The sequence below is a fragment of the Oncorhynchus kisutch genome, linkage group LG13, assembly GCF_002021735.2.
Source record: "Oncorhynchus kisutch isolate 150728-3 linkage group LG13, Okis_V2, whole genome shotgun sequence".
Taxonomy (NCBI): domain Eukaryota; kingdom Metazoa; phylum Chordata; class Actinopteri; order Salmoniformes; family Salmonidae; genus Oncorhynchus; species Oncorhynchus kisutch.
This window is the reverse complement of record NC_034186.2, coordinates 61191806-61313701: the sequence shown is the minus strand read 5'-3', so window position 1 is coordinate 61313701 and position 121896 is coordinate 61191806. Positions and strand designations below refer to the sequence as shown.

Below are 121896 nucleotides of genomic sequence, written 5' to 3'. Positions count from 1 at the left end.
CAAGCGCTATCTATTTTTATATTTTTATATCTTTGCTTAAAACTTGGTTAGTTGAAGTCAAACCATCTGCCGTCCAAATTCGAAACTCAAAGTCAAATATACACTTATTGACACTGCACTTTCACATTTTTACACTTCTCACATTCATTCACCTACTGTATGTTTCATGCATGTTCAAACCACACACGCCCACACGTTCACGTTACATTCAATTTTCTTTAAAAAAAAGCTGATACTTAATTCAACTCAGTATGTGAATGTTAAGGAGTTTTTTTTGTGCACAATACACATAGGCCCACTGATTTTTCTCATTTAAATGTTCATTGTGTCTCATCACTAAAGCCTTTGTGACGGGTCACTCAACGTTTTCATTGTAGTTTTTGGACCGGGTTTTTGCCATTTTCGATGACATAATAGTGGTTACTGATTGACTGGGCCAATTTGCTCCCTGTGTGTTTGTAAATGGGTGGCTGTAAATGAGTTGTCGCAATAAAGCCTTCAGGCATTAGTCCCAGCTGACATTGACTCAAGAATGGTCTGTACAGTTATGGGGCATTAGAGTTGAGGAGCAAGTGCTCAGTTCACTATGGGAGAAGGGAGCTGAAATACAATCGTGCTGCTTCTCAATGCAGCCTAAAATCCCTGCATTTATGGTGCTACTTGCCAGGAGTCGTAGCTTTTTTACATTGGGTTTTAAGACCCCTTACACATGTGTGGATCATGGCAATGGACTGTATAGGATCCAGCGATGCCTTCAAACTGGGGATTTTAGGAAGCATCGTTAGGAGGTAAGCATTTATTTGGTTTTCTTCAGGCACACTCTTCTTCCGAGCAGCATATGATGAAATCTTAAGCCTAGTCTTGTGTAACTCTGTTACCAATTCCTCCATGAGCTAACAAACATGTTTCTGAGAGAAGCGTGTGCAAATTTTTGGGAAAATGTAGCCTACCGGTACGCACCATTTAAATTATAATCTTATTTCCATTTCCTGGGAACTTGCAACTAGAAAAACATGTAGTACACAGGCTACTATGTAAAAAGAGGTTGATAGTTTTGGGAGGCATTTTTGTCCCTGATGTTCTCGCAAAAGTGCTTTTGGAACATAATGACATGCTCTGCTTTGTCAGAAGCTGTATTGTTTGCTGTATGAGTGGTTAAGCAGGTAGGCCTACTGAAGGTGAACTGCTGCCCCCTCCCTGAGCTGGGCTACTGGAATCCATAGTGGCACATGTCTCGACTTGGCATCATAAAGTCTCTGTGGTATTGCTGGCTGGGTCAGTCGTTTTCTTTGTCTTAAAATGCCTTAGTCTGAGGTATGCACTGACGACTGGGGCGGCAGGTCACCTAGTGGTTAGAGCATTGGACTAGTAACCGGAAGGTTGCAAGATCGAATCTCCGAGCTGACAAGGTAAAAATCTGTCCTTCTGCCCCTGAACAAGGCAGTTACCCCACTGTTCCTAGGCCGTCATTGAAAATAAGAATTTGTTCTTAACTGACTTGCCTAGTTAAATAAAGGTAAAATAAAAATAAACTCACTGTCATGTGCAGACTGACTTGACTGCCTGCCTGACGTGTGTACAGACCTGTTAAGTCTGCCTCACCCGTGTAGCTGCAGGATGGAGAGACTAGGGAAAAATAGGTAGAGAGGGTGGGGGCGTAGACCTGTGAGCCTCGTTGTGGCGTTTCCTATCCCGGATTAACTCACTGACGGAGATGTTGTTGAGCACCTGCCAACTCAGGCCTCGCTTTCCTGCACCACAACACCAGGGAAGGACTGAGGAGATGGACAAACAGGGCATAATGGGACCTACAGGCTAGATATCAGGTCAAAATGTAGAGCAACGTAGAAATGGGGTGAGTCATGGCACTCGAGGCCTCTGATTAAATTCAACCGTCGGTTTACCCTCTAGCCATTTGTTGGTATGTGTGTGTGTGTTGCTGCCTGCTGTGTTTACTGTATATAGAGTATTTATAGTGGAAGATCAAGCCGCTCCAGAGGTAGGCTAAATTCCCCCAGGAATGTTTCCAGAGTACTCAGGGGGTAGAGCTGAGCCAGTCAGTCACACTTTGGCTGTGGTGCCTGAAATAGGGCTCTGTTGTTTTAAGCCAGGGATCTCCGTGAATCCTTTAAAATCCGGTGCTTTTGGAGGACTTAGGCCAAACAGGCACGAGAGAGCGTGAGAGGCAGCCAGACTTCCCCCTGAACAGGTACTGGGACAGAAAGGCACTTTTTCCGATTTAAAGAAAGGCAACTGGGACAGAGCTGAGTTTGTCTGGGATAATAACTACACTAGCTAGATAGATGCTGTGGCAGGGCTGAGTTTGTCTGGGATAGTAACTAGACTAGGTAGATAGATGCTGTGGCAGGGCTGAGTTTGTCTGGGATAGTAACTAGACTAGCTAGATAGATGCTGTGGCAGGGCTGAGTTTGTCTGGGATAGTAACTAGATGTCGACCGATAATTTATCAATGCCGATACCGATTATTGGAGGACCAAAAAACCCGATACCGATTAATCTGACGTTTTTTAAAAAGTTTTTTTTATTTTTAATAATGACAATTACAACAATGCTGAATTAACACTTATTTTAACTTAATATAATACATCAATAAAATCAATTTAGCCTCAAGTAGATAATGAAACATGTTCAATTTGGTTTAAATGCAAAAACAAAGTGTTGGAGAAGAAAGTAAAAGTGCAATATGTGCTATGTAAGAAAGCTAATGTTTCAGTTCCTTGCTCAGAACATGAGAACATATGAAAGCTGGTGGTTCCTTTTAACATGAGTCTTCAATATTCCCAGGTAAGAAGTTTTAGGTTGTAGTTATTGTAGGACTATTTCCCTCTATACCATTTGTATTTCATTAACCTTTGACTATTGGATGTTCTTATAGGCACTTTAGTATTGCCAGTGTAACAGTATAGCTTCCGTCCCTCTCCTCGCTCCTCCCTGGGCTCGAACCAGCAACACAACGACAACAGCCACCACATCGAAGCAGCGATACTCATGCAGAGCAAGGGAAACAACCACCCCAAGGCTCAGAGCGAGTGAAGTTTGAAAACACTATTAGCGTGCGCTAACTAGCCAGCCATTTCACTTCGGTCACACCAGCCTCATCTCGGGAGTTGATAGGTTTGAAGTCATAAACAGCGCAATGCTTGACGCACAACGAAGAGCTGCTGGCAAAACGCACGAAAGTGCTGTTTGAATGAATGTTTACGCGCCTGCTTCTGCCTACCACCGCGCAGTCAGATACTTAGATACTTGTATGCTTGTATGCTCAGTCAGATTATATGCAACACAGGACACGCTAGATAATATCTAGTAATATCATCAACCATGTGTAGTTAACTAGTGATTATGATTGATTGTTTTTTATAAGATAAGTTTAATGCTAGCTAGCAACTTACCTTGGCCTACAGCATTTGCGTAACAGGCAGTCTCCTTGTGGAGTGCAACGAGAGAGAGGCAGGTCGTTATTGCGTTGGACTAGTTAACTGTAAGGTTGCAAGGTTGGATCCCCCGAGCTGACAAGGTGAAAATCTGTCTTTCTGCCCCTGAACGAGGCAGTTAGCCCACCGTTGCTAGGCCATAATTGAAAATAAGAATGTGTTCTTAACTGACTTGCCTAGTTAAATAAAGATTAAATAAAGATGTAAAATAAAATCGGCGCCAAAAAATACAGATTTCCGATTGTTATGAAAACTTGAAATCGGCCATTCCGATTAATCGGTCGACCTCTAATAGTAACTACACTAGCTAGATAGATGCTGTGGCAGGGCTGAGTTTGTCTGGGATAGTAACTACACTAGCTAGATAGATGCTGTGGCAGGGCTGAGTTTGTCTGGGATAGTAACTAGACTAGCTAGATATATGCTGTGGCAGGGCTGAGTTTGTCTGGGATAGTAACTAGACTAGCTAGATAGATGCTGTGGCAGGGCTGCATTTGTCTGAGGGTGGGGGGTAGAAGATACTGTTATGTAGCCTAGCCAATCTGTCGCTAAATGGAGGTTGTACTTGGGACGTACAGGTAAGACCAAATATCTTGTGGTGGTGTTAGGGATGGGAAATGTGGACGTGATATCTATGGTGTTTCTGATGGGACAGGGAGTTAGTGAGGGCTTCTCTTTGGTTTCTGCAGTGTGTGACCATATATAGGTTTGAGGTGTTTTGTGTAATAAATTGGTAATAAGGCAGACTCGTCCAAAGCAACATGAACACAGGCTACATTCAGCAGCAGCTGATTATGTGGTGAGTGCCGAGTATCCTCCAGGGTTGAGGTCAATTCAAAATGAAGGCAGTCAATTCAGGAAGTAAACTGAAATTCCAGGTCAATAATTTTAAAAAGAGCACCTATGTTCTATGCTTTAATTCAAAGCTTTTTCCATTTGTTAATTTTCAATTCAAATCACTTCCTGAATTGACTGCATTCCATTTGAATTGACCCCAATCATGGTATCTCTGAGTTTGTGTTAACCCACACCTCTCGTCTCTGTGGTTCCCTAGGTCCCTGGATGCCCCACGGCACTCCGTCCTCGCTCGCCCTCCCGATGGCCGGCAGCTGACCCCGCCCCCCAGGATGACGGTGAGAGAGCGGCTGCGAGAGAAGATCTCGGCGGCGTTTTACCGCCATGGGCTGCTTTGCGCTTCCTATCCGGTGCCCATCATCCTCTTCACCTCTGCCAGTATTCTCGCCTGCTGGTACGTCTGAGGAAGGGGAGTGTCTGTGAGGGAAGCGGGTTCTGGGGATGGGCGTGTGCATCTTCAAGAGATTATATGTGAGAGTTCTTGTACTGGTTTCTCTGAACATGTTTTTGGCAGGTTTTCAAAGGATTGTATGTATTTTTTCTATCCACATGGGCAGAGGTGAGATGGTAGGTCAGTAAAATAGAAGAGAAGCAGATGGATGAACATTTAAAAAAAAAAGAGGTCAACAACAGAGGTGGGAGAAAAAGGAGCAGGCCCTGCAAAACCCAGTCAACTAAATGAAACGGCCATAGCCATACACATAAATCAGCACTCGGAACAGAACACACACTTTTCCACCTCAGAGTTCCACATTAGAGGTCAACCCCGTCACAGTTGAAAGGTCACAGATGAGAAGTCAGGACAGGATGGAACGAATACGGTACAGCATGGAACCGTGGAGGCAGCAGTGCACTGCCAAAAGCACGGCTGGCTGACGGCTGCACTGAGTGCAGGGAATTAAAGGGGTGAAAGCAGAGTTAAAAAGAGAGACACAGCAGAGGGCTGTGAGAAAGTGACCCCTGGAGAATAGGCCTATCTGTGTGTTCCTGGCCCTCCATCTGCCTCCCAGGAGGTGGGGGCTCCTGCTGCAAAACAAAAGCCCTTTGTGGCAGTACAGTGACCTTAGAGAGAGGGAGAGGGAGAGAGGGTGTAGTGTCCTCAAAGAGAAATCTGTATCCCGTGGCCTGACAGGCTGCCAAAGAACCAGGATGAAAGAGTGTTCAAGCACTTAGATACTGAGCAACACTGTCAGTCACGTCACTATTAAAAAAAACAAGCATTTCGCTACACCCGCAATAACATCTGCTAAATATGTGTATGTGACCAAAAATATTGTATTTATTGTACTATACTTTGGAACTATGCAAACTGCACATTTTGATGTGGTGCAGGTCAGGGATACTGAGTCAGTATTGACAGTGTTTAGTGTATAGAACCCCCATAAACGTTTCAGTGTGTTCAGTCCTCACCTGAAAATCAATTTCCCAATGCCCTGTTGGAATCTTTAGTTAATTATTCAAGAGGTTTGAAATGCTTTTGCTCGTCTATGGAAGTGGGCTTCAACTTCGAAGGCAACAGACCAAGGCCTATACCCTTCACAGTGGGGTAGTCTCCTCACGAGGGGTAATAAGATTTTAAGAGATTTTAACTGGTTATGGTTGGCGTCCTCCAAATTTGTACCTACATTCATCCCTTTGCTACAGTATTGCCAGGCTGTCGCCATCATTTCCAGTCGTGGTAAAAGTGTACCCAATGGCCTAACAGAGACAGACAAATGCAGCACAGTCACTCTGGCTGTTTGTCTTAGCCTCAGTAGCCTCGTAGCTTTCCATGAATTTTGGAGGCGCCCTTGAACTTAATGCACTTGTTGGTTTTCTTAGTTTTTTTCCCTCATTTAAAATGAGTTTGTTCACAGGGCAAATGGGCCCTAGAAAGTGGTCATTTCTAGGAGAATGGTTGAGTGAAGACGATGACAACCTGGGATGAAAGGTTGTAGTTACTTACTCTTGCATTAGGGTGGAATTAGTGAGCATTAGTAGACTCATGTTTTACAAACACATTCATGAGTGGATATGGTATCAGCATACATATTAAGAGCTAAACCCCTTCAATCCTTTTCTCATTAAGTGTGTGTATGTGTGTGTGTTCGTTCCTGTGTCAGTGTGTCGGGCATGCAATTGTGCACGTGCGAGTGTATCGGTCTACTAAATCTTGTAAATCTCAGTGTGTTTCGTAAGAGCCAACCTCTTCCCAGGGAAACGGGTGGTCGGTCTCTAGTTAATGCTAAATCTGCCAACAAAGGACAGGGGAGGCAGTGGCACCGACTTATTTGTTTCACTTACACAGACATTCACACACTTGCACACTCAGGGATGCTTATATACACATACATGTATTATTATACTGAACAAAAATATAAACGCAACATGTAGTGTTGGTTTCATGTGTTAAAATAAAAGATATTGAAATTCTCTCAAATTTGGTGCACACATTTGTTTACATCCCTGTTAGTGAGCATTTCGCCTTTGCCAAGATAGTCCATCCACCTAACAGGTGTGGTATATCAAGAAGCTAATTGACCGCACAATCATTACACAGGTGCACCTTGTGCTGGGGACAATAAAAAGCCACTCTAAAATATGCAGGTTTGCCACACAACAAAATACCACAGATGTCTCAAGTTTTGAGGGAGTGTGTAATTAGCCTACACCTGTGGGATTGTCTGAGACCAGCCACCCAGACAGCTGATGAAACTGTGGGTTTGCACAACTGAAGAATTTCTGCACAAACTGTCAGAAACCATCTCAGGGAACGTGCTCGTCGTCCTCACCAAGGTCTTGACCTGACTGCAGTTCAGCATCGCAACCAACTTCAGTGGGCAAATGCTCACATTAGATAGCCATTGGCACACTGGAGAAGTGTGCTCTTCACGGATTAATCCTGGTTTCAACTGTACCAGCAGATGGTGTCGTGTGGGCGAGTGGTTTGCTATTGTGAACATAATTCCCCATGGTGGCAGTGGGGTTATGGTATAGGCAGGCATAAGCTACAGACTATGAACACAATCGCATTTTATCGATGGCACAGAGATGCCGTGACAAGATCCTGAGGCCCATTATTGTGCCATTCATCCGACGCAATCACCTAATTTTTCAGTATGATAATGCACAGCCCCATGTCGCAAGGATCTGTACACAATTCCTGGATGCTGAAAATGTCCCAGTTCTTCCATGACCTGCATACTCTCCAGATATGTCGCCCATTGAGCCTGTTTGGGATGCTCTGGAACGATGTGTACGACAGCTTGTACCAGTTCCCGCCAATATCCAGCAACTTTGCAACAGCTTGATCAACTCTATGCTAAAGAGATGTATTGCTACATGAGGCAAATAATGGTCACACCAGATACTGATTGGTTTTCTGATCCACGCCCCTACCGTTTCTTTTAAGGTATCTGTGACCAACAGATGCATATCTGTGTTCCCAGTCATGTGAAATCCATAGATTAGGGCCTAATATTTTTTTCTTCAATTGACTGATTTCCTTATTTGAACTGTAACTCAGTAAAATCTTTGAAATTGTTGCATGTTGCGTTTATTTTTTTTAACTGTAAGGAAATTATCATTTTGGTAGAGGGTGTGTATTTTAGTGCTGGGATAATAATTCACAATACTCAAGCCTGTAACTAATATTCAGACCACACTGTCACTTATTCTCCACTCCCATGTTCTCCCAAGTCATCGCTCTCTTCCCCCCCCCTCTCAGTTACCCCCTGCTGCGGCTGCCTCTGCCGGGGACCGGGCCGGTGGAGTTCACCACACGGGTCCGAGATTATACCGTCCCTTCCCATGAGCCCCAGGGAGACCTCGGCGAGCGGCCTGACTGGGTAAGACTCATGGTCAAAAGATCACCCCACTTACAGTACCCACATGGCTTGACTGTTTACATGGTACATTTGTAATATCATGATCTTTAAAAAATAAACCTAACACCACTAAGTACCATTTGGTACCAGGTAGTTACCAATTGCATTGAGTGTTTGAAATACCAGCTGAAAAAGGGACTGTAAAATAACAAACTCATCCGCTTCTCTGCCATGTTTTTCAAAACCCTCTATGGCTCTGTTCCTCCAGTATCGGGGTCCTCCGGTGGCCTACATCCAACAGGTCCTGGTGAAGGCAGCTGTGTCTCCCTGGGACAGTACGCTGGTCCCTGTGGACGTGTTCCGCTCCCCACTGGGCCGCGTATTCAGCCTGCTGGAGGAGATCCGCAACCATGTACACAACGATGGGTATGGGGAACTACACGTCCAATGTCTCTCCCCCACCTCAAGCTTTCTCTATCGTTTTAAAATGCACCTTGACTTGACCGGACTTACCTTTCGTCTCTTTGCAGTTCTGGGGTCAGGAGCCTGGAGGCACTCTGCCTGCAGGTGACGGACCTGTTGCCGGGGTTGCGGCGTATGCAGACAGTGCTGCCGGAGCATGGTTGTCTGCTGGTCTCCCCCGGCAACTACTGGCAGAACCAGCGGGAGCTGTTTGACTCTGACCCCGACCTGCTGAAGACCGTCCACCAGCACGAACCCAAAGGACTGCACACCTCCGCCACACTGAGAGGTAGAGAAGGGAGGAAGGGACGGGAGGGGTGAGGTAAATGGAGGGCAGAGCAAAGGAATCATCCTTTTGTATCCCTTTGGCTAATGCTCATTGAACCCCAACCAGAGTGTGTGAGCAGAGCCGCTCATCACTAATGGAGTGGTGCTTGCGCTCCATGTCGTTTCCACTAAAGACCCACGCCAAATTCGCTCCATTCATTAAAATCACAATTTAACCAACACCCGTCTATTTTTGTGACTACCTGGATCTACAAATCAAATCAAATTGTTTTTGTCACATGCGCTGAATACAACAGATTACAGTGAAATGCTTACTTACAAGCCCTTAACCAACAATGCAGTTTTAAGAAAAACAAGTGTTGAAGTATTTGCTAGTGAGTGAAAAATAACAAATAATTAAAGAGCAACAATAAAATAATAGTAGCGAGGCTATATTTTACTTATTTGTATTTTATTTAAAAAATGTATATAACTAGGCAAGTCAGTTAAGAACAAATTCTTATTTACAGTGACGGCCTATATACAGGGGGTACCGGTACAGAGTCAATGTGCGGGGGCACAGGTTAGTCGAGGTAATTGGGGTAATATGTACATGTAGGTAGAGGTAAAGTGACTATGCGTAGATAATAAACAGAGAGTAGGAGCAGCGTAAAGGTGGTAGTGGTGAGGGGTTCAAAGCAAATAGTCTGGGTAGCCATTTGACTTGGGTAGCAGCTTTTTACCAAGCCTTTTGGACCAAGACTTGGCACTCCGGTACTGCTTGCCGTGAGGTAGCAGAGAGAACAGTCTATGACTAGGGTGGCTGGAGTCTTTGGCGATTTTTAGGGCCTTCCTCTGACACCGCCTGGTATAGAGGTCCTGGATGGCAGGAAGCTTGGCCCCAGTGATGTACTGGACCATATGTACTACCCTCTGTAGTGCCTTGTGGTCGGAGGCCGAGCAGTTGCCATACCAGGCGGTGATGCAACCAGTCAGAATGCTCTCGATGGTGCAGCTGTATAACGTTTTGAGGATCTGAGGACCCGTGACAGATCCTTTCAGTCTCCGAGGTGGAAAAGGGGTTGTCGTGCCCTCTTCACGACTGTCATGGTGTGTTTGGATCATGATAATTGTTGGTGATGTGGACATCAAGGAACTTGAATCGCTCAACCTGCTCCACTAGAGCCCCGTCGATGAAAATGGGGACGCGCTCTGCCCTCCTTTTCTTGTAGTTCACGATCATCTCCTTTGTCTTGATCACGTTGAGGGATAGGTTGTTATCCTGGCACCACACGGTCAGGTCTCTGACTTCCTCCCTATAGGCTGTCTCATCGTTGTCGGTGATCAGGCCTACATCTGTCGTCTGCAAACTTATTGATGGTGTTGGAGTCGTGCCTGGCCATGCAGTCATGGGTGAACAGGGAGTACAGGAGGGGACTGAGCACGCATCCCTGAGGGACCCTCGTGTTGATGATCAGCGTGGATCAGATGTTGTTGTTACCCACCACCTGGGGGCGGCCCGTCAGGAAGTCCAGGATCCAGTTGCAGAGGGAGGTGTTTAGTCCCAGGCTCCTCAGCTTAGTGATGAGCTTTGGGGGCACTATGGTGTACCAATTGTTTTTTAAGTGTTGAAACCAAACCATATGGATTTGACTGAAAGCTGTTTGAATAAACATGTGAAGATGAATGTAAGAAGTGAACATCATTCCAAATAGGCTACATGTCATATTAAACCGCATATAAACACTCTAAACAGGTCAGGAGCCAGACATGGAGCCTAAGAAGGAACTAATGATTTAGGCTATTATTTCAATTATTTCAAGGCTGCAGCCTACAAAGAAATACATTGTGAAGCATTTGTGAATGCAACCCCAGGCTGGTAGGAACATAGTGCTCAGCATTTAAACAACATTTAGTTGTATTAAATCATTGTAGTCTATAAATTTGGCATTTAGGCTGTGACTTACTTAGAATTAAATGCAAAGGAAATGAAAAATGCCTTATTAGTCTGTCTACAGTGCCTTTTAATAAATGTTTTGAATACACGCCAGTCTGTGGCTTCAGGCTCATGCGATGGTGCCTGGAGAGCGAGCCAGCAGCGGAGAATATCCTCTCCACACTTGCAGAGCAACTGGGGAAGCTAAACACCCTTTTGGCCACTCTTGCCAGGCTGAGCTGAGATGTAGAGTTGTTTTAAAAATGTTCTATAGGTAGGCCTAAAGCTTTTTAGGCAAATTAACCCAATCAAAACAGGAAGCTCCTTGAAAGTGGGAATGTACCAGGCCTATTGGGCCAAAATATTTATGGCCTAATTTATCTCTATTAAGGGATCAGATTTGTTTGTTTATAAATACTTTGCTACAATGACACAGTTAGTTATTTTCAAACCTTGTTCCTTTCTTTTAGCATGTGGATGTAGGATACGGTCATGCTTTCGGGATACGTATCTTTTCAGATTCCACAATGATTCTCTAGTTGTAGACACTACATCAACAAACTCCTTCTCTTGCTCTTGGTCCTCATCTTTGTAAGTCAACTTGATTTTGCACCTGTGTGTTTTATCAGTTTCTTTATAAAAAAATATTTAGTGAACTCCGTGGCTGTAGCTAAAGCATGGGGCTATAGCAGCACACAAGTAGACTACAAATGCATGCTGGGATGGACATGCCCTGAGCTCCTGAAGTGAGCGCTACTTTTTTGAAGCGAAATTAGAGCGGGCAAGATGGCTGACGCTCCAGCCTTTTGGGAATCTCGCTCCGTGCTCCAGTCAAATTGGGCACGCTCCTCACTGCTCACATACACTGGCCCCAACTAATGTCAGGCAGACTGGTAATGCTGATATTGTTCAATGCTGTGTGTGTGTGTGTGTGTGTGTGTGTGTGTGTGTGTGTGTGTGTGTGTGTGTGTGTGTGTGTGTGTGTGTGTGTGTGTGTGTGTGTGTGTGTGTGTGTGTGTGTGTGTGTGTGTGTTAGACCTGCTGTTTGGCGTCCCGGTGAAACACACAGGGGTGAGTCTGTACAGCAGGAAGAGGGTGGTCACCTACACCATCACCATGGTCCTGGGCAGCTACGACGCCAGGTTCCTGTCTAGCCTGCGGGCACGTCTCCGCCAGCTGCACCCCTCGGTGAACTGCAGCCTACGCGAGGACCACATGGTGCACGTGCACTTCAAGGAGGAGATAGGCATGGCCGAGCTCATCCCCCTGGTCACCACCTACATCATACTTTTCGCCTACATCTACTTCTCCACACGTAAGTCTCTGACTGGAGTCTGGGCGCCACGGGGGCATCTCAATAGTCTAAAGAGCTTCCCTTCATCTGCACTGATCTGAAAGAGTTGGCTTAGTTTCATTTAGTTTCATCAAGATGCATCCTTCTTTCCATCCATTCTTCCTTGAAGTAATGTGTCCCATTACTAAAGCCGGGGGGGGGGGGGGATTGGTTTGAAAAGAAATGCTGAAGTCGGATGTCTTGCTTTGTGGGCGTCTCGTTTTCACTGGGATATTGTTCCCAGGTGCCCAGTCAAGGCCACAGAGCCAAGGTCCAGATTAGTGTGTGTGTGTGTGTGTGTGTGTGTGTGTGTGTGTGTGTGTGTGTGTGTGTGTGTGTGTGTGAGTCCTAGCCAAGGCTGGTCCTGTCTTGTCCAGGGATAATCTCCTACACTGTAGTCCACCATAATAATCTACCATGATAAGACTCACCAATGTGTGCCAACACCAACAATATGCTGGCATATACACACACATGCAATATGTACAGTGCACAAACCTCATTTCAACTAAAAGCTGCATAAACTCTCATGCTGAGAGACATTCTTCTTTGTAGTGTGGGTGTTAGACAGAGTCCTATGTTAACTCTTTCCTCACAGTGTATGTAGACTCTATGTTAACTCTTTCCTCCCAGTGTATGTAGACTCTATGTTAACTCTTTCCTCCCAGTGTATGTAGACTCTATGTTAACTCTTTCCTCCCAGTGTGTGTAGCCTCTGTCTATGTTAACTCTTTCCTCCCAGTGTGGGTAAACTCTGTCTATGTTAACTCTTTCCTCCCAGTGTGGGTAAACTCTGTCTATGCTAACTCTACTTCTTCCTCTCTCCAGGTAAGATTGACATGGTGAAGTCAAAATGGGGCTTGGCGCTGGCTGCCGTGGTAACAGTGCTCAGCTCTCTGCTTATGTCTGTGGGGCTCTGCACCCTGTTCGGCCTGACGCCCACACTCAATGGAGGGTAAGAAACACACACACACACTCTACATATATCCTAAAAGCCCCTGACCCTCTCCTGCTCATTGATCTGTATGGACTACTGTGGGACTGCAGACATTAATGTACAGTGAGTGACAGGGGACTGTGTTACCAAGGGCAACAGATGTGGACTCAAAGGGGAGGAGGGATTCTTAAGAGGGCGGGGATAGATATTGATGTGGCGTACCTGGCCAATCACACCCAGCTTATTGGAATGTAGAGGATGGCGTGACCATCTCACACCATCCAAATCTCACCAACCATCAATCAAGATTCCAGGGTCCACACGCACACAGACCTACATACCCACTGTCGTGCATATTGACCCAATGGCCACACAATAAAGCCTGTTGAATTAATAACACGTGTGTTTGGTCTTTATCTTCTGCGTCGTAGTTTTGTTACGTACTGACCTCCAACCCTTATCTTCACGTGTAATGATAGCATATCTCTGGTTTACTGTCTGTCAAACCTTGTCTGTCTTCAATCGTCCCTTCTCTCTTTCATCATCTGTACTCTTGTCTACTAAATATCCCCTTTTCTATTTTTAACCTGTTTTTTATTTGTGCGACAATTTGACGACCTTCAAATTGAAAAACCTGACCTCTCTCCCACCCTAACATCCAAACTTACATCTATCACCTGATCCACGAATAAACAGCTTTGTAATCATGTTGTCTCTGCTTGTGTCTCTCTCTCTGTCAGTGAGATCTTCCCATATCTGGTGGTGGTGATAGGGCTGGAGAACGTCCTGGTTCTCACCAAGTCTGTGGTGTCCACCCCTGTTGACTTGGAGGTCAAACTACGCATCGCTCAGGGTAAGTGTGTGTGGGCTGGTTCTTCTATCCTTGTGGGGACCTACAATCCCCAAAAGTCCCCACGAGGATGGTAAAAGCAAGGCAAATTCTCCCTTGTAGGGACATTTCCCATGAGGACAAAGGCTATTTTAAGGTTAGAATTAGTGCAAGGGGGCCTCCTGAGAGGCGCAGCGGTTTAACCTCTCTAGGCTAGATGGGACGGAAATCCAGTGAAAGTGCAGGGCGCCAAATTCAAACTACAGAATTGTAAATATTTAACATTCTTGAAAATACACATGCAATATGTCAAAATAAAGCTTAACTAGAAAAACCTAGAAAAACTACAATTTCCGGGTCATTTTTCGACCCATGCACCCGGCCTGTCACAAGCGCCACCTTGTGACGGGCCGGGTGCATGCACGCTGACTTTGGTCGCCAGCTGTTCGCCATGTCCTCCGACACATTGGTGCGGCTAGCTTCCGGGTTAAACGAGCAGTGTGTCAAGAAGCAGTGATGATTGGCAGGGTCGTGTTTCGGGGGACGCATGGCTCTCGACCTTCGCCTCTCCCGAGTCCGTACGGGAGTTGTAGCGATGAGACAAGACTTTAACTACCAATTGGATATCACAAAATTGGGGAGAAAAAGGGGTAAAAAAGTACCATGAAAAAATAATTTGTGTTATGGTAAGTTTTAGGGATAGGGAAAATAGGATTTGATTTTAGATCCCCACGAAGATATAAGAACAAAATGTGTGTGTGCGTGAAATCCAAGCATTTGTTAATGTGGTATTGTGTTGTCCCTCTCCAGGCCTTAGTAATGAGAGCTGGTCTATCATGAAGAACATGGCCACAGAGCTGTGCATCATCCTCATAGGATATTTCACCCTTGTGCCTGCTATCCAGGTAACACACACACACCAATCTATCACACACTGGCGTATGAACACAGGTACACGCACACTTTCATTCACATAGACAGAGTAGATCGTACTGCCACAGAACATGCACACGCACACTTCTACTGTGTATGTTATGAGCGGCCTGCTGTTTATTTCTGTGTTTCCAGGAGTTCTGTCTGTTTGCTGTGGTGGGCCTGGTGTCTGACTTCTTCCTTCAGATGTTTTTCTTCACCACAGTTCTTTCCATTGACATCCGACGCATGGAGGTGAACACACACACACACACACACACACACACACACACACACACACACACACACACACACACACACACACACACACACACACACACACACACACACTGTCAACAGTGCTTTCCTTAGTAATTTACAGCATGGAGGTGAGGTCATAGACACACACACACATTTGCCATGTGATGGCGAGGTCTCTTGATCCATGAGTCATTTCCTCAGTCTATAGTGCTCAGTAAAATATTGACAGTCTCTCTTTATCCACCTTTGTTCCTCTTATCCACCTTGTTCCTCTGTTACAGTCATAGATACATGCATACTCTAACACTAATCCATACACATGTACCATACACATGTACTCTCATACATGTTACACTCTCCCACATAAGCACCCTAAAACTGTCCTCTCACACACACAGTTGGCCGATCTGAACCGCCGTCTCCCGGCCGAGGCGGGGATGCCCCCTCCCAAACCGGGCCCCCTGCGCCCTCGGGAGGCGCCTCCTCCCCCACGGCCCTCGCCCTACACCATCACCCTGCAGACGCCCGCCTTCAGGAACCTGCGTCTGCCCAAGAGGCTCCGTGTGGTCTACTTCCTGGCCCGCACACGTCTGGCCCAGCGCTTCATCATGGTGAGACTGGCTAGGGGCACTTCCTGAAAAGACGGTTTAAGTTAGGGTTGCACGATTATTTTGCTAAATGCACAGAAATGAGGATTGGAAGATTCATGATTTTTCCTGCTTATTCCCATCTGATTCCGGGAATCTTCCCAACTGGATTTTCTGGGAATTTGGGGAAAGTTACCATATTCCAGTGTTAACAAATGCTTGTGTGAAAGGAGGGTGAGTTAGCACTGGGATAAGAACATGCAGTGTGAAAAAGGGTGACTGTCTCAAGGCCTTTTCACAGAGAGTCTGCCTGTTGGGCCGTCGTGTCTGTGTGTGTTACCTTCTGTCTCGCCTGTCAGTATTTGTCTGTCTCTGTATGACTGTGTGAACGTTTTCAGTCCTTCCTTGAAGTAGTTCTCTGTATGCATTGACATGTCCCTCTATCCCTGTATTATTGTAGGTGGGTACAGTGATCTGGATTGGCATCCTGGCCTACACGGACCCCGCTGGCCTCCGTACCTACCTGGCAGCCCAGGTGTCTGAACAGAGCCCCCTGGGGGAGGGCGGGGCCGGGGGTCTGCCCCCCCACCTGGGAGTAGCCTCGGTCTTCCCTGGACCAGGAGGGGACCCCGCCAGCACCCTCAGTGTCCTCCCTGCCCCCGCTGAACCCACCCCACTTCCAGAGAACCAGTCCCAGGGTCACCACGGGGCCCCCAGGGAAGGAGTACCCCACCAGGCCCAGGCCCCACCCCTGGTGCCCCAGATCAGCTGGGGGGCGGAGGATGAGGAGGGCTGGAGGAGGCTGTCTTTCAGACACTGGCCCTCGCTCTTCAGCTACTATAATATTACTCTGGCCAAGAGGTAGGTCAGGGGAGTTAGAATGAGTTACTGTGTGTGTTTATTGGGTGTGAGTGTATGTGCATAGTGTTTGTGCCACTGTTGACCCTACTTACCATGCTTTTGGGTTATGGAAGGGAAGAAAGGTCAAATTCATTGATTAATGTAGGAAATGTCATTTTGTTACCTTTCTGTCCCACAGATACATCAGCATCCTGCCTGTCATTCCCGTCACGCTTCACCTGAGCCCCCGGGAGGCCATCGAGACGCGTCACCCCCAGGACACACGCCACCCCCCGCCACCCAGCCTCAAAACTAACGACCTACCCGCAGACCTCACGCTCTACAAGTCAGTACCGACACACTCTCACACACACCAACCTCCATTTCCAACGCCTTCAAACTACTGATTGACTAACATTCCCCCTACTACAATCCATGCACTTCATGTTTTTCACACACACACACACACACACACACACACACACACACACACACACACACACACACACACACACACACACACACACACACACACACACACACCCATGCACAGTGCACACCACTTCAAAGTCCATGCTAATGCTCCTGTGCAGGCGAAAGATCAATGTTATAGTGAACGATTATGGTGTCAAGGCCAAGAGATTCAGTGATAATCCACACAGTCCAAACCCACATCTCATACAGAATATGTTTGCATTGTAGGGTTGCAAAATTCCGGAAACTTTCAATAAATTCAATGGTTTTCCCCAAATCCTGGTTGGAAGAATCTCAGAATCAGGAAGGAGTAAGCAGGAAATCCGAAACTGTCCAACCAGGATTTGCAACGCTAGTCCTACACCTCTCTTTTCTTCCTATTTCTAACTTTGTAAACGAAACACAGCCAAACAGTCCGTCACTGTGTCAATGGTTATCTCAAAAACGGTAGGAAGAAAGAGAAAATCGTTTTTTCTCTTATCTCTATAGTTGAGTTGACTGGATATTGGGCGAGGTTCGTTTTGCATCGGTGCCCCCACCCACCCGGGGCACAGGGCCATGCAAAATGAACCCCCTCACTGACTCACAGACTTTGTTCCTGTCTACCGTCTCATCTGATTGTCTGTCAGGTTACTCGTAAGATGTCCGTGGGTTGACGATGTCATGGTGGAGTGGATGATGTTTGGTGTGGTTTTGGGACTGAGTGAAATAGTCTCTCAACTGTGTTTTCCCTAGTTCTATTTTGTTGGTAGTAGGGGGCAAAGGTTCCTCAAAGCAACAGGCAGTACTGCCAACGTTAATGTTTCTATTAGAACAAACAGAATTGGGCAGAGGGGGTGCTGTGTTGCTTAAGACCACCAGTGTTTTTCCTGCAGTATACTACGTCCTTGACCAATAGCATATTAAAATGGATCCAACATTGGAACTGTGTCCACTGTGATGTGTAACGCCAGGGAGGTTTTTCATTTGAAGTGGAAGGTTTGAATCATATTCATCAGGTCATGGTCATCTGTGAAACCCAGATCAGTGTTCACGGTTCATATCTGAGATAAAGGCCACAGTTGTGAAGTTCATCTCTGGAACACAGGCCAGGCACAGATGGAGATTTACCTATTAGAATCTTTGGGTCAAGTCAAGGAGGAGGGGCCTGGATGGTTCTCCCAGAATAAAGTAGAATCTATGGTATCTCTATGGTTGTCCAATCAAGGACAGAATCCTTTGAAACTCTTGCTTTTATTTGATTTAACCTTTATTTAACAAGGCAAGTCAGTTAAGAACAGATTCTTATTTACAATGACGGCCTACCAAAAGGCAAAAGGCCTCCTGCTGGACGGGGGCCTGAGATTAAAAATATAAATATAGGACAAAACACACATCACAACAAGAGACACACAACACTACATAAAGAGAGACCTAAGACAACAACATAACAGCAAAACATGACAACACAGCATGGTAGCAACACAGCATGACAACAACATGGTAGCAGCACAAAAACATGGTACAAAAATTATTGGGCAAAGTCAACAGCACAAAGGTCAAGAATACATCATACAAAGCAGCCACAGCGGTCATGATTGAGTCTTTGAATGAAGAGATTGAGATAAAACTGTCCAGCTTGAGTGTTTGTTGCAGCTTGTTCCCGTCGCTAGCAGGAGCGACCCAGGATGTGTGTGCTTTGGGGACCTTTAACAGAATGTGACTGGCAGAACGGATGTTGTATGTGGAGAATGAGGGCTGCAGTAGATATCTCAGATAGGGAGAGTGAGGCCTAAGAGGGTTTTATAAATAAGCATCAACCAGTGGGTCTTGCAATGGGTAGACTGAGATGACCAGTTTACAGAAGAGTATAGAGTGCAGTGATGTGTCCTACAAGGAGCATTGGTGGCAAATCTGATGGCTGAATGGTAAAGAACATCTAGCCGCTCGAGAGCACCCTTACCTGCTGATCTATAAATTATGTCTCCGTAATCTAGCATGGGTAGGATGGTCATCTGAATCAAGGTTAGTTTGGCAGCTAGGGTGAAAGAGGAGCGATTACGATAGAGGAAACCAAGTCTAGATTTAACTTTAGCCTGCAGCTTTGATATGTGCTGAGAGAAGGACAGTGCACCGTCTAGCCATACTCCTAAGTACTTGTATGAGGTGACTACCTCAAGCTCTAAACCCTCAGAGGTAGTAATCACACCTGTGGGGAGAAGGACATTCTCCCCACAGACAACCCCTGTAGGTAGAGAAAGCTTGTTAGACACTAAGAAAGCTTTGTTGTAGAGCATTTAACACAAAATCGAGGGAGGGGCCAGTTGAGTATAAGACTGTATCATCTGCATGTAAATGGATGAGAGAGCTTCCTACTGCCTGAGCTATGTTGTTGATGTAAATTGAGAAGAGCGTGGGCCTAGGATTGAGCCTTGGGGCACTCCCTTGGTGACAGGCAGTGGCTGAGACAGCAGATGTTCTGACTTTATACACTGCACTCTTTGAGAGAGGTAGTTAGCAAACCAGGCCAAAGATCCCTCAGAGACACCAATACTCCTTAGCCGGCCCACAAGAATGGAATGGTCTACCGTATCAAAAGCTTTGACCAAGTCAATAAAAATAGCAGCACACTATTTCTTAGAATCAAGGGCAATGGTGACAACATTGAGGACCTTTAAGGTTGCAGTGACACATCCATAACCTGAGCGGGAACCAGATTGCATACTAGAGATAATAATATAGCTATCAAGAAAGCCAGTCAGTTGATAAAGTTTTTTTTTAACAGGGCAAAATAGAAATAGGCCTATAACAGTTAGGATCAGCTTGATCTCCCCCTTTAAATAAAGGATGAACTGTGGCTGCCTTCCAAGCAGTGGGAACCTCTCCAGAAAGGAGAGACTGGTTAAAAAGGTTGGAGATAGGCTTTGCGATGATAGGGGCAGCATCCTTAACCTGTCTAGGACTGGGGTTCCGCCCCGCAACAGTCAGTGAAAGTGCAGGGTGCCAAATTCAAAACAACAAAAATCTCATAATTAAAATTCCTCAAGCATACAAGTATTTTACACCATTTTAAAGATAAAATTCTCGTTAATCCAGTCACAGTGTCTGATTTCAAAAAGGATTTACAGCGAAAGCACCACAAACGATTATGTTAGGTCACCACCAAGCCACAGAAAAACACAGCCATTTTTTCCAGCCAAAGAGAGGAGTCACAAAAAGCAGAAATTGAGATCAAATTTGTCACTAACCTTTGATGATCTTCATCAGATGACATTCATAGGACTTCATGTTACACAATCCATGTATGTTTTGTTTGATAAAGTTCATATTTATAAAATAAATCTGAGTTTACATTGGCGCGTTACGTTCAGTAGTTCTAAAACATGCGGTGATATTGCAGAGAGCCACATCAATTTACAGAAATACTCATAATAAACATTGACAAAGATACAACTATTATACATGGAACTTTAGATAAACTTCTCCTTAATGCAACCGCTGTGTCAGATTTCAAAAAATCTTTACGGAGAAAGCAAACCATGCAATAATCTGAGTACAGCCTTTAGACTACAAAACAGCCAAAAAGATAGCCGCCATATTGTGTAGTCAACATTACTCAGAAATAGCATTTTAAATATTCACTTACCTTTGATGATCTTCATTAGAATGCACTCTCAGGAATCCCAGTTGCACCATAAATGTTTTGAATTGTTCGATAATGTCCATCAGTTATGTCCAAATATCTTCTTTTGTTAGGGCGTTTGGTAAACAAATCCAAAAGCGCGTTCAGGTCGCACCGAACGTCGGACAAAAAGTTTATAAAAGTTCCCGTAGAAACATGCCAAACTAAGTATGGAACCAGTCTTTAGGATGTTTTTAACATAAAACTTCATTAATGTTCCAACCGGACAATTCCTTTGTCTGTACAAATGAAGTGAAACGTAGCTACCTTCCACGTGAGCGTGCCAGACCGAGGCTGTGGCACTCTGCCAGACCACTCACTCAAAGAGCCCTTATGAGCCCCTCCTTTAGAGTAGAATCGTCAAAACAGGTTTTAAATACTGTTGACATCTAGTGGAAGCCTTGAAGTGAAACATAACTAATATCACCCTGTATCTTCAATGAGGGCTGAGTTGAAAAACTACAAACCTCAGATTTCCCACTTCCTGGTTTGATTTGTCTCAGATTTTCGCTTGCCATATGAGTTTTGTTATACTCACAGACATCATTCAAACAGTTTTAGAAACTTCAGTGTTTTCTATCCAATACTAACAATAATATGCATATATTAGCATCTGGGACAGAGTAGGAGGCAGTTCACTCTGGGCACGCTATTCATCCAAAAGTGAAAATGCTGCCCCCTATCCCAAAAACGTTAACAATACCACTGAAAATTAAATAAAAATAATAAGTTCCAACAGAGGGGATCAATCTGATTCTATACCATTTTACAAAGACCAATTCATGAAGGAAGGCTTGCTCATTAAAGCTTTTTAGCATCTATGACAAATCAGGACAGGTCGTTTCACTGAGCAGCCATTACGAACACAGGCTGTAAAACAGTGATCACTAAGGTCATTACAGAAAACACCAGACTGACACCATCAGGATTATTTGTGAGGATAACATCGAGGAGAGTAGCCTTTTCTGGGTGTTTGGAGTCATCCTTTGTGGGATTGGTGATAATCTGAGAAAGATTTACGGAGTCCCATTGCTTTTGGACTTGGTCAGGTGGTTTAAGCATGTCTAAGTTTAGGTCACCTTGCAGGACAAATTCAGACTTAGTGTAACACGGAACCCAAACCGGCTGCGCGCGTGTGCCATCGTGCATACATTTATTTTGTCCCCCCACACCAAACGCGATCACAACACGCAGGTTAAAATATCAAAGCAAACTATGAACCAATTACATTAATTTGGGGACAGGTCAAAAAGCATTAATCATGTATGGCAATTTAGCTAGCTAGCTTTCACATGCTAGCTAATTTGTCCTATTTAGCTAGCTTTCACATGCTAGCTAATTTGTCCTATTTAGCTAGCTTTCACATGCTAGCTAATTTGTCCTATTTAGCTAGCTTGCTGTTGCTAGCTAATTTGTCCTGGGATATAAACATTGAGTTGTTATTTTACCTGAAATGCACAAGGTCCTTTACTCCGACAATTAATCCACACATAAAACGGTCAACCATATCGTTTCTAATCTCTCCTCCTTCCAGGCTTTTTCATCTTTGAACTTATATGGTAAACTTTCATAGCGTTACCACGATGACCTGCAAAACAGTTCGTCTTTCAATCACCCACGTGCATATAACCAATGAGGTGATGGCACGTGGGTACCTGCTTCTATAAACCAATGAGGAGATGGGAGAGGCAGGACTTGCAGTGCGATCTGCATCAGCAATAGAAAGGAGTTCTATTTTAGCCCTTGGCAACGCAGACGCTCGTTGGCGTGCGCGAGCAGTGTGGGTGCAATAATTGAGTAACATGGATTTCTAAATGTATTTTTCAATGCTCGCGCCCGCGACGTGTCCGGTTTGGATGTAAGGGGCCAGGAGAGAGCTTAGTGCAGGTAGGGTACAGGCCGGTGCTGATGGAGGACGATAGCACCCAGCAACAGTCAGCAAAGAGCTATTTGAACATTTAATGCTTAAAACCAGCAAATCATATTGTTTGGGGACAGTCTTCGTTGAGGCAACCGTCAGAGAATCTCCCTCAGCCTGTTTTATAATACCGGTAATCATAAACAAATAAACTGGTTGCCAATCAATGTTAGACACTATTTTATTATGTTAGGCCTGTGGCGGTGATGGAATTACATTAGTATGATCATTTTCTAACATAATTTCAAGCCTCAAATGGAAAGGCTGTTTTCTGTTGCAGTGTGAATGGAAGTGCAACCATAAGGTGAGGAAAAACAACCATTTTGTTCCTGGCTCTTAACGGTGCACATTAGCATACTTCCGCTGAAGTGGTGTGGTTGGCTTGAACATGTGCTATGTGCAGCCAGTTTGTGCACACCACATGGGTATAATCTTTCCCTAAGGGGACAATAAAGTCAGTATGTACACGCTGACTCCATGCATGAGCATGTGTGAGAGAGAACGTGTGCTGGACCAATCAGACTCTGCCGTGGTTTCAGGACTGGTATTGCATGTCGAGCTGGTCACACCCGTGCGGCATGGCAGTGACTCGTTCTACACGACAGGTGCTTTTTAGGCTTCTGCCTTTGCAACCGTCTCCACTAGAGGGACACACTGGACCCATTACATACGGCTCTGCTTTCCAGGCTTTCCTCATGGTGGGACAATAAACAGTCGGTCATGTTATGGAATGTCATTCTGACGAGCTGAGGATTTACGTCGGTACGCCATTGCGTAGTTCACACCTCTCTCAAGGTTCAAGTGTTTCCGTTGTAAGATGCTCTGTGCGGGTCATGAGATGACTTGGTCTCCCCGTCATTGGTACTCTCTCTCTGTCTCTAACTCGCTCTCTCTCAATGCAATCCAAACCAGCTTTATTGGCACGTATGGAGAAGGCAGCAAACAGGTTATTAACCCCCCCCCTCTCTCTCTAGGGTAGCAGCTCTGGGCCTGGCGGCAGGGGTTCTGCTGGTGCTGCTGCTCTTCTGTCTCTACCGGGTCCTCTGTCCCCGCAACTACGGCCAGAACGGAGTGGCCCATGGACGCCGTCGCCGCGGTGACCTGCCCTGTGACGACTACGGCTACTCGCCACCCATCAGCGAGATCTCCCCCCTGCTGCTGCGTGGACACAGCATGGTGAGAGACTGGACACACACACACACACACCATTGTTCATTTGCATTATTTACAAGTATCTCTCCTCTCTCTCTTCCTTCCTCTCTCTATCTCTCTGTTTCTCTTTCTTTCTTTCTCCCCTCCCAGGATATAGAGTGTCTGGCGAGTGATGGCATGCTGTTGGCCAGTTGTTGTCTGGCAGGACAGATCCGTGTGTGGGACGCTCAGACTGGAGACTGCCTCACTGTCATTCCTAAACATGGGTAAGACACGCACACGTGCCATGTACACAAGGTCACCTTGGCCAATACAGGATTACATACACACACCTATGGACAGTTCATGCTTGTATTCATGCATAATGTTTATATGGCCTGGCACCATCCACCTCTTCGGAGTACAACTTGTATTATTTGAATAATAAATGTACAATATTAACTTTTTGTCTGTGTTCACCCTTCTTCCCATTCCCATGTCCTTTATTTCTTCCAACATAGTCTTCCCTCCTGTTCTCCTATATGCATATCCAGCCTCCTTCCCTGAACACTAAACTGTCTCTCTGTCAGGCTGCGGCGGAGTAGTAGCAGTGGCTGCTGGGAACAACGGGATGGCTGGGACGCCGTGGGTGTGGCCGAACCTGAGAATCTGGGAGGCGGGACAGAACCAGGGGGCAGGGTTTTCGATGAGGATGAGGGCTATCCCCTCAGGCGGCGGACCACCCCACGCCCGGCCCTCTTTGAGGACCAACCCGACCTCACCCCCCTCATCGACACCAACTTCGACTCCCAGCCCCCCTCCCACCTCCTCCTCACCCCGCCCAGGGATGGCTTTGACTTCGGTGGGCTGGTGGAGAGAGCCTACCTAGAGCACGAGCCTCCCTCGCCGGGCCTCACTGCCTCCTACCCCTCTCCCTCCCCCCCATCGGGACCCCCTCCCCAGAGGAGACGCAGCCTGGGGTACATCCAGCCCCCTGTTCCACAGGGCCAGGGAACCCCGGACTGGGAAAGCGCCGTGTGGGCCATGGAGCTTCGGGGGAACCTCATCGCTGCTGGGAGGAGCAGCGGCAAACTGGAGGTGAGACCCAATCCCAAATCGACCCCCCCCTAGCCCGTCACTAGACACTTTATGATGCTCCCTTGTAGAACAGAAAGAAAGAACGGGATGGGTGCAGAGGGAGTGGATGAGATGAGAAGGGGAAAGAGAGGAGTTAGTCATAATGAGAAAGCAGGAAACAATATTTGCAAGAGGAGAGAGAGTCAGAGTAGGAGAAATTGGCAAAGGGAAAGTGAGAAAAAGCCAGGGCAAGTGTACTAATGTGTTATGTGGTTAGCTGTGGGATGCAGTGGAGGGCTCGTTACGCTGCAGTAATGAAGACGGCGTCTCGGGGATCACGGCCCTGGCCTTCCTCAACAACAGGATCGTGGCGGCCAGACTCGACGGCTCTCTAGACTTCTTCACTGTCGACATCAACAAGCCTCTGGGCTTACTGCAGTACAGAGGTGAGCTTCACACACACTGTCAAACGACCCAATGATGTCAATATACACCGAGTGAACAAAACATTAGGAACCTGCTTTTCCCTTGACATAGACTGTCCAGGTGAAAGCTATGATCCCTTATTGATGTCACTTGTTAAATCCACTTCAATCAGTGCAGATGAAGGGGAGGAGACAGGTTTAAGAAGGATTTTTAAGCCTTGAGACAATTGAGACATGGATTGTGTATGTGTGCCATTCAGAGGGTGAATGGGCAAGACAACAGATTTAAGTGCCATTGAACGGGGTATGGTAGTAGGAGCCAGGTGCACCGGTTTGAGTGTGTCAAGAACTGCAACGCTGCTGGGTTTTTCACGCTTAACAGTTTCCTGTGTGTATCAAGAATGGTCCACCACCCAAAGGACATCCAGCCAACATGACACAACTGTGTGAAGCATTAGTCAACATGGGCCAGCATCCCTGTGGAACACTTTCGACACCTTGTAGAGTCCATGCCCCGACGAGTTGAGGCTGTTCTGAGGGCAACAGGGGGTGCAACTCAATATTAGGAAGGTGTTCATAATGTTTTGTACACTCAGTGTATGTCTAATATGCTTGGAAAGTCGATCGGTAAAATGTCAACAACTGGAGTCACCTGGTCATTCTTGGAGACGTTATTGACCGGGCAGTACTACGGTAGCTATCAACTGGGTAGTTAACTAATTATCAAGTAAGGTGTCTCCGGCTATGGTTACTTTTGATATTTTGTGACGTCTCGAATTTTGGAGCGTTTTAACTGTAGACGTGTGTGTGTGTGTGTGGGTGTGTGTGTGTGTGCACGTGCCAGGTCCTCCCGGGCGTAGTAACATACCGCCCTCGCCCTGCTACAGCAGTGAGGATGTGATCTCATGCCAGCTGACGCGCTCGGTGCAGTGTGCCCACCAGAAACCCATCACGGTGCTGCGAGCCGCTGCCGGCAGAGTGGTCACTGGCAGCCAGGATCACACGGTCAGGGTGAGTGAGAACACAAACACACACAGAAACACACACACACACACATGTGGACTCCTGTGTATATCATTCACCAACCTAAAACAGAATAAAATGTACACTCACTCACACACACTGAAACCCTTCTGTGTGTGTCAGGTATATCGTCTGGAGGACTCATGCTGTCTCTTCACGCTCCAGGGCCACTCTGGGGGAATCACTGCCATCTACATAGACCAGGTTAGTCAATGGTACAGTCTGTATCCCCCCCCCCCCCATCCGATGGTACAGCCTTGTAACCCAAAGCTGTGTTCCAATGGCTAAACTCGTCTAACTGCATTCCAACCCAAAACCTGCTCCCTTGAATAATTTCCCCCAGAGGGATAGTTATACAATGTAGCAATGGGCTCAACTTGCTCCTAAAATACCACCTTTTCCGAACCTTGTGTACCAGTCTTGCTGGGTGTGCATGAGTCACTAAGGCACAGGCAGCCCAATTCTGATATTTTTTATACTAATCCGTTTGAGTGTAAGCCCCCCTTACTAGGAGGGCACATCGTAGCAAATGTACTTAATGAATATGTGAAGTATCAGTCATTGTCATTGTCGTGTGGCAGACCATGGTTCTGGCCAGTGGGGGGCAGGACGGAGCAATCTGTCTGTGGGATGTGCTGACGGGCAGCCGGGTGAGCCACGTGTACGGTCACCGCGGCGACGTGACCTCGCTGGTGTGCACCACATCGTGCGTGATCAGCAGCGGCCTTGACGACCTCATCTGCATCTGGGACCGCAGCACGGGCATCAAGCTCTACTCCATACAGCAGGTGGGTGGGTGTGTGTGTAAACTAGTCTCCTGTTTTTCAACGATAGTTTATGCCTCTTCGTCTGCTTCAATCCCAATTTTCCTTTCTTTTCCTCTCCCCTAGGAGGTGGGCTGTGGTGCTAGTCTGGGGGTCATCTCTGAGTCTCTCCTGGTGACAGGGGGCCAGGGCTGTGTGTCCTTCTGGGACCTGAACTTCGGGGACCTCCTCCAGACGGTCTACCTGGGCCAGAGCAGCGACGGCCAAGGGGTCCGCCAGCTTGTGGTGCTGAACAACGCCGCCATCGTCTGCGACTTTGGCTCCGAGCTCAGCCTGGTCTATGTACCCTCGGTGCTGGAGAAGCTGGACTGAGCAGTAGCAGAACTAGGACAGGCGCCACACAGTGGCCTGTAGATGAAATGGTCAGTGCTGACAATGGGGATACCTGAAAACGCAACTCATTTTGGCCCTACACTACGCTGCAGTTGGACAATCTTCTTGGAAAGAGTTGACATGATTGGCTAATTTAGATCCTTAGCACTTCACCCGATTAGGTGGGAGGGCATTTCTATAGCAATACATAACGTTTTTTATAAAGCTAATGTCTGGTTGGAGAGACAGATGTACAGACAGACAGACTTACAAGTGGTCAACCTGCCACAGGGTGAGGTCTGTCTGACCAGAAAGATGACCCTTGACCTTGTTAGTAGCTCAGGGGGTTTGTATCCAAGGGGTTACCATCCAACAATCAGTCTGTCACTGCACTCTATGATGCTGTCATTGGAGGAGTGTTTGATACCACGCCAGCCAATCAGTGTGGCAGGCTCATGTCATGAGGTCTAAGGGCTGTTGGGCTAAGCTAAGCAGTTACTAGCATGTGTGTGTTTTGTGTCCTGGGAAAGAAACAGTCCCTTTTATGGTGAAAACACTGCTGACAAAAATCCTTCATTATTGTGTGTGTGTGTGAGATAACTGGATACGATTACTGTAATGAAATGCACCTTGAGAGGGGGTTGTTTTTATGTTTAAATCTATTTATTAGTGATACATTTTAAAGTAACAATTTGAGATGTGCATAATATAATGTGCAGATGTCATAAATGTAGGGTTAGATTTGTTTATTTTTTAAAACATTGGTTATGATGAATATTTGTAATATGAATATTTTGGAACTGAAGTGTTTTCTTGTAGTTGGAGATTGAGGGGGGGAGGTTCCTTGCCTTACCAAGCCTCAGGCTCTGATCTTAGGGCTACTGTTGCTGTAAGAGGACCCATCTGGGCCCCTAAGAGCCCTTTTAGCTGTAGGAGGCTCTATACCTCTACACTTTCTGCTTGAATTTGAGATGTGCATCTGAAGGTGTGGCAGCTCTACATTTGCTGCTCTCTTCCCATGTTGACTGGGCCCAGGAGAAATGTCAGAACATTTGAGATTGTGAATACATTCAATTGCACTGTTTTACGTTAGTAACATTGTCATGCTACCATTGTATATGTCTTGTTCTCTGACTAAAAGGTTCCATTGGGGAAATCACGTTACTTTTTACATGCCTAAAATGGCTTCCTCTTGAAAAACATCTCACAACTGAGTTTCTCTGTCTGTTTTTTCCCAATACAATGAAACTGTCTCTTTACTTTCCCTTATTTCTTATCTCTGTAATTCTCTGCTTGTGAGTTTGAGAACCCTATCAGGCATAACAGGAGAGGATGGGTAGTGTACCAGTAATGTGGTGATAACTCCACCTTGGCCCAGCCAGTCTTTAAGTGAGCAAAGGAGTCAGCGAGGGCCTCAGACTAGGAATATGAGGAGTTTGATGGTACCCTCTAGCTTGGACTCCCTCTACTAACTCAACCTTTCTTCCAGCCCCTTAGCTCTGAGTGACCGTAGCGCTAGCCTGCAGACACACGCAATGCAGAGAGCGTGTAGTGGGCTTGACATTAGCCTACTTGGTTACTTACACCCATAGCTGAATGTAGATCCGTGACGCTTGATATTGAAAAGCAAATCCCCTCAACTTCTACATACAGAAATATAACACACTAACTTGTGCACTAACTCTTAACCCTCTGAAATGCACACACACACACTTTGAAACATAATGTATAGAAAGACATTCAGAAACACACACATCAGACTTGTGAATGCAGGGTGGACAGCTTTAGTCAAGTGTTGCGACGTCTCCTGGTTTATCAATAACATGAATTGAAGACAAACGAAAACCCAGACGGACTGGAGTTGTGCTCCCATGTTCTATTGTAACATTTCTCATTTATTTTGTGTAAATAATAGCTAAATGCTTTAGAGTGTGTAGATTCACTTCTAATTTGAAGATCATTTTTTACTTCCTGACCAAATGGTCTCTTTCTGGCAGTGTGGTAGGGGTTGATGATGATGACTTGGGTCTCTAAGGAATGAATGTTGAAGGATGTAAAATATGGTTGTGTTCCAAGTCCTTTTAAGCTGCCTTTCCTTATCTCCTTGCTTGCAAATAATGTTATTTAACAGACATCCATCCATTGCAGCAGTTCACACACATTCAGTCACAATATGTGGCCTATGCAGGAATTAAACCGCACAACTGGTATTGCGAGCACTATGCTCCAAACATTAGAACGTTTATGGAACAGGACCTTTCTTACATATGTTTCCCAGTGTTCTGCCACTGTACTATCAGTAGTGATGAAAGGAGATGAGAAGGGAAGCATTTAAGATAATTGGAACACAGCCCATGTCCCCTTGATCTGTTCCTTTTGGTCCTACAAAATTGTTGACGGAGGGAGGGGCAGAGAGAAACCGGTGTAAATATTGTTTTTGTGGAATCATAGGCCTGCTCTGCCCCCCCTCCGCCCTTCGGTTGGCTAGGGTACACAGACTAGTGGCGGTAGCAAATGTTCTGGACTATTTTTAACACGGGAGCAAAACTTTGTACTAATTTCCAAATAAAGAGGCTTTGATACCTTGTCATGTGGTCTGTAGTCTGATTTTTGTAGAAAAGTGGATACTCACTTGAGAAATAAGCCATACATCAATTCAAACATTCCATAAGCTGTGGGTGTGTATTTTAAATACAGTGGTCAAAACCATGACAACGTAATAACATGAGGGTAGTCTACATTTTATTCAAGATATATTTACAGTGTTAATGAAAGACAAGAAAAAAATCTTAAGATGTGCCGATTCATGTATGCATGCGGTTACCACAACGACACCTTCGTCTGCAGGCTCCTCCCCCACCCTTTGGCCTCTGTCTGCGTCACCTTAGTGCAACCATATCAGTCACTACCGCCATCATCTTAGTCCACATGAAGAGCCCAAGCCAACCCCGTGCCTGGAGCGACTAGCTGTACGAGGGGACCATAGAAACTGCTGCTAGGAGGGCGTGCTGGGATTGTAGTGATGCCGAGTGGCCAGCTCTGAAGCATGGAGTGAAGAACAGTCCCATCTGGTACAGGTAGAAACACAGACAAAGAGAAGGAAAGAAAAGACGAGTGCTCCATGATTTGGTCCCAGAAGCACAGCCAGGCCACCAGTGATGGGAGGCGGAATGTATGACCCCTGAAGCAACAGAAAGGCCCAGGTTCAAACCAACCCCTAGCCCCTACCACTAAGCACTTCTAGTTGTGATTCTTGGAGTTTCCACCATTCTAGTCATTTTGGTTCATTAACTAAGAATCAGAGAATCAAGAAGAACTAGTACTAAAGGCTACAGGTCAGTTTGACACACGGCTATGAAGTGAGAAAGAAAGAGGGCGTCGTGGCTCCTGTGTTTCAGTTCTTGTTGAGGCTCCAGAGCGGGTCTAGGCTGCTCAGGGGGTCGTCTCCCCCCTCCTCGCTGGGCCCCTGGTGGAGGCCCTGGCCCTCGGCAGGCTGCAGGAAGCTCTGCTTAGTGACACGGTGCTTGCCCTTGCACCCACCACCCTCCATGGAGAAGGCCTCGGGAGTCAGAGAGGCCAGCAGCTCCAGGGAGTTTGGGGCTGGGCCAGAGGGAGGGGCTGGATCAGGGGTCACCTCTGGGACTGCATGGTTATTGGCTGTGGGGGGAGAGGAAGGGGCGGTGGCATCCACACCATTGGGTGATGGGGACTGAACCTTCTCTGGGGAGCAGAGTAGGGGACTGAGGGAGGAGGGTTGGGTCTTGCTGGGAGAGGGGTCCCGGGCGGTGGCGGGGGCTGGCTCTAGCTCTCTATCCAAGGGCAGGTCGGTGGGGGGGTTGAAGGGTTGGTCCTCCAGACCAGAGGAGGCGCCACTGTCGAGGACAGGGTCCATGGCTGGGTCAGTGGCACTGGGAGGCCGGATGCTGAGTTTGGCGATGGTGGCCTGAATGGAGCTGATGGTCATGTCACCTCCCAGAACTATGTCCTGTTGCGACTCCTGGCGAGAGTAAGGCTACAGGGAAAAGACAACCAGACAATATTTAGACAGGAGTGAGTAGTAGTGTCGCATAGACGGGTTGGTTGTCAAGCAACAGCAGCGAAACGTGCGCAACTATGGGGCAAAACAGACAGGGTTGGCTTAGATTGTTGACAACATGTAAACTATATTTTGTCTCCAATGTTTATTGAAAACATAAATGTGCACAATGAACACTCTCATAAATGTGCACAATGTCTCTCAAATACATCATTACAGATGTTGGTTAGCTAGTGAAAACAAGATAAAACTAGCTGAAACAACTCCCCACATGGCAGTTTCATGTCATTGTTGCTAGCTATCTGACCATCCAGAATCACAACAATTCATATCCTTCTGCCCCATTGAAGCGTGCACATAGTTTTCGTGACGTTGTCAGCTAACCCATCTATAGGGCCTCTCAATTTTAGCTTACATCGAGTGCAAATAAAATTGTTTTTCCAACTACATTTTCAATAGGAGCATATTTACGACTTCAATCACCACTACTCACTATCCACTCAGGTGCCTGAGACCCTAAAGCCTGAATGCCAAAAGGATCAAAAACTGTCTCAGTGAGAGACTGGGCTCACCTTGGTGGCAGCAGTGCTGGGTGTCTTGCTGCAGGGGGCGGTAGCGAGGTAGCCGTGTCTCTGGAGGACCTGCTCAGCGTGTTTCAGCACCGCCTCGTAACAGAACTTCAGGTGCAGCTGTGGACAGACACCAGAGAGAGGAGACAACTTGAAGAGCCATCACACCAACAAACAACACTGACTCAATGCACTGGGCTTGAGCTTTACTAGAGAACTTGCCTATGTGACGTCACTCTTACGAGACTGCACATTCAACCCCTTGTAAAGCATGAGGTCGTTAGGTGTGTCTCTAACCTTCTCCTGTAACATGTTCTTCCTCTGCTGCCTCATCTTCTTGACCAGTAGAGGTAGGTCAGGGATGCTGTTCCCTGCCTCCAGCTCCTGTACCGCTGCATACAGCAGACAGAGGGCGCCGGTACGCCCCACGCCAGAGCTGAGGTCACGGAGAGAGACCGGGTTCGTGGCAATACTCACATACACTTGGTTTTGATTAATCATCATGATGTTTGGTGATCTTAATAAAATAGCATGTGTGTGTTACCTGCAGTGCACAACAATAGGTGTGTGTAAGGGCCTCTGGTGCAGGTAGTATCCATGAACCTCCTGGATGAAGCAGATTAGATTGCTCTTGCTCTCAGGAAGACCCCTGGGAGGGGGAGGGAGAGAGAAGAAGTGAAATGGTATTCGATAGCCAGATATTAATTTCCATGCATACAGTGGTTATTCAGTTGTTACTGTGTGGACTCACAGCTCAGGCCAGGAGGTGAACTGTAGGTGTATGACGGTGCGTTTGAGGCTCTGGTCACGATATTGCATGCCAATCATTCGCTCCACGTGGGTGGGCGTGGTCTTCTGCGTAGTCAGGGTGACTGTGATTGGTCCCTGAGCAAGCTGCTGGCCGCGTTCTGTCGGGAAATATCGCAAAACCTTTCCCTACGGAAACACAGTAAAGAAACGACTAGGAGTTGGGGTTCTCTCAAATGACAATGTGTCAATTAAAATATGGACCGATAACTTCCAATTAAATAATAAATGTGTTTTCACAAATGTTTAGTCTGGAAGTAAATAAACCATCTCATCAAAGTTCTGCATTATCCAATTCCTTACCTACCTTGTATTCCTTCTTGGGTAAAACAAACAGGTGGTACATCTACCACCCACAGTAGTAAGCCTTTATGAGCGACCCCTAGAATGACCCATTCCTTCTCCCCTGAGTTTGTGTTCATACCTTATCTAACTCCTGCTCTGAGACCAGCATGACCACCAGCGAAACCTTCTGCTCCCACACCATGAGCCAAAAGTCGGCGGCCGTGCCCGACAGCGGCGCCTGCGTGGCGATGAGGCGCGGGCAGTAGGGCGACAGCTCCTCCACAAAGCTGCCGTTGATGTAGTCGTCCTTGCCCGAGCGCAGCAGCACGCGGTTACAGTCGTAGGGCATCACGTCCTGGTGACGGTTCTTCATGGTGTAGCAGCGGGCGATGGCGATGGACAGCTGCCTGGCGTCCCTCTCCTGCCCCTCCTGGAGCTCCTTCCAGCGGGCATCCAGCGGCGACAGGCCACCTTCGTCCACCGACGGGCGCTCCAGAGACTCCACGGCCGACCGGAAGCGTTCGAGTTCGCCGCAGAGGCGGGCTACGCGTTCGGGGGCTTGGTACGGGTCACCCTGGATCAGCCGGATGCCCTGGGAGCTCTTCTTGCGGCGCTCCCCGTCCTGAGGGTCAGCCTTGGTGGGTTGGAGGACGTTGGCGGGGGCCTTGGGGCCGCCGGGCTGGCTCTCTGGGCTGGAGGAGAGCAGGTCGTCTGTGATGGAGTTCTGGCGCGGGAAGAGGGAGGTGGAGGGGGATGAGGAGGAAGGGAGAGAGGGTGGACCGCCAGGGGTGGGGGCTGGGGAGGGCCTCTGGGGGGCCAGGCCTAGGGAAGAGGGGCCTGGGGAGGGAGAAGGGGAAGGTGAGGGCGAGGGAAGGATGACATTAGGTGGGAGGGCCACTGGAGGAGCTCCAGCAGTTGGTGGAATCATGTGCTGGGGAGGAGGCCGAGGTTGGCCCATAGAGGTGGGCTGTGGTGGGGCTCCGGGAGAGCCGTTCACACCTGGAGGAGTAGGGTACATGGTGGGGGTCATGGGGGCTACAGGCTGGGGAGCCTGGGACTGTTGGGGGGCTGAATGAGGCATTATAGGAGGCTGGTGGTAACTGGGGCCCTGTGGTAACTGGGGCTGGTAGACATGTTGGGGGGGTTGACCAGGGTGGGGCATCTGAGGCCCCTGAGGTGGGAGGGGGCCCCTGGGCAGGTAAGCCTGAGGGAGGTGGACATGATGGGGCTGGGAAGCAGGGGGCATCTGCTGGTGCAGGCCAGGGGGCATGGGCTGGCTGGTGGGGGGCAGGTAAGCCTGGGAAACTGGGGGCATCAGCTGGCTGTTAGCGGGCATCTGCTGATGAGGGCCAGGGTGCATTTGTGGATGAGGGTGCATTTGCTGGGCGTTGGGATGCATTTGTTGTTGTTGGGAAGGTAGCATCTGCTGATGAGGGTGCGGGGGCATCTGTTGGTTGGCAGGTTGCATGTATGGTTGGGAGACAGGGGGCATGGGCTGGGCAGTGGGGGGCATCTGTGGGTGAGGGCCCCTTGGGATCATGTGTTGGGGCTGTTGGAGTGGGTAGCCCTGCTGAGGGTGTTGAGGCTGATAGCCCTGTGGTAACTGGGGCTGGTAGCCATGCTGGGGTTGTGGCTGGGGCTGACCAGGATATGGTTGTTGATACTGGGGGGGCATGGGTGGCCGGGGCTGGTGCTGGGGGGGCATGTACTGTGGGTAACCCTGCTGGGCCTGGGGTCGGGGCCCGGGCATAGCCCTGGGGGCAGACTGGTAGCCAGGGGGCAGCTGCCCAGGAGGGTGTTGGTACTGCTGCTGTGGATGTTGGTGTGGTACCTGGCTGGGCGCTTGCATGGGCACCCCAGGCTGGGTCATGTACTGTGGGTACACACCCATCTGTGGGGGAACAGCGTAGCCTGCAGAGACAGTATGTGGTACAGGGTGGCGTGGGGCTGAGTTATAACTGGGGATGGGGGTCTGGATACTATCTACTGTAGTAGTGGAGGGACGGAAAGGGGCACGGGCAGGCCCGACTCCCCCAGTTTGGGGGGCTTGCGGCTGGGGAGGGCCATAGCCAGAAACAGGGGTCTGCTGGGGGGGTAGCTGAGTGAAGGGTCTGCGAGGGAAACCCTGGGCGGGGAGCGGGCCAGGGAAATGGTGCGGGCGAAGGTTTGGGGGGAACTGAGGGGTATAGAGCGGTGCCCCAGGTGCCCCTGGCCAGGGTAACGAAGCATTGCCACCCAGATTGGCACCAGGAAGGAAAGCCTCAGGTCCCGGGCGAAGGGCAGAGTGCAGGGAGGGGTGGTCGGGGGGTAGACTACGAAGCTCGTCAGGCAGGTCTCCTCCCAGGCTCAGTATAGCAGCGTTGATCTGGGCTAGCTCAGCATCCTCCAGACTAGAACAGGCAGAGTCCACGTCTGAGCCCCCCTTGGACCCCAGGGACGGTTTGGCTGCAGTGGGCCGAGAAGGGGGATTCTTCTGGGTCTCCCTGTCCAGCACGGCCTTCCTCTCCTCCTCCCTGCCCTGACACAGAGTCTTAGCTCTCTCCAGCAGGCGGGAGGACTTGGTCTCCAGGTCCTCGTAGAACTCCTTCCCCTCCTGGGACTTCTTCATCAGGTCCTCGTAAGCCTCATAGGACGCCACCAGAGTCTGCACCGTGCCATTCCACCTGAGAGTTGGAGCGAGAGAAAGGAAGGAGGAGAAGAGGAAGAGAAAGGGAGAGGTGAGATAACTTCTTCAGTAACAATGACATGAGGCTAATGCTTGTGTTTGTGTGTTCTGATTCTCTTTATTGGCCCCGTCCCTATGGCCTTGGACTGGAACAGCGTCCTTTGACAAATAGTACTGGTGTCCCACTAAAACCCTTCCCAAGACCTTGCTCACTTGTGTTCCGTCTCGGCGAGGCCCTTGCGGACCGAGGCGTATTGCACGTTGGCTTCCGTCAGCGCCTTGAGGATGTTCTCCTGGGCAGACAGGTTCTGGTCGATGTACACCTTCACCTGCTCATACTTCTTCAATTGCTCCTCAAACAACCTCTATAGGGAGGGAGAGAGGGAGAGAGAGAGAGAGAGAGAGAGAGAGAGAGAGAGGGAGGTGGAGAGAGAGAGAGGGAAAGAGAGAGAGAGAGAGAGAGAGAAAGAAAGAGAGAGAGAGAGAAAAAGAGAAAGAAAGAGAGAGAGAGAGAGAGAGAGAGAGAGAGAGAGAGAGAAAGAAAGAAAGAAAGAGAGAGAGAAAGAAAGAGAGAGAGAGAAAGAGAGATAGGGAGAGAGAGAGAGATAGGGAGAGAGGGAGAGAGATAGGGAGAGAGAGAGAGATAGAGAGAGAGATAGGGAGAGATAGAGAGAGAGATAGGGAGAGATAGAGAGAGAGATAGGGAGAGATAGAGAGAGAGATAGGGAGAGATAGAGAGAGAGAGAGAGAGAGAGAGAGAGAGAGAGAGAGAGAGAGAGAGAGAGAGAGAGAGAGAGACAAATGTTACATATAGTGTGTTAAGAGGCATGCGTTAGTCTAGAATGTCATGAAGATCAAACCCACACACAATGTCCTGTACCTTCATGTCAGTGCGCTCGGTAGTGACAAGGGAGGAAGTGATGTCGTCCTGCTGGATGAGGTCACGCAGCTGTTTTTCCAGGGTGCTCCTCTGGTCCCTCATCTCCTGCACCTTACCCAGGATCCTCTTCATGCACTGCAGCCCCGCCACCTCCTCTGTAGGAACACACACACACACACACACACACATTTAGAAACACACTCCAAATAACACCATAAACACCATAACTCTTTTCCACTTTCCTATACCCACCCTGGTTGAGTTGGGGCCTCGGCAGGGCGTCTCTCAGGGCATCCAGTGGTCCCCCCAGCAGCCTCAGGTTACTGATGTGCAGGTTCATGGCTCTGTGCAGCTCGGTGTTGGTGAAGCTGGCCTTCTCATGGGCCTCCATGTACTTCTCCAGGTCTCTGCGGATCTCAGCCAGGGTCTGGGCATGTGCCTGGGGGTGCAGCTCTGCCGCGGGGCCTCCTCCCACCGCCTCTTGCAGCGCCCGCACCCCGGCCTCGTCCTCCTCCAGCACGTCCCGGATCTCCCTCAGAGACGCCTCCACGTCCGTGAATACACCAGACAAGACTGAGGGAGAGAGACATAGGGATAGTATCGAAAGGCACAATAATAATAATACTTATTTTCCACCATCATTTGCAAATAAATTCATTAAAAATCCTACAATGTGATTTTCTGGATTTTTTTCCCTCATTTTGTCTGTCATAGTTGAAGTGTACCTATGATGAAAATTACAGGCCTCTCATCTTTTTAAGTGGGAGAACTTGCACAATTGGTGGCTGACTAAATACTTTTTTGTCCCACTGTATGTGTGTGTGTGACATGTGTATGTGTGTGTCCCAGGCCCAACCACTCACCCTGCATGGACTGAATGAGGCTCTTGACGGTGTCTGGTCTGACACTGAGCGCAGCACACTTCTCCATCAGTACGGGGGGGATGTGACTGTACATGTCCAGGTTATCTACTGAGTCTGGCTCCAGACCCAGAGAGTCCATAAACTGCCTGTAAACCCAGAGCTACATCAGTAACCACACAAAGTCACTATATTAAATCGTAAAAGGCGTACCTAGACGACACAAATACACACACAGCCGCTCTGACTCTCCTACTCACTCTAGAGTATCATTCCTGCTGTCTATCTTGGCCATGATGTCCCGTAGCAACTTGGCCTTCTCTTCACTGTAGAGAGAGGAGGCCTCGTGGGCAGCCATGGGCACCAGCTTGGCAAACAGGTCTGGTCCTGTGACACTGGGATCAGTTGGGTTCACGGGCAAGGCCTTCACCAGGGGGGCACCTAGAGAGGGCATTATGACAATGAAAATCCAAATATAGTATATGAAATGCAGGAGAGGTTGTGTGTGAGGATAGGTCAGAGGTCAGGGTTCAATGTGACCTTTGACGGAAGCAAGAGTCTCCAACGAGGGCACAGTCTCATGGTAGATGAAGTCATTGTCTTTCTTGGCAGAGTTGAACCTACAAGGGACAGGGGAATAAGGAATATCAAAATAAAAGGAGAAGACAGATCAGAAAGAATGTGTCTGACTGTCTACCAATCTCAAAGGGTAAAGATTGTACCAACCTATCCACAATCATAAGTGAATATACAGTAGGGAATATAGCTGCTTACTTTCCCCCTATCACGTCCATGGTGAACTTCAAGGCCTCCTGCACACTGTCCGGCTGACCCTGTTCAAACAAGAGAGAATGAGAGAAGAGGGGATTGAGGAGAAGGAGCATAAAGACAGTTCCTTTGTTATTGTAAGCTTGATAACAGATGCAAAATAATCCATTTCAGAATGGCAAATGAAAAAGGTTACACACAAGAGTCAATTGGAAGGTGACTGTACCTTGGCCAACTTGATGGCTTCACTGAGTTTGTCTAAGGAGCTCTGCAGGTAAGCCAGCTTTAGAAAAACAGGTGTATAAAGAGAGACATTAGTATGTAGAGGAATGGAGGTATGCAGAGGAATATACACGGGGGGAGTAGGGATAAGGTGACATACCCGCTCTCCATATTTCTGTTGCTCCTCAGCCTGCTTCCCCATATGCAGCTGAAAAAATATATGTTATTCAATAAAAAAAGAGTATCCGTAAACCAAATTGAGAACACATTCGCAATACACTCCCTCACAACTCACTGTCCTGTCTCAAACTCACATGGGCGATGGAGGCAAAGTAGTAGATCTTCATTTGCACCAGTTTCTTCCAGTCCTTCTGGATCTTACCCAGCATGGAGGCTGTGTCAGAGTTCTCCAGAGCCCTGCACGCCTCCTTATAGTAGTCCACCACCTAGACCAGGCCAACAACAGAACAGTCGCACACCTGGGTCATACTCATTAGGGCACACCGTAGCGAAACATTTTGCAACAGAAAATAATTAGCATTTTCTTATTAGATAAGTTCAGTTAGTCCCTCCCCGTTTGATGCCTATTGAGAACGACCCTGCTCTACGGCAACTGAGGTCTAGAGGGTGTAATCATGCCCTGCTACTACGTCTTGTGTTGACAGAAGGGAAATTTACCTGAGCACTGATGCGGGCTACAAGGAAACTCTTCCTGTTGTCCAGCATGGACTTCTCCAGGAGACACTCCTGAGCCTGACCCTGAATGGAGACAAATAATAACAATGAAGTGTGTGTGTTCATGCTTGTGAGAACACATGCATGTGGGGCACGTGTGTGTGCGATAGTTACCAGCATGAGGTTGATGTTGAGGTTAAGGATCTGGTGACTCATGTCCACGCTGAAGTTGTGGCTGAAGTGGTCCCTCAGGTAGGAGAAGGCCCCCGCGGAGCACTGGAAGTGTGTACATGACACCTTCATCCCCTAGAGGGAGAGAGAGAGAGAGGGGAGGAAGGGAGACAGAAGGGAGTGAGGATGTAAGTGATAGAAAGAGGAGGACAATACAATGTCCGTGTGAGATGTCATGGAGAGAGAGGGTAACGTGTTGCTTCTGCTCACCTCTTCGGACACCCTGTTATCCATGGCTCCCAACATGGAGTGGAGAGCACCTACAGAGAAGACAACATCATGGCAATCAGGAAATAGCTGTTTGACGGCTGGTTAGGCCCTCAGTGCGGATCGAAGGACAGTTTTACACGTCACCACTCAATGGTTCAACTCACCCAGGTTGTAGAGGATGCAGGCTTGCTCATAGCTGATGTCATCATGAGTGACTGTTTTTCCAGAAAATATTTCTGTCCTGATAAGAGAGAATGAAATTGTTGACACACTGTTTTGCATACATGAGGGTGTGGTGTGTGTCTACATGTATGGGCCTGTCTGTATTTGTATGTATTATGGATCCCCATTAGTTCCTGCCAAGGCAGCAGCTTATCTTCCTGGGGTCCAGCAAAATTAAGGCAGTTATATACCATTTTAAAAACATTACAACAGATTTTTACGACACATTAATAAGTGTGTTCCCTCGGGCCACTACTCTACAACCACATATCTACAACACAAAATACATGTGTATGTGTATAGTGAGTATGTTATAGTGTGTGTGTCTCTTCACATTCCCGGCTGTTCCATAAGGTGTATTTTATCCGTTTTCTTTTCAATCAGATTTTACTGCTTGCATGAGTTACTTGATGTGGAATAGAGTTCAATATAGCCATGGCTCTATGTAGTACTGTGTGCCTCCCATAATCTGTTCTGGACTTGGGGACTGTGAAGAGACCTCTGGTGGCAATGTCTTGTGAGGTATGCATGGATGTCCGAGCTGTGTGCTAATAGCTTAAACGGACAGCTTGATGCATATAACATGTCAATGCTTCTCGCAAATACAAGTTGTGAAGAAGTCAATCTGTCCTCTAGCCAGGTGAGACTGACATAATGTTAACTCTCCGTGTACATTTAAGAGCCAGCCGTGCTGCCCTGTTCTGGGCCAATTGTAAGTCCCTGCCTTCCCTGCGGGCCCAAAGAGAAAATTAAGTGCACTATAGGCCTACCCCTGGCCAATCAGATGGCTCAGATGACTGTGTCTGCCGTAACGTAGCGTGGCAAAAATGAAAGCTGCAGAAAGTTGATACTGTGAGATTTCTAAACGTTTAAAACCATGAGAGAGAGAGACTGTCAACGAATTCAGCAAAGAGATGCTGTTTTTATGACTGAGTTCATGTTTAAGTTCTTACTCAGCACTGTCAACACTTTTATAAGGCATAAAATGCGCGTTGTTCCTATATCCACTCAGCGCTACAACAAGCACTGCAGCAGTAATGAATAAGTAGGAAAGTGTACCTATAGGCTTGCGTTGCTGTTATTATTATTAGTGGCTTGGGTCTTTTTTAATATCAAGGAATATTTCACTTTTTCTGTTCAACATGACTTTGTGCATGAGGCAGAAATAATCCGGTGCGTGTCGAGTTTCGCCAGCTGGAAGATGGAGTCCCTTTTAGGTCAGTGTTAGTGGAGGAAAGGGAGAGCGAAGGGATGTTGAGAGGCAGATCCTCAGTCTGCTGCTCTCTCCCTCCACTGAGACTGACCATCAGATGCAGGCACCATCCCCCCCTTGTGAAGCTGTAATACAACAACGGATCTATTACCGGCGTGATCATATAGCCTACCTCAAATGTTACAATGTCATTTGAAAAGAAATGCCCAAACAACAATGCATTGGCAAGGCAATTAAAGCAAAGCCAATATGCAGTGATAATGTATTGGACCTATGACTTACTGCACAAACCTCATTGCTACAGTACTATTATTAATTGATTGTTGCATAGGCTTACGTTTTTTTAAAGTCATGTTAAAAAAAATCTGAGCGGTAGATCTCGGCTTGCATTTTGATTCAGTGATCTTGACTCAGACAAGGTTGATGATCAGTGTTCTAGAGTTTTCCCTGTTAACACTATCAACCTTACCGAAACAAAACAAACTATGCAAGAGATTTTGTTGTAGGCAGAACGCATCAGAGTAGGATTCTTCAGCCTGGTGCGGTATAAACAATCAGAGCTGCAGTAGGCCTATATGCAAATAGCTCATTGCCATATATGGATATGTGCCATTTACATTGAACTGGACTGTGTTTGCAGCATGAGCGGTCGTGAGTAGATGCTCTTAATTTGAAGTCAAAGTAAGAGCTGCTGTAGCCACATGTTTATTTTTATTTTTATTTCACCTTTATTTAACCAGGTAGGCTAGTTGAGAACAAGTTCTCATTTGCAACTGCGACCTGTGCACATTTTGTTCATATCCTTTGCTATTTAGTGAGTTATTAGCCCAGTTATAGTCAGCAATAGAGGAGTGATTGCTTCCTACAAGAGCACAAAACATATACATCTCTAGACTTTGAAAAGCGAGTCAGGCAAAGAGCGTGTTTTTTATGTCTTAAAGGGGCAGTGTTGTATTTTGAGACAGGCTTGAATAAGCTAAGTAGCCAATAGGCAAAGGGTAGAATAATTTGTCTGATTCTCTGTAATAATGGTATGGGAATAATAATGCATTTTATTTTGTAAAGTGGTTTCTTGCATCAAACAACACAACAACATTTTCAGTCACCTCCTTGTCTGAAGGACAAGTGGATAAACAGGTTAATGTCAAGCCCTGCATGTTTTTTTCAAAAGTCTCATGGAATGTAGGCCTACATTGAACACTGCACATTGGTTGCTACGTTAGGCTGAATGATAGAACAGCCGTTTCCATGTTAAAATGTTATGGGATACATTTTCTCAATTGTTTTGATGTTAGGCCACTCTGGTAGGCTTAGGTTATGATCAAATAGCCACAGTAGCCTACATGGCCACCTCTAAAACTGTAACTTAAAGCGGGTACAGCCTCCGGGTTCACAGTAAACGCATGCTGGAAGGCTGATTGGTCGGCTGTTTGAGCAGGGTGCTTTGCTATTCTTGGGGAGCAGAATTACTTTTGCTTCCCTCCAGGTCTGAGTACACACACTTTCCTGTAGGCTTAGATTGAAAAGATGGCAAATATGAGTGGCAATATCATCCACTATCATCCTCAGTAATTTTCCATCCAAGTTGTCAGAACCAGGTGGTTTGTCATTGTTGATAGACAACAATATTTGTTTCACCACTGCCACACTCACTTTACAGAATTACAATGCTTGTCGTTCATAATTTGGTCAGTTATGAATGGATGTGTAGGTTCAGAATTTGGTCAGTTATGCATGGATGTGTAGGTTCAGAATATGGTCAGTTATGCATGGATGTGTAGGTTCAGAATTTGGTCAGTTATGCATGGATGTGTAGGTTCAGAATTTGGTCAGTTATGAATGGATGTGTAGGTTCAGAATTTGGTCAGTTATGAATGGATGTGTAGGTTCAGAATTTGTTTGCATGTCAAAGTCTGCTAATCTTGCCAATGAAAAAAGTATTAAAGAAGTTGGCAATATCAGTCGGTTTTGTGATGAATGAGCCATCTGATTCAATGAATGATGGAACTGAGTTTGCACAAAACTGTATTTAAGGTGATCCAAACCTTTTAACTATCGTTCATCTTTGTTTCACAGTAACTGTTTCTCCAGAAAATATTTCTGTCCTGGTAAGAGAGAATGAAGTTGGCGACACACTGTATTGCATACCTGAGGGTGTGGTCTGTGTCTACACGTATGGTAGGGAGAGCTTATGAAAGTGTGTGTGTGTGTTTGCTCACACTTTATTTGGATAGTTCAGATTGTCCATCTGTAGATGCTCTGTGGATGCTCTAGAGATATCTGCAGATAAGCAACTGCTTGCTAAGGTTCCAATTAGGGAAGGTTTAGAATAAGGGTTAGGGTAGAGTTAAGGTTGGGGCTAGGGTTAAGTTTAGGGTTAGGATGAGGGTTAATGGTAGGGTTAGTAGATAGTTGAAATGTTACTGATAGTCTGTCGAGCATCTACAGATGGACTATCCAAATAAAGTGTTAGCTTGTGTTCTTCCGGTCGTTCCGTAGCAGTCTGTGGAAGAGTTTATGAAAGCAACTGTGTGTATGTTAATGATCTCATGGGTAAGTGTGTAAATATAGGGCTCCTATGTGTACTTCATTGCCTCATACCATGAGATGGGTACTGCTGCTTCCTGCCCAGGCCCCAGAGGCACACGGCTCTGGAGGTAGTGCAGCTGCCCAAAGTACTTCCTCAAAATGCTGCAGCCCTCAAAGTCCCGCGTCACATTCACCGCACCCTGCCACAAACACTTACTTATTATAGGATAGAAAGACAGTACAGTATAGTATATGGCCGACATAACAAATAAATCACATCATATGACATCTGCATAGCACGCTCAGTCCCAGTTCATACCTGTCTCAGTGTCTCTAGCTTCTTCAGTTGTTCATTATAGCTGTCTGGATTCTCCCCATAGTTCTTCAGGATGAACTGAAAGGACAGAGGGAAAGCAGATAAGAGGGGCCATTGGGAGCTCAGCAAATAACCTTTACTTAACCAATAAGGTATATTCATTCAATCAGAAATAGATTTACAGTACCAGTCAAAAGTTTGGGCACAACTACTTATTCAAGGGTTTTTCTTTTCTACATTGTAGAATAATAGTGAAGACATCAACACTATGAAATAACACATATGGAATCATGTAGTAACCAAAAAAAAGTTTTAAACAAATCAAAATATATTTTATATTTGAGATCCTTCAAATAGACACCCTTTGACTTGATGACAGCTTTGCACACTCTTGGAATTTTCTCAACCAGCTTCATGAGGTAGTCACCTGGAATGCATTTCAATTAACAGGTGTGCCTTGTTAAAAGTTAATCTGTGGAATTTCTGTCCTTCTTAATACGTTTGAGCCAATCAGTTTTGTTGTGACAAGGTAGGGGTGGTTTACAGAAGATAGCCCTATTTGACCGGTGGAAATCTGCCCTTTGGTCTGATGAGTCCAAACTTGAGATTTTTGGTTCCAACCGCTGTGTCTTTGTGAGACGCAGAGTAGATGAACGGATAATCTCCGCATTTGTGGCTCCCACCGTGGTGTGATGTTGCTTTGCTGGTGACACGGTCTGTGATTTATTTAGAATTCAAGGCACACTTAACCAGCATGGCTACCACAGCATTTTGGAACTATATGCCATCCTAAGTAACTTCAATATGGTGCCCTGCATCCCCACCATCTCATTGTTCCAGCAGGATCCAGCACAAATTTAGCACTGACATTCATAATTAATCCATAATCCAATCCAATTAATCCATGTAATAAAAAACGACTAGATCTGCACCTATTGTGTGGACAAAGGAAATTGATCTGAATCTCGCAGACAGTGTTTTATTTATTTTGTTGGTCTTTGTTAGCCGAAAGCTGGGATTTGTTCCAATCCACTTTAGGTCCATGTTAAATCTACGTTATAGCCACAGAAGGCTGGTGGGAGGAGATATAGGAGGATAGGCTCATTGTAATGGCTGAAATGGAATAGTGGAACGGAGTCTAATATGTGGTTTCCATATATTTTATGTGTTTGATACCGTTCCATTTAATCCATTACAATGAGCCTGGCCTCCTACAGATCCCCCCACCAGCCTCCTCTTGTTATAGCGCGGTTAACATACAAAGGTTATTCCCAAAGGTTATGCCACATGCACAGCTTTTACTGTGAATGATATATGGAGAACGTGTGGGAAAATGCCAATAAAAGCCGCATCGTCAGCTTCCCAGCGCGCTGCTCTATGAATAGAATCCCGGCCTAAATCTAGTCTCTTGTTTTATTTGGTCGTCAAGAGACCCCATTTTATTCTCCTGTAGATGTTGAGAAGAAGAGCAGCAGTGCAGTCTGGATCCGAGCCTGAATCTTCTGACAGCGGAGAGATGAAAGACCCCACAAACTGACCAGGATGTGGCGGTTCCCACAGCCGACAGGTAATCATGGAGATATCTGGAGTAGAGGTCGACCGATTATGATTTTTCAACGCCGATACCAATACCGATTATTGGAGGACCAAAAAAAGCCGATACCGATTAAATCAGACGATTAAAAAAAATGTATTTGTAATAATGACAATTACAACAATAACATCAATTTAGCCTCAAGTAAATAATGAAACATGTTCAATTTCATTTAAATAATGCAAAAACAAAGTGTTGGAGAAGAAAGTAAAAGTGCAATATGTGCTATGTAAGAAAGCTAACGTTTCAGTTCCTTGTTCAGAACATGAGATCATATGAAAGCTGGTGGTTCCTTTTAACATGAGTCTTCAATATTCCCAGGTAAGAAGTTTTAGGTTGTAGTTATTATAGGAATTATAGGACTATTTCCCTCTATACCATTTGTATTTCATTAACCTTTGACTATTGGATGTTCTTATAGGCACTTTAGTATTGCCAGTGTAACAGTATAGCTTCCGTCCCTCTCCTCGCTCCTCCCTGGGCTCGAACCAGGAACACAACGACAACAGCCACAGCGTTACCCATGCAGAGCAAGGGAAACAACCACTGCAAGGCTCAGAGCGAGTGACGTTTGAAACGCTATTAGCGCGCGCTAACTAGCTAGCCATTTCACTTCGGTTACACCAGCCTCATCTCGGGAGTTGATAGGCTTGAAGTCATAAACAGCGCAATGCTTGACGCACAACGAAGAGCTGCTGGCAAAACATACGAACGTGCTGTTTGAATGAATGTTTACGTGCCTGCTTCTGCCTACCACCGCTCAGTCGGATACTTAGATACTTGTATGCTTAGTCAGATTATATGCAACGCAGGACACGCTAGATAATATCTAGTAATATCATCAACCACTAGTTAACTGGTGATTATGATTGATTGTTTTTTATAAGATAAGTTTAATGCTAGCTAGCAACTTACCTTGGCTTACTGCATTCGCGTAACAGGCAGTCTCCTTGTGGAGTGCAACGAGAGAGAGGCAGGTCGTTATTGCGTTGGACAAGTTAACTGTAAGGTTGCAAGATTGGATCCCCCCAGGCCCCCCAGGTCGCTCCAGCCGATGTCGTGTCATGTGTTTTTTACTGAGGAGTGGCTTCCGTAAAGGCCTGATTGGTTGAGTGCTGCAGAGATGGTTGTCTTCTGGAAGGTTCTCCCAACTCCACAGAAGATCTCTGGGGCTCTGTCAGAGTGACCATCGGGTTCTTGGTCACCTCCCTGACCAAGGCCTTTCTCCCCCGATTGCTCAGTTTGGCCAGCTCTAGGAAGAGTCTTGGTGGTTCCAAACTTATTCAACTTATGGAGGCCACTGTGTTCTTGGGGACCTTCAATGCTGCAAACAGGTTTTGGTACCCTTTCCCAGATCTGTGCCTCAACACAATCCTGTCTCGGAGCTCTACGGAGAATTCCTTCAACTTCATGGCTTGGTTTTTGCTCTTGCTCTGATATAGACAGGTGTGTGCCTTTCCAAATCATGTCCAATCAATTGAATTTACCACAGGTTGACTCCAATCAAGTTGTAGAAACATCTCAAGGATGATCAATGGAAACAGGATGCACCTAAGCTCAATTTCAAGTCTCATAGCAAAGGGTCTGAATACTTATGTAAATAACGTATTTCTGTATTTTGCAAAAATGTTTAAAAAACTGTTTTCGGTTGTCGTTATGGGCTATTGTGTGTAGATTGAGAATGTCTAAAAATTGAATCCATTTTAGAATAAGGTAATGTAACAAAAATGTGGAAAATTCAAGGGGTCTGAATACTTTCCGAATGCACGGTATGTTAGCAAATGTTGTATAAACAATAAATTTAAAAATTACACACAATGTAGGCTACAAACTTATTACAACTGTAGCAGGCCAATCCTTCTCCTGCAGGTACACTGGGTGTGCAGGTTTCTGTTTCAGCCCAGCACTAACACACCTGATTTAACTTACCAAACCTAATCAGTTGATAATAATGTGTATTATTTCTGGGCTGGAATAGAAGCATGCTCACCCAGTAGATCAGAGAGTGGAGCAAGGTTGGCCACCTCTGGTATGGACTTTTTGTACACCTGCAATTATGCTTTAGTAATAATAGCCTAATTACTAAGATGTGTAACATTTACAAACAAGTTAGATTATTTGTGTTTAAACTTGCTTTAATTGTTAACTTAAAAACATAATTCAAGATGACCTACAGAAATGCCAATGTTCATTCATCACAGATCACAATTCGGCAATAAAGGTGTGAACGGGATCCGTCTTTAATTTCTCTGCTATGCAATCTGGTTTCAGAGCTGGTCATGGGTGCACCTCAGCCACGCTCAAGGACCTAAACGATATCTTAACCGCCATCGATAAGAAACATTACTGTGCAGCCGTATTCATTGATCTGGCCAAGGCTTTCGACTCTGTCAATCACCACATCCTCATCGGCAGACTCGACAGCCTTGGTTTCTCAAATGATTGCCTCGCCTGGTTCACCAACTACTTCTCTGATAGAGTTCAGTGTGTCAAATCGGAGGGTCTGCTGTCCGGACCTCTGGCAGTCTCTATGGGAGTGCCACAGGGTTCAATTCTTGGACCGACTCTCTTCTCTGTATACATCAATGAGGTCGCTCTTGCTGCTGGTGAGTCTCTGATCCACCTCTACGCAGACGACACCATTCTGTATACTTCCGGCCCTTCTTTGGACACTGTGTTAACAACCCTCCAGGCAAGCTTCAATGCCATACAACTCTCCTTCCGTGGCCTCCAATTGCTCTTAAATACAAGTAAAACTAAATGCATGCTCTTCAACCAATCGCTACCTGCACCTACCAGCCTGTCCAACATCACTACTCTGGACGGCTCTGACTTAGAATACGTGGACAACTACAAATACTTAGGTGTCTGGTTAGACTGTAAACTCTCCTTCCAGACCCATATCAAACATCTCCAATCCAAAGTTAAATCTAGAATTGGCTTCCTATTTCGCAACAAAGCATCCTTCACTCATGCTGCCAAACATACCCTTGTAAAACTGACCATCCTACCAATCCTCGACTTTGGCGATGTCATTTACAAAATAGCCTCCAATACCCTACTCAACAAATTGGATGCAGTCTATCACAGTGCAATCCGTTTTGTCACCAAAGCCCCATATACTACCCACCATTGCGACCTGTACGCTCTCGTTGGCTGGCCCTCGCTTCATACTCGTCGCCAAACCCACTGGCTCCATGTCATCTACAAGACCCTGCTAGGTAAAGTGCCCCCTTATCTCAGCTCGCTGGTCACCATAGCATCTCCCACCTGTAGCACACGCTCCAGCAGGTATATCTCTCTAGTCACCCCCAAAACCAATTCTTTCTTTGGCCGCCTCTCCTTCCAGTTCTCTGCTGCCAATGACTGGAACGAACTACAAAAATCTCTGAAACTGGAAACACTTATCTCCCTCACTAGCTTTAAGCACCAACTGTCAGAGCAGCTCACAGATTACTGCACCTGTACATAGCCCACCTATAATTTAGCCCAAACAACTACCTCTTTCCCAACTGTATTTAAATGTATTTATTTTGCTCCTTTGCACCCCATTATTTTTATTTCTACTTTGCACATTCTTCCATTGCAAAACTACCATTCCAGTGTTTTACTTGCTATATTGTATTTACTTTGCCACCATGGCCTTTTTTGCCTTTACCTCCCTTATCTCACCTCATTTGCTCACATTGTATATAGACTTGTTTATACTGTATTATTGACTGTATGTTTGTTTTACTCCATGTGTAACTCTGTGTCGTTGTATCTGTCAAACTGCTTTGCTTTATCTTGGCCAGGTCGCAATTGTAAATGAGAACTTGTTCTCAACTTGCCTACCTGGTTAAATAAAGGTAAAATAAATAAATAAATAAAAAATGTGTCTGTGTTGCTTTCTTAAATGAACATGACCTTTTTGTCCAGTTGTGAGCTCTCCAATTGAAAATGATACCAATAGATAATGTATATGAAGATAACCACGAGCCAGATTTTTAACAATTCTTCTGACCTGAAATTGTTTTCCAAATCCAACCCTTATATTTGAAGTACAGTATTGTACATGAAAATAATATGGTGTGGGGAGTGTTTGTAATTCCCCTTAGAATAGAAACTAAATCAGATGGTCAATTGCAGAGATGTTGGTGTTGATGGTGGGTAAAGAGAAATTTACACAACATTTGCAAGTCAACGCCCCAATTCCATTTACCCAAAGTACCCATTCATGTACGCCTATGTATTTTACAGGGAGTGAGCTATAATCATCAATTTCATGACACAAGTATAATGAAAGAGCCATAAACTATAATATGATAATCATAATGTTAAAATACCGTAATCCAATTAGTAGTATATTACATGGAAAAGTCATGCTTAGTGTATAATTTACAATCTTATAATGCGTGTTACTGGCGTTTTCTATCCTTTGGTGCGCAAATTTCACAATTGAATTTACTCAACACATTCACGAATGGTGGATTTGATCACAGTTTCGAGGTTTAGGAGCACACGCACATTGTTGTGTAAATCTCTCTTCACCCACCATCAACAAACTCTGCAATCCTCCTCCATGCCATGTACCCTATGATATTGTCTCTGTATTTTAGCATAGCAAAATCATATAGAATTGGAAAATCAGTCGCAGCGATGATTGGCTTTCCTGCATCTTTTTTAGTTGCGCTTGCTCGGAACTAATGACAGGCGGAACTACATGCCATGAATGAAAGATGATCAAACAAATATCTGTTCCTCACTTGATTGGTTAGCGGCAGCGGTGGCCGCGTGCAATTTGCATAAAGTAGAGCAGAGCTTAACTTTTTATATCGCTCCGCTAGCAGAGTTCGCGCCGCTCACCTTTCCACAATCCCCTGCGCATTTCTCTGCGTGTTCCCATTGAAAATGAATGGGGGCGGGACTTCGCCTGGCGAATTTGGAAGTGTTGGAATCCCCACGATAGAATTACCTGGCCTGCTTCTCGCGAATGTCAAATGTAGGAGAGTGCCCAGCTGGGCTTCTCAGTAATATTTTCTTCACCTCACACAGTAAGTCAACAAATACCTTTTTTTTAACCATTCAAATTAATGTGACATTATGCGAATACTTCGTTTGAATGGTTTTGTGCATCGAAATAGGAACTGTATAAATAAAATGTCGCTATATGCAGAAGAGTCAACAGACAAGGACAAGGTAGGCATATCAGTGGAGGCTGGTGGGAGGAGGATATTAGGAGGGCAGGCTCATTGTAATGTCTTGTTTAACTCCGTTCCAAAAATGCAATTCCAGCCATTAGAATGAGCCCGTCCTCCTATAGCTCCTCCCACCATCCTCCTCTGGCCTATCTCTGTTAATGTTGTGCCAAGACAACAAAAAAAGCAACAGATCGTCTCCAACCTGGCATTTCCTAATTTGTTGATTAATATAACTAATCATCTGAATAACAATAATGAAATGCCATGATAATAACAAAGTATAATTACTTTCAAAAATGGTTTCATTAAGAAGCATAGCAATGTTCAAAAGTGTGCAAACAGAGTTGTGAACAGTTATGTCGGTGACCGTGTGTACATTGGCCTGGACAATTACCATAACCTCACATTCCAAGACAGTCACAGTCCTACTTAAAATGTCAATTATCTAAAAATGCTTAAATGGTTCTAACTTAGACCCTATTTTACATTATCTGAGGTTGTGTGTTGCCCACCATCGGTTGAAACACAACATGCTCTTGAATACAGGATGGGTGTCATGTTTGGCTGATATTTGTACTAAAATTTTCAGCAAATTTTTACTTTCAAATGGTACCACAAAGATGTTTGGCGGTTCAAATATCAGATAGTGTTGACTTGAATGGGAATCTGTTGTCTTAAATACCACTGTCAACCCTCCAATGGTAACCTATTGAAATCTAATTTTATTTGTCACATGCGCCAAATACAAAAGGTGTAGACAAATGCTTACAAATGCTTACTTACAAGCCCTGCTGGGGGCAGTATTGAGTAGCTTGGATGAATAAGGTGCCCAGAATAAACTGCCTGCTACTCAGGCCCAGTTGCTAATATATGCATATTATTAGTATATTTGGATAGAAAACACTCAGAAGTTTCAAAAAATGTTTAAATGATGTCTGTGAGTATAACAGAACTCATATGGCAGGCAAAAACCTGAGAAGAAATCCAACCAGGAAGTGTGAAATCTGAGGTATGTAGGTTTTAAAGTCATTGCCAATCGAATATACAGTGTCTATGGGGTCATATTGCACGTCCTAAGGCTTCCACTAGATGTCAACAGCCGTTAGAACCTTGTTCGAGGCTTCTACTGTGAAGGAGGGGGGAATGAGAACTGATTGAGTCAGGGGTCTGGCAGAGTGGCATGAGCTGATCACGCGCGCTCACGTGAGAGTTAGCTCTGTTCAATTGCATTTCTACAGACAAAGGAATTCTCCGGTTGAAACATTATTGAAGATTTATGATAAAAACATCCTAAAGATTGATTCTATACTTCATTTGACATGTTTCTACAGAACTGTAATATGACTTTTCGTCTGAACTTTCGCCTGGACTTGCCCACGCCTCGTGAGTTTGGATTGTGTACTAAACGCTCAAACAAAAATAAGGTATTTGGACATAAATGATGGACTTTATCGAACAAATCAAACATTTATTGTGGATCTGAGATTCCTGGGAGTGCATTCTGATGAAGATCATCAAAGGTAAGTGAATATTTATAATGCTATTTCTGACTTCTGTTGACTCCACAAAATGGCGGATATCTGTATGGCTTGTTTTGTTGTCTGAGCGCTGTACTCAGATTATTGCATGGTGTGCTTTTTCGGTAAAGCTTTTTTGAAATCTGACACAGCGGTTGCATTAAGGAGAACTTTATCTAAAGTTCCATGCACAACACTTGTATTTTCATCAACATTTATGATGAGTAATTCTGTAAAATGATGTGGCTCTCTGCAAAATCACTGGATGTTTTGGAAGCAAAACATTACTGAACGTAAAGCGCCAATGTAAACTGAGATTTTTGGATATAAATATGAACTTTATCGAACAAAACATACATGTATTGTGTAACATGAAGTCCTATGAGTGTCATCTGATGAAGGTCATCAAAGGTTAGTGATTCATTTTCTCTCTATTTCTGCTTTTTGTGACTCCTCTCTTTGGCTGGAAAAATGGCTGTGTTTTTCTGTGACTAGGTGCAGACCTAACATAATCCTTTGGTGTGCTTTCGTAGTAAAGCCTTTTTGAAATCGGACACTGTGGTGGGATTAACAACAAGTTTATCTTTAAAATGGTGTAAAATACTTTGAGATTATGAGATTTCTGTTGTTTTGAATTTGTTGCCCTGCACTTTCACTGGCTGTTGTCATATCGACCCCGTTAGCGGGATCTAAGCCATAAGAAGTTTTAACCAACAATGCCGTTAAGAAAAAATACAATAAATAAGAAATAAAAGTTACAAATAATTAAAGAGCAGCAGTAAAATAACAATAGTGAGGCTATATACAGGGGGTACAGGTACAGAGTCAATGTGCGGAGTAATTGAGGCAGAGCAGTTGCCATACCAGGCAGTGATGGAACCAGTCAGGATGCTCTCAATGGTGCAGCTGTAGAACCCTTTGAGGATCTGAGGACCCATGCCAAATCTTTTCAGTCTCCTGAGGGGGAATAGGTTTTGTCGTGCCCTCTTCACAACGGTCTTGGTGTGCTTGGACCATGATAGTTTGTTGGTGATGTGGACACCAAAAAATGTGAAACTCTCAACCTGCTCCACTAGAGCCCCGTCGATGAGAATGGGGGTGTGCTCGGTCCTCGTCTTCCTGTAGTTCTCAATTATCTCCTTTATCTTGATCACGTTGAGGAAGAGGTTGTTGTCCTGGCACCACACAGCCAGGTCTCTGACCTCCCCCCTATAAGCTGTCTCATCATTGTCGGTGATCAGGCCTACCACTGTTGTGTCATTGGCAAACTTCATGATGGTGTTGGAGTCGTGCCTGGCCATGCAGTCATGAGTGAACAGGGAGAACAGCAAGGGACTGAGCACACACTCCAGAGGGGCCCCCGTGTTGAGGATCAGCGCGGCGGATGCGTTGTTACCTAACCTTACCACCTGGGGGCGGCCCATCAGGAAGTCCAGGATCCAGTTGCAGAGGGAGGTGTTTAGTCCCAGGGTCCTTAGCTTAGTGATGAGCTTTGAGGGCACTATGGTGTTGAACGCTGAGCTGTAGTCAATTAATAGCATTCTCACATAGGTGTTCCTTTTGTCCAGGTGTGACAGGGCAGTGTGGAGTGCAATAGAGATTGCATCATCTGTGGATCGTTTGGAGCGGTATGCAAATTGGAGAGGATCTAGGGTTTCTGGGAGAATAGTGTTGATGGGAGCCATGACCGGCCTTTCAAAGCACTTCAGGGCTACAGAAGTGAGTGCTACGGGTCGGCAGTTTACCTTAGTGTCATTTAGGCAGGTTACCTTAGTGTTCTTGGGCACAGGGACAATGGTGATCTGCTTGAAACATGTTGGTATTACAGACTATCAAAATAAAGAAAGCCGCACACTCCATGTATAAACTCCCAGAAATGTAATTTACCAACGTTTCGGCATCACTGTGCCTTGTGTATTACATCACTGTGCCACTGTGTATTACAGACTTAGACAGGGAGAGGTTGAAAATGTCAGTGATCAGCACATGCTCGGAGTGGATGTCCTGGTAAGCCAGTGACTGATGTGGTGTACTAGGAGTGTGGTGTCAGGAAAGTAACCTCACACTCAACGTCAACAAAACAAAGGAGATGATTGTGGACTTCAGGAAACAGCAGAGGGAGCACCCCCCTATCCACATCGACGGGACAGTAGTGGAGAGGGTAGTAAGTTAAGTTCCTCGGCGTACACATCACGGACAAACTGAATTGGTCCACCCACACAGACAGCGTTGTGAAGAAGGCGCAGCAGCGCCTCTTCAACCTCAGGAGGCTGAAGAAATTCGGCTTGTCACCAAAAGCACTCAAACTTTTCTCCAGAGGGTAGTGAGGTCTGCACAACGCATCACCGGGGGCACCCTACCTGCCCTCCAGGACACCTACACCACCCGATGTCACAGGAAGGCCATAAAGATCATCAAGGACAACAACCACCTGAGCCACTGCCTGTTCACCCCGCTATCATCCAGAAGGCGAGGTCAGTACAGGTGCATCAAAGCAGGGACTGAGAGACTGAAAAACAGCTTCTATCTCAAGGCCATCAGACTGTTAAATGAGTGGCTGCTGCCAACATACTGACTCAACTCCAGCTCACTTTAATAATGGAAATTGATGTAAAAAATGTATCACTAGCCACTTTAAACAATGCCACTTAATATAATGTTTACATACCCTACATTACTCATCTCATATGTATACACTGTACTCGATACCATCTACTGCATCTTGCCTATGCTATATATATATTTTTATGTACAAACTTGTGTGTATAAGGTAGTAGTTGTGGAATTGTTAGGTTAGATTACTCGTTGGTTATTACTGCATTGTCGGAACTAGAAGCACAAGCATTTCGCTACACTTGCATTAACATCTGCTAACCATGTGTATGTGACAAATAAAATTTGATTTGATCTCCTCAATGCCATTGGTAGAATCCCAGATAATATTCCAGTCTGTGCTAGCAAAACAGTCCTGTAACTTAGCATCTGCTTCATCTGACCACTTTCTTATTGCCCAAGTCACTGGTGCTTCCTGTTTTAGGGAAGTATAGATAATAGAATAAACATGACCATTTAAGTTGAGATTCAATGGTGGGTGGACCGGCGGCCATCTTTGTGGCAGTAATTAGAAGTTCAAATTTGTATTCAATTTCAATGGTGTACCCACTGTTCCAGATAAATTGCAGTGGTCTGAAGGGATAGGTCCATTCTATGAATTGTATTTCTATGATTCAAATGCCACTCACCCTGTACTTAAGAGCATGTTGTGTCAACTGATGGCAGGAACAACACCAAAACAGACAATGGAAAGTAGGGTCTAAATTACAACATATGTGAATATGAAAAAAAATACCCGAGTTTAAGCAGTTAGATAATTAACGTTAAAGGTTCAAATCTGTTTTTATTTTATATCTAGAAAATATGAAATACTTTGACAACCCTGTTTGTAAGCTTTTAATATATATTTTCCAGTGATGAAGACAATGGCTCTCATGGTATGGTTGGGTATGCAACATGAGTACATTGAACAGTTTTATCTTTATCTTTTATGTTTTGGCATTCGGGTAAAAAAAAACTTTCTGACCTCCTCTTCCATGGGCAAACGTATGGAAAGTTTTGTTTAATTTTATATTCATTTTACCTTTATTTTACTAGGCAAGTCAGTTAAGAACATATTCTTATTTTCAATGACAGCCTAGGAACAGTGGGTTAACTGCCTGTTCAGGGGCAGAACGACAGATTTGTACCTTGTCAGCTCGGGGATTCGAACTTGCAACCTTTCGGTTACTAGTCCAACGCTCTAACCACTAGGCTACCCTGCCACCAAAACCAAAAGGAATGCTGTCAAAAAGTGATTGAATTTAAATGGATTTACCCTACTGTGTTTCTATTTCCATTGAGGTCAAAGGTGACCAATGCCATGATACATACACAGCAGTACTATAGATAAATGTTAATAATCAATGATGTGTAGTTTTGGAAGGATGTCATCAATTTTGAGATTTTTTTCAGACGGATTATTAAACACTTATTCAAATCTGGTTAGTGGTGGACAAAATTTGAATAGTATTGACTCATGTACGCTACATGACCAAATGTATGTGGAAACCTGCTCGTCATACATCTCATTCCAAAATCAAGGGCATTAATATGGAGTTGGTCCCCCCTTTGCTGCTATAACAGCCTCCACTCTTCTGGGAAGGCTTTCTGGGATGTTGGAACATTGCTGCAGGGACTTGCTTCCATTCAGCCACAAGAGCATTAGTGTGCTGACTTTGCTTACAGAGGCAGTTTGGAACTCTGTAGTGAGTGATGCAACTGAGGACAGACGATTTTATGCACTTCAGCACTCGGCGGTCCCGTTCTGTGAGCTTGTGTGGCCTACCAACTCGCGACTGAGACGTTGTTGCTCCTTGACATTTTCTCTTCACAATAACAGCAATTACAGTTGACCAGGGCAGCTCTAGCAGGAGAGAAATTTGCAAAAAATGACTTGTGCTACGTTTAAAGTCACTGAGCTCTTCAGTAAAGCCATTCTATTGCCAATGTTTGTCTATGGAGATTGCATGGCAGTGTGCTCGATTTTATACGCCTGTTTGTCTGAAATAGTCAAATCCACTTATTTGAAGGGGCTTCCACATACTTTTGTATATATATTGTGCATTCGGAAAGTGTCAGACCCCTTAACCATATTTTAAGTTACAACCTTACCCTAAATTATAACAAAATAAAATACAACTTTCCTCACCAATCTACACACAATACCCCACAATGACAAAGGAAAAACAGGTTTTTAGAATTTTTTGCAAATTTATAAAAATAAAAACAGATACCTTATTTACATAAGTATTCAAACCCTTTGCTATGAGACTTGAAATTGAGCACAGGTGCATCCTGTTTCCATTGATCATCCTTGAGATGTTTCTACAACTTGGAGTCCACCTGTGGTAAATTCAATTGATTGGACATGATTTGGAAAGGCACACACCTGTCTATATAACGTCCCACAGTTGACAATGCACTTTAGAGCAAAAACCAAGCCATGAGGTTGAAGGAATGGTAAGGAGAGCTGAGACAAGATCGTGTCAAAGCACAGATCTGGGGAAGGGTACCAAAACCTTTCTGCAGCCTTGAAGGTCCCCAAGAACAGTTGTTTCCATCATTCTTAAATGGAAGAAGTTTGAAACCACCGAGACTCTTCCTAACGCTGTCCGCCCGGCCAAACTGAGAAATCAGGGGAGAAGGGCCTTGGACAGGGAGCTGACCAAGAACCCGATGGCCACTCTGACACAGCTCCAGAGTTCCTCTGTGGAGATGGGGGAACCTTCCAGAAGGACAACCATCTCTGCAGCACTCCAACAATCTGGCCTTTATGGTAGAGTGGTCAGACGGAAGCCACTCCTCAGTAAAAGGTACGACAGCCCACTTGGAGTTTGCAAAAAAGCACCTAAAGAACTCTCAGACCATGACAAACAAGATTATCTAGTCTGATGAAACCTAGACTGAACTTTTTGCCCTGAATGCCAAGCGTCACGTCTGGAGGAAAACTGGCACCGTCCCTACCGTTTAGCATGGTGGTGGCAGAATCATGCTGTGGGGATGTTTTTCAGCAGCAGGGACTGGGAGACTAGTCAGGACCGAGGGAAAGATGAACTGAGCAAAGTACAGAGAGATCCTTGATGAAAACCTGCTCCAGAGCGCTCAGGACCTCCGGCTGGGGCGAAGGTTCACCGTCCAACAGGACAACAACCCTAAGCACACAGCCAAGACAATGCAGGAGTGGCTTTGAGACAAGTTTCTGAATGTCCTTTAGTGGCCCAGCCAGAACCCGGACTTCAACCCGAATCAAACATCTCTGGAGAGACCTGAAAATACTTGTGCAGCGACGCTCCCCATCCAACCTGACAGATCTTGAGAGGCTCTGCAGAGAAGAATGGGAGAAACTCCCCAGATACAGGTGTGCCAAGCTTGTAGCGTCATACCCAAAAAGACTTGAGGCTGTAATCGCTGCCAAAGGTTCTTCAACAAAGTACTGAGTAAAGGGTCTGAATACCTATGTAAATGTGATATTTCAGTTTTTTTCATAAATTTGCAAAAATGTCAACCTGTTTTTGCTTTGTAATTTTGGGGTATTGAGTGAAAAAAAATGTTTTGATCCATTTTAGAATAAGGCTAACTTAACAAAATGTGGGAAAAGTCAAGGGGTCTGAATACCTTCCGAATGCACTGTACCTGCATCACATGTAATCTGCTAAATTTGAACCTGGATGACAAATACATGATCAATCTGTCTTAACATTGAATCCTGAATCTTATCAACATTCCCTTGTCATGATTGTCTATGACCCTTTTGGCTGGACTGGGAGGATTTGGCCTCCAAATGTCTCTGGAGCAATCCCATCATGCCCTGCTGTGGTAAGTATTCTCCGGTCAGTGATGAGCCTCTCTAATAAGCAGCTACTTATAGTCAGACTCACTGGAGCCACAGTCTGGAGGTTAAGGAGACCATTATTTGTCCTCATTACAAGCCACACACATCTCCAACATAATATCCTCCTTAAACTAAATATATGTCTGCCATAGCCAAATAAATAACACACAGTTGTCTATCAGTATTGTGCTTCAACACTGTCCTGTTACAAAACTCCAGCTGCACTGCTAGCCTAAACAAAGAAACTCTATTATTCTCTCTCCATTCATCTCCCAGCTCTCTTTCTCCTCCTTTCCATTACTTTTCCATGGACTGTTATCCTTAATTTTCTTTCCAGATAAACAATCTGTCACTGCTATGATAAAAATCGTAACCTTCATTGAATGTCATTGACAAACGTTGCTAGAAAAGTGATCTGGGACTAAGGCAGCAAAAAAGAAGGACCAGAGAGGGCAACGGTCCTCTAGTAATATCTGGAGCATGAGGTGGAGGATGAAGAAAGGAGATTGGATCATAAGGCATTAGACGCAATTGTAGTGGGTGTGTGGGAGGATTTCCTCAGAAGTATGTTATGATGACTATGGCAGAGTTTTCCCTGGCCGGATCACATCCTGGCTCCACTATGACCCTTCACCTAACGTTACAGTGCTGTTCTCTAATTTTAACTCATTCCAGCACTAATTTCTGAATGTCTTGGTTATTTTTTACCATGTCCCCCCCCCCCCCTTAATGACCACTGACAAAGGTGTGAACATATAGGATTCCAATCTACCAAACTTGCCTCTACATCAAAGCAAAATATTCCAGGGTGCATGTGACAATGACATCATTTTATAGACTAACTAGCTAGACTATCAGGCCTGCACAGAAACCAAGACAGCTAGTTCTACTATAGCTTATTTATTTGTTGTGACTGGGGTATCTGACACATTAACTACATGTTGACGTAAATAGCTAACTAATTATCAACATAGCTAGCTAACTGTAAACAAAGGCGATTGTCATGGCTGACACAGCTAAACAGATACGAGCTAGTTAACTACATTTACTTGATGCGTCAGGCTAATAACTGTCTAGATGTGCTCGATACGTATGATTATCTTCCGTAATTCTTGTCTGCTTGACTTCCGATCTCAACCGCCCGGCAGTGCCCTGTTGCTCCACTCCCCCACCCATCTCACCTGCCTCACCGACGGGCTGAACTCGAACTCCCCTGCCTCTTTCAGATCCAGCCAGATCATTGGCATACGGGGGACCGCCTCCATCGCGGCCAGCGACTGCACCGAGCCTGAGTTAAAGTGACTTCAATTTAAATATCACTACAGCAGTTTTTAATTCAGTGGATTTCTATATATTGTTTCTTATAATCCCCAAACAACTGTGTCATGTCTCCATTTACACTTCAACAGGAAACGATGGACGCTAAGGGACGTGACGCCAGAAGGAATGTTCCAGTGCGCAAATGTTTATGGGACATGTAGTTCACTATATTAGATCAGACTACTTGTTTCACTAGATGGTTTGAATTTGAAACATCTAGCTATATTCAGTATCTTTGGTTAGGCAATAACTACATGACATAATAGTATATATTTTGTAAAGTTATACTAATGTATTTTATCATCATGTTCGAGCGTGGGAACATTTGTGGAACATTTTTGCTGCACACTACATACTATTACCACTTCCGGTGTGCCTGGCCGCCATATTTGATTCTGCAAAAAATATAAATATTATGATATTTGTTTAGCTGTCTAGCAAAGTTACGAAAGTGTAATAAACACACATTCAGCGGCACAAATTAGAAGAGTTGCACTTTTAGCGAACGACTTTCTAAGGTAAGCAACACTTGAAAGTCGAATCCATAGTTAGCTGTAGCTAAATAACAAACCGTGTAGAAATGCTCTGCAACTTAGCTAGCTATCTAACGTTAAGCTAACGAGCTAGCTACTTGTAAAACTAAGTCATTGACATTGTTAGATGTCTATCTAGCTAGCTATCTTGCAATGTAGCTAAATACCCCAAACGCCAACGCGAAATACTATTAAGATGTTAAGTGATTATGTGTCTTGTGGAAATCAAAGCCACCTTCAGTTCTGAATGCTAGTAACTAACGTTAGCTAGCTAGCAATAATAGTGCGGATGTGGAAGTAGCCAGATTTGGTGCCCACTTCTTTGACATCCGTAGTTTCATATTCGACTTCCACCGGAACATAACACCAACCAAGTATCAAAGCATATAGTGTTGATTGTTTATTAGATATATTACTAGCTGACGAGAAATGTTCAAGCCCAGCTAAATGAACTGTGCGATCATTCAGTGTGTTTCTTCAGCTAGCATGTGACTTGACACTTGTATTTTAGCTAAATAAATAATTTCACTTTTGCCAAGTTGATTCTTATTGCTGCCACAATTTCACATGTGTTCTGACTACGATTGCTTCACATTTACAAAAACGGAATATTTCCTAAATACTGCAATTTTTCCTTCAATACAACCATCAACATTACACCAATAAAACACATTGATGCAACATGTTTCGCAGAGCATAAACAATACTATTTTGGCAGCAAAAAACATTCTCTAGACTTTTTAGCAATGCCTGGCTTATATTCACTCGAGGGTTGTCTTACTGTTTTGACACTTACGCAAAAGCACTCTTTCTGTCTCCCAGTAGATGTCACTGGTTGACCTGGGGAAGCGGCTGCTGGAGGCTGCACGGGCAGGGCTGGATGATGATGTCAGGACCCTCATGGTCAATGGAGCTCCCTTCACCACTGATTGGGTAAGGGTCTCACTGTATGGATACTCACATCTACTCACCTCATGTAGCCTAAAACAGAGAGATTGTTCCTCAGATCTCTTGTGGTACATCACAAATCTACCTATGTTGCAGTGCTGGCTTCTTTTACACAATCCAGACACAGTGTTGTAGGGACTGGGTCCTCATAAACCAAACTGTGTGTTCTAGCTGGGGACATCCCCGCTCCATCTAGCGGCTCAGTACGGACACCACTCCACTGCTGAGGTGCTCCTTCGAGCAGGTGTTAGCAGGGATGCCCGGACCAAAGTGGACAGGACCCCACTCCACATGGCAGCCACGGAGGGCCACTCCAATATAGTGGAGCTGCTAGTCAGTGTAAGGGCAACCAAATGTAAAGCTGACAGTATTCAGCAGTTTATATGAAAAACATAACAGTTCTATTTTTAGTAAAGTGACTGATTATTTTATTCATGTTGAATGTTCACCACCCTCATTTTGGAATCTAGGCTACCCGTCTCACTTTCCTATCTCTTTTCCACCACTGTGGGGCGTGCTGTACTCCCTAGCAGAGCGGAGCGGACATCAACGCTAAGGACATGCTGAAGATGACAGCCCTGCACTGGGCGGCCCAGCACGGTCACAGAGAGGTGGCAGAGCTGCTACTCAAATATGGAGCAGACGTCCACTCCCTCAGCAAGTTTGACAAGACGCCCTTTGACATTGCCATGGACACCAGCAATACTGAGCTCATGATACTGTTACAGGTGAAGGGACTGTGTGTGTGTGTTCTGTATTTATATGGCTCTGATGTTCATTTGTTTTCACAAAAATGCCCTTGTCTGTATAAGGGAAGCGAACACGGGGGGAATCTAAACACATGCAAGTATGTGTTCTTATCGCTGGTTTATGTAGCGCGTGTTGAGACCCTGAAGGTTGAACTGTTGTGGGAAGAACTGTGTCTGTTATTGTTAAATAACATCTTCAAGGTGTGTTTTGTGTATGTACACAGGATGGCATGCAGAACCAAGTGAACATGAACCCAGAGCCCCAGTTCATAATTTCCTCTGCTGGGGTCGTGAACCTCTCTGACCTCGTCAACACCACCGCCAAGTCAGGTATGGGCAACTGGAGCACTGGTTACAGTAAGTTAGGTACACATTTAAGTAGAGGTACATCAAATATAATATAACTCACTGACATTTATAATTTATATAAATGGGGGAATCTTAGTTACCACCTGACCTCACCCAAGACACTTCTAAATGGGATGACTTGATTGAGGTTTTGCATTGTCTTATTATCCCAGGAGAATCTGTCTCTACCACCTCAGTCCTGGCAACACTGGCAGCCCTGGCAGAAGCCTCCGGTCCCATGGGTAACAATGCAGGTAAGTGATGTCTATGCATAACCATGAGGATAACACTACAAATTACTCTGAGCTACTCATGTTACAATTAATAGTACTTTGATCTATATCATATTCTATAAAATTATGATAACTCTGTGCGTTAGGGCTAACACGATCTGTATTATAGTTCTTAGACTGCAATGGTAAGTAACTATCTTTCCCACAGGCAAATCTGAGGATGCGATCGCAGCAGATTCTGTGGACTCGGCCATTCAGCATGTAGTGGGCGATGGAGGTCAGAGGGTCATCACCATAGTGACGGACCAACACGGCAACCTGCAGCCAGCGGGACTTGGACAGCAGTTCTTTGTCACTATGCAGGGGCAGCAAAGTAAGTAGGAAACCACAGCCATATATAGCCATTTATACACTCGGTAGCCAGTTTATTAGGCACACCACCCGTTCACAAATGGTTCCTACAGACATTGAGTCACGTGGCCGTGGCTTGCTATAAAATGCAGATAGACAGGCATTGGGGCATTCAGTTAATGTTGCAGGTGTAGACTGTTAGAATGGGCAAAATGAGTGACCTATCAAATTAAAGTTTATTTGTCACGTGCGCTGAATACAACAGGTGTTGTACAACCTTACAGTGAAATGCTTACTTACAGGCTCTAACCAATAGTGCAAAAAAAAGGTGTGTGTGTGTAGGTAAGTAAAAAAATAAAACAGTACAAAGACATTTGAAAATAAGAGTAGCAAGGATATATACAGACACCGGTTAGTCAGGCTTATTTTTTTATATATTTTTTTTATTTTTATTTTTATTTCACCTTTATTTAACCAGGTAGGCTAGTTGAGAACAAGTTCTCATTTGCAACTGCGACCTGGCCAAGATAAAGCATAGCAGTGTGAGCATACAACAAAGAGTTACACATGGAGTAAACAATTAACAAGTCAATAACACAGTAGAAAACAAAGGGGGGGTCTATATACAATGTGTGCAAAAGGCATGAGGAGGTAGGCAAATAATTACAATTTTGCAGATTAACACTGGAGTGATAAAAGATCAGATGGTCATGTACAGGTAGAGATATTGGTGTGCAGAAGAGCAGAAAAGTAAATAAATAAAAACAGTATGGGGATGAGGTAGGTGAAAAGGGTGGGCTATTTACCAATAGACTATGTACAGCTGCAGCGATCGGTTAGCTGCTCAGATAGCTGATGTTTGAAGTTGGTGAGGGAGATAAAAGTCTCCAACTTCAGCGATTTTTGCAATTCGTTCCAGTCACAGGCAGCAGAGTACTGGAACGAAAGGCGGCCAAATGAGGTGTTGGCTTTAGGGATGATCAGTGAGATACACCTGCTGGAGCGCGTGCTACGGATGGGTGTTGCCATCGTGACCAGTGAGCTGAGATAAGGCGGAGCTTTACCTAGCATAGACTTGTAGATGACCTGGAGCCAGTGGGTCTGGCGACGAATATGTAGCGAGGGCCAGCCGACTAGAGGTAGTATGTACATGTAGGTATGGTTAAAGTGACTATGCATATATGATGAACAGAGAGTAGCAGTAGCGTAAAAAGGGAGGGTGGTGGGACACAATGCAGATAGCCCGGTTAGCCAATGTGCAGGAGCCCTGGTTGGTCGGGCCAATTGAGGTAGTATGTACATGAATGTATAGTTAAAGTGACTATGCATATATGATGAACAGAGAGTAGCAGCAGGGTAAAAGAGGGGGTGGGGGGCACACGATGCAAATAGTCCGGGTAACCATTTGGTTACCTGTTCAGGAGTCTTATGGCTTGGGGGTGAAAACTGTTGAGATGCCTTTTTGTCCTAGACTTGGCACTCCGATACAGCTTGCCGTGCGGTAGTAGAGAGAACCGTCCGGGTGTGGCTGGGGTCTTTGACAATTTTTCGGGCCTTCCTCTGGCACCGCCTGGTGTAGTGGTCCTGGATGGCAGGCAGCTTTACCCCAGTGATGTATTGGGCCGTACGCACTACCCTCTGAAGTGCCTTGCGGTCGGAGGCCGAGCAATTGCCGTACCAGGCAGTGATGCAACCGGTCAGGATGCTCTCGATGTTGCAGCTGTAGAACCTTTTGAGGATCTCAGGACCCATGCCAAATCTTTTTAGTTTCCTGAGGGGGAATAGGCTTTGTCGTGTCCTCTTCACGACTGTCTTGGTGTGTTTGGACCATTCTAGTTTGTTGTTGATGTGGACACCAAGGAACCTGAAGCTCTCAACCTGCTCCACTACAGCCCCGTCGATGAGAATGGGGGCGTGCTCGGTGCTCCTTTTCCTGTAGTCCACAATCATCTCCTTAGTCTTGGTTACGTTGAGGGTATAGGTTGTTATTCTGGCACCACCCGGCCAGGTCTCTGACCTCCTCCCTATAGGCTGTCTCGTCGTTGTCGGTGATCAGGCCTACCACTGTTGTGTCGTCTGCAAACTTAATGATTGTGTTGGAGTCTTGCCTGGCCAATCAGTCGTGGGTGAACAGGGAGTACAGGAGGGGACTGAGCACGCACCCCTGGGGAGCTCCAGTGTTGAGGATCAGCGTGGCGGATGTGTTGCTACCTACCCTCACCACCTGAGGGCGACCCATCAGGAAGTCCAGGATCCAGTTGCAGAGGGATGTGTTTAGTCCCAGGTTCCTTAGCTTAGTGATGAGCTTTGAGGGTACATAGTGTGACAACAAAAAAAAACATCTAGTCAGTGGCAGTCCCGTGGGCAATAAAACGTGTTGATGAGAGAGGTCGAAGGAGAATGACAAGACTCATGCAAGCTAACAGGCAGGCCTCAAACAGGCAAATAACAGCACAGTACAAAAATAGTGTGCAGAATGGCATCTCTGAACGCACAACTCGTCGATCCTTGTTACGGATGGGCTATTGCAGCAGACAACCACACCGGGTTCCACTCCTATCAGATAAAAACAAGAAAATGCCTCTTGATAGGTCCCTTGATACCAATTTAAGCAACATTTGAATGCCACAACTTATAGAATCCGTGCCCTGAAGAATTCAGACTGTTCTGGAGGCAAAGGGGTGTCCGACCCGGTACTAGATGGGTGTACCCAATAAACTGGCCACTGAGTGTATATTTATTTAGTTTACATTGTGCTCATGTCAGCCTTTTTCAAGCCATTACAATGAATGCATTCATGAGCTTATGTTTTGTTTCTGTAGTGGTGGCAGTCCCGGCTGGTCAGATCACAGAGGAGGTGGTAGAACAGGAGCCTTATCCCTCTCTGGCACGCAAGAGGAGAATAGAACCTGCAGTCATCCTAACCAGACCCAAAGAAAAGGTCAGCAATGGTCCCCATGTTTGTTGCTTGGCATAATATTCTGAAATCGTCTCTTTCTTCTTACTGTATGTGTCCATCGTTCTCAGAAAGCGAAGTCAGGGGACAGCAGTCGGGAGCAGCTCCAGAAGCAGTTGCAGGAGGCCAACCGGAAAGCCCAGGAGTACCGCACACAGCTCCTACAGAAGGAGCAGGAGGCTGAGCAGTACCGCCTCCGACTAGAGGAGGCCATAGAGCAACAGCAGAGCAACAATACCAGCAATGCTACTGGTTCTACCTGCACAGGTGTCCAGGAGGTAGAGGAGGAGGTGGTCCAAATAGAAAAACAACATGAGACAGAGGAGAGAGTTGTAGAGGAAGACAAAGTGGAAGGGGAGGAGGACGTCCCATTTCCGGAAGACACCATTCTGGTTAAAGTGGAGGAGGAGCTGGATTCAGGGGAGGGAGAACAGATAACAGTGGATGAGACCGAGGAAACGGAGAAGGCTTCAACTAAGGTCACAACAACCCCCAAACGGGGGAGAGGGAGGGGACGAGGACGTGGGAGGAGGCGGTAGTCGAGTGTCCCTCTGTTCTCTTGGTGTTCTCTCATGATGTCTTGTTTTATGCTTTTATATTAATATAAACATTTATTACTTGTTTGTTATTTTAGAACAATAACGTTGTACTTGTATTTGTAACTAGGCTTTGAGATAATTTTATTTACTTGCAATACTTTTGAAGCCATTGGCGAGCTCTTGTAAGCTAACGCTGAGACATGTGGGAGGAGTTAAGGATGCAGATGGCTCCACAGTGTACAAACCATTCTGTAAATTTATAGAAAGTAAGAAAAGGTATGTTTGCATAGGAGTGTAAATACTGCAATGTGGGTTTGATTGCACTGCATTCATTCTCCTAAGAATAAGGTTTGCAACACATTCTAAAAAGGATATTCAATACACAGCATTTCTGGTTCCTGTCATCAGCGTCATGTTTAAAATGGTAGAATCAAGTTAGCTCAAGTGTATAGTGTTAACTGAGCAAATGTATCTGATTCTTCCGAAAAGGTTGTCCAAGGCTGGCTAAGTTGTAGTTATTTGCGTACCTCAATGTGAGAGTGTTTGGGCATGTGTGGATGAGGTCGATGTGTGAGATATCGGTGTTTCTTTGGTAGTTGGCCAGCTTTCTTAAAGCTCAGTCTTAAATATCCTCTTCTAGTACTATTTTAGTTGCAGACAACTCAGACACTAAGATACTGTAGGTTTTCATTTTTTGTTCCAAGTAATGTTAGATTTCAGAGTTAATGTGTAAGTTAATGTTATTCTTAAGCTCTTATTTTTGTTCCTTTTGTAATTTTAAAGCATTACACTCTGTATAGACCAGCGTCTGTCAATAGACATTGATCTGTCATCGCAGTCCAGTTTAAACTAATACTCTCAGAAAAATATTGTTTACATATGCTCTCTTTGATGGCTAGTTAGTTTGGCACTATGTTCTCCTATGTGTTTTTATAATGTTCATAAAGAAACACTATCAGGGGTTATCTTCCAGTTGGTTAGGAGAAAAATAAATAAACAATTTGGGACAAAATAATGTTAGTGAGAAAATGTTGGATTGTTTTTTATGTGGAATACCCCTTTCTTAACAAATGTATTTTTAGAATTCAATAAATAAGCACTCATTGTTATTCTATCCATGCATGTTACTTGTCCTTTTTGATTATTTATTATATGACTATTGTTCATCGACAAACGATGCATCTACATACACTGAGTGTGCAAAACATTAGGAACACTTGCTCATTCCATGACAGACTGACCAGGTGAAAGCTATGATCCCTTATTGATGCCACTTCTTAAATCCACTTCAATCCGTGTAGATGAACAGGAGGAAACAGGTTAAATAATGATTTTTATGCCTTGAGACATAGATTGTGAATGTGTCCCATTCAGAGGATGAATGGTCAAGGCAAAATATTTAAGTGCCCTTTGAATGGGGCATGGTAGTAGGTTCCCATGTGTATCAAGAATGGTCTACCACCCAAAGGACATCCAACCAACTTGACAAAACTGTAGGAAATATTGGGGTCAACATGGGCCAGCATCCCTGTGGAATGCTTTCGACACCTTGTACAGTCCATGCCCCGAAAGGGGTATGCAACTCAATATTAAGGTGTTCCTAATGTTTTGTACACTCCATGTATACCTGCAGGCATATAAAACAATCTAAATCTTATGTGTTTTGAATTAGTCCTGGCGGAGTAGCTTTAATGAATTATTTGGTTGTAGAAGGTTCACCATATAGCTTCTGTAAGCAATTATTAGAACGGAGCATTTCTTTCTTGCCTCGTTGAGCCTGAGTTTTTTTTTATTTCATATTTTCTCTTGAGGAATGCTGAATAAGTTAATCTAACTTTACTTCTATTTATAGCATGCATTTCACAATGATGTCCCTGGTGACCAATCAGGAAAATTACAAGCAATTTTTTAAAGTGCTTAGCTGTACATGAACAGTATCTATTCTGTTAAAACAGCTGTGATGGTTTCAGCAATGTACCATAGTACATCGGTGTCTCTATGTGGTCATGGTATGAGCTGTGCACCATGTTTCAACCCAAGAATCATAGAAGAAAGAAGTAATATAAAGTGCATGTACCTTAAAGGCCTTCAAAGCATATTGGTTAGATTCATTTTCCCTTTATACCTACTGGACATATATCCTGTAGCTAGTTTTCTCCACGCCCATTTCTTCCTATAGTCAGTAAATAGAGGTATGATAAATGTAGCACCCGAACAGAGGAATCATTCCCCTGCACTGTAAAATCGATTGTGCAATTCCAATATCCTCTTTAAGTCCTACTCATGGACATTCCCACTCACAGGGGAACATTCCCAAGAAAACTGTTTACAGACCATTAAATAAACTTGAATAGATTACAATAGAAAAACTAAAACAGACCCTTTTGCGAATGAAATGAAGTCAGTGCATATAAAGTTGAAGTCAGACGTTTACATACACCTTAGCCAAATACATTTAAACTCAGTTTTTCACAATTACTGACATTTAATCCAAGTAAGAATTCCCTGTCTTAGGTCAGTTAGGATCACCACTTTATTTTTAGAATGTGAAATGTCTGAAATGAATAATAGTAGAGAGAATTATTTATTTCAACTCTTATTTCTTTCATCACATTCCCAGTGGGTAAGACGTTTACATACACTCAATTAGTATTTGCTAGCATTGCCTTTAAATTGTTTAACTTGGGTCAAACGTTTCGAGTAGCCTTCCACAAGCTTCCCACAATAAGTTGGGTGAATTTTAGCCCATTCCTCCTGACAGAGCTGGTATAATTTAGTCAGGTTTGCAGGCCTCCTTGCTCGCACACACTTTTTAAATTTTCTATGGGATTGAGGTCAGGGCTTTGTGATTGCCACTCCAATACCTTGACTTTGTTGTCCTTAAGCCATTTTGCCACAACTTTGTAAGTATGCTTGGGGTCATTGTCCATTTGGAAGACCCATTTGCGACCAAGCTTTAACTTCCTGACTGATGTCTTGAGATGTTGCTTCAATATATCCACATAATTTTTCTCCCTCATGATGCCATCTATTTTGTGAAGTGCACCAGTCCCTCCTGCAGCAAAGCACCCCACAACATGATGTTGCCACTCCCGTGCTTCACGGTTGGGATGGTGTTCTTCGGCTTGCAAGCATCCCCCTTTTTCCTCCAAACATAACGATGGTCATTATGGCCAAACAGTTCTATTTTTGTTTCATCAGACCAGAGGACATTTCTCCACAAAGTACGATCTTTGTCCCCATGTGCAGTTGCAAACCGTAGTCTGGCTTTTTTATGGCGGTTTTGGAGCAGTGGCTTCTTCCTTGCTGAGCGGCCTTTCAGGTTATGTCGATATAGGACTCGTTTTACTTTGGATATAGATACTTTTGTACCTGTTTCCTCCAGCATCTTCACAAGGTCCTTTGCTGTTGTTCTGAGATTGATTTTCACTTTTCGCACCAAAGTACATTCATCTCTAGGAGACAGAACGTGTCTCCTTCCTGAGCGGTATGAGGGCTGCGTGGTCCCATGGTGTTTATACTTGCTTACTATTGTTTGTACAGATGAAGGTGGTACCTTCAGGCGTTTGGAAATTGCTCCCAAGGATGAACCAGACTTGTGGTGGTCTACAAATGTTTATTTTCTGAGGTCTTGGCTGATTTATTTTGATTTTCCCATGATGTCAAGCAAAGAGACACTGAGTTTGAAGGTAGGCCTTGAAATACATCCACAGGTACACCTCCAATTGACTCAAATTATGTCAATTAGCCTATCAGAAGCTTCTAAAGCCATGACACCATTTTCTGGAATTTTCCAAGCTGTTTAAAGGCACAGTCAACTTAGTGTATGTAAACTTCTGACCAACTGGAATTGCGATACAGTGAATTATAAGTGAAATAATCTGCCTGTAAACAATTGTTGGAGAAATGACTTGTGTCATGCACAAACCGACTTGCCAAAACTATAGTTTGTTAACAAGAAATGTGTAGAGTGGTTGAAAAACAAGTTTTAATGACTCCAACCTAAGTGTATGTAAACTTCCGACTTTTACCTTATGTAAGGTGGCTGAGTGTGTGTCGTAGACCTTAAAGAGCCAATGAACACACTGATTGGTGTATGGGAGGGGGAAACTGAAAATTAGTTGTCATTGGCAGAGGTTTGGAACTCTCTTTCTTATTGATCTATTAACTAATTAACCGCATGGTGATGTCACCATGGAAGGCCAAAACTCCATCCCACTGACAGGCTGACATTTCCTGCATCTTTCAAACAGCTCGTACAATGAAAGTGCCCTTAACATAATTTTCACAATTTCATAATATTATTCCAATCTTATAGTGTGTAAATATACAGTGGGAACTGAAATTATTGACAACCTTGATAAAGATGAGCAAAAATGAAAGTATAAAATAAATAATTTAAAAACTGAGGTATATTGAATGCAAACAAAAAGGGGGGGAATTATATTATTTTATACTAATACAATTGCTCAGAGAAAGAGATTGTGTTTAACAAGTAATATTTCTTTTCTCAAAAAGGTAGCGTTCAAGATTATTGACACCCATTTTCAATACCTTTCAATACCTCACCTTGCGAGGATAATGGCACTGAGCCTTTAAAAAAAATTGGAGAACACATTGGGAGGGATCTTAGACCATTCCTCCATACAGAATAATTCCAGATCATTGATATCCTTCGTCTACGCTTATGGACTGCCCTCTTCAATTCAATCCACAGGTTTTCAATGGGTTTCAAGTCCGGAGACAGCTGGCCATTGCAACATTTGGCCACGCACACCAGTGGTGGGTTTGGTGCTGAAATGAGAATGCACGAGCAGAAAATAACCCCATACTACTGTAAAATATGGTGGTGGATCTTTGATGTTATGGGGCTATTTATGGGGCTATACCGCTTGCAGTGTGGAAGCAGAGAGAATAGTCTATGGCTTGGATTGGAGTCTTTAACAATTTTCCAGGCCTTCCTAACACACCGCCTGATATACTATAGATGTCCTACATGGCAGACAGCTTGGCCCCAGTGATGTACTGGGCTGTCTGCACCACCCTCTGTAGCGCCATGCGATCGAGGGCGGTGCTATTGCCATACCAGGCTGTGAAGCAGCCAGTCAAAATGCTTTCAATGGTACAGCTGTAGAACTTTTGGAGGATTTGAGAGCCTATGCCCTCAAATCACATGACTGCGTTTGGACCATTTTAAGTCTTTACTGATTTGGACACAGAGGATCTTGAAGCTCTCGACCTGCTCCACTGCAGCCCCGTCAAAGGATTCTGCATGAAGGAATGGTCTAAGATCCCTCCCAATGTGTTCTCCAACTCATAAAACATTTTAGAAAAAGGCTCAGTGCCGTTATCCTCGCATGTTGAGGTATTGAAAGGTATTGAAAATAGGGGTGTGAATAATTTTGACCCCTGACTTTTTGAGAAGAAAATATATGACATCTTTAAAGTGCTTGACTTGGACTGAAATTGGTTCCGGTAGTCATTTTGGGTGCCGGTACAGTTTATATTTAGGCGCAGGAGCGCCACAACACTTTGAACAGGAGCTCAAGCAGTAGAACATTTGAGGTGAGTAATTGTATTAGTATCCATAATATCAATTCCCCCAAAAAATGTAGAATACAATATAACTCAATATTTGAATTATTTATTTTATACACACATTTTTGCTAATCTTTATCAAGTGCATCAATGATTTTTGATGATTTAAAATGCTCATGTAATTAATGGGTACATTTATCAGTTATTGATAATTGATAGTTATTGATCACCACAGGTTTATGTACTTAACATGTGCAGAGAACGTCAAATTACTGTAGTAGACTGTGTGAATATGGGAATGGAATGCCTGCTTCTAGCAGGAAGACACACAAAGGCTTTGTATTCCATGTTCCAATGTTAGTGTATGTGTATCTTTAAAAAACAGACAAAGAGAAGTGTTGTCAATATAAAAAAAATAGATAATATGAATTACCGAAGACCTCCACAGCTTTTTTGAAAGATATGTAACAACATTGTACTAATGGCACAATAACAATTGCTTATTACTTTACACAAGCGTTTTAATATTTCATAAAATGATTGTACATAAATGTTTTTAGATGTAATATTAAATAGGTTCCCCATCACGGTCTGTCTATACGATAATTATATATATCAAGGCATCCAATTTGTGTGTCACAGTGAATTGTTATTCTGCATGGTATTGGATCCGTCTCGGTCGAAAGAGCAGCCCTTGCCTGCGGCTGGAGCAATAGCAGGTGTGTCTATTGGCCTGATGAGAGCCAGACAAAGCGCTTGGGTTCACACAAATGATACAGACAGCTGCGAGCTACCACTGCCACAAACTGAGAATGTGTTAAAGAGAAAGTGTTAACGTTTTTACCCGTATCATGAGCTTGGAGAGGGCATAATAAAAAATAATTATGTTTTTTCCCTTAACTTTTTGTCTGATGTTTGACTTCTTAAAACAAGAAACTAAAAAGGCAATGCATCGTAATTACTTTTATTATGAAAGGAAAGAGGCTCAAGGCAAGCATAATACATGTTCAAAAGAAGGCTCTAACGTTGACAGTGAATACTGTACTGTACCAACTAAATAACAGCAGCATCAACATGCGTAAAGCACTCAACATGCTTGGAGGGGAATCTTTGCAAAAACATGCAGAGACACTTGTGCACAGAAAGGTACCACTAAACTGATACATTGTGATAGGAAAAGGCCACAGTATATCACAAGAACATCACATGTCAAAGTGTGAAAGCACACTCATTTGGTAGGTGTATGACATCTGCTTGAAGTGCATAACATATTTTTCTGTCATCTATTGACTATCTGTAAACATGCTACTCTATAAGGCGTACAGTTAAGGAGTTGCCCAAATAAAGAGCCACAGACATTGTCCATAAAGGGATCGTTCAAGGTGTGATAATCTGTTCAGATGTAGCACACTGCTAACATGCCATCTGTAGGCAGTGATATGCTTTATTTTATTTCAGATATGAAAAGGATATTACATAGAACTATAGCAAGATGCTATCTACGACAGAACTACTGGAATGAATCTTTCGACTCATTTCCCTAAAATGCTCATCCAGATGTTCATAATTAGGCACAAGTTACGGCACAGTAAACATTTCAATAAACCTCATTTGGTCATTCAGATTTATGACTCTGGATCCTTTACATTAAAAGTGATTTGTCATTTTTTTGTTTGCAGACATTGAATAGTTAACACTTATCCCACTGCTGACATCAAACATCTAAGGCCCATTGAAGCCTCCCTAAAAAATAATGAAGTCTCTTTAAAGGATACTTTGAAACATTGTCTACCTCTCTTTCCACAATGGCAAGAAAACAAAGAACTTGGGTGACAAAGATATGGATATCAATGTTATGTTATAGGCTGGCTGATGTTAAAGGAAATATCTGTCTTCCAATTTCAAAAAGTATCAACCAGCTCAATGAGGGTCAGGGTCTTTGTGAGTGCACAAGGCGCTGGTTGGCCAAAGTGGACAATTGAAGTAAAAAATTCCACAGGATACACTGTTTATACACTGAGGACCTTGCCGCAAACAAGCAACTTTATAGCTTCAAGCGGCATTCAAATGTTTTCCTTGTTCTTACATGGAGTTTTATTCCTTTACTACTACAAGTACACAATTGAAATGTAGGCCTATTTGCAGGAGGAACTGTTGCATAGAGCACCTGTAGCCCTTTCCTGCAGTCAAATGACAAAAAGTGGTCTCATGGGTGGAATGTTATTAATATTTATCATAGTTTCATAATTAATAAACATCCAGTGTTGCTATGTCAAACGGTTGTGTTATATTTCAGTATTCTGTGATGTATATAAAATGTAATATTGGGATGCAAACTCAAAATTGAATACATTTCAACTCTATATCTGATTTGGTAAAATTGTCTTATTTTTTTAACCCATAACCATGTGTGTAAGGTGTATACATTTTTTCTGAGTATATTTGTTTAAGACTACTAAGAAACTCTGTGTGACCCTAGTTTAGCCCACCGCAGTAAAAGGTTAAGGGGATGGGGTAGTGAAATAATGCAATAGTAGTGGCAACGAGTTGAGTGCCTGGAGTGTGTCTTCGGGAGTTAGATTTGATAGCAGGTACCTTAGATGATGCCTATAGTGTTAGGCATTTGGTAGAAGTGTTGGCCATTTGGTAGAAGATGTTCCTTATAAGTGATTCCATACGAAATCAGAACAAATAAAATACCATGATTTAGGGATTTTCGCAACATTTAATCCACAGAATGGTCCTTTGGAGGAAAGCATAACTGAGAATTACTGAATCAAAGTTGCCATATTATGGCATTTTTGCCTTACCCAGGGCCTCCTGTAAGACTCCATAATCTTTCATCTGTAGATGCTAAAAAGCTAAAATTGGTGTCATATTAAACTTTAACGCTTGCTCTGTAATATGAGTATTATTATGATTTCAATAACATTTTTGTACATTAATTTATGAATATTTAAAAATACAAACATCAATATATTGTTGAACATAATATACTCTATTTTTATTTTATTGACCGTTTCATATTGAGAAATTGGCACAGCAGGCAATGTAACCAATCACAGCCCTCCTTTTACTTGCATCATTGCACATCATGCAAATTTAAGGACTCCTGGGAAAGGCCAAAATGTCATAAATATGACAACTTAGATCAATTATTTCTCAATTATGCTTTTAGATACAAATGTCAAATATATGTCAACAATCTTTCTTACAAAGGACCATTCTATGGATGAAATCTTTTTTTAAATCTGCAAAATGATGGCCTTTTTTTGTCCTGGTTTCGTATGGAATCAATCGCATGTATTGTCATTAGGGTAATAAGGGCTGGCAATTACTGCTTATGACTGCAGTAAATGGTGAAGCAATTGATACAACATGTTACAATAGAGCAGACAAAGAAAGGTCTTAGGTGATGCATGCTCGAAGGCTGCCTCTAATCCAAAGGTGTCACTGGTGGTTTGGCACCAGCAGTCATACGGCATGTGGTCCTTGGGCAAAATGGATAAACAAAGTTGCTTCTCGAGCATTGCAATATTTGACAGTGCTTCAGTGTCAAGGGAGCTCCTTCTCCACACGGAGAAGGACACTGCAATACAGTGTCGAGGGAGCTCCTTAGGTCCTCCTTAGACAATGCGGTAGTCAAACGTGTCCTTCTCCGTGTGGTCTGTCCAGTTGGAGGAGGGCATGCTGCGGTATGGGTCCAGTAGGATGCGGAAGCAGCGCACGATGAGCAAGGCCAGGGCGATGAAGAGGAGGAGGACGAAGACAAAGGCAGCCTTCCCCTCAGCCATCCTGGACCCCTCATCCATTTCGTCACTGCTCCTCCTGCCTTCCTCAGATAATCACTTTCAGATGTGGTAAGATACTGGAGCACTGGTGGCTCCTGTAGTGAAAGCCAAACCAATCAAATATGAGTAAATGCAATGTATATAATCAGTGGCGACCTGTCATTCAGGGCAGGTGGGGCTTGCCTGTTTTGCATGTTATTTTGGCATTAATACGTGTCACATATCAGTTTGCAAACAATGCAACAAAAAAAATATCATTGAATTAATTAAGCCGCATACAAACATGGTCTCTTTTTTGTTTTCTTGAGTAAGGCAGCTCCAAAATGCAGGTGTTTCAGCTCAGCTTAGCTTAGTGCTTTCTGTGGTGGTGGGGCAAGCCAGAAAATATGGAGCATTGTGCCGTGATTGGCTCAGTGTTCTGTTACTCATGGGGACACTACGTCACCACCAAGTCTAAGGGTAGACATCGAAAATTCTATCCCCTTGGGTGCTGCCATAGAGTTACATTAGAAGTGCCCATCCAAGAAGGCTCAAGGTCATTGGCCACAGATAAAATGACATCAAGTCCCATTATACAGTAGCTTTGAATAAACTGATCATGTCAACATCATACTTTCAAAATATTAGCAAGCAGTCATCATCATGAATCAAGTCGACAATCTACAGGCAAATCCCTTTAAACCCTTGTCATATGAAGAGAAATAATGAAGAGAAATTATAGATTGAGCACTGATGCATTCTTCGCCCATCGCCCATTGGACATAAACATTACAGAACAAGTTGGAAATCGCAAATTCAACAATGAGTGGTTTTGAAAGAATCAGCGGCTAACTGGAAGTACTGGAAAGCAATCATTAGCCTGCAATTCATTGGAGTGGTTGTGGCTGTGTGGTCCCAAGTCTAAGATTAAGGGTGTCTTTTCCTAGTTTAAAATGATAAACATTTAACATTGGCCATGCTGTTAATGAAGCAAGATTTGTGCCGCGCTCAAAACAACTTTTAACTCAGAACTGCAAAATCTGACTTTAGTGAGTTCAAGACAATTGGGAACTCGGGTAAAATACATTTTTAACTTTCATCCAACTCGGAATTGTAAATCCGGAATTTGAGCCTCTATCTAGAGCTACAACCTTAACAACCTTAAGATCACAGACATCAACAAGATTCAACCATTTTGTCCCCCAGAGTTTCCAGTTGTCTTGAAAGCACAATAAATCCAGAGGATGACAGACTGATGACAAAATTGTTCAAGTGAGCACATCACAAGGTGAGTCCAAAAATGTATTGTATGATGCTGCATAAATTATTTAATATGCCAGGGAGATAGTATTACTTTCCTTGCTACAGTATGTATACATATGTGTATGTTGTGTAGTAAGCTGTTAGAAGCCCATATGCCAATACTTGGTCTATTTTTCACCTCTTAATTTCACCCGACCAAGATTTACATGCTTTGAATAGTTCAGGCTCCAAGCAGCAACATTGTGTTAGAATGTTTTGCTCTCTCGATTGTGAGCTTTAAGAGGCTCTTTTGGGCAGGATTTAGGCCTCATGGTTCTGTAAGCATTAAGCGTTGTCACAGAGATTGAGAACGTCACCTGGGAGGGGATGACAGGCAAAGCCGGTAGTGTTATGTGATGGCTTATGGTGAGGATGAAGACGAAAGAGCCCGTTGTTCTAGACATATCTCTGCCAGTGACTCTCGGGAGAGAAGCCTTCAACCCTGCTTCTCTGTGACGGGCAGAGGATGAACATCCTGTAATCCATCACACTTAGGACTCAAGAATGATATTTCACCCTGCTGACTTATTGTGTTGCTAGAGGAAAGTGACAGATGATGTGGCAGTAAGCACAGCCGAAGGAAAAGGAACCAAAACGAATGTCTGGTTTACGGTAAACAAAAATTCAGTCTGATGTAAATCGATATTAGTTAATACAATATAATTGTTGATGAATTTAAGCTAATATCCATGTCTTACTATGATGAAATTAATAATTTAGACTACAAAAAAGAGAGAACATGTTTAAGCAGTGTTTTTGATATAGGCTACCTTCTTCAGTTCTTTAATTCTGTCCCTTCAAGGTACTATTGTTGAGCAATTAAGTCTAGCAACCGCATGTTTAGGCAATATAAAATCAAGTCTCCTCACATTTACTTGACCATTTTGCATTGTCGTTGCATTACTGAAGCCTCAGTTACAAAAAAAAAATCGGGGAGGCAGTTGACACATTAAAGAATATGATTGTTCATGCCTGTGTAGACATGAACAGAGTTTACTATCAAAGTGGCAAGAGAATGAGTTTTGGTTTGATTTATGACTTACTATTCAATTCTACAGCTGACTTCTAGTGTCATTTTGTAGGGTGGGCTGTAAACAGCATTAATTAAATATATTTTTTTATTAGTCAAACTGGAGAGAATAATACTATTGTATGATGGGTTCCATACGTTTATTATTGATTCTACAGTGTCGAGAATGCATATTCTAGGTTATATCTCATAACAAACACATAATTGCCTGGGATCGACTGACTTGAAATAATGTGACAGAATGGCACGTGTTGCGCATTGACAAGACACACCATTTTGAAAATAGAAAACAAGCTATTTTTAGAAAACAGGACACACCCTTAAATAAATGTTTAATTATTTTCTGATAGAGTGTTATTGTATCAGGGCAACATTGGGAAATTAAAAGGAAAATTCAAGGTATTCTCTCGCCTGTGCGCAGGTGCCAAAATGACAATACACAAAAATAGGCAAGTTTTTCTCTGTCACTCAATGAGCAGCATGGCATTGAAACGCTAAAATAAATTACCAAAACATTATTCAAAATAATGAATGTATTAGGCCTACTTTAGACTAGCGAGAAGATGGCGTGACGCTTACCTGTTGTATCAGAAGAGCGCGGGAAATTCCGTCAGCGCGCGCACCAAAGTCAATACATTTATGAATAGCCTCATATTTTTCAGTATTTTGCGAGAAAAACAATAACAAGCATTTTATCTAAACATACCCTGCTCTCCATTTTCAATCTCTTTCTTTCAAGCTGTTAATATTTCTGCCTGCTCATCCACCCAGAGCTTTAGTCGTCCCCCTCACGCACTCCCACCAAAGTGATGTAGTAGGCTATCTCGTTGCCAGTGGCAACCTGTTGCCATAGTAATCCATCCTTACAGGTGTAAGTGCACGAGAGAAAGCAAGGTGTGGTTCTGTCTGTGTGTTTCATGACATAGCAAATTGATAAGCTTCTGTTTGAGACATACGAATAACTGGTTCTTCCACAACCTTATTGTTAGATCATTGTAAAATGTGCAGTTTATCTCTATAAATAGAGAGATAACACATCAAAAACACTTAATTCTGGCCTTTGATATATATATATTTTTTACTTCGCTGCAAGAAACATGTAGAGAACCTTTGCACCTTTGCATCTTGGTTTTGACTCATATCCCATTCCCCGAGTCCCCCGATAGTCCAGGCTACCAAAGTATTGCCTAATACCCTAATTATTTTTCATAAATAAACAATGATGACCATGCAAGTCAGTTTCTCAATGGTCTGTGAGTAATAGGCTACAAGAGACATACCTCACTGGTAAGATGTGATTGAATTACTTGATTCATAATATAAGCAGACCAATACTGTTTTGGGTCACAGAGAGTGGGTTATTTGACCTCAGTGTTCGATGAGCATGATTTGCTCTGAGCCAGATGTCAAGCAGTTAGTCTTCCACATTTAAGAATGATGGGTCAGACTGCTTGAAAAAAAACAAATCCACGTTGAAGTTGTTCACTAATCTAAAACTCACTGATGGGCCTGGCATACAAAGCCCCACAGAGCTCTCTGGTGGTTATTTTGTGCATTGCGGTTTAAAGCACACAACGGTGACGCACGCTGAATGTATAAAACAGGAACCCTTGCTCTTTACATGACATATACTGACCAGGTGAATCCAGGTGAAAGCTATGGTCCCCTATTGATCTCAACTATTAAATCCACTTCAATCAGTGTAGGAGGAAGGGAAGGAGACAGGTCAAAGAAGGATTTTTAAACCTTGAGACATGGATTGTGTACGTGTGCCATTCAGAGGGTGAATGGGCAAGACAAAATATTTAAGCGCCTTTGAACGGGGTATGGTAGTAGGTGCCAGGTGCACCGGTTTGAGTGTGTCAAGAACTGCAACACTGCTGGGTTTTTCACGCTCAACAGTTTCCCTTGTGTATCAAGAATGGTCCACCACACAAAGGACATCCAGCCAACTTGACAAAACTGTGGGAGGCATTGGAGTCAACATGGGACAACATCCCTGTGGAATGCTTTCAACACTTTGTAGAGTCCATGCCAGATGAATTGAGGCTGTTCTGACTGCAAAAGGGGATGCAACTCAATATTAGGAAGGTGTTCCTAATGTTTTGTACACTCAGTGTATAAGAATATACTGTATAACCTGGTATTGAGCCTCAGGCGTTTAGTTACCGGACAGCGATGGGCCTATACCAGTGCTGTCATTGGCTCAAAGGGAAGCTGAATCTCAATAAATCTACACCCTCACTGCATGCAGGCTATTATTATGCAAAAACAATACACGTATAGGCAAACAATAGTTTATGTGCAAGTAAGAATCAAAGATTGACTCATTTGTTGATTCCTATGGAAGTTCCACTGTTAACACTTCTGTAGCCGCTGACTGTTTTTTGCTTTCTTTCCAATGGAGAACTGAAAACACAGTCTTTGATTAGCTACCCTCCTAATTAGGAGACATTTTCACTTCATGTTCTTTTATGGAAATGAATTGAAATGAACACCATTCATATCAAACACCATTTGCATAGTTCATTCAAGAAGCTATATACTCAAGAAGCTGGCTACATTTGACCATAACACTTTAGCTCACACACCAAAATCAAACCCATATGAATTTACATTTGAAAGAGGAGAATAATAAATATATTTTACCCAGGGGGTATGTGGTTACAGAACAGATGAAACAATATTCAAACATGCACTCACACCATCCCTTGATAGATGCTTTTCATGTTGGCTACATAGTTTACAGAGCTTTAAAGTCACATTTCTACTGATAAATGAGTGGGCACATGTGCACACACATACCCTTTCATGTGAAACACACAAACCACAGGAGGCTGCTGAGGGGAGGATGGCTCATAACGTCTGGATTCAAGTGAATGGAATGGTATCATACATGTTTTTGATGAGTTCAATACCATTCCATTTATTCCGTGCCAGCCGTTACTGAGCCCATCCTCCCCAATTAGTTTTTTTTAATCCCTTTGGTGCAATTTTCACAAGTATGTGGTACATTTTTACAACTCTTAGTACAAAACTCAAAATAGATCATCAAAAAGGCAGTCGTTTCAAATCTCTAAGCACATTTTCAATTGACTAAGGCCTAGATTTGATTAGATCATGCGTCAACTGGCAATAGCCGACACCCACATAGCTGATATTTTGGTTGTGTCAAAGCTGATGTTTTGGCTGTGTCGGAGGTGTAACTGCATTGGAGATGTCAAAATCTGTGAGCAACTCCTCTTGATCAGTCACAAAGTCGTAGGCCTACCCCTCCCGGCTGACATCTGATTGAACAACAACACACAAAATCAGTCACTTTTTCACCAAACTTTATCAGTGTTTCAGAAATACAGTGGGGCAAAAAAGTATTTAGTCAGCCACCAATTGTGCTTGTTCTCCCACTTAAAAAGATGAGAGGCCTGTTTTCATCATAGGTACATTTCAACTATGACACACAAAATGAGGAAAATAAATAAATCCAGAAAATCACATTGTAGGATTTTTTATGAATTTATTTGCAAATTATGGTGGAAAATAAGTATTTGGTCAATAACAAAAGTTTATCTCAATACTTTGTTATGTACCCTTTGTTGGCAATGACAGAGGTCAAACGTTTTCTATAAGTCTTCACAAGGTTTTCACACACCGTTGCTGGTATTTTGGCCCATTCCTCCATGCAGATCTCCTCTAGAGCAGTGATGTTTTGGGGCTGTTGCTGGGCAACACGGACTTTCAACTCCCTCCAAAGATTTTCTATGGGGTTGAGATCTGGAGACTCCAGGACCTTGAAATGCTTCTTACAAAGCCACTCCTTCGTTGCCCGGGCGGTGTGTTTGGGATCATTGTCATGCTGAAAGACCCAGCCACGTTTAATCTTCAATGCCCTTGCTGATGGAAGAAGGTTTTCACTCAAAATCTCACGATACATGGCCCCATTCATTTTTTCCTTTACACGGATCAGTTGTCCTTGTCCCTTTGCAGAAAAATTAGCCCCAAAGCATGATGTTTCCACCCCCATGCTTCACAGTAGGTATGGTGTTCTTTGGATGCAACTCAGCATTCTTTGTCCTCCAAACACGACGAGTTGAGTTTTTACCAAAAAGTTATATTTTGGTTTCATCTGACCATATGACATTCTCCCAATCTTCTTCTGGATCATCCAAATGCTCACTAGCAAACGGGCCTGGACATGTACTGGCTTAAGCAGGGGGACACGTCTGGCACTGCAGGATTTGAGTCCCTGGCGGCGTAGTGTGTTACTGATGGTAGGCTTTGTTACTTTGGTCCCAGCTCTCTGCAGGTCATTCACTAGGTCCCCCCGTGTGGTTCTGGGATTTTTGCTCACCGTTCTTGTGATCATTTTGACCCCACGGGGTGAGATCTTGCGTGGAGTCCCAGATCGAGGGAGATTATCAGTGGTCTTGTATGTCTTCCATTTCCTTATAATTGCTCCCACAGTTGATTTCTTCAAACCAAGCTGCTTACCTATTGCAGATTCAGTCTTCCCAGCCTGGTGCAGGTCTACCATTTTGTTTCTGGTGTCCTTTGACAGCTCTTTGGTCTTGGCCATAGTGGAGTTTGGAGTGTGACTGTTTGAGGTTGTGGACAGGTGTCTTTTATACTGGAGGACAGAGGAGCCTCTTCAAGAAGAAGTTACAGGTCTGTGAGAGCCAGAAATCTTGCTGGTTTGTAGGTGACCAAAAACTTTGTCTTCCACCATAATTTGCAAATAAATCCTACAATGATATTTTCTGTATTTTTCTTTCTCATTTTGTCTGTCATAGTTGAAGTGTACCTATGATGAAAATTACAGGCCTCTCTCATCTTTTTAAGTGAGAGAACTTGCACAATTGGTGGCTGACTAAATACTTTTTTGCCCCACTGTACATGTTTCACATTTATATGAGCAACACATGTTCATATAAAGTAATTGCCTTTTACAATGCAGATCTCACATTACTTTTGATGTGATTTTACTTCATTCGACTGCTCTTTATTGATGATCACTTAAACGTTTGGTTAACCTATAGATTTGACATATAAACAAACTGGTTTGTCTACCGCAGATTTTGAGAACGACATCATGAAAATGTATGTCGATAAAGTAGAAACACAAAAAGTATGATATGTACTCAAATGAACTATTATAGGCTAAAGGGTGACTTGTGATTTCACTTCAGAGTAAGTTTTCAAAAAATGATATTGACAAAATCATAGATGTACTGTATGCAACAAATCCAATCAAATTAAACTTTATTGGTCGTGTACACAGATTAGCAGATGTTACAGCAGGTGCAGCAAAATGTTTGTGTTTCTAGCTCCTACAGTGCATTAATACAATATCAATACGCAATTCAGTACTGTATACCGGAATATAAACCATTTACGTAGAAGACACTTTTATCCAAAGTGACAACAGTCCACACATTTTGGTATTTGACCCCAGTGGGAATCGAACCCACTGCTCTGGTGTTGCTAATGACGCGCTCTTATGAACTGAGACACATACAGGACCACTACAATACATACGTACAATACTGTAAAATACAACATACGATTACAATTCAGGTGGAAGATGTAGGACTTCCATCCCCATGAACGTACCACTCTCCTTCAGGCCATGGATGATGAGGATGCAATGATTTCAATCCAGACCAGTCAGGCTTGGATTAGCCATGCCAAAAGGCTTTTCCCCAAGTACATTTACTGTGATGTTGATGAGAATCTATGAACCTATGGAAAAAATGCTCAAAACATGCATGATGCAATGGTGCCTGCTAAACATTGCTTCTTTAATTTATTTAATTTGATTACATTGTGAAAGTTGTCTTGAATGATGACACCTTTGATCACACATGGGACAGAAATTATGTAAATGTTCAGTCAATTTTAATGGGTATTGCAAGTGTTTTGCCAAATGTGAAAATGTGTCATGTACTGTAATTAACAACAACAACAAAAATTTAGAAGATATCAATATGTTTTGTTTTGGTGATTAAACCAATGTACTCATTATATTTCACAGTAAACTTACATTTTGAATCAATGGTTGTGTGGTCAAAGATGTATAGAAACTAAATGAATGCACAATGAAAGGTTTAGAATGTAAGACTGGCTGCGTGACAAGTGTTACCAGTGTAGAGTTCCAAAAATTCACCACATACTTGTGAAAATAGTACCAAAGCGCAAAAAAAAGGTGCTAACAACTTCCTGTGAGACACACACACACACACACTCTTGTACAACTAACCTTGTGGGGACACACAATTCAGTTCCATTCAAAATCATATTTTCCCTAACTCCTAACCCATACCCTAACCCATACCCTAATTGCAACCTTAACCCTAAACCTAACTCTAGCTCCTAACTCTAGAAGTAGCATTTGACCTTGTGGGGACTAACAAAATGTCCCCAGTTGGACAATGTATTCTTGTATAGTTAAAACACACACACACTCTCTCTCTCGACAAAAACAGACATATCCTCTCATGTGAAAGCACGATTTTCCTAACTATTCATCAGGCACAGCCTCAGAAGAATGACCATTAATTATTATTATTATTTTTTAAATTGGTGGGCTGAAATTGATTTCCTTTCATAATTTTTGTATGAATGTATGTATACTACCTGCTCAAAAGTATATGGTCACCTGCTCGTCGAACATTTCATTCCAAAATCATGGGCATTAATATGGAGTTGATCCCCTCTTCTCGGCTATAACAGTCCCCACTCTTCTGGGAATGCTTTCCACTAGATGTTGGAATATTGCTGTGGGGACTTACTTCCATTCAGCCACAAGAGCATTAGTGAGTTCGGGCACTGATGTTGGGCAATTAGGCCTGGCTCGCTGTTAGCATTCCAATTCATCACAAAGGTGTTTGATGGGGTCAGGGCTCTGTGCAGGCCAGTCAAGTTTTTCCACACCGAACTCGACAAACCATTTCTGTATGGATCTCGCTTCATGCACAGGGGCATTGTAATGCTGAAACAGCAAAGGGCCTTCCCCAAACTGTTGCCACAAAGTTGGAAGCACAGAATCGTCTAGAATATCATTGCGTGCTGTAGCGTTAAGATATCCCTTCGCTGGAATCATAAAAAACAGCCCCAGACCATTATTCCTCCTCCACCAAACTTTACAGTGTGCACTATGCATTCTCCTTGCATCCGCAGATTCGTCTTTCAGACTGCCAGATGGCGAAGCTTGATTCATCACTCCAGATAACACTTTTCCACTGCTCCAGAGTCCAATGGCAGAGAGCTTTACACCACTCATGTCTACACTTGGCATTGGATTTCCCGATGAACAGTTCAGTTCTTGTACTGTCGTCACTTCCAGAGGCAGTTTGGAACTTGGTAGTGAGTGTTGCAACCGAGGACAGTCGATTTTAACGCTCTATGCGCTTCAGCACTTGGTGGTCACGTTCTGTCTCGTTCGGCTGTGTGCTCGATTTTATATGCCTGTCATCAAAGAGTGTTGCTAAAATTTCCGATACGTTTGTATACAGTGCCTTGCGAAAGTATTCGGCCCCCTTGAACTTTGCGACCTTTTGCCATATTTCAGGCTTCAAACAAAGATATAAAACTGTATTTTTTTGTGAAGAATCAACAACAAGTGGGACACAATCATGAAGTGGAACGACATTTATTGGATATTTCAAACTTTTTTAACAAATCAAAAACGGAAAAATTGGGCGTGCAAAATTATTCAGCCCCCTTAAGTTAATACTTTGTAGCGCCACCTTTTGCTGCGATTACAGCTGTAAGTCGCTTGGGGTATGTCTCTATCAGTTTTGCACATCGAGAGACCGAAATTTTTTCCCATTCCTCCTTGCAAAACAGCTCGAGCTCAGTGAGGTTGGATGGAGAGCATTTGTGAACAGCAGTTTTCAGTTCTTTCCACAGATTCTCGATTGGATTCAGGTCTGGACTTTGACTTGTCCATTCTAATACCTGGATATGTTTATTTTTGAACCATTCCATTGTAGATTTTGCTTTATGTTTTGGATCATTGTCTTGTTGGAAGACAAATCTCCGTCCCAGTCTCAGGTCTTTTGCAGACTCCATCAGGTTTTCTTCCAGAATGGTCCTGTATTTGGCTCCATCCATCTTCCCATCAATTTTAACCATCTTCCCTGTCCCTGCTGAAAAAAAGCAGGCCCAAACCATGATGCTGCCACCACCATGTTTGACAGTGGGGATGGTGTGTTCAGGGTGATGAGCTGTGTTGCTTTTACGCCAAACATAACGTTTTGCATTGTTGCCAAAAAGTTCAATTTTGGTTTCATCTGACCAGAGCACCTTCTTCCACATGTTTGGTGTGTCTCCCAGGTGGCTTGTGGCAAACTTTAAACAACACTTTTTATGGATATCTTTAAGAAATGGCTTTCTTCTTGCCACTCTTCCATAAATGCCAGATTTGTGCAATATACGACTGATTGTTGTCCTATGGACAGAGTCTCCCACCTCAGCTGTAGATCTCTGCAGTTCATCCAGAGTGATCATGGGCCTCTTGGCTGCATCTCTGATCAGTCTTCTCCTTGTATGAGCTGAAAGTTTAGAGGGACGGCCAGGTCTTGGTAGATTTGCAGTGGTCTGATACTCCTTTCATTTCAATATTATCGCTTGCACAGTGCTCCTTGGGATGTTTAAAGCTTGGGAAATCTTTTTGTATCCAAATCTGGCTTTAAACTTCTTCACAACAGTATCTCGGACCTGCCTGGTGTGTTCCTTGTTCTTCATGATGCTCTCTGCGCTTTTAACGGACCTCTGAGACTATCACAGTGCAGGTGCATTTATACGGAGACTTGATTACACACAGGTGGATTGTATTTATCATCATTAGTCATTTAGGTCAACATTGGATCATTCAGAGACCCTCACTGAACTTCTGGAGAGAGTTTGCTGCACTGAAAGTAAAGGGGCTGAATAATTTTGCACGCCCAATTTTTCAGTTTTTGATTTGTTAAAAAAGTTTGAAATATCCAATAAATGTCGTTCCACTTCATGATTGTGTCCCACTTGTTGTTGATTCTTCACAAAAAAATACAGTTTTATATCTTTATATTTGAAGCCTGAAATGTGGCAAAAGGTCGCAAAGTTCAAGGGGGCCGAATACTATCGTAAGGCACTGTATATAGTGAATGTGTACGTATGCATGCATATACCGTTTAGTGGCTTTGGGGCCTGAATGGACTAGGTGTGACGAACATATATTCTATTCGGAAACATGGGTAACTCCACGTCTCAGTAGTCTGACTGATTTCATGTGTGTATTGTAGTAATATGCTATGTTGTTGGATGGTGTTGATCTGTCAGTAAACATGTGGTCTATTGAATGTGTAGTGAAGAAAAATGAAGTAAACCCTTGAGTCTTGAACACGAATGTCAAAATAAAGATCATTCATTATTGACAGTTCCTGCAACAGTTAAGATTGCATTTGTCCATCAAAGAGTTCATATAAGGGCATGGAAGGATGTCACAAATGGATTAATGGTTGTATATATTTCTATCCACAAGAGGGCAGTATACTATTATACATCTCATGTACATAATCCAAAAGGATCTTTAGTCAGACGCCATTCATGCATATAGCAGTCATCTAAAATGTTTATTGATCATTGCCTAGATCCTGTCGAACATGGAATTTGCTGCTCTTTAAATTTGATTCATTCACAACAGCAGCCCTGAAAGTGGCTTTTGTGCCTGGAAAATATCGTGCATGTACTGTACAGGAAGGTTGACAAGTGTTTAATTTCCTGAAGTGACTGTCTGGGAGAGTTGTGGCCTCTATGCTCATCGCAGCTCTGCAGCAGAGCAGGCCTACTGTATACAACTGTAGAGTAAACCACTAAAAATATCAAAGTCCCAATCGCTCGCTCGCACGCTCTCTCTCTCTGAGTTATTACAGCATGTTTGCTGCTCTTCCATATAAATCAATGTAGAAATCACTACACACTCATCTTTAGTGGTGATGTGGAGCTGATAATGTCTGGATGCTTTTGGCTTGATCCTGCTCTGTTTACAATGCAAATTAAAGGGGATCACAAGCGCTTTTAAAACATATATGTAGCTGTTTATTACCCTGAGTAATCAACCTTTCGATTGCCACAACAGAATTCTATGATGTATCACATCATTTGAATTAAATGAGGTAGAGCGCAGATACATATGGTGTGAAAACAGAAATGAAATACAACAGGAACTATCGGCCTCTCAGACAGAATCCCTATTGGTGAGGATTCTTCATCACACTAATATTCCTCTGTTCTGTGGCACATCTCTATTTTGTGTTCTTGTACTTTGGGGGAAATCTACTGTATGTAATATCCATTGCCAGATGAATGACGGATTTCTTTGTTTGATTTTCTTTGTGAAAGTGAGAAATTCGTAATTACACGATACACACCTCCGCGTTATCAGCAGCCTCGCACTACGCACGATGGACAATGTACATTCCTTCTTCACAAAAACAAGTTTAAAAATCAATGAGCTAAGGTTTCATGATCAATTCTTAGGCAGTGCTTCTAGTCTTCAATTTTCCCCCTCTCATTTTCTGTTTTTCTACCTGATGGAACTGTAGAGCATCCAGAAAATAGCCCAACTCATTTAAAATGACAAAGACTAAAATGTTACTGCCTGGAAAGAAAATCAGCATTTCTCCAAACTGTCATCTCCTCAATCTCCCAAAGACAGTAATGATCCTTAGGCTGTGCAATTTAAGAAAACAATTTGTTTGGGGGGTGAAAAAGAAAGAAGGAATGATGTCTCGGGGAAGGATGGGAAGAGGTTCCGAATCATTAGCTCTGTGGAAGTGCCGCTGTTACGGGACTAATTGAGTGTCCGGGTGAGCCATCGTTTGGTCGGAATCAAAGCGCCGGCGTCAGCATAACCAGGTGGGCGGCTGTAAAGCTAGGAAAACGAAGCCCCACTTCCAGGCAGGAGTAATCAGTGCAGTTTAATAGGGGCGACTTTGAGCCGGTTCAGCCGATGAGCGGCATAAAAGGTCATGAAAGGCAGAGCGAGGGAGTGTATGGCGTGTTAAGTGAGGTTAGGTACACGTACTGCTGAGTTAAGCAATTTAATTACAATGTACAAACACCTGAAGATGTGTAAGGAAGTGGAGAAATTGTCTATTGTCACACTACACTCCCCGTTCTGTTTGATCTTGTTCATTTCAACAATGACTTTAGAATCCAGGTCACACCGCCTTCCTCAGACACTGGAACAAAGTGAACAGTGGTTGAATGCTTTATCAGGCTCTTCCCTCCTTGCAAAGTCTCGCAGAATCACCACACACGGGTGGAGGAGCTTCCACCTCTGTTAGTTGTAGATCTTAACTTTTAGGATAATAACGATATCATTCCCTTGCTTCACATCCTGCAAGTCACATAAGCCATTTACATAACTCAGTGAACTTCACGTGAAGTTGATATACCCACCCTTTTTTTATGTCAAGAATTTAGAAATGGTGGTATTCCTCAAGTGCTATAATCACATAGCTGCAAGACAAGTTACCCACTGAGCTGGAAGTGGAAACCAATTTCATCATCCATTTCACTTCATCATCCACAGCTGGACAGGGCCTACAGTTGAAGTCGGAAGTTTACATACACTTAGGTTGGAGTTATTAAAACTAGTTTTTCAACCACTCCACAAATTTCTTGTTAACAAACTATAGTTTTGGCAAGTCGGTTAAGGACATCTACTTTGTGCATGACAAGTCATTTTTCCAACAATTGTTTACAGACAGATTATTTAATTTACAGTGAATTATATCACAATTCCAGTGGGTCAGAAATGCATATACACTACGTTGACTGTGCTTTTAAACAGCTTGGAAAATTCCAGAAAATGTCGTGGCTTTAGAAGCTTCTGATAGGCTAACTGACATAATTTGAGTCAATTGGAGGTGTACCTGTGGATGTATTTCAAGGCCTACCTTCAAACTCAGTGCCTCTTTTCTTGACTTCATGGGAAAATCAAAAGAAATCAGACCTCAGAAAAAAATTGGTTCATCCTTGGGAGCAATTTCCAAATGCCTGAACGTACCACGTTCATCTGTACAAACAATAGTATGCAAGTATAAACACCATGGGACCACGCAGCTGTCATACCACTTAGGAAGGAGACACGTTCTGTCTCCTTGAGATGAACGTATTTTGGTGCAAAAAGTGCAAATCAATCCCAGAACAACAGCAAAGGACCTTGTGAAGATGCTGAAGGAAACAGGTACAAAATAATCTATATCCACAGTAAAACGACTCCTATATCGTCATAACCTGAAAGGCCGTTCAGCAAGGAAGAAGCCACTGCTCCCAAAACCGCCATAAAAAAGACAGATTACAGTTTGCAACTGCACATGGGGACAAAGATCGTACTTTTTGGAGAAATGTCCTCTGGTCTGATGAAACAAAAATAGAACTGTTTGGCCATAATGACCATCGTTATGTTTGGAGGATAAAGGGGGATAATGAAACAAAATAGATGGCATCATGAGGCCACATAATGTGTATATATTGAAGCAACATCTCAAGACATCAGTCAGGAAGTTAAAGCTTTGTCGCAAATGGGTCTTCCAAATGGACAATGACCCCAAGTATACTTCCAAAGTTGTGGCAAAATGGCTTAAGGACAACAAAGTCAAGGTAGTGGAGTGGCCATCAGAAAAGCCCTGACCTCAATCCCATAGAAAATTTGTGGGCAGAAATGGAAAAGCATGTGCGAGCAAGGAGGCCTACAAACCTGACTCCGTTATACCAGCTCTGTCAGGAGGAATGGGCCAAAATTCAGCCAACTTACTGTGGGAAGCTTGTGGAAGGCTACCCGAAACGTTTGACCCAAGTCAAACAATTTAAAGGCAATGCTACCAAATACTAATTGAGTGTATGTAAACTTCTGACTCACTGGGAATGTGATGAAAGAAATAACAGCTGAAATAAATCCTTCTCTCGACTATTATTCTGACATTTCACATTCTTAAAATAAAGTGGTGATCCTAACTGGGAATTTTTACCAGGATTAAATCAGGAATTGTGAAAAACTGAGTTTAAATGTATTTGGCTAAGGATTATGTAAACTTTCGACTTCAACTGTATATCTCTGCATTCAGGATTTCAGTGCAGAGGGTGAGCCTGTTTTATTGCACCTATCATCTTCAGAGACAAGTTGAGAACGGCCTCTGTTTAGCACTAGGATAACGGGGCTCGCTGTGACCACCACTAACGGCCCATGATGAGAACACTCAACCTGTCACTTCCTGTTTCCTCTGGCTCTCTGTTTATGCTCCCCGGCCATTCACAGCACAGAGGCTTTAATGGGGCACCACAGAACCAACCAAACAAACAATAATCACCCTGTAAGGTGTCAAACCAGGAGGTGTTCACCACATGATGAGGAAAGACTGTCAACATACCCTCCCTGAAGACATCGATAGTTGATGTCTTGGTATTGGTGTTGGGATCATCGATTTTGGTCCGCTCTTGCCTACAACAGAAAGCCTTGGGTTTGTCTGAGGACACAGTCTAAATATAGGAGTAGGTTCCGGGGCAGCTGTGGTTGGGGTTGTATGTTATGAGTGTGTTTTTGTTTGATAGGTATCAGTGTGGACTGGACAGGATGAAGGCTGTTTAGACTGGTTGTGCTGTGGGACTTCCAGTTGGCTGACAACACTCTGGCAGGTCTGAGGCCAGCAAGTGGTGTGTGTTGGGGGTTGTAACTGGGGCGGGATGTCCTGGTCTGGACAGGTGCAGGGTGAACAGGTTGAGACAGGCAGGGAAATGGGAAGAAATGGGAGGGGCACAAAGGGCGAGAAGTGGGTGGTGAAGGAGGGGAGGGGGAGAGGAGACTTGTCAGAAACGGACAAGCACAGGTGGCTTCTTGTCTCCGGGTGAAAGTGTCAGAAGTGCTGAGTCGAGACCTCTACTGTGCCAGAATGGTCCGGATTGAACCGGCCCCCGCCCCCTCCGCCAACTGTAGCATTGGGGGTGTGCTACGGTCCACGGGCGCCAGACGTGCCAGGCATGCCAACCATAAAGCATGGCTCTCTACTGACATAAACCCTGATTGTGGCTGAGCCCAGCGCGACAAGCCTCACCCCACAGTGTAAAGGCCACGTAGCTGTAACAGAGAGTGTAGCACTGTTGATGTGGGCATATGCTTCACATTCCCCATGGAACAACATACACAGTCTGTGGCTTTCTCAATGGCTAGCTCACACAGGATTAATGAAAAAGCCAGTGAACTTGAAGAAAATTAGCTTACAGGAAAGTTACTATGTTTAGCTAAGCCCATTTTAAATGTACTGTATATACTGTATGTTCTAGGTCGAGGAAATAGGCAATCGTTGAAAATGTTGAAATAGTCCTTGAGGTCAGAATTGTGGACAGAAAAAAAAGGAAAGCAATTTAGAAAGCCCTGAAGAGAATTATCCAATCAAATCACAAAACATGCAGAAGAGAAACAGAGAAACTGTCTGGTAAACCAATACATCTCAGAGGGAGACTTGATGGTACGTGGTTGACTGCTTTGCAGTGGTAGGAGGACAGAGGGTAAGGGAGGACAAGTTCAGTTTGATCGTGTTGGTCAAGCTACTGTAAGATCTGCATGGGTCCATAGTCAGATCAATGCTGAACAGGGGCCATAAGAGGCCACTATATGGTTAGTATTAGTGTAAAAAGCCTCACCCCGTGAGACCTATAGCCTGAGAGGATTTCACCCTTAATCCATAATAGGTATGCCAGTCAATTACCATCGCATGACACATTTGTGTTGGCGGGAAATGAATTTTGAACATAGAATGGATCCTATAATATCCATGTGGTGTAGACGAAATACTATTACAGACATTTTCTCCCACATTCTTTTCAGAATGAAAGGGTCTTTCATGAAAGGCAATAATTGAAGGAGAGCATGAAAGAGAAATTTAATATTTTTCATACTGCAATTTTCAGGAAAATGAAATGGTATTCACCCTAGTAGAAAGGAGACTAGAGGCTGCTTGTCTCTGTGCGCTGGGTGAAGCCTTGTGTTTCTCCACCAGTGTTTATGGGCCATTTAAAAGGCTCCAAATGCACTGCGGTTTGTGGCTTACTAGTCCTTCCCAACTCCTCGCTGGGAGCGAGGCCAAACTGGGACTACTGTAAAAACAAATACTGCAGAAATAGTGAGGAGTCTGAGTTATGGACACTAGTCTTGTGGATAGAGAGTTTTTGGCTTATATGTCTGTAAGCGCTTCCATCGTTCTGGCATCCATTTTTATTTCACTGAGTGTAGCTTCTACAGAGCTTAGCAATGATCTGGTCAATAAATGTTTCCATTTTTTCAGAAGGAAATCATTCTGAGGGGATCTATTGCACATGCTCAAGCACAAGACCAAAACAAGATATTTGAGGATGTGTCCCTGTTCTTATCAAAGAGGAACATGATTAACTATGATTTGAAGCTATCTTGACCAAATGCACTGAGAGTCTGTAAAGGAACGTTTGCATCCAAGACCAACGTATAATAAGCATCATAGGGTACTGGACCAAAGTAGTCATTTCAATAACCCCCTATCTTATCAGATGTGTACTAATGCCCTTCAAAGCATGCCAATGTTAATTCAAAACTGACTTGGGAAAAAAAACCTAACCTTGGTTTCCTCATCCCCTTGTGATACATGCTGACCGAAGATAGTATGACGCTGACCTTTAAGTGAAAACTTTACGGTCAACTTCAGCAAGATATTTCTGTCACCAAATGAGATGGAAGCCCTGGTGGTGGAGTATAAAACAAGCTCCAATTAATATCCAGTTTAATGAGGAGCTTCCTCCGATCGTTTCCATGAGGGCATTCATAAACGGAGTCCTTGCATTCTACTCTCTAGAAAAAGCACAGTGTTGAATTTGCCCTCAGAAGGCTGGCGTCCCTACATCTCTTAGTTGAAGCACACATGCGCCGCGCCGACTGTGAAAATAAAATGAGGAACTTTGAGGCCAGAGCTTTCACAGGATTCATCATTCATCAAATAATGTGCAACCAAATAAAGTGGGTTAATATTGTAAAGCCTGGATTCACATTAGTTGACAACTCAATCAAATGTTCGCAGTGGGAAAAGCAGTGGGAAAAGCAGTGGGAAAAGCAGTGGGAAAAGACTCAGCCGTATTTCTTTATTCTGTGGTCCTATTGGTTGTCTGGATTGTCAAACAGCAATGCTGTGGTCTGCATAGTGACAGCCAGGTGCAGTGAGGCCACCTTCTTTGTTTAAGGCCAGTGACAGTGATGAATGGGACTATATGAAAGCGCCACAGAAAAACACAAGAAAGGTTGATGGAGGGAAAAGTATGAATACAAGGAAGGGACAAGCAGCATTACACGTGTCCTGAAACCTGGATCAATGTTCTCAGCATCGTCTTTTTTTTACGGGCAAAACCCTGTCAACTTTTCAGCGACAGTGATTATTCCACTGACAGGTCTCGCTGGTTAAAAAAAATGGTGACTGCGTCTGCCCAGCCTTTCAGACGTTCCGTTGGGAGATATGTAATGAATTCTGATGCCAGCTGTCAGTGTGCTGTCGCTAGGGTGGACACGTCGGGAATAGGAAGTAATTTTAAGGCGATTCCATGATTCCACTGGAGCTGTATTTCTTAGGGGAGGGGGAAGGGTGGGTTGAGGGGAGTGGAATGGTTGGGGGGAGGGGGGTGCAGGTAGGTCACAATGGAATAGCTGACAGCATATAAACCTATTTAGAAGGAGAAAAATACATGGCTTGTGAAGTCAACAGTCAGGCGGATTAAGGGAGGTGTGGGACCATGCAAGGTAATTGGAAAATGTATTTTTCTGTCAATCATACGTGGTGTTTTCTTACATCGGTATTCTATTAGTTTTTCTTCGATGTAGAAAGTTGAAGGACCAATCTAGTCCTGGAATTTGCCAGACAGTGACTTATTTTGGGGCGTTTGATTTTTCTCATCAGGAGAACAAGTGTAGGTGGTGTTCTGATCGAATTTGTTTCACATGAACTTCCAGGGGTGAAATTCCTTTATTTGAGGCCAGAAGGCTTTCTCATACACCTCAATTCAAAGACTAGACACACACAAAAAAACAGTCTTCCCATATGAATTCAAGTCACACAGGTGTAGGCCTGCTTTGCATCAGATAAACTAGCTTTGCAGTTAAAAGCACCAAAATAAGGTTTATACATTTAAAAGGACAGCTCTTTCATTAAGGTGCAAAGTGGTTTAAGTGATATGTCTCTGATAAGCCATCATAAGTTATTTCAAGGGCCGTCTACAGTCGTGGCCAAAAGTTTTGAGAATGACACAAATATTAATTTTCACAAAGTTTGCTGCTTCAGTGTCTTGAGATATATTTGTCAGATGTTACTATGGAATACTGAAGTATAATTACAAGCATTTCATAAGTGTCAAAGGCTTTTATTGACAATTACATGAAGTTGATAGTCAATATTTGAATATTTGACCCTTCTTTTTCAAGACCTCTGCAATCCGCCCTGGAATGCTGTCAATTAACTTCTGGACCACATCCTGACTGATTGCAGCCCATTCTTGCATAATCAATGCTTGGAGTTTGTCAGAATTTGTGGGTTTTTGTTTGTCCACCCGTCTCCTGAGGATTGACCACAAGTTCTCAATGGGATTAAGGTTTGGGGAGTTTTCTGGCCATGGACCCAAAATATCGATGTTTTGTTCCCCGAGCCACTTAGTTATCACTTTTGCCTTATGGCAAGGTGCTCGATCATGCTGGAAAAGGCATTGTTTGTCAACAAACTGTTCCTGGATGGTTGGGAGAAGTTGCTCTTGGAGGATGTGTTGGTACCATTCTTTATTCATGGCTGTGTTGTTAGGCAAAATTGTGAGTGAGCCCACTCCCTTGGCTGAGAAGCAACCCCACACATGAATGGTCTCAGGATGCTTTACTGTTGGCATGGCACAGGACTGATGGTAGCACTCACCTTGTCTTCTCCGGACAAGCTTTTTTCCGGATGCCCCAAAAAATAGGAAAGGGGTTTCATCAGAGAAAATTATTTTACCCCAGTCCTCATCAGTCCAATCCCTCTACCTTGTGCAGAATATCAGTCTGTCCCCGATGTTTTTCCTGGAGAGAAGTGGCTTCTTTGCTGCCCTTCTTGACACCAGACCATCCTCCAAAAGTCTTCACCTCACTGTGCGTGCAGATGCACTCACACCTGCCTGCTGCCATTCCTGAGCAAGCTCTGTACTGGTGGTGCCCGATTCCACAGCTGAATCAACTTTAGGAGACGGTCCTGGCGCTTGCAGGACTTTCTTGGGCGCTCTGAAGCCTTCTTCACAACAATTGAACCGCTCTCCTTGAAGTTCTAGATGATCCGATAAATGGTTGATTTAGGTGCAATCTTACTGGCAGCAATATCCTTGCCTGTGAAGCCCTTTTTGTGCAAAGCAATGATGATGGCACGTGTTTCCTTGCAGGTAACCATGTTTGACAGAGGAAGAACAATGATTCCAAGCACCACCCTCCTTTTGAAGCTTCCAGTCTGTTATTCAAACTCAATCAGCATGACAGAGTGATCTCCAGCCTTGTCCTCGTCAACACTCACACCTGTGTTAATGAGAGAATCACTGACATGATGTCCGCTGGTCCTTTTGTGGCAGGGCTGAAATGCAGTGGAAATGTTTTTTGGCGATTCAGTTCATTTGCATGGCAAAAAGGGACTTTGCAATGAATTCCAATTCATCTGATCACTCTTCATAACATTCTGGAGTATATGCAAATTACCATAATACAAACTGAGGCAGCAGACTGACACAAATATACATTTTCACATTCTCAAAAGTACAGTCATGGCCAAAAGTTATTTGACCACAGCAGTAGACTCCTATTAAATAAATGAACGCCTCACCCCTGTGTGAGTGGGGCCTTTTGACTCCCTACTCCCTCCCACCACTACCCCCATGCTAATGCAGTCATGATTACCCAACAGGCACTGAGGATAATTATGTACGTTAATCAATACAGGCTTGTTAGGAGGAGCCAAAGTCTAACATTTTCAGCACAGCAGTATTGTACCTCATCAACAAAATGGAGAAGGTAACAGCCAAGACATCAATCCCAGGTCACATCAACACATGTAAACAGTCCTCTTGACTAGGATTGAATATTTTCCCGGTATTTTGCACATGTTCAATCCCTAAAATAAATCACTTTTCTTCTGGGTGACCCAGCATTTCCTGCCAAAAACACAAGTGTCATTCTAAAGCATACACATTCGGTATGTCTGGATTTGATTCGAGCTTCGATTGGCATGAAAATTAAATCCGGATGTGCCATACACTACAGACATTTTATTAGCCCAAGCCCAAAGAAGCCTAAATGACTGTGCAGTCATCCAATACATGACCTATGGTGACTTCCTGCTTATATAAAGGTAAAATAAAATATATAGGTTACCTCACATTACGCATGACAGAAAACATAAAAGCCCATAGATGTAGCTATTCTGTCTTGGGTAAATAAATTAAACAAGCTCCAGAAGGCTACTCTTTTTGAGTGTGGACTGTATTACTGTACTGAATTGTATTATACGGACTGGAATTACACACTTGTTCAAAGCATGAAGATGGGAGAGAACATGCGATGCTGGTGCAGTGCATGCAGTCTACAGGTTATAGGCTAGCGAGTTTGATTTTGAAATATAATAGGGTCTATTTTACTTTTTTTTAAATTAGTAGGCTGACGCAAGGAGTGTATGTCCTCTTTTTCTCTATTGCTTCATTGCTTCCTAGCTTTTGAGAGTTACATACTTTTAGCTGTCCTTATCATTGCTATGACATGCTTGAATAATATAGGACTAGAATAAAATGCAGATGGCTTTCATTCACTTCAGGAATGAATGGTGAATAAATAACTGCTATAGCCGACCACCATCACAATCTCTTATTTTCTTTCTATAGGCTGCTGTATTTAACATTCAGCAAACAAGAGCTTTTGTCCCTCTTCGAATAGTCTATTGGTATAAAAAATGCAAAAAAAAGTATACAAATAAACCCCTCAAGCAATTCTAGTCTAGCTTTTCCTGGGACTCCAAGAACTAATGAGTGTTTAAGGATAGAGGCCAGCAGAGCGCAGGTGCGTATTGAGCAAGAGGCTATAAATGAGAAACTTATGCATAATCCATCATTCATTCATTAGCTAAAAGGCTACACTACACTGAATGTATTACCTGAAAAAGGTAGGCTAGGACATCTATTAATCTAACTATATACAGTGCCTTCGGAAAGTATTGACTTTTTCCACATTTGTTTACATCCCTGTTAGTAAGCATTTCTCCTTTGCCAAGATAATCACACATATCGAGAAGCTGATTAAACATGATTATTACACAGGTGCACCTTGTGCTGGGAGCAATAAAAGGCCACTCTAAAATGTGCAGTTGTGTCACTCAACACAATGCCACAGATGCCTCAAGTTGAGGGAACGTGAAAATGGCATGTTGACTGTCGGAATGTCCATCAGAGCTGTTGCCAGATAATTGAATGTTAATTTCTCTACCATAAGTCACCTTCAACGTTGTTTTAGAGAATTTGTCAGTACGTCCAACCGGCATCACAACCACAAACCATGTGTATGGTGTCGTGTTGCCAAGGGGTTTGCTGATGTCAACGTTGTGAACAGAGTGCCCCATGGTGGTGGGGTTATTGTATGGGCAGGCATAAGCTATCGACAACGAACACAATTGCATTTTATCAATGGCAATTTGAATGCACAGAGATACCGTGAAGAGATCCTGAGGCCCATTGTCGTGCCATTCAGCCGCCGCAATCACCTCATGTTTCAGAATGATAATGCACGGCCCCATGTCTCAGGGATCTGTACATAATTTCTGGAAGCTGAAAATGTCCCAGTTCTTCCATGACCTGCATACTCTCCAGACATGTCACCCATTGAGCATGTTTGGGATGCTTTGGAGCGACGGGTATGACAGCATGTTCCATTTCCAGACAACATCTAGCAACTTCGCAATAGCCATTGAAGAGGAGCGGGACAACATTCCACCGGCCACAATCAACAGCTTGATCAACTCTATACAAAGGAGATTTTCTGATCCTTTTAAAATCATTTTTTTTAAAGGTACATGTATCTTCTTTTTTCTCCTACCCCTTTTTGCTCCCCAATTTCGTGGTATCCAACTGGTAGTAGTTACAGTCTTGTCTCATCGCTGCAACTCCCGTACGGACTCGGGAGAGGCGAAGGTCGAGAGCCACGCATCCTCCGAAACACAACCCAGCCTAGCCGCACTGCTTCTTGACACAACGCACATCCAACCCAGAAGCCAGCCGCACCAATGTTTCGGAGGAAACACCGTACACCTGGTGACCTGATCAGCATGCACTGCGCCCAGCCCGATACAGGAGTCGCTAGTGCGCAATGAGACAAGGATATCCCTGCCGGCCAAACCCTCCCTAAACCAGACAACGCTGGGCCAATTGTGAGGTACATGTATCTTCGACCAACAGATGCATATCTGTATTCCCAGTCATGTGAAATCCATAGATTAGGGGGTAATTCATTTAATTCAATAGGCTGATTTACTTGAATGTCTTGGAACTCATTAAAATCTTTTACATTGTTGCATGTTGCGTATAGTACATATAGTACATATAAGTACATATAAGTCTTGAACAGGATGATCTATTTTGGATGCAATTTGAATGAATTTGATGGAGATGGGGGAAACCGAGTGCTCAAGTATACACTGATTTAAAGTAATTATATTAGAGTGATAGGCTGCTAAAAACTCTGCAGCTTCAAATATATAAAAAACTATTGTTACAATTAAAAAGGGAAACCCGAAATATGGAGATGTGTAAATTAGATGTGCATTCAGTCCTTATATTATCCTACTGTGGCATAGGCTATGCTGCAGCAAATGTAGACCTACTTGTCACAAGAAAAATAAGTTACCATGATGAGATAATGCATTGTGGACTGCGCTCTGTGGACTGCGCTCTGTGGACTGCGCTCTGTGGACTGCGCTCTGTGGACTGCGCTCTGTGGACTGCGCTCTGTGGACTGCGCTCTGTGGACTGCGCTCTGTGGACTGCGCTCTGTGGACTGCGCTCTGTGGACTGCGCTCTGTGGACTGCGCTCTGTGGACTGCGCTCTGTGGACTGCGCTCCGTGGACTGCGCTCCGTGGACTGCGCTCCGTGGACTGCGCTCCGTGGACTGCGCTCCGTGGACTGCGCTCCGTGGACTGCGCTCCATAGCCTACTGAGATGCGCTCGGTCCCAACCCTGAGCGTTGATGATTGATCATACAGATAGCAGAGAGAAGGCCAGTGAGAAGCCAGATTTAGCCAGATATAATGTAACAGTTCAATTTCACGTCATGCTGTTGATAGAAATTATTTATTACAATTTACTGTGTTCTCGCAGTGATTTACCCCGGGGAAAAGGGAGTAGGTTTGGGCAGGAAGTCTCGGTAAATCTGTTCCCGCAATTCAACCCTACTCTTGACAATGGTTTATAAAGTTCAATATTTTTGTCATAAAACAGGAATAATGTGACACATATCAAAGTCAGTGACACACTTGCAATGTATTTTCATTTATTTCTATTATAAGAGACATACAATGGTTTTCTGTGAAACCAAATTCATAAGCGCCCAAAGAATGAAAACATCATGAATCAACGAGAGCCCCCCCCCCCCCCAGGAGAATGTATTTACACTCTGTGCAATACTGATAGCTATTAAAAGTCAAATATACCATTCCCTTTCCAATACAATCTCAAAGCAAACTCAAATAAACTTCACTTCAACTCACCAATAAGTACTGTAGCTGCCCTTTTCCTGTTATGAGATATGGTCACATTCAAATAAAATACTGGTTTCATGTGTAATGGGAGTGATCCATAATGTCTGTGAGGATTCTACTTATGCGTGTGTTGCATCCAAACAACTAGTTTGCCTAAAACGCAAGAATGTAGCCATCTATAACAATGCTGTAGTTTTAGCTCATGTATATATCGGTCAGTCCCATGGTGAATTCAAGTGTGTGAACTTGGGGTCAGACCAGCTTCAGGAATCTAGGGCATAAATACTCTTTTCAGATACAAGTGTTTTTCTCTCTCAAATAATTGATCATGAATCCAGCAACCCATGAAGTAGCCCAGAAAGTGCAACAACAGAGTTCCAGTGGGAGTGGTATTTCTGAGGCCGATGTGACTGCTTTCCCTCTCTCTCCCTGAGGAGAACGCTCATCGATCAGGGAGTCCATTCCATTTCTACCTAAAACCATTTCAACATCTTCTGATCAGAAAAACCCCACCAAATCCCACCCTTCGGATCTTTTCCGCTACCTGTGGTGTTCCTGTGGTGTTGAGGTTGAGACCAAGTGATATGTAGGGAGTATCAGAGAGCCTGAAAAATCTTAACATCTGAGGGACTGATATCCCCCCCCCCCTTTTAATCTATTGAGTAGCCTGCTATGCTACAAACAATCAAAAGGTAAAGTTAGCAATCAGAGAAAAAGCCAACCCAGTGAAAACACATGAAAAGGAAGCAAACAAAAAAGATGCAGCCTCAAGCTGTGGTAGTCGCTATGCCAGGGCTGGCAGGCTCACAGTTCAGGGATATCAAAAACCCTAGTTAGAAATACAAATCTACAATAGATATATGACACATTCCGACGACCATAAAAAATAATAATAATCTAACACCTATTATATAGCATCTTGGCGCCTTGCATTTACCCCTACCCCATACCACATACTATATTAAATAAGGCACACATTTACACATACAATTAACATTTGGCTAGTATTATTCCTTTATTTACAACCAATAGCCACAAAGTGAATAATTATAATAACTGCAGTCTGTACCATGTTAAGAGTGTTTTTTGGGGGCGGATGGTCTGATCTTGATCCTGATTCATTGGGGGTTGAGTGTCTGGTCCTCTTTGGGTATGATACATGATAATTATATTAGAATTCATGAGGATCAACTAAGCACCAATGTGATAAAAACATTCTTTAGGAACTGTAGTAGGCCGTACTTCATAGACCCGCTGTATTAATGCCTTTCATCGGCTTCTCAGGCCTTGGTATCCACTTCCAAAAAAGAGAAACGCCTAGCATAGTTGCTTTGAGTAGTTTCCTTTGCTTGTCAGTATCCACCAGCTTGACTCTCTTTTTGAATGTGAGTAGCAAATTCACCATGAACGTGTTAATATGGTAAATGATTACTTATTCCCCTAGTCCACATACTAACCATGCTGAAACAGGGGCAGGGAGGGCCTTGCCTCATTTCGAGAACTTATATTTGAGATGCCAAACACCAACCAGTAATGAATTTCAAGATAATGGGTTCAGTTTCAAAGTAAGGCAAAAAGACAGAGCTACCTTTAAAAGGAGTTTTGTTGATGTCGCTCCACAGGATACATATACTGCATATGTATATGTATACATATACGGTGTAGATATAAAACACACATATATATACACACACATGCATATATAGAAACACGTTAGGGGGATCAGGACTGTTTGTCAACACTACATAAGAAAAGGTAGGCAAAAGCAAGTTTCATAGGTATCGCAAGAAGCTCTAGATTGAATCTTAAGCTGTCCGATGTTTGATGGCAAACCCTTCCATAACTAAGTTGCATGGTAAATCCACACTGAGGACATTGGCAGCATAATGTAAGGGGGTCGCGTTTCACCAACCCCAGTCCCTCACCTTCTATAAGCAAGTAGCTGAGCAATACCAATATGGTACAAAGATATTCATTGGACAAAAAGGGGGAAATAACAAGTTTGTTTGAGGTTTGTCGACCACAAGAATGGCTGCCACATTATCCAGGGCACGTCTTCTCATAAAGGTCTTTCACTTTTCAGCCATTGAGAGGAGAGGACGAGGCACAGTCACTCTTGTCCTGTTCTCCTCTCCTCTTTCTCCTCAGTAGTTGAAGTTTCCCTGTTGGTTGACGGGAGAGGAGGCAGGGATGAAGAGGGGTTTGGGAGGGACATCGGGTTTGAGGGAGGTGGTCCGGCGGACTATGGCCCCCCGGTGGAGGTATCCTCCGGTATCCTCCTGTTGCTCTCCGTTGTAGCTCTGCTGGCGTGTCAGGTACCCGTTGGGGATGAGCGGGTAGTGGATCTCGCAGGCGCTGCCGGTGGAGTTCATTCGAGCCAGCATAGGGGGCGGTTGGTGCTGGTGGCCGTTACGCTGGCTGAAGCTTTGCTGTCGGTGGACCATCCCTCCACCACCCCCTCCGTTGGCAATCTTAGTGGCAGCGGTAATCAGTGAGTGTCTCTGGGAAGAGTGTCTCCGCTCCAGGGTGGACTGGTGGTGAGGGGGCATGTCTGGAGGTACGTCCATGCGGCGGGACAGGCTGTCTCGGGGCAGGGTGGATGAGCTGTAGTAGGGTGCAGACTCCGTCTCGGGGATGTGCGGCTGGACACGGTTGGCAAAGGCTAGTTGACCCCCATGGCACCCGCCGCTGGCTGACAGGCCGGATGAGGTCATGACCTGGGCGTTCTTGCTGGCGTTGGCCTCGTGGATGTGTTTGAGCAGCTCATCCAGCGACGTGACCTCCATCACCTTCTGTGAGTAGCAGGGGTAAGGCTGCTGGACCAACATGCGCTCGGTATTGTGGATCTTGCGTTCCTCCAGGTGCTGGGGTCCACCGACTAAGGCATGCCCATTGGCCAGAGCTTGCCCATTGGAGAAACTGTGAGAGTAGGGGTAGATCTGCTGGTGGAGCTGGCCTGAGCTGGGCCTGGTCCCTTGTCCCATGTTGTGGGACTTGGGCTCCTTGGCATTGTTGCAGTTCTGGTTCTTCTCCCACTGGTTCTTGAAAGCCTTCATGTTCTTGATGGGCAGTTCAGGGGTGGAGTCTGGGGTGGGCAGACCCGAGAGCTCCGAAGAGTGGTGTAGGTGATGGGGGTGGACCTGGTCTCCCATGGACATCCCTGGGTGGTGACCACCGTTCCGTCTGGGTGCTCCTTGATGCTCCTTCCCATTCTGGAAGAAGGAGTTGTAGAGCTTGGGCGAGGACACCTCCATCTTATCCTCCTTGTTCTGGCATTCCAGCAGGCCATTGAGCTTAGCCAGGCTGCGTAGGGACAGGGCATGAGGAATGGGGGCCTCTGGGTCCTTGGCCAGCCTCTTGGTCTTGTGGCCAGTGTGGTTGCAGTAGCAGGAGACCAGAAAGCCTGAGAGGAAGGCTCCAAGGACAAAGGCCACCAGCACACAGGCAATCAGCAGGGTGTAGTGGACACTGTGGTTGGTCTTCTCCATCTCGGGAGGCCGTCGGACACCTTCACAGAAAAAGAGAGCGAGAACAAAATGGTCTTTAGTGTAATAAAACCAGAGACCTAGAAGAGACTATAATTTCTATAAGGTCAAGCAGGCAGCAGCTGGAAAATACTGGTTGTGTTTCCAGAAGCTCTACTATATGGAAAGCAGCATTGCAGAGGTGTTGGAGCTAGCCTCTTGCCTTGCCTCCTTCTCTGTTAATGAATCAATAAAGTATTTATTGCCAAAACCTCCGCTTTCATCGCCAACTGCAAAGAGTGGCAGAGCGCAAGAGCTCCCCAGTCAGTGAGAAATCAACTCCAAAATGAGTTTGGGTTTTAAATATTGATGGGTGCACTGGCAGGAGTCTGATGTCATTCACACTGGCTGTGCTTTCAAATGCATGGATCAGGGTGAGTACATCTGCAATGAACTTGACAAAAATAACCAACTCGACCAACCATAGAATAAGAATAACCACTCGACCAATCATAGAATAAGTCGCTCTTTAATTGAACGAGAGTCTGACTGATTCAAATGGTTGTCTGGGAAAACATCTGAACCGCCCCAAGTAAGCGCCTAAAAATCTCAAGGTTATCTCAACACTATGAAAACGCCCTTGGATGGTGTGACCCTGCCACTATATTTGCCTAATGTCATCTGAGATTCAACAGGAAGAGTGGTACTAGCCACCTTTCTCGCAATCAGAGCTCATTTACAAAGGCTGCTGCCATCTGTGGTGTCAGGCCCTTCTCCAACCTTAATGATAGTCTCTGTGAAATTGGGGAGTCGGTTTGGGCCACCCAGGAGCAGAAATACAGGTGTTCCAAACAGGCTAATTTCATCCCGTAATGAGAGCTCAGGTTAGGCAGTAATGGGCAATGATAGTACCAGCTTTAGATGTAATGGTGGTGATGGGATGTTGAAGATGATGATGAGGAGGAGGATTTAAGTGATTGGGCCTAAGAGAGACTTGTCGAGGGTTTTTCTCTTTCGATGAAATTACAAAGAGCTGCCACATGCTTCAGCTTTAACAGAGTGAGGGCACTTGATTAGAAGGGAATTTCACTGAGGGAATTTACAATTAGGCGTTTAGTGGAATCAAACATCTCGTACAACAATTTCAATGACAGCAGTGTCACTTCATAATTTCTTTAAATGGGTTTTGTTCAAATAGGTTGCCAATACGTGATTCTGTCTGAATAAGGAAAACATTGCTGGGCCGAAAACTGGAGTCTGTGAGGGTAAATGCAGGCAGCATACCAATACCATTTGAAAGAAAGATATTCATTAATTTATAAGGGAAAGGGAGATGTGAATAATAACTTGCATTAATCTACAGCACACGCAGAACACAAAACGGAATGTCCTTGGATCAATTTTTTTTTTTTTTAAATGCTCTTAGGTCAAGTGTGTGCGTTTGTCTTTAGGTATATACTGTATGTGGAGAACAGGTACACACACAGTATGTCTTTAGGTATATACTGTATGTGGAGAACAGGTACACACACAGTATGTCTTTAGGTATATACTGTATGTGGAGAACAGGTACACACACAGTATGTCTTTAGGTATATACTGTATGTAGAGAACAGGTACACACACAGTATCTCTTTAGGTATATACTGTATGTGGAGAACAGGTACACACACAGTATGTCTTTAGGTATATACTGTATGTGGAGAACAGGTACACACACAGTATGTCTTTAGGTATATACTGTATGTGGAGAACAGGTGCACACACAGTATGTCTTTAGGTATATACTGTATGTGGAGAACAGGTGCACACACAGTATGTCTTTAGGTATATACTGTATGTGGAGAACAGGTACACACACAGTATGTCTTTAGGTATATACTGTATGTGGAGAACAGGTGCACACACAGTATGTCTTTAGGTATATACTGTATGTGGAGAACAGGTGCACACACAGTATGTCTTTAGGTATATACTGTATGTGGAGAACAGGTACACACACAGTATGTCTTTAGGTATATACTGTATGTGGAGAACAGGTACACACACAGTATGTCTAGGTATATACTGTATGTAGAGAACAGGTACACACACAGTATGTCTTTAGGTATATACTGTATGTAGAGAACAGGTACACACACAGTATGTCTTTAGGTATATACTGTATGTAGAGAACAGGTACACACACAGTATGTCTTTAGGTATATACTGTATGTGGAGAACAGGTACACACACAGTATGTCTTTAGGTATATACTGTATGTGGAGAACAGGTACACACACAGTATGTCTTTAGGTATATACTGTATGTGGAGAACAGGTATGCAGTGCACACATTGTAGGCTGAGGAAATGAGTAACAAAGCTCCACTGCAGCTTCAAGCACAAACTCATCATGAATGTATAAAAGTAGCAAAAGCACAACGGGGAAAACCTCGATGTGTCAATAGAGGAGCACAGGCATCAGCCTTGAAGCTCCTGGCACTGCTAGTAACTCTAAAGGGTACTTGTCACCATTACCGTTTTTCTCTGACAGCCTCTTAATACAAACAGAGAGAATATGCGGCAGAATTAGCATCAAACAAGACTTCGTTCCTCGGTCTTGAAGTAGCTGCGACACGAGTGTCTCGTTACCTGGCGTTGATGGAAAGTTATATGTAGGTCACAAAGTTACAGGAAAAGTGTCTGCTCCCTGTCGCTCCCCCAGCGCTATCAGGAAGTAAAGGCTTTTAGAGCACTGCAAAGCTCTCTATCACTATCAATTTGGCCATTTGCTCTACATCAGTAAGTAGAATACTGGGTGCCATTCCCCTATAGAGAGATGCAATATACTGTACTATCACATTCTCCTGGCGATAAAGTTAAATTCACAGAATATGTTTGACGTGCTGCTTTGAAATCGTAAGTTCTATCCATTCAAGTGCTATATCCATTGTATTTCTATGGCGTAATTATTATTATTTTTTTTTTTAAATGTTCACCTTTATTTAACCAGGTAGGCTAGTTGAGAACAAGTTCTCATTTACAACTGCGACCTGGCCAAGAATAAAGCAAAGCAGTTCGACACATACAACAACACAGAGTTACACATGGAATAAACAAACATACATTCAATAATACAGTAGAAAAAGTCTATATGCCAGTGTGTGCAAATGAGGTAAGATAAGGGAGGTAAGGCAATTAATAGGCCATGGTGGCGAAGTGATTACAATATACCAATTAAACACTGGAGTGATTGATGTGCAGATGAATGTGCAAGTAGAGATACTGGGGTGCAAAGGAGCAAGATACATAAATAAATACAGTATGGGGATGAGGTAGTTGGATGGGCTATTTATAGATGGGCTATGTACAGGTGAAGTGATCTGTGAGCTGCTCTGACAGCTGGTGCTTAAAGCTAGTGAGGGAGATATGAGTCCCCAGCTTCAGTGATTTTTGCAGTTTGTTCCAGTCATTGGCAGCAGAGAACTGGAAGGAAAGGCGGCCAAAGGAGGAATTGGCTTTGGGGGTGACTAGTGAGATATACCTGCTGGAGCGTGTGCTACGGGTGGGTGCTGCTATGGTGACTAGTGAGCTGATATAAGGCAGGACTTTACCTAGCAAGGACTTATAGATGACCTGGAGCCAGTGTGTTTGGCGATGAGTATGAAGCGTGGGCCAGCCAACGAGAGTTCACAGGTCGCAATGGTGGGTAGTATATGGGGCTTTGGTGACAAAACGGATGGCACTGTGATAGACTGCATCCAATTTGGCATGGCGGTGCTTCATTTATCCTATCTGTCCTAGGTCAGTGTGTCAGTGAGCCGAGGCAGTATGGGTGTTTTATGAATAATACAGGTCAGGATGCCCATGTCTCTGTGTGGATTCCCCCAGCCTCCCTGTGGCTCCCAGCTCTGTGACTCATCTGGGCCCCCTGACCAGGACCCTATGACTATTGAAGGGTTCCACATGGCCGAGGAGTTATGAGTCAAGAGCCACAGTGGGGAAATGCACAGCGGAGGTACACAGATCTCCAACCCCACGCACAACCTGTCACAACACGTTTGGGGCTGGGGCGGATGACTCAATCGGGCCGTATGCGTGACATATGGTGGCATGGTCACAGTGAAATGAATACCCACTGAATCATGGCATGTGGGAGACTGGTGTGCTGCTAGATGGCACACAGGAGGCATATCATGCAGGCCAACAGTAATGCATTGCCTCAATACAGTGTTGAAAGAAAATACCTTCAAAAAGGGTCAAATGAATCATTTTATGACCCAATATTGTATGACACCTCTGATAAAGAGGTGAGACAAAAAGGTTTGAGAGCTTTGCTTTAAAGTAACATGTGACCATTAATTGGAGTTGCCTGCACCTGTGTAGTGGTAGAGGTCGCATAAAAATGTTTGTAAAATATAGGTGTGTTACATAAAGTTGTGGTGCCGCAGGATAATTGAAGCTACTCAAAGCAACAATAACAACCTCCTCTCAATGGTTTATATAATGTTAATAACTGAGTGTTTTTCCATGTTTGTTTTTCTCAGTTGTCACACTATCTTTAGCCAAAGTGTGGGTTCAGCATGATTGAACAGAGGCGTACTATACGTGTAATGCGTGAAGAACAGGAACACACACACACATTAAGAACTCTCAGGTCTTCTAAAAGGGTAACACACATATGGTTGAGAGTGGACAGGAGGGAAGGAGGAGAGAAATGGTGACAGAAAGGGAGGGGGCAGCTGGATGTATTCATGCTCAACAGGATGAGAGACGGAGAGAGAGAGAGAGAGAGATACAGTAGGGAGAGAAAATATAACTTCAGTAAGAAACTGCCAGGCAACAGAAAAGAGAGAGAGTGGAACAGGACAGAAAAAAGATGAGCAAGAGAACTAGAGAAAATAAAATGATATAGAATGTGGCAGAAAGCTGGGGACAAAAAGTGACAGAAATAGAGTGTGAGAAAGAATGTGCAGGGAGCAGATTGTAAGGGGGAGGCTGGGAGATGATGATGGAGAGAGAGATGTGTCAAAGTGAGTGACAGATTGTCAGCCTGGTGGGTTTTGAAGCCTCGCTCTCAGAAGCAGCTGTGTTTTGGTACGTAGAAGGCCCCCGCTTGACGCTCTCATAGCGCTGCATGAGAGAAACACTGAGCGATTATATCCATAATGGTAAAAATAGACAAGGATGTGCATTATGTAACTAAGCTAAAGCTATACGCAACCTGGAGTCTGTTCTGCGTTTCACTAATTAGGTATGGGTTGCGCGAGGAGCCAAAGTTGAGAACGTGTCGATTCTGGAGTGTGAAGTGCTATTTCAGCAGGTGATTAAATGGCTCCAAAACAAACAAAAACAAAAGAAGTGAAACACAAACAAGGAAAGCAGAAGTTTTCACCTTTGACTCAAGTCTAACCCTTCTCTGAGATGCTTAAAACCGATAGTTATATAAAATCATACAGATTCATTTAGCTCCAACTGAACTACTACTGTACATACCTAAGCAGTGTTTCAGAGTCTAGCTGTGTTTTTATTCTACAGCATGTGCACCATAGAATCAGCTAGCCATCTGCAGTGTTGATGGCCAAATGGATGGTCTTGAGCATCAGGGATTTTGGATAAACTGGACATCAACCGATTATTGAACTGGGACACTACAGTGTTTATGGTAATCCTGATTGCTGATGCCTAACTATTGTGTGGAATATAGACAGCTCGACTTTGGGACAATTCCAATGTTGTTTTCAGAGTGAACTATCCCTTTAAAGATTACTGACACAATGGAAAAGTTCACTGCTCAAGATCACACTTACAGTGCCTTCAGAAAGTATTGCTACCGATGGACTTATTCCACATGTTGTTGTGTTATAGCCTGAAGGAAAAAAGGAAACCGCACACTGCTCTTGATAGTATCACTGATCTTTAATAATCTTATGTATCGGCCTCACGGCCTTCGTCAGAGCTCTGCTATTTCCTTTTTCCTTCATCTTGTTCAACTGTTACCATGCACCTGCAAAAAAAGATTGCTCAGATGTGTGAGTGCCTTTTGAATGTTGTGTTATAGCCGGAATTCAAAATGGATCAAACGTATTATTTTTCTTATCCATCTACACACAATACCCAAAAATGACAAAGTGGAAACATGTTTTTAGAAGTGTGCAAAATGTATTGAAAATGAAAAACAGAAATATCTAATTTATTTAGTATTCACACCCCTGAGTCAATACTTTGTAGAAGCACCTTTGGCAGCGATTACAGATCTGAGTCTTTCTGGGTAAGTCTCTAAGAGCTTTCCACACCTGGATTGTGCAACATTTGCCCATAATTGTTTTCATAATTCTTCAAGCTCTGTCAAAATGGTTGTTGATTGTTGCTAGACAACAATTTTCAGGTCTTGCCATAGATTTTCAAGTAGATTTAAGTCAAAACAGTAGCGTGACCACTCAGGAATATTCACTGTCTTCTTGGTAAGCAACTCCAGTGTAGATTTGGCCTTATGTTTCAGGTTATTGTCCTGCTGAAAGGTTAATTAATCTCCCAGTGTCTGGTGGAAAGCAGACTGAACCAGACTAGAATTTTGCCTTGCTTAGCTCCATTCCGTTTCTTTTTTATCCTGAAAAACTCCCCAGTCATTAAATATGAAAAGCTTTAAAATGTATGAATTTATAAACATTTTGAAAAACACAATTCTACTGACACAGAACCAAAAATCTCAATTTAATCCATTTGAAAAATCAGGCTGTAACAACAAAATGTTGAAAAAGTCAAGGGGTGTGAATACTTTCTGAAGGCACTGTAGCTAAGCATGGGAAACGACTCCTGAGTTCTATATCTGCGTCAAGTAAAGATGTTCCAAAATAGCCTAATTAGTTTCTGTTTCTCTACAGCTGAGGGGAGAATGTAATAGTTCCATTAAAGGGTACTTCATTCCATAGTGCCGCAATGAGTCAAAATGGCCCCAGGCTTCGCAGGCAACCATTAACCCCAACTAATGCCAGAGATGTATTTTCTGCCATGGAAAACACAACAACAAATCATCGGCTGCAACACTCCAAGCACTGAGAGTGTTTTCAAAATTAGACACGAACAGGAGTCTGCTAACTAAAATTCGGAGTACTTTGACAGTTCAAATAGCTGATGCTTGGGTAATGATGAACAGAGTTAACGCTCTGTGTTCGTGTGTGTGGTGTGTGCGAGAGGGGGTCTGGGTGATCGTGTGAATGAGTTCAATCATGTATTCTCATTATTAAGAATATGCATAATATTACACATCAGTGCCCAACCAATTGGATGCAGCTTGATTTATGCACACACAAGGTAATATGATACGCTGTAATGTAACTGGTTCACTCCAATTGAAAAATAGTGCTAATGAACATGGCATTGTATTAGAAGTGTGCTGATGCATGTAGAGCATCAATAGGTTTCACTGAGAAGACTTGTGTTGAATACTGGTAAAAATAAAAAATAAAAATGGCACGAATGGAGAGATCGAAATGTACACAATAGTTATTGGAGGAAAATGGGGGAGCGTCATGCTTTTTCAATTTCAGTCAGGAGGGTTTAGTGTAACAACAATATCATGGAATAAAATACAATAAATTAGTAAATGATAGTTTCCCAAATGATGATTATTATTATTTTTACAAGTGCATATAGGCCTACCTGTTATGTGGCAGGTATAAACAATGAAACAATAAATGGCTTTTTCTCTTATTCATTGATGATCAGATACTTCCGTTGTATCTGGTTCTGTTGCAATACATTTGAACAGTTGATATACTTTAGCATTGTTCCAAACTTAGACTATCCTCTTTTTTTGTGGTACTTTTACCCCTTTTTCATGATATCCAAATTGGTAGTTACAGTCTTGTCCCATCTCTGCAACTCCCCTACGGACTCGGAAGAGGCGAAGGTCTAGAGCCATGCATCCTACAAAACAAGCCACAATGCTTCTTGACACACTGCTCGCTTAACCCGGAAGCCAGCCGCACCAATGCGTCGGAGGAAACACCGTCCAACTGGGGACCATAGTCAGCTTGCAGGAACCTGGCCCACCTCAAGGAGTCGCTAGAGCGCGATGGGCCAAGGAAATCCCAGCTGGCCAAACCCTCCTCTAACCCGGACGATGCTGGGCCAATTGTGCGCCGCCTCATGGGTCTCCTGGTCACAGCCGGCTGTGACACAGCCTGGGATCGAACCCGGGGCTGTAGTGATGCTTCAAGCACTGCGGTGCAGTGCCTTAGACACTGCGCCACTCGGGAGGCCAATATATCCAATTTTTTAACAATAGCCTGAATAGAAATCCGGTGCTTCAGCATGTGCTCATTCGTTGTCATGCTCGATGGTGGTATAAAAAAAAATATTCTGCTGGTCTCTGGTCATTTTCTTGCATAGAAATGCATTATAAAAGGCAATTTTCTTCGCAGACCGCAAATAAGAGGATAGATTCATGTAGTGCTTTTATTATAATGGATATCTTTTCACCCCCCCCCCCCCCCCTTATCCATGGTGGTTTGCAAATCCACAACCTTCTGGCTACTTTGCATTGTGATGCTTACGAAATGAAGAACAGTTTCTATAACTGCATACAGTATCTAAGGCTCTCGTCTGTCTTTGGAGTGAGGGTAAACGCTAGGCATGTTTCTTGATATCCACTTAATATTTTAATTATTATTCGGGGTATTGCGGAGGGTCACTTGTTTGTTTTTTCTCCAAGCATTCAGGGAGGGTCGGATAAATATATATTTTACTGAAGGGAAGGCCATCCATTTTCTCCAGGTATCCCGCATTACAAATAACATACAATACCTTAGAACCTGGCAAGTAGAGACCAATTTGCCATAATATCTCAGTACAGTACATCACTCAACACTGACTTTGAAAACCAAGATATTATCTGTCAAAACATGAGCGATAATACAGTTCAAAGACACATTTTCCATTTCAAACAGCTTTGGAACAGACATAGTTCAAGTACTGATAGCCTCATCATCCACAATCAAATCAAGCATGGCACTACATGCATTGTGGGACACATTTTTACATGCAATTGCATCAGGAATCAAATAAAGAGATAGAGGGCATTCACCATTCAGCACCTGGTAAAGCTACTGTATTCCAGAGCCAATCCCTAGCATAACTACCTAAACAAACAAATTAACTGTCTGAATAGAAAAGCAGCTCTGGAGGAACCATAGCTTTACCAAACAGTGGCCTGAAACCCACGCCTAAAGCCACAGAGAAACAACTGCTTGTAGGCAACAAAAACACACAAAGCAAAGTTTCAGTCATAGGCTATGAAACTGGGTAGAGAGGTCATATGGGGAAAAGGGGAAGAGAAGGCGAGGAGGATTCAACAAAAGAGGCAGATAAGGGTTAGTCCAACCGAAAAACAAGCAGGTTAATAGAGAACTATTCCCCAAGGGTCGAGGAGACAGAAAGGGGTAAGGGGTCGGGGTTAGGAGTCAGGACAACTGCGTGTGTGGATCTGTACAATGTGGGCCCAAACGTCACTGGGACACTCAACATTCTGATGTTGACTAACACTCTGGTCTCCATTGTGTTATCATGATAATAAAAATGTCATGGTGACACTAAGCACTCTGAACCTGAGGGTGACAGTAAACATATAGGAAGTTTCCCCAGACACAGATTAAGCCTAGTGCTGGATTTAAAAGCATGCTCATTGGAGAATCACCATCAGCTTTTTTTGTCCAAGGACTAGGGTTAATCTGTGAATGGGAAACAAGCCCCTAATGTTGACAGACAGGCAAGAACATGATGTGAATAACTTCAGTATAGTGCATGTTTTGAGGTGTTCATTTTGCTGCGTATGAAAAGATGTAGTATTGTGCATGTACTGTATATGACCCGTGGGGAGGTGTACAGTACAGAGCTCTGTGTGTGTTTTCATAGTCAAACCTGATGTCAATCATAGAATTCATAAAGAGCGAGTAATTCAGGCAGAGGAATTAAAGGAAACAGTGATCTAGGTAAAGTGACCTTTATTTAGTGTCATTACCACATGACTAAGTAGTTATGCTAAATTGGCTGCAACAGCTGTGACTGAGGCACTTTAGTGAGGTGGGCAACATTTTCCTGGTTATGATGAATAGCTTAATGTACACACCCAGCTTGAAGAGAATGCTGCATAGGATTGTTGATATGCCTAAACTATCCATGTTTTTTGAGTTTATAATGCACAACTTAAAATGAATTTAGCGACATAGGATGACTGATGTTGTCGTAATCAAGAAGAGAGGTGATATGAGAGTTGAGTTGTATTTATGGCTTGACGGGAAGTCTATATTCCTCGATCCACTGAGATATAAATAAGAGTAAGGAACTGACACCAACCCTTCTTCAGCAGCAAAGAGAAGTTCAGCCCGAGTTCATTCTCTGCTCTTCTCCTAGTGCTTTAATGAGTTTCAGAGCCCTGCCTGCTTGCCTCTATTATCGAGTTTTCTCCCTGTACTTGTTGGCTAAATTAGCTGCTAGCAAGGGTTTTTTCGCCGTACCCACACAGGTGAATTTGAATATGCGGACGACTCCGGAGAAGGTCTGTTTAAAATAAGCTAAGCAGGAAGTAACACTGGTAAAACAAACAATAGGGAGGTCTAAAAGCTGGGTCTAAATAATGTGTGTTTGCGTAGGTTGAAGCATTCTGACACTACAGGGAGGTAGGCGTTCTCCCTTGATAGAAACATGGGGTCGAACCGCAGCTAAATGATCGCTGGAAATGTTCATAACAGCGAGGTCTCAAAAGGGGTGCTTGTACTTGTATTTTGGTCAGTCATAGTCTTTATATAATACATTGCTTCTATCCGTAGCTGGATGAATCATGTCACCCTGTATTTGCGTCTGTGTAGGCCTTACATAAAATATAAACAAAAGCAGTTGGGATGCAATTCTAGAGTGCTTCAGAATTGCTATTACTGTAGCTTGTGGTAAATAGTTTGTTTATTGTGCCAAAGATGTTTCAAACCTGCTTCAAGGCTAGCCTTAAACTTACATCAGAGCTAACTAGACTCTTCTCAAATTAACCTCAGTTGGTGCTGAGCTAGAACAAAAGCCTGCACCCACAGCTGCCCTCCAGGACCAGAGTTTCTTGACCCCTATTCTACCTATACTGCATCTCTACTGAAGTTTCCACGATGTTCCTTAACTGAAACCAATAGCATCATATATACACACACACATACAGTGGGGCAAAAAAGTATTTAGTCAGCCACCAATTGTGCAAGTTCTCCCACTTAAAAAGATGAGGCATGTAATTTTCATCATAGGTACACTTCAACTATGACAGACAAAATGAGGAAAAAAAATCCAGAAAATCACACTGTAGGATTTTTTATGAATTTATTTGCAAATTATGGTGGAAAATAAGTATTTGGTCACCTACAAACAAGCAAGATTTCTGGCTCTCACAGACCTGTAACTTCTTCTTTAAGAGGCTCCTCTGTATTAATGGCACCTGTTTGAACTTGTTATCAGTATAAAAGACACCTGTCCACAACATCACACAGTCACACTCCAAACTCCACTATGGCCAAGACCAAAGTGCTGTCAAAGGACACCAGAAACAAAATTGTAGACCTGCACCAGGCTGGGAAGACTGAATCTGCAATAGGTAAGCAGCTTGGTTTGAAGAAATCAACTGTGGGAGCAATTATTAGGAAATGGAAGACATACAAGACCACTGATAATCTCCCTCGATCTGGGACTCCACGCAAGATCTCACCCCGTGGGGTCAAAATGATCACAAGAACGGTGAGCAAAAATCCCAGAACCACACAGGGGGACCTAGTGAATGATCTGCAGAGAGCTAGGACCAAAGTAACAAAGCCTACCATCAGTAACACACTACGCCGCCAGGGACTCTAATCCTGCAGTGCCAGACGTGTCCCCCTGCTCAAGCCAGTACATGTCCAGGCCCGTCTGAAGTTTGCTAGAGAGCATTTGGATGATCCAGAAGAAGATTGGGAGAATGTCATATGGTCAGATGAAACCAAAATATAACTTTTTGGTAAAAACTCAACTCGCCGTGTTTGGAGGACAAAGGATGCTGAGTTGCATCCAAAGAACACCATACCTACTGTGAAGCATGGGGGTGGAAACATCATGCTTTGGGGCTGTTTTTCTGCAAAGGGACCAGGACGACTGATCCGTGTAAAGGAAAGAATGAATGGGGCCATGTATCGTGAGATTTCTAGTGAAAACCTCCTTCCATCAGCAAGGGCATTGAAGATTAAACGTGGCTGGCTCTTTCAGCATGACAATGATCCCAAACACACTGCCCGGGCAACGAAGGAATGGCTTCGTAAGAAGCATTTCAAGGTCCTGGAGTGGCCTAGCCTGTCTCCAGATCTCAACCCCAAAGAAAATCTTTGGAGGGAGTTGAAAGTCCGTGTTGCCCAGCAACAGCCCCAAAACATCACTGCTCTAGAGGAGATCTGCATGGAGGAATGGGCCAAAATACCAGCAACAGTGTGTGAAAACCTTGTGAAGACTTACAGAAAACGTTTGACCTCTGTCATTGCCAACAAAGGGTATATAATAAAGTTTTGAGATAAACTTTTGTTATTGACCAAATACTTATTTTCCACCATAATTTGGTAATAAATTCATTAAAAATCCTACTAAGTGATTTTCTGGATTTTTTTTCTCATTTTGTCTATCATAGTTGAAGTGTACCTATGATGAAAATTATAGGCCTCTCTCATCTTTTTACGTGGGAGAACTTGCACAATTGGTGGCTGACTAAATACGTTTTTTGCCCCACTGTATATACACATATGTGTATCCTATAGCTAGTACAGTGTGTGGGTGCATCAGAGAGAGAGAGAGAGAGAGAGGCCTTCCTTGGAACTGCCAAGCTGTTACTTCCAGAACAGTTCCTCTCTCGCCTTATCAGCCAGGTCCCCGTGCTTTTGATTGAACCGGCAGCCAGGCGACACTAGCCCATGCTGAAATAGATTGCGTTGCCCAAGTTTCTATTACGGTTTCCCCTTGTACGCTTGCCAGCTGCTGGTTATTTATTTGTTACAGGCTTTTCTCATTTGAGCCTGAGTGGCTCATCATTGCAGCCGGAGACTCTGTCGGCCTGAATGGAACCCATCACTAGCAAGGATTTATGGACTCCTGACAAGGCGCCAGAGGAGCGCAGCAAGGAGAGCCTGGGCTAAAGGAAATAGCATCAACGAACAGTCTTCCCATCCTGCTGAATATTAGGAGCTCCGGTTGGTTTCCTATTGGGAGTAATCTGGGAATGACATTCAGGAAGCAGCGCTCTAGACAGCGTGAGAAGAGAAGACGTGCTTGGTCGTGTGTGACCAGTGGAGAGTAAGCTACCCTAGTAGATGGACTAAATAAGAGATGAGAGGAGACATGCAGGAGTCATTTTGTTAGGACATTGTTTGGAAGAGTTAATTGGATCCAATGCAGCATCTATTTAAGTGATTAAGCCTCTCTAACTCATGGTTGCTTCATTAAGTGAGTGGATATATGGTTAAATGTCTAGTGTCCTACACACAGAGATTAGAGTGTTAGTGCTCATCTTGGTTAGTAGTGTGCAGTGAAGCTTCAGGGCCCATCAATGCAATCCAGTGCAGATCAAAGTTCAGCAGACAGGCACCCCACCTCCTTACCCTCCATCTCCACACTGATTGCTTCAGAGTCAGGTGACCCCTGGTCCCCAACTGGGACTGGAGGACTGCCATCAGGACCTGTACCTCTTTCAGGGTCACCTGCCACCTTAGGGAATGGGGCCACCTGATTGGTTGTGCTGGTGGTTGTTGTGGGTGTGGTCTTCCCTGTTGTTATGCAGGTGGGGGAGGGGTAACAAAGTGACCCGTTAGTGAAATGGAAATGCAGCACACAAAAACACCTAAATATAATGTTGTTTTATGACAAGGGAAGGATTCTTTGTACCTTGGAGAAAAATATATGTAAATCCAGCATGAAAAAAAGATTACTGTCATAATTACTGTTAAGCTGATGATGACAATGAGGACATTAACATAAAGAGCGCTTTGAAGAGAATTCAACTGAATCCATGACTGCAATAAATAAAGTAGGTAGCCTATACATCACACGTAAAGCACTCCTCCATAGGTGCAACATGACTCAGCGCTTTAGAACCAACATTTTTCCCACTTTTTAATGCCCTTAATAGATAAAACATTCAGACGTTGCAGAAATTACGAGACATTGGAGAAAAACACTCAGGGCCAATATGGTCATGAGTTGGCTGCAGTGCCGGCCTTAAGATTTCGAAACCGGCTACCTTTGTTACTGAACCAGTGAGGAATCTCTTGCACCTGGCACTGCAGCACATTCTACACAGCAAAATCCTGTTGTTGTGGACGCTACCAGCTGGTGCATGGACTCTTCCAGCACATACAAACTTTGATATACAGTTACCTTTCACGTCCGATTTTCTTTACTAAGTAGTTTGACAGATGAGTTGAAATAGATACCAGTAGCTGAGGTAATGGTAGATAATGACTTACAGCAACTTCCGGATCTCTGCTTCACTAAACTGTTTTACAGGTAGTTACCGTCTAACCTACATAGGGAATGGTCTATGGAAAATGTGACAATGTTTATGGAAAATGTGACAATGTCAACATATCCAATTAGGATCTGTACTGGTACTGTGGGGTTATGCGGTGTCTGAGTCTGTGGATCCAATACGGGTCTGTATTGTGAGAGACCTGGCAGAAAAAGCACTGTCATCATCACAACAACCATCATGAGTGTCTTCCTAATTCTCTGACAGTGGATGTCCTTGAGGCCTTGTGTGCAGCACGCCGCTATTGATGTGGATGTTTCGCTAATAAGCCGGCCATAATGTTAGCATACTGGAGGGTGCCAGCCCAGATTTAAAGTGAAAGGCCCGCTCTCGATGCCAGTTGATAGTTTTCACTCTGAATAAGGTGCCCTGTCAGAGCACCAACTGCGCCAGGCAAATTAAAACGGCACACCGGGGGAGTTCCGCCTTGGGATGCCAGACAACAGCTCCAGGGCTGCATTATTAGTTCAATTTATCAACATTGTGTGTGTACATTGCTTTCTCCTTTCCAGAGAGAAAAGAAAGGAGAAAAGCACAATATGCAATGGGGAATGATTTGACTGTCCACACTGCTGGGTGTTTGTCTCTCGCTGCTTTCTCTATGGGATGGGATTGTTCCATTCTGGGGAATAGTAAGAAAGAAGACTTAGGAACCAATGCACACCAGCGAGAATGGCATTGTTCAACATTATGGGGTGTTCTATTGTGGGGAAACCTTGTTCTTCAGTTTGGACTCATCAAAGGCTTTTGTCATTCTGCAAGTCTGAGTCTGAAGTCTGGCAGTGTGTGAAGTACTTCAAACAGAGTACAGAGGCATGGATGGAGTAATCGCCGGGCGGAATTAGCCAGTGGGGTCGCTCATCTAGTCCCACTGCCCACTGAGCGGCACTTCCTCCAGCAGAGAGGATACAGAGAACAAAGGCATTGTGGGAATGTGGAGGTCTGAGGCTAAGTATTGCTTGTGTTCTGAAGTAGATAGAGGCTGGACTGGACCCTGGATGGATGGTATTGTTGAGATATAATGGCCAGCAACTCTCACTAAGATGGTCTCAATGCTGTGTTTATCACTTCTAGGGAAAAGCAGCCACCATCAGTACCCATGGATAATTTGTAAGGTGACAAAGGGCAAATTATTATTACTTTTTTTACCAGCAACTCCTTTTGGGGAAAATGGTGGATTCCCAATTGAATTAGACTGACAAGTAAGTTTGAGAGAAGTGAGCCTGAATGAGTTCACCAATTGTATGACTCAGCTAACCGAAAACCAGAGCTACGTAAATAAGAGCAGTAAACAATTCTGCTCTCTGACAAAAAAAAAACGATCATTAAGTCATGGCCCAGGGATGTCACTATCATAATTCAAAGATAATTCCACAGTAATTGTTTATTAATGCTACATTAGACTACATCTCAGCTGAGAGCTAGCAATATGCTTGCTGCCAGCCGCTGAGCTCTGTAGCCACCCTGCTCTATGGGAAGGCAGTGGGGAGTAACGGAGCGTTACAGGGATGATGATTCTCCTTGATAAACGGAAGTGGGCAGCTTGGCAACTGGCGCTGCTAGCCTGTCAAACATTCATGCTGGTGCCGCTGTCGCGACTAGATTTGGACAATAGCTCAAATGTTAAAGATAGCTGTTGAGGTGAGAGAGGTGGTGTTGCTGTTCTACGCAACAAACTCTCCTGAACTGCTCGTGTTGCATAACAAGTCCAAAAAAGGGGAATAGATATGTTGCTTACAAGGCTTTGCTAGCGTTAGCCTGTTCGCTAACAACCTCAAACAGTTCGGACAAGTTTTAAAAATAGAGGATAAAGAAATGTCAACTGACCATATGCTGAATCAGCAAGAGTGTTTTGCTTGCGTGTGGTCGCCAGGACGTCTAGAGAAGAAAAGGGAAAGCAACAGACATATTGACAGAACAGTACATTGTGTAAGTCTGAGTACTGGTTAAATATTCAAACTGTGCTTAGTTAAATGTATAATTGACTGCTTGTTTAACGTGCCCATCTGCAAGGGACAATTGAGAGCAAAATTCCCACCGGGGTACTCTTCAGCTAGGAAATGACAGGCTACTTCAACTTGTACCGAGTTGCTGATTCATTTCATTGTACTATCACTCTCCAAGTATGGCAATCACTTTTTCTGTATCATTTTGGACAATTAAATGCACTTGATAAGCTTCGCTTGTTATGAAAGAGCTTTTATGATGGCTCTGTGCATCTAGTGGAGAGCCATTAAGAACAGATGATTGGTCCACCTTACCGTGGCAGCTGTCGGGGTAGTGAGGGTAGCCGTTCTCCACATCCTGCTCAAATCCGCCCCTGAGGAAAAACAAAAACAGAAGAGGACAAAACGGCCTGTCAGCGTGTGTGTCATTCCTCTTTCACCATTTAAACACAACCTCCGCTTTCATTAATTGGGTACATTGTCAAGCTTTTCAAAATGAAGACAAAGACTTAAATAAATGGTGCTGCAAAAGAAAACCATTTCATTGGTTTTGTCTCTGCAAGGTCAGGCTGACTGTTTTGTTAATGTCCAAGTTCAAATGGATGTGTCGAGGTGCTATCACCTGGCAAGAATAATGTTTCCCCACCAGTTGCATCCATGATGATACTCTGTTCTCTGGTTCCACTTATACAGCAAAAGAAACATTGCATTCTTGCAACACATTTAGTACCTCTAGTATGTATTTACATTTGGTTGTGCTCCAGTGCATTGGACACTTTCTTGGACATCTTTCTTCTATGAATCAAAGGCTTGTGCACATTCAGAAATCATACATTCCCCCTGGCGAGTAATGTGATTGCGTTGATGCACAGTGGAGTGAGTGGCCCCTTAGTCAAGCAGAACATAACATCAATGACACTGAATCTTCTACGACGCAGTATCGACTGAGCAGGCAATCAAAGAAAAGAACAGATGTAAATACTCATGAACAT

The 121896-nt window shown here is 43.8% G+C and overlaps 4 protein-coding genes and 1 long non-coding RNA gene across 14 annotated transcripts in view; 2 read left to right on the top strand and 3 right to left on the bottom strand.

Annotated features, from left to right (window-relative positions):
• The first annotated feature begins 515 nt into the window (after window positions 1-515).
• LOC109902008 (sterol regulatory element-binding protein cleavage-activating protein) lies at window positions 516-29912 on the top strand. 2 transcript variants are annotated; one of them, XM_031786797.1, is made up of 21 exons: window positions 516-788; window positions 4510-4704; window positions 8017-8137; window positions 8385-8542; window positions 8647-8867; window positions 11818-12096; window positions 12943-13069; window positions 13792-13904; window positions 14691-14785; window positions 14949-15047; window positions 15452-15664; window positions 16101-16501; window positions 16680-16826; window positions 23508-23709; window positions 23836-23951; window positions 24255-24762; window positions 25019-25187; window positions 26011-26177; window positions 26313-26393; window positions 26771-26977; window positions 27080-29912. In XM_031786797.1, the coding sequence occupies exons 1-21, from the start codon at window positions 721-723 to the stop codon at window positions 27323-27325; spliced, it is 3933 nt and encodes a 1310-aa protein (XP_031642657.1). In that variant the 5' UTR covers window positions 516-720; the 3' UTR covers window positions 27326-29912. The 2 variants fall into 2 exon arrangements, with proteins under 2 accessions (XP_031642657.1, XP_031642658.1); XM_031786798.1 differs by lacking the exon at window positions 516-788 and adding an exon at window positions 1561-1855.
• A 133-nt stretch (window positions 29913-30045) lies between these two features.
• On the bottom strand, window positions 30046-59999 carry LOC109902007 (protein tyrosine phosphatase non-receptor type 23). The gene is made up of 23 exons (XM_020498054.2): window positions 59713-59999; window positions 43817-43891; window positions 43570-43697; window positions 39698-39774; window positions 39534-39583; window positions 39267-39398; window positions 39096-39176; window positions 38732-38863; window positions 38578-38625; window positions 38422-38478; window positions 38202-38260; window positions 37968-38047; window positions 37688-37868; window positions 37431-37576; window positions 36820-37140; window positions 36568-36722; window positions 35901-36052; window positions 33162-35685; window positions 32682-32866; window positions 32475-32579; window positions 32228-32366; window positions 31934-32050; window positions 30046-31337 (listed from the first exon to the last, which is right to left on the bottom strand). The coding sequence occupies exons 1-23, from the start codon at window positions 59794-59796 to the stop codon at window positions 30720-30722; spliced, it is 5646 nt and encodes a 1881-aa protein (XP_020353643.2). The 5' UTR covers window positions 59797-59999; the 3' UTR covers window positions 30046-30719.
• Window positions 60000-60233: 234 nt separating this feature from the next.
• LOC109902006 (GA-binding protein subunit beta-1-like) lies at window positions 60234-67622 on the top strand. Of its 4 annotated transcripts, none has more exons than XM_031786801.1 (9): window positions 60234-60369; window positions 61210-61317; window positions 61504-61671; window positions 61866-62060; window positions 62306-62411; window positions 62603-62683; window positions 62871-63035; window positions 65836-65954; window positions 66041-67622. In XM_031786801.1, the coding sequence occupies exons 2-9, from the start codon at window positions 61210-61212 to the stop codon at window positions 66506-66508; spliced, it is 1410 nt and encodes a 469-aa protein (XP_031642661.1). In that variant the 5' UTR covers window positions 60234-60369; the 3' UTR covers window positions 66509-67622. The 4 variants fall into 4 exon arrangements, with proteins under 4 accessions (XP_031642661.1, XP_020353642.1, XP_031642660.1 ...); XM_020498053.2 differs by having other exon boundaries at window positions 61207-61317; XM_031786800.1 differs by having other exon boundaries at window positions 60245-60369; window positions 61863-62060.
• A 5374-nt stretch (window positions 67623-72996) lies between these two features.
• On the bottom strand, window positions 72997-78959 carry LOC116353110 (uncharacterized). Its single transcript, XR_004202485.1, has 2 exons — window positions 78728-78959; window positions 72997-75932 (listed from the first exon to the last, which is right to left on the bottom strand). It is a non-coding gene; the product is annotated as an uncharacterized LOC116353110 (long non-coding RNA).
• Window positions 78960-100717: 21758 nt separating this feature from the next.
• The window catches only part of sema6cb (semaphorin 6Cb), a 153477-nt gene continuing 132298 nt past the window's right edge, over window positions 100718-121896 (bottom strand). For 5 of the 6 annotated variants that reach the window (XM_020498057.2, XM_020498055.2, XM_020498056.2 and 2 more), the window contains 4 exons: window positions 121220-121278; window positions 120786-120836; window positions 118033-118197; window positions 100718-104450 (listed from right to left, as the gene is read on the bottom strand). In XM_020498057.2, coding sequence (XP_020353646.2) covers window positions 103087-104450; window positions 118033-118197; window positions 120786-120836; window positions 121220-121278 — 1639 coding nt within the window. In that variant the 3' untranslated portion in view covers window positions 100718-103086. The remainder of the gene's footprint in view (window positions 104451-118032; window positions 118198-120785; window positions 120837-121219; window positions 121279-121896) is intronic. The other variant, XM_020498060.2, reaches the window with a different exon arrangement.

What these genes read in the sequence shown, in the direction of transcription:
- LOC109902008 (XM_031786797.1), top strand. Translation starts at nt 721, where the DNA reads ATGGCAATGGACTGTATAGGATCCAGCGATGCCTTCAAACTGGGGATT. An exon ending in TTAGGAAGCATCGTTAGGAG is followed by an intron (nt 789 to 4,509) that starts GTAAGCATTTAT and finishes GTGGTTCCCTAG; the next exon opens with GTCCCTGGATGCCCCACGGC. An exon ending in CTGCCATCTACATAGACCAG is followed by an intron (nt 26,394 to 26,770) that starts GTTAGTCAATGG and finishes GTCGTGTGGCAG; the next exon opens with ACCATGGTTCTGGCCAGTGG.
- LOC109902007 (XM_020498054.2), bottom strand. Translation starts at nt 59,796, where the DNA reads ATGGAGGCGGTCCCCCGTATGCCAATGATCTGGCTGGATCTGAAAGAG. An exon ending in AGCTAGAGACACTGAGACAG is followed by an intron (nt 43,698 to 43,816) that starts GTATGAACTGGG and finishes TGTTTGTGGCAG; the next exon opens with GGTGCGGTGAATGTGACGCG. An exon ending in CCGAGCGCACTGACATGAAG is followed by an intron (nt 36,053 to 36,567) that starts GTACAGGACATT and finishes CCCTCCCTATAG; the next exon opens with AGGTTGTTTGAGGAGCAATT.
- LOC109902006 (XM_031786800.1), top strand. Translation starts at nt 61,210, where the DNA reads ATGTCACTGGTTGACCTGGGGAAGCGGCTGCTGGAGGCTGCACGGGCA. An exon ending in CAACACCACCGCCAAGTCAG is followed by an intron (nt 62,412 to 62,602) that starts GTATGGGCAACT and finishes TTATTATCCCAG; the next exon opens with GAGAATCTGTCTCTACCACC. An exon ending in TAACCAGACCCAAAGAAAAG is followed by an intron (nt 65,955 to 66,040) that starts GTCAGCAATGGT and finishes CATCGTTCTCAG; the next exon opens with AAAGCGAAGTCAGGGGACAG.